The 144,179-nt window shown below is 43.3% G+C and overlaps 1 protein-coding gene across 1 annotated transcript; it reads left to right on the top strand.

The window, feature by feature from the left end:
• The first annotated feature begins 39,198 nt into the window (after positions 1 to 39,198).
• Positions 39,199 to 119,220, top strand: GPR63 (G protein-coupled receptor 63). The gene is made up of 2 exons (XM_040350128.1): positions 39,199 to 39,413; positions 117,697 to 119,220. Exon 2 carries the CDS (start codon positions 117,829 to 117,831, stop codon positions 119,089 to 119,091), a length of 1,263 nt encoding a protein of 420 aa, XP_040206062.1. The 5' UTR covers positions 39,199 to 39,413; positions 117,697 to 117,828; the 3' UTR covers positions 119,092 to 119,220.
• The last annotated feature ends 24,959 nt before the right edge of the window (positions 119,221 to 144,179 follow it).

Here is a 144,179-nt window from a genome sequence, read left to right as displayed (position 1 = left end):
TAACATGTTTATTATATTAATTAAAAAAAAAATACCTTTAGAAACCCTTTAGAAAATATTGTTTGCTGATGTATGGCTTTAGGGGTTGAAGGATTGAAGGACTACTCAAGGGAAACTATACAGTATCTGAATCTTAAACTATATATACTGTATATGATTAATGCTGTCAGTGTCTTAAGTGAAGAAAGTTAGTAATTGGTAATTAGTGGGTGATTACTAGTAGTAAATGCTACAATATTTGTAGGTTAATTAAAGAAAACCCTGTTTATGTGATGTTATAATTAAGACAATTAGGATTAACTACTGTGCTATATGGGATCCTTTCTTTGCTGTAATTAGTGTTATGGAACAATGAAATAAACCAGTCACAAACCCAGGCAATTAAAACTGGGCACATTATTAAGCAAGAGATTACCTTCAGTGAAAATTGCATTTTAAAGCGATATACTGTAGATAGCATGTTCATGTAAATCACAATTTCTTCTGCTATAATTGTACTTGTCCCCACCTCCACCTCCCAAACTATTGTGTTGGTCAGCAATGCTTCTCATCAGATTACAGGACTGATTCGGATGCTGGGACCAGGCTGAAAATAAACAGTCTTTTACAGTCAAAGTTGAGATTTCACCTGCCTATATCTGTTGATCTACCTATCATTTTGACATAAGGGCCCGGATTCAGAGAGCAATTGCGCCTGCGTAACCATAGTTACGCAGCGCAATTGCTTGCTTGCGCCGGCGTTACGAATGCTCCTGATTCAGGAACATCGTAACGCCGACTGCAGCCTAAAATCTGCGTGGCATAAGGCTCTTATGCCACGCAGATTTTAGGCTGCATTCTTGCGATGACCGCTAGGGGGCGCTCCCATTGTGCTCAGTGTATAGTATGCAAATTGCATACTAACACCGATTCACAATGTTGCGCGGGCCCTGCATATGCAAGTTACGGAGTTTCCGTACGGCGTCTTTAGCGAAAGGCTGCCCCTTCTAATAGTAGGGGCAGCCAATGCTAAAGTATACCCGCCGTTCCCGCGTCGCGAAATTTGAATTTCACGTCGTTTGCGTAAGTGATTCGTGAATGGCGCTGGACGCCATTCATGTTCACTTTGAAGCAAATAACGTCCTTGCGACGTCATTTGCCGCAATGCACGTCGGGAAAGTTTCCCGACGGCGCATGCGCTTTACGATTGGCGCGGGAACGCGCCTAATTTAAATGATTCCCGCCCCCTGCGGGATCATTTAAATTGCGCGCGCTTACGCCGGGCAATTTTGCCAGCGCGCCCTCGCAATTTACGGAGCTACTGCTCCGTGAATCGAGGGCAGCGGCGCAAATTTGCGGGGGCGCAGGGCAAAATCGTAATTTATGCGCAAATCTTACTGAATCCGGGCCAAGGTTTAGTAGTGTTTACTTATGTAGGGATTGTATCTTCCAACATGGGGGTAGATAGTCTGATAAGTCAATCTACCACAAATTTGAATGTTTTTAACCATTTAGTAATTCAATTACTTTTATGTTCTTAACCAAGTTTGTGTAATCTAGTGTCTGTTTATGTTTTATAGCTGATTCCCAATCTAGCCCATGAGTAGCAGATGGCTGTGAAGATGCTAACGTATAAACCTCTGAAATGAAAAGAACAAAGCATATCCTCATATAGTATGTACTCGTCTCAGTCCATAGCACTTATTGTGGATCCTTTCTGCTCTCTCCTCCCTCTGATATTTGGAGTCACTTCTGTCAGTTATTCCAGATACCAGAAAAGAAAAAGGGGGTTCCCCTGGGTGGATTTTAGGGCACTAATAGTATTCCAAAATATACAGGATATTGAGAGTAAAAACAATAGTTTTTATTCACAATTTCAACATTTATCAAAAAAAATGAAATATTGAATTAAAATATACAGTTCCAATGATTGTCACCATATAAGTAAATACATGAAAAACCTTCTTTACACCCGACGTGTTTCGGGATAACCTTCTTCAGGGTTGTGTAGAGAAGGACAATTAGTTCATCTAAGAATAAGAATACATAAAGTTAATTACATGCATTTAGAACATTATTAAATATATATCAAAATGTTGCTTTATATGTGATGTATATACATGTAATCATTCACTTACATATTATAAAGGATGATGAATATTTCATTGGATACAGTTTTTTAAAAGAATTGAAAATATAAATGGCACGCTGGGTTCAATCAATGAGGTTGCCAGTCAAAGAAGAAATGGGTATCAGGATATACAATTAATGCAAGTTTGAAACGAACATTTATAAGTAATAGGTGTTCATCCCGTTAGGGAGAAATTATTCCAAAGATCGAGAAGCCGGTGGATCAGCCAAAAGAGATATACTGGGACTGGCATGGAGGTCCCTAAAAATATATAAGATAATAAATACAAATAATAGATTGTACCCAAATAGGGCTAAATTGTATATATTATATAGAAAGAGTAATCATTTTCAACAATAACTGTTTATATGTTAATAAGGGATAATGAAGGGTTATATGTATATGTACCTGATTATATGAGATCCGCAACAAACCTAATAATGTCTGCTGTCAAACAGTACACTGTATTACTACAGGGATAGAAAAAGATATGACATTACTATAGGGATTAATCTAGCCTTAATTTTAACCTCTAATTTTTTTTTTTTTTTAATTCACCCCCCTCTCTTTCGTTATTCCAGAATCCAGATACCAGGCACTCCTGGGAGACGGCCTTCCCTGCTCTAGCATACAGCAGGTGACTGGCAGCCTCAGATATGCATATTTTCTTATGAGACTGTGTCGAGGGTGTATTCATTCCCTCCACTCGGGTCTCTGATTATACTCAGCACTGTGATGTACAGTGTGTGACATCAGAGCCCCACCCCCTGCCTCCTGAAAGCTAAGAAATACCATGTGATCTGTATACTTTGTAAAACTATGGAGGAAAGAAGGCATCAGATAAACAGTTATATCTTATGTCAGAGGCATAACTAGAACCTTCAGAGCCCCGGTGCAAGAAAGCATGAACCCTACCTCCCGCATGCCCCCTGGGGAGCGCATTCTGTGACTTCTGTGTGTTTCGGACACAGCTGATCACAGACCACGGTAAAGGGCCAATCACAGCGGGCCTTTACAATGTGATCAGCTGATCACATTTAAACAGACTTGCCAGTTATTGGCAGTCTTTTTCTCCGATGCTGTGCCTGTGTGAGGAAATGAGAGCCGTTACCTGGCAAAACTGTCAGTAGATTGTTTACACTGATAGCAGCCCCATCAGTGGCCATCACTGCAGCTGCTGCCTATCAGTTCCACCTATCAGTGCTCATCAATGCCGCCTATCGTTGCCCATCAATGCCACCTATCAGTGCCCACTAATTCTGCCCATCACTGCAACCTATCAGAGCTCATCAATGCCACATATCAGTGCCCATCAGTGCCACCCATCAGTGCTCATCACTGCAACCTATCAGAGCTCATCAATGCCACATATCAGTGCCCATCAGTGCTACTTATCAGTGCTCATCAATGCCATATATTCGTTTTGCCTATCGGTGCCGCCTATCAGTGCTCATCAATGCCTCCTATCAGTGCCCACTAATTCTGCCCATCACTGCAACCTATCAGAGCTCATCAATGCCACATATCAGTGCCCATCAGTGCCACCCATCAGTGCTCATCAATGCTGTCCATCAGTGCCCATCAGTGCTACCTATCAGTTCTTATCAATGCTGCCTATCAGTGCGTATCCATGCCCATCAGTGCTGACTATCAGTGCCACCTATCTGTGCTCACCAATGCCTCCTATTAGTGCCCAATAGTGCTGCCTATCAATGCCACCTATCTGTGTTCATCAATGCTGCTTATTAGTACCCATCAGTGCTCATCAAAGCCCATCAGTGCTGCCTATTTTTTTAACATATTACCAGCAGCAGAGGACTAATAGCTCCCCCAGCATATTTTTCCCTGCAGACAGGCTGGGAGGGAGCTGGGTCATGTGACAGCTGTATATCGATTAGGAAAAAGGTACTTTATTTTTTATTTTTTTTTATTAAAATAATTAAAGTACCATCATCCATATGCAGAAATAGAATGGACAGTGTAAATTTAACAGTGTGTGTTTAGTATTTCTTTAACTTATATCCTGCAAAGTAAACCCTTACTTTGCCTGTAGCAAAACTTCAAGCAAACCTACAGTACCACAACAGAATCTATTACAAACTGGTATTTTTTTATTTTTTTTTATGTTTTTTTTATTAAAAATAAAAATGTTCCACATTAGAAACAAATACATAAATACACATTATACAAACATACATACATAGTCTTTGAATAATTCCCTCACAAAATCTAACTAATGTCTATATTGATTATAAGTTATAATTACATTTCCCCTTATCTCGAATACATCCTTCCCAGTCCTATACCTTCCATCTTCCCCCTCTAGTTTAAGCAAACTATCAAGAGGTAATATGCTAGGAAGAAAGAGTGGGCAAAAGGATTAGAGCATTATAGAAAGAAGGAGCTGGATGACGTAATACTGGGGAAGAGAGCCCTATCCCCCCCCAAAAATAAATAAAAAATGAAGGTATGGGAAGGATTCCCCCCAATCATATTCCCCCTAGGTGATTCCCCATAGGTGAACTCTAAATTCTCCGAAAGAGGGAGAAAAAAAAGTGTGTATTTCTTGGGAAGGCTTTCCTTCCCAACCCTATATATGTGTAAAAATTCTCAATACAAGTGTCATATTAAGCAGGAATATAAGAAAATAAAGAAAAACCTCCAAGGAGAGAAAAAAAAAGTGAAAGTAAGGGGGGAATCATATTCCCCCCTAGGTGATTCCTCATAGGTGAACTCTAAATTCTCTGAAAGAGGAAGAAAAAAAACCCATACATATATATATATATATATATATATATATATATATACAATATAAATAAAAATATATATTTTCCCCTTTCTTTTCTTCTTCTCCAATAAATGTGTATTACTTTAAAAAGGCTTTCCCACCCAAGCCTATATGTACCCGCAGATGTAAAGAAAAGGAAAAATCCTTTATACTAGTGCCTAAATGTGAATTAAAAAAAGGGTAAAGTGGGGTCTTATTACCCCCTAAGTGTGTACCTATATAGTGAACCCTAGAGTATGCAAGAAAAAAAGAGAAAGGGGGAAAAAAAAATAAAAAAAAATAAAAAGATCAATTAGATTTCCCATCTAAAGGGGTAAAGGGCCTCAAAAACCTGTGCGTTCTTCCGTTTAAACTTAAACATTCAGCTCCTTAAATTCTTTCCATTTACTCCATATCTTGTCGTATCCTGGCCTACTATCGTTGTGGATTGATATTAGTTCCTTTATCCTGCTAATCCTATCTATTTCTTTTATACATTCTCCCACTGATGGGGCTTTCTTTTCCTTCCAATTCTTTGGAATTAATGCTTTAGCTCCATTCAGTAGGTAAGGGACCAAAGACCTTCTATATTTTTTCCTAGCCATCCCCATACCGTGGAACATGCAATGCCAGGGATCTTGTTTCACCACCCAACCACTTATCCTCTTAATAATTTTTAGAATCTCTACCCAATATGCCTGTATCAGAGGGCATTGCCACCAAATATGGGCATTAGTTCCCTCCATCCCACACTCTCTCCAGCATAAACATGATGTTTTCGCTGTTAATTTTATAGAGTTTCGTTGGGACGTAGTACCATTTGGTTAAAAGTTTGTAATTCATCTCTTTTGTATACTGTATATATGTCTTCCTGTTCCTCCACGCACTATGAGTTTTTCACATGAATTCAATTCCTTCATATCTCGCAGGGGTTTCTGGAGTATGCCTACAAAGTGTTGGGCCTGTCTATACCTCCATTCGTCTCCTGGGGTTGGTCCATATTTTCCTCGCAATTCTAGCAAAGAGCATAAGGTATTATCTTTCATTACATCCATCAGTCTTAATGTGTCTGAAGTTGTCCATCTTAGGTACATCCCACCCCCCTTTCCCGGCGGGAAGTAGTCTGTACCCGGAAGGGGCAACAGCAGATTATTATAAGACCATTTTTTCCTTTTACATACTGCGTCCCAGATTCTAAAGGTTTCTTTTGTTATTGATGGAGACTCATGGGGTAGACTTCTATATTGCTTTCTTACCCATATTCTCTTTCCCAAATACTTTTTACTTAAGCTTTCCTCTACTTCTACCCTTTTTTTCCTTTGGCCCTCTTCCTGAAACCAGTCAGCTATCCTCTTTAGTACAGCTGCCTTATAATATCCTTTCAAATCTGGTAGAGATAACCCTCCCTCACACCTAGGTCTAGTCAGGGTCTCAACTGATATTCAGGGTTTTCTTTCCTTCCATATAAACCTCCTTATTATCTTCCCCAGAATTTTGAAATATACATCTGGAATCTTTATCGGAAGTGTTTGAAAGATATACAGAACTTTAGGTAATATCATCATCTTGATAGTACTTATTATACCCCACCAGGATACTTTATCTATTAAGTATCCCTTAAGTTCTGATTTGACCTTATTCAATAAAGGGATATAATTGTCTTCATATAGATATCTTTCTGAATTAGACAAGAGTATCCCCAAATATTTCATCCCCCTCTGTTTCTATGTAAAGGGGTAGATGACCTCAAGATTCCTGCGTTCTTCCAGACCCATAGATATATTCAAAACCTCAATTTTTTCTTTATTAATTTTTAAATTTGAGATCTCTCCATATTTTTCATATTCAATTATAATCTTTGGTAATGTCCGTCTAGGATTAGAGACATAGAGCATCATATCGTCCGCAAACTCAGAGATCTTGTGTCTCCCCCCCCCCCCACCTTCATCCCCTCTATCTCCTAATTATTTTGTATTGTTGATAATTAAGGTTCTAGGGATAAAACAAAAAGAAGGGGCGAGAGGGGCCCTGACGTGTCCCATTAAAGAGTGAGAAGTTTTCTGAAAGAGTACCATTCACCCGTACCTGGGCCGAAGGTTTCGAATACAGTGCGCCTATCCACCTAAGCATATTGGGTCCTAATCCTATATGTTCCAATGTTGCCAGCATAAACTCCCAATTTAGTCTGTCAAACGCCTTTTCGGCATCTAAAGACAGAAAAACCACTGGTTCCTTACTCTTTTTAGCTTTTTGTATCAGGAATAGCGCCCTTAGAACATTATCCCTCGTTTCCCTCCCTGGGACAAACCCTGCCTGTTCATTATTGATCAACCCTGACATAAAAGGTCTTAATCTCTCTGCTAAAAATGTTGCATAGATCTTTATGTCAACGTTGATCAAAGAGATAGGCCTATAGCTGGCACATAATGATGGGTCTTTATCTTCCTTCGCTATCAGAGTTATATGAGCTCCTAATGCTTCCTCATGCATTAACATACCTCCCCCTATGGAGTTCATATATCCCTGGAAGAAAGGTATAAGGGTTTTCCCATATCTCTTGTAAGAAAGAGAGGTGTACCCATCTGGGCCTGGGCTCTTTCCCATTTTAATATTTTTAATTGTTTGATTTATTTCCTTGTTCTTTATTCACTTTATATAAATTTTGGTAGTACTCTTGGAAAATATTAATCATATCTTTAGTAGAATGACTCATATACCCATTACTATCTTTCAATTTGGAAATAAAGTTCTGCAAACTTCTTGGTTTTATAGTCCTTGCTAAAAGTTTTCCTGGTTTATTCCCCATGGCGTAAAATTTCATATTCATGTTATCAAAAACCCATTTAGTCTCCTGTTCCATTAGATCCCAAAGCTTTTCTCTTTTACTAGTTAGTAGTGTATTTCTTTGTGTTTCTGTTCCAGAGCCTGGATTTCTTCCAACAATAGATGTCTCTGGGCTTCCCTAATTTTCTTCCTCTTAGCCTTTTCCGCTATCATCCTGCCTCTCATATAAACCTTATGTGTTTCCCACAAAATCGATGGAGCAACACCTTCTATATTATTTTCTCTAAAGAATAGGCACATATCCTTTTCCAAGTCCTCGGCTGTCTTAGCATCGTATAAGAGGGATTCATCCATTCTCCACGCTCTAAGGCCCCCCATTATCCCCCCTATGTCCAATGACATTTCCACTGGGGCATGGTCAGAGAGCGTTATTGTTTTTATTTCTATCCCTCTTAATCCCTCCAACAGCCGATGATCCAGCAGGATATGGTCTATTCTGGAGTATGACCTATGGACAGATGAATATTATGTGAAGTCCTTATCTCCAGGACTCCACTAAATGCATTTGATGTAATTTATGTTTAATTACTCTTAAATATTTTCCCTCTGACCTCAGTGATACAGGTTGGGTATCTATTACAGGATCAAAAACAAAATTAAAGACCCTTTCATTACAACCTTTCCCTTTATAAAACCTTCTAATTTCATCATAACTCTTTTCAAATATGCTTCCGGGCGGAGGTTTGGGCAGTAGACATTTACTAATGTATATTTCATGTTAGATAGGGAGCCTCTGACAAATAGATATCTTCCCTCCGGATCTATTTCCACAGTCTTTTGAATTTAATCTAGTCTTAGACATTTTTAAATGGGTCTCTTGTAGGAACACTATATTAGCTGATTGTCTCTTCATTTCCTGTAGTATCTGGTACCGCATATTTGGGCTGTTTAGCCCTCGTACATTGTACGTAACTATTTTTAGCACTACCATCCTCTATTTTTAGACTTTTGGCAATACCAATAACATTCTACCAAATCCATGGCTGATCCAGGAGGTTCCCTTCCCAGTCTCCGAGGCTTCCTATTCTTCCTAAGTACTAAACTCCATTCTTTAAAGAGCTTTAAATGAAAATTTTTAACATTCCCGTACAGGGGATAGAAATCATGGTCTCGGTTTAATACCGAGCTCCTATCATAAAGACATAGCTTCCAAACCTTATAAGGAGTGTATTCCGAGACCACACGTACTCCCTTTCCCCCCTATCACATTGTACACCAATGTTAAGACTCCCTCGATCTGTGCCTAACCAGGCGTCCTGCCAAGCGGGCCTTTCTTTGGGGAATCTATATGTCCCCCCCCCTATTCTCCGGTTCCCCAATCTCCAACTTGATAGCGGCTCCTGGATTGAGGGTAGGCATATCTACTCCACACTTCCCCCCCCCTCCCCCAGGTGATCTTAATTAACTTCTGGTTAGTGTGAAACAAGAAAAGGAACTCTCCCCTTATTTTTCTTCTATTATCTCTCTGCCCCCAGAGACATTAATTGGTATAGAGGGGATATAAAAAAAAAAAAAACACATACACCAATAAACTCCCCACAATGAGCAGAGCGGGTGGATGGCAGTCCACAGTATTCTATTTTATTCCATCCCAGAGCAGGAGGTCGCAGGCCACATCAGAGGGCTCTGTGGGCCACTGGGTGGGCACCCCTGGCTTAGGCCCAATTTACACTTCTAGATCTTTTCTACAAATGCAAATCTTCACTATTTGAGCTCAAGTCCACTTAAGGATTTGCCCTCTGACTCTGATGTTGTGGCTCTTGTTTTTGTACCTTTCCGCAAATATGTAAATATAGTTACAAAGGGTTTTATCCATACACAAGCTTCTTTAAATTGTATTAAATGAAGGCTTTCTGTAATATAAAATGCATCTGATCATCAGCTGGCATGTCATGATTACTCACGGTCAGTGTAGCCCACTATTCAAAAGCCTTCTGCAGGCTAACCTTAGAGGAAGAAATACAGTACACAATTAACAATGGCTTGCTTACAGCAGTTAAATGATGTGTGTAGCTCCATCACTGATTTGCTTGATTTGACATTTCCAGAGTTTGTTTTGTACTATACAAAAAATAAAGAGAGGAATAATATACTCTGATGCAGAATGTAAGTTGGAACTGATATGCTTGTTCAAAACATAATTTTGTCTAGGACAACAAAAGTCCTAGACTGTCATTTCTAGATGCTAGAAATGATATTGATGTAATATAAAACTCACAAACGACTTACTTACAGCAAAAACCAATGGACACTATTCTGTACGCCTACTTCTGGACCTTAGATACAGTTGGCCAATCTCTCCCCCTCAAAAAACGTTACTCCTTTGGTCTCCAATACTGGGCTCTTCGCTGGCTCTCATCCTATCTATCCCACGTACCTTCAGTGTCACCTACAATTCTACTTCCTCCTCTTCTCTTTCTTTCTTTGTCACGGTTCCTCAAGGTTCTGTTCTTGCACCTCTCCTATTCTCAATCTACACATCCTCCCTGGGTCAGTTGATAACCTTCCATGGCTTTCAATATAGATTTCTATGCTGACACCTAAATCCATCTCTCTACCCCTCAGCTCATTCCGTCTCCTCATGCATCTCTGCTTTACCAACAGACATATCAGTCTGGATATCACACCACTTCCTCAAACTCAACCTGTCCAAAACCAAGCTCACAATATTTTCTCCCCCATGTGCCTCTTCCCCTGATTTCTCTGTCAAGATCAATGGCCCAACCATCAACCCATCCCTGGATGCCTGGGTGCTAGGTGTTATCCTGGGATTTGAAATCTCCTTTCAGACCCACATCCAATCATTTTAAAAAGCTTGCCGCCTCAACCTCTGCAATATCTTTAAAATACGCCCTTTCCTAGCCAATGACACCACAAAACTCCTAATGCACTGCCTGGTCATCTCTCCCCTTGTTTACTGCAACTCTCTCCTCATTGGAATACCTTTAAATAGGCTATACCCCCCTTCAATCCATCGTGAATGCTGCTGCTTTTATTTACTAAAGCTTTTTAAGCTGTTCATCATAATAGCTTGGTGCAGAATTTGAGTAGCTAGTAAGTATTGGCCCAGACAGACCTGGGCACGCTACCTGGATAGACTTCCAGCTGTTGTCACAGAACATTGGAAAAATCACTGACTACAGAATACTCCCTTTTGTGAGCAATACCCACCTGACTCCATACAATTTCACACTGTTTAGGGGCCCCTTTTCCTGTTGAAACAGACATTTAGCTGGATTCAGGTAGGGCGGCTTACTTTTGAGGCGGCAAGTGCTGTATTCACAAAGCACTTGCCTCCTAAGTTACGGCGGCGTAGCGTAAATGGGCTGGCCTAAGCTCGCCTAATTCAAATGTGAAACAGGGGGGCGTGTTTTATGGTAATGACTGGTGACCCGACGTGATTGACGGCATGCGCCGTCCGTGGACATATCCCAGTGTGCATTGCTCCAAAGTACGCTGTTTCGACGTGAACGTAAATTATGTCAAGCCCGATTCGCGTACGACTTACGCAAACAACGTAAAAAGATAGGCCTGTTCCAACGTCCATACCTTGCATGGGCTGCGCCACCTAGGGAGCAGCTTTATCTTTACGCCGGCGTAACTCTAACGTAAACGGCGTAACTAATTGCGACAGGCGCACGTACATTCGTGAATCGGCGTATCTAGTCATTTGCGTATTCTACGCCGAACTCAACGGAAGCGCCACCTAGAGGCCAGCGTAAATATGCACCCTGAGATACGACGGCGTAGGAGACTTACGCCGCTCGCATCTTAGCCTAATTTAAGCGTATCTGGTTTCCAGAATACGCTTAAATTTACGACGGCGTAGATTCAGAGTTACGACGGCGTATCTACTGATACGCCGGCGTAAACCTATCTGAATCTAGATAATTATCGGCATCTTTGCAAGGCAGTAGACCATACATCTGTCAGAATATTTAGAATTTGGTATACAGCACAAATAGAAAATACTGTACAGTATAACAAAATTGTTGGGTGTGCATAAATTAACACAATTCTTCTTCTCTTCTTTCTGTCCACAGAGACAAAACATGACTCATATACCAACCAGTAATTGTTATGATTGTTGGGTTTCCCAGGGGAATGCATTTAAATATGCATAACTTGGATGGATTTCAGCAGGTACAAATATTGTACGTAAGTTATGCCCCATACACACGATCGGAAATTCCGACAGCAAAAGTCTGATGTGAGCTTTTAAACGGAAATTCCGACCGTGTGTATGCTCCATCTGACTTTTGGTGTCGGAATTTCCGCCAACAAAATATTGAGAGCTGGTTCTCAAATTTTCCGACGGACAAAATTGCTATCAGAAAATCCGATCGTCTGTAGCAATTCCGACGTGCAAAGTTCCGACGCATGCTCGGAAACAATTTGACGCATGCTCGGAAGCATTGAACTTAATTTTTTTAGGCTCGTCATAGTGTTGTACGTCATAGCGTTCTTGACGGACGAAAGTTCAGGTTTTTTTCCTGCAGTTTTCCTATGGGAAATACTGCGAGGTAGCATACACACGGCCGGTTTTCCCGACCAAAGTTCTCCTGGCAGTTTTCCTGTCGGGAAAACCGGCTGTGTGTACAGGGGAAAAGGGACCGAGCAGGTTCTTGGTTTTCCCCTCAGTTTTCCCAGCGGTCTTTTGACCGTCGGGAAAACCGATCGTGTGTACTAGGCATATGATTAGATGTCCAGTGCATCCCCTCCCCTTTACATTAGATGTCAAGAGCCACCCCACCATCAGAAGCTGAGTCTCCCACTCTCACTTATATCACAGTGCACGCCCTTTCCTTATGCTGCTGCTGGGAAGAAGATGGATGCATTGCTTGGAAGCAGAAAGTACAGGGTCTGGAGTAGAATCAGAAGAGGGCTAGAGCTCTCCTGCAGCTGTTGGAGGGTGTGAGGACCACATGAAATGGCTTGGAGGGACAAATTCGGCCCGCGGGCCTTGTGTTTGACACCTGTGCCCTATACAAAGCACATTATTATGTCCAGAAATGCTGCCGAAGGTTGGAAAAATAGATGCTTTAAAAATTGATTTTGGTAAAATCTTCAATATTCTCATTTTAATTTACTATATCTGACATTATAAAAATGGTAGTGTTTGACTAATTCCTGTTCCTAACTCCCAAAGGGCCAGATTCACGTAGAAGTGCGGTGGTGTAACGTATCGTAGATACGTTACACCGCCGCAAGTTTTCATCGCAAGTGCCTGATTCACAAAGCACTTGCAATGAAAACCTACGCCGGCGGCCTCCGGCGTAAGCCCGCGTAATTCAAAGGGGCGTGTGCCATTTAAATAAGGCACGCTCCCGCGCCGGACCTACTGCGCATGCTCCGTTTCGAAATTCGTGCCGTGCTTTGCGCGAAGTGACGTCATTTTTTCGAATGGCGACGTGCGTAGCGTACTTCCTTATTCCCGGACGTCTTAGCCAGAAAAAAAAAATTAGAATTTCGACGCGGGAACGACGGCCATACTTTAACATGGGCTGTGTAAAGTTAGGGCAGCTAAAACGACGACTAACTTTGCGACGGGAAACTAGACTAGCAGCGACGTAGCGAACGCGAAAAACCGTTGTGGATCGCAGTAAGTACTCATTTGCATACCCGACGCTGGTTTGCGACGCAAACTCCCCCCAGCGGTGGCCGCGGTATTGCATCCTAAGATCCGACAGTGTAAAACAATTACACCTGTCCGATCTTAGGGCAAACTATGCGTAACTGATTCTATGAATCAGTCGCATAGTTAGGAAGCCCCTAAAACAGAGATACGACGGCGTATCAGGAGATACGATAAAGTGAGGGTGCTCTTGCGCCTACCTAGTAAAGCTTAAGATGTGAAGTAAAATAATAGTAATGAACTAAAAGTGATGATGCTGCTCAATCTAATAATGTATAAATATCAAATAGAAATACAATAAAATAGTGAAAGGTAAAGTGACGAGCGCAATGAATATGACTAAGTAATCAAAGTGTTAATCAGTGAACATTGATAATAAACTAAAATTGAAACAAAGTGCTAAAAAATATAAAAACATCAATAATGAATAAAAACGTTCAGCCAGCAAGTGGCCAGTGAAAAAAAAAAAAAAAAAAAAAAAGTGTGCACAAAAATAGCTGCAAAAGTCAGCAGGCAAACATAAATATGAAGCCTAAATCAGTCCTGGAATAATAGGCTAACAATACAGCCTTTATACGTGCATAAAAGTGTAGGAAGTTCCATAAAGACAAAAATAAATATAAACTTCTCCAATAGTGATAAACAAATGTTTAAAATCTTCTCATGTGGGTCTTCAAATAATGTGGGCTCACAATGCGCTTACCTTCCCAAGGTAGTAATCAAGCCGTGATTAAATGGATATCCACAAGGGGTGTTGTTGAATCTGCAACTAGCTGTGGATGTTCAGGGCGTCCTGTATAATCCAATGTTTGTAGGCTCCAGATTTCTATTTGGCAGCGGTGGTGCTCAGCATGGGGAAATAAAAAAGGTAGCTTCCCATAGTGTAGTAAACCAAGGCTACTTTATTGGTAAAAACGCTAACAAGTGCATTTTAAAAGATCAAAGAAAACGAAACTAAGAAACAGCTGATGACAGCTTACTGATGTATTGCTTCAAAAATCAGTCCGTCCCTTACATGTTACACCACGTCACGTGGCTTCATCAGAGGTGCTACCTCTGATGAAGCCACGTGACGTGGTGTAACATGTAAGGGACGGACTGATTTTTGAAGCAATACATCAGTAAGCTGTCATCAGCTGTTTCTTAGTTTCGTTTTCTTTGATCTTTTAAAATGCACTTGTTAGCGTTTTTACCAATAAAGTAGCCTTGGTTTACTACACTATGGGAAGCTACCTTTTTTATTTCCCCATGCTGAGCACCACCGCTGCCAAATAGAAATCTGGAGCCTACAAACATTGGATTATACAGGACGCCCTGAACATCCACAGCTAGTTGCAGATTCAACAACACCCCTTGTGGATATCCATTTAATCACGGCTTGATTACTACCTTGGGAAGGTAAGCGCATTGTGAGCCCACATTATTTGAAGACCCACATGAGAAGATTTTAAACATTTGTTTATCACTATTGGAGAAGTTTATATTTATTTTTGTCTTTATGGAACTTCCTACACTTTTATGCACGTATAAAGGCTGTATTGTTAGCCTATTATTCCAGGACTGATTTAGGCTTCATATTTATGTTTGCCTGCTGACTTTTGCAGCTATTTTTGTGCACACTTTTTTTTTTTTTTTTCACTGGCCACTTGCTGGCTGAACGTTTTTATTCATTATTGATGTTTTTATAGTATCAGGAGATACGCCGTCGTATCTCTTTTGTGAATCTGGCCCAAAGAGAATAAAGAAATGAGTGTAGCAAACTTTTGGGACTCTTTGGGGTTGACTTAATAAAGGCAAATGGGCAGTTCACTTTGCAAGGGAACTTTGTCCAACCCCAGAGATTAATGAATGAAGAAAAGCTCTGCTGACTTTCATCATCCAATCATGTGTAAGTAAAGCAAAAACATTTTTTTTCCCCCGCACGTGATTGGGTATTCTTTGCAAACTTCTGGGGCACGTGGGCATGCTGTTGCTGGCCCGCTCCCTCTGTGATTAGACACAGCGGGAGCTGATTGCCACGTATGGCAGACTCGATGTCCGTCGGCACCCACCGATCCCTCGGTACACAGGCAGAATGGCGGTCTGCCTATGTAAATAAGGCAGATCGCTGTTCTGTCACTATAGAATCGTGTTTAACAGAGGCACAGATCCATGCCTTCTCCTAGTACAAACACCTCCCCCACAGTAGTAAAGCACTGGTCAGGCACACATTTAACCCTTTGATTGCCCCTGATGTTAACCCCTGCCAGTGTCATTAGTACAGTAACAATGCATATTTTTTAGCACCTATCACTGTATTAGTGTCACTGGTCCCCAAAAAGTGTCAGTTAGTGTCCTGACTGTCCGCCGCAATCCCTCTATAGGTTGTTGATCGCCGCCATTACTAGTAAATTAAAAGAAAAAATAGACGCTATAACTTTTGTGCAAACCAATCAATATACGCTTTGTGTTTTTTTTTACCAAAAACATACATATTGGCCTAAATTGATAAAGACATTTTATTTTTTACATTTTTTATTGGATATGTTTTATAGCAGAAAATAAAAAATATATATATATTTTTCAAAATTGTTGGCCTTTTTTCGTTTTGTAGTGTAAAAAACCCCCACCAAAAGTGCCTTTAACCACTTAAGCCCTGGACGATTTGGCTGGCCAAAGACCAAAGCACTTTTTGCGTTTTGGCACTGCGTCAATTTAACTGACAATTGCGTGGCTGTGCGACGTGGCTTCCAAACTAAATTGACATACTTTTTCTCCCACAAATAGAGCTTTCTTTTGGTAGTATTTACCCCCTTTGCGGTTTTTAGTTTTTGCACTATAAACAAAAATAGAGCGCCAATTTTGAGAAAAAAACAATATTTTTAACTTTTTGCTGTAATAATTATCCCCCAAAAATATATAAAATATAATCGCAATAAGCGTTTATTGATTGGTTTCCACAAAATTTATAGCGTCTACAAAATAGGGCATAGTTTTATGGCATTTTTATTAATAATTTTTATTTTACTAGTAAAGGCGGCAATCAGCAAATTTTTATCGTGACTGCAACATTATGGCAGACACATCAGACATTTTTTACGCCATTTTGGAACCATTGTCATTGATACAGCGATCAGTGCTATAAAAATGCACTGATTACTTTAAAAATGACACTGGCAGTGAAGGGTTTAACCAGTAGGGGGAGCTGAAGGGGTTAAGTGTGTCCTAGGGAGTGCTTCTAACTGTAGGGGAGATGGGCTACGTGTGACACGACACTGATCACCGTTCCCGATTACAGGAAGCTGTGATCATTGTCCTGTCACTAGGAAGAGTGGGGAAATGCTTGTTTACATCAGCATTTCCCTGTTCTTCCTCTCCGTGAGATGAGTCAGCAGGACCCGGCACGAGCGCGCCCACAATGCCGCATCTTAAAGGGGACGTACAGCCGTGCCATTGTGCCGACGTATATCGTTGTGCGCTGGTACTTAATCAGTTAATAAATCAGCCCCTTTAGCTTCCTTATTTACATCACTAATTTCAATACTATAGGATTAGAGCATATTAAGGGTAATGATGTAAGCGGTAAAACCTTTTAGAAAAATCAGTCTCTGTAAAGGAGAAAATAACTTTGCTATCCAAAGCAACAATCATATTATTACATTGAATTAAGTGGGGGTTGGTGCTGCGGTGTTCCCAGCAAGATGAAAGAATGTACTGCTACAGGTAGCCGTACATATGTACAATAGAAATAATAAAGTCACTAATATCAAAAGTGCATAAATGCTAATAACACCGGGATAAGGCTTCTATGTCTACGGTATACAATAATAAATAAAGTGACTGGTATCAAAGTGCATAAATGCTAATAACACCGGGGTAAGGCTTCTATGTATACCAGTGGTCTCAAAGTACCGGCCCGCGGGCCATTTACGGCCCGCGGACCAGTTATAAATGGCCCGCAGGCAGGGTGGAAGTGAGGGGAGCAAAAAAAAAACAAAACATTTTTTTTTTTGAGCTGGCGCCATCTGGTGGTGAGCCGTTGGTATTACAAGTTATTACCACCAGATGTGAGCTGGCGCCATCTGGTGGTGGCCGTTGGTATTACAAGTTAAGCATTACAAGTTAAACAGCAATTCTAATGTGATTTTTCACTATTTTCACTGCCATCTTCTCCCCTCTAATTAGAACCCCCAAACATTATATATATTTTTTATCCTAACACCCTAGAGAATAAAATAGCGATCGTTGCAATACTTTCTGTTACGCCGTATTTGCGCAGCGGTCTTACAAGCGCACTTTTTTGGGAAAAAATTACACTTTTTTTAATTAAAAAATAAGACAACAGTAAAGTTATCCCCATTTTTTTTTATATTATGAAATATAATGTTACGCCGAGTAAATTCATACCCAACATGTCACGCTTCAAAATTGTGTCCGCTTGTGGAATGCCGACAAACTTTTTTACCCTTTAAAATCTTCATAGGCGACTTTTAAAAAAATCTACAGGTTGCATGTTTTAAGTTACAGAGGAGCTAGAATTATTGCTCTCACTCTACCAATCGCGGCGATACCTCACATGTGTGGTTTGAACACCGTTTACATATGCGGGCACTGCTCACGTATGTGTTCGCTTCTGCGCGCAAGCTCGTCGGGACGGGGTGCGTTTTCTGGCTCCTAACTTTTTTAGCTGGCTCCTAGATTCCAAGCAAATTTGTCAAACCCTGACTTACACCAGTGCTGGTGGTAATAATGCGCTCGCTGACAGCAGTGCTGGGGGTTAATAATGTGTTCGCTGACACCAGTACTGTTGTTTTTGAAGTTTGAAAGTTTGCATGCGGCCCCCCATGGCATATGAAAACTTGTCTTGTGGCCCTCAGGTAATTTGAGTTTGAGACCCCTGATGTATACGGTATACAAATTGTAACATAAACAATAATAAATAAAGTGACTGGTATCAAAGTGCAAAGTGCATAAATCAATTACTAATAACACTGTGATAAATAAGCTTGGTATACGTTGTGTACAAAAATAAGCTGTGCAAGATTGCAAGATCAAATGTGCAAAATCAGCAAAAGAACTTCCTGTGCAAAGTACAAATAACCTGTGCAAAATGCAATAAATGTGCAGAATGGGCTCAAATAAAAACTTGTGCCAGCTGCAATTCTACTGTATAGAGTCCAATCTAGTCCAAAGTGTGCAAATTGCAATCAAACTGTGAACAGACTGTGATGGAATATTTTCTTCTCTGTGCAAATAAGCATTCCAATGTGCAAATAACAAAAGTTGCTGGAGAGTAATGCCGCGTACACACGATCGGTTCGTCTGATGAAAACGATCTGATGGACCGTTTTCATCAGACGAACCGATCGTGTGTGGGCCCCATCAGTTTTTTCCCCATCGTTGAAAAACTTAGAACCTGTTTTAAAATTATCTGATGGTTAAAAAAACGATAGAAAAAAACGATCGTCTGTGGGGAAATCCATCGGTTAAAAATCAACGCATGCTCGGAAGCATTGAACTTCATTTTTCTCAGCACATCGTTGTGTTTTACGTCACCGCGTTCTGACACGATCGGTTTTTAAACTGATGGTGTTTAGACAAGACTGATGAAAGTCAGCTTCATCGGATATCTGATGAAAAAATACATCAGACCATTTTCATTGGATGAACCCGATCGTGTGTACAGGGCATTAGGAATCTCTTCTTCGTGTGAAAATACACACTAGTGGAAGTGTGTGTAATGAGACAAACGCATATATTTATATACTGTATATACTGTATATATATATATATATATATATATATATATATATATATATATATATATACACACTTGAAATGGCTGTTTTTCCCTTGTATTCTTGGACCAATATGGGTCTGTACTTGTCTTTGTCTCTCAGTGGAAGCTAGGAGAGTAATAAAAAGAAAGGGGGTTCCAGACGCTACTGTCATGTGACTGATGATGGGAAGGCACAAAATATGTCTTTAAATAGTCTCTACTATTGACTATAATGAGCAGCCATTTTCCTGTGGCTCAATGTAAAGACTGCATAGCGGCCATTTTCGGAGAGACCATGTATGTATATGAGTGCGGCCATTTTCTTGGTTATATAGTAATGTGAAGCGCGGCCTTATAACAGGGGATCGTGATTGCTACAGAGGCGCGGCCATTAACTAGGTTATATGGTACTGTGGAGTGCGACCATAACGAAAGGGGTAATCTACTGTCAGCAGGGGAATGTACAGTATGCATGGGCTACAGACTAGAAGACCGATGCATAAATAGCTAAGAAAATGGTAAAACAATAATATTTGAAACATAGGTGAAGGATAAAAAGGATTTAAAAAAAGGTAACTAGACTTATGCTTATGGACAGAGACCGGGTAGGATAAACATCAGTACTGACGTGTGCATAGATGAACAGTAGCGGTAATTCATAAAATCCATAGACATGGCATTAATAAAAATAGATCAAATCCATAATTTGATGCCAAAAAAAAAAATACTAAAAACTCCTAAAATAACAATGGCCCAGATTCACGTAGAATCGCGGAGGCGTAACGTATTCTATGAATCAGTCGCATAGATACTCTGAGAGATACGACGGAGTATCTGAGATGCTCCGTCGTATCTCGGCTGTGAATCTGGCCCAATATCTCTAAAATAGCCAGGAGAAATCTAAGTATACATATAACTATAAACTATAATGCATAAAAGAGGGAGAGGAGGAAGAGAAAAAGAGGGGCGTGTAAGATATTCAGATGGAAAAGTGTACTGAGAAACAGATCTTGAATAAAATGGGGGATATTAATAATAGGAATGATGGGCCAGATTCACGTAGGGGAGCGGCGGCGTAACGTATCGTAGATACGTTACACCGCCGCAAGTTTTCATCGCAAGTGCCTGATTCACAGAGCACTTGCGATGAAAACTACGCCGGCGGCCTCCGGCGCAAGGCGGCCAATTCAAATGGGCGTGTGCCATTTAAATTAGGCGCGTTACCGTGCCGGACCTACTGCGCATGCTCAGTTGCGCATTTCCCGTCGTGCTTTGCGCGACGCGACGTCATTTTTTCGAACGGCGATGAGCGTAGCGTAATTCCGTATTCCCGGACGGCTTACGCAAATGACGTTCATTTTTTAATTTCGACGCGGAAACGACGGCCATACTTTGGACAGCAATACGTTTGCTGACAAAAGTTAGAACACCCAAAACGACGACTAACTTTGCGACGGGAAACTAGACTAGCGGTGACGTAGCGAACGCGAAAATCCGTCGTGGATCCGCCGTAACTCCTAATTTGCATACCCGACGCTGGTTTACGACGCAAGCTCCCCCCAGCAGCGGCCGCGGTATTGCATCCTAAGATCCGACAGTGTAAAACAATTACACCTGTCGGATCTTAGGGATATCTATGCGTAACTGATTCTATGAATCAGTCGCATAGATACTCTGAGAGATACGACAGCGTATCAGGAGATACGCCGTCGTATCCCTTTTGTGAATCTGGCCCGATAAAACCAGTGGTGTTCCAGAATCCTAAAAATCACTAAGAAAACAGTTGAGGTCAAATTCAATATTCAGGCCTCTAGGCGAGAAAGTATCAAGTGTGAAGATCCATTTAGATTCCAACTGGCTGAGGGTCCTCACCTTATGACCCCCCGCCAGTGTTTGATGTACAGTTCTATTCCCCAAAATTTTTAATCTGTAGGGTCTTTGTTGTGGCATAAAAGAAAATGTTTTGACACGCTATGCTTGTCATATCCTTCAAGGATATTTTGGACGTGCTCTTTGATGCGCACCTTCAGGGGTCTTTTGGTGTGCCTGATGTATTGTAAGCTGCAACTATATTCAAGGGCATACACAGCTCCTTCCGTGTTGCAGCAAATAAAGTCTTTAACCTCGTAGGTGTCCCCCGTGCTTGTGGATGTGAAATTACATTTCTTTTCATTTGGGCGTCTGGTTCTCATGCACGCAAAGCATCTTTTGCAGGGGTAAAAAACTTTTCCTGTAAAAAAAGTAAAAGCTCTCTTAGGTGGATCTAGTACATTTTTCACCACATTATCCCGAATGGTTGGTGCTCTTTTGTATATGAATCTAGGGCTAGTTGGTAGTGTATCTTGTAGTTGTTTGTCTGCCAGAAGTATGTGCCAGTGTCGTTTGATGATTCTTTCTTTCTTTTTGTGCTGTACATTGTAATCTAGAATTATAGGTGCTACCGCAATTGTTGACTCCTGTTTCGTCTTATCTTTGATTAGTTTGTTGCGATTCATTTCTGTCACTTCTGCTATCTTCTTTTTAATTAACAGATTGTCATAGCCTTTCCTGGTGAATCTCTGTCCCATCTTTTCTGCCTGATCCAAAAAAGTGTCTAGATTAGTGCAGTTGCGTCTTAGCCGCATTAGTTGTCCTTTAGGGACATTAAAGGAACACTAAAGGCAAATTTATTTATTTTTAAAAATAACAAACATGTTATACTTACCTCCACTGTGCAGCTCGTTTTGCACAGAGTGGCCCTGAACCTGGTCTTCTGGGGTCCCTCGGCGGCTGTCCCATCGCAACTCCAGTCTGTTGGTGGTAATAATTTATGTTAACCACTTGAGGACCCCTTCACGCCGATATACGTCGGCAGAATGGCACGGTTGGGCACGGGCACCTACAGGTACGTCACCTTTAAGAGCCCAGCTGTGGGTCGCGACCTAGTCCTGAGCTCCCTGACCACGCCCGCTGGACCCGCAGACCCGATCGCCGTCGGTGTCCCGTGATCGGGTCACAGGAGCTGAAGAACAAGGAGAGGTGAGTGTAAACAAACCTTCCCCGTTCTTCTCTGTGGCTTGTCACTGATCGTCTGTTCCCTGTCATAGGGATCGACGATCAGTGACGTCACACGTCCAGCCATGCCCCCCTACAGTAAGAAACACACAATAGGACACACTTAACACCTTTAGCGCCCCCTAGTGGTTAACCCCATTCACTGCCATTGTCATTTTCACAGTAACAGTGCATTTTTATAGCACTTTTCGCTGTGAAAATTACAATGGTCTCAAAAATGTGTCAAAAGTGTCCGATGTGTCCGCCAAAATGTCGCAATCATGAAAAAAACGCTGATCGCCGCCATTAGTAGTAAAAAAAAATCATTAATAAAAATGACATAAAACTATCCCCTATTTTGTAAACGCTATAAATTTTGCTCAAACCAACCGAGAAAAACGCTTATTGCGATTTTTTTTACCAAAAATATGTAGAAGAATACGTATCAGCCTGAATTGAGGAAAAAAATGTTTTTTTAAATATATTTTTGGGGGATATTTATTATAGCAAAAAGTTAAAAATATTGCATTTTTTTTTTATTGTCGCTCTATTTTTTTTTTTAGCACAAAAAATAAAAACCGCAGAGGTGATCAAATACCACCAAAAGATAGCTCTATGTGTGGGAAAAAAAGGACACCAATTTTGTTTGGGAGCCACGTCGCACGACCCCACAATTGTCAGTTAAAGCGACGCAGTGCCAAATCGCAAAAAGGGGCCGGGTCCTTTACCTGCATAATGGTCCGGGTATTAAGTGGTTAAACAGAAATCAAGACATTTTATTAAAAACTCTCTCTCTGCACACGGTAGCTCAGTATGTGTCCTCAGGCCCCATTTAGCAGCTTCACAAGCTCGATAATGGAGTATTATCGTCTATAAGGATGACACATCTGCAGTAGCCATAATCCAAGGTCCTTCTTCTTTAGGGATGTTCTCTATAATCTGGAGCATCTGTTTTGTGTCCCTTAGGTATGCTTTTGTACTCTGTACGGCTGGTTGCAGATATTGGTCCATGTATTGACCCATTCTAGAGGCGAGTGAATCTATTCTATTGACTATTGGTCTAGGTGGTGGATTTGTCTTGTTTTTATGTATTTTGGGAAGTGAATATATGATTGGTGTATGGCAGGAGTCTGGTATTAGAAATCTGGCTTCTTTTTTATTGAGTATATTTTTCTTTAACCCTAGATGTACTACTTGTTTAATGCAGTACATTGTTTCATCTTGCTGGAAACACTGCAGCACCAACCTCTACTTAATTCTATGGGATCACAGGCATCATACATACTCAAACATGCACAGAGAATAAAAACACAACAAAAATATATCAAATAATATATATATTTTTTTATTATTTCTCAATAAATACATCTTTTGGCCACGGCCTGATTCATTGGTTTAATAAACTTTATCAGTATAATACCAACTTTATTTCATAAAAAACGTAAACCAAATATTATCTCAATAACCAAATCTTTAACTCAGCCACTGAGACTCGAGCTGAAACAGCATTTGAACTTAAACTTTTCCTTAAATCTCCCCTCTAGTTAACCTCCAGAGGGAGCCTACCACATGAATTGGCCACGGCGAGGGGGGGGGGGGGACAGGGCGGGCAGCTTCACCTGCTGGTTTCTTCTCTGAAAACTGGCACTGACCCCCTCAGAACTGATCCTTAAATAGGCCAGAGCCCCCTTCTAGAATGATCTCTAACCTGTCAGCTGACCTTATTAACCAATCCCAACTTGACCGTAACACCTTCCAGAACCCTCTGAACCCACCTGACCTGACTGGCGAATCCTGATTTAACCTCTAGAAACTTCACCTCCCTTTGACCTAGAAAAAACCTACTGATCTCCTATCAACCTTTACTATTAACTAGCTTAACCTAACCTAGCTAAACTATAGCCTGCACCCTTAACTATTTAGCTTCCTTTTGATGCCGTGACCCCATGAGGAAAGGGGAGCCTAAACGGCTGTCCCTTTTAATTCCCCATTCTCTTACAGGTATGGTCTGACCCTTATTCAGTGCCTGCAGCAGTTCCACTTTCTTCCTCTCGCATATGGTAGCGTAGGAATAATTATATATTCTATCCATATTATTACATTGCAATGTACAATTATGAAATGTTAGTTAGTATATGCAACGCATAGGGGGTTATTTACGAAAGGCAAAGTTCATTTGAAATTGCAGTGAAAGTGCACTTGGAAGTGCAGTCACTGTAAATCTGAGGGGAAGATCTGAAATGAGGGGAAGCTCTGCTGATTTTATTACCCAATCATGTGCAAGGTAAAATGCTGTTTTTTATTTCCCTTGCATGTCCCCCTCGGATCTACTGTACTTCCAAGTGCACTTTCAGTGCAATTTCAAGTGCACTTTGCACTTGTAGTTTGCACTTGTAGTGCAAAGTGGATTTGCCTTTCGTAAATAACCCCCATAACGGGCTAGATTCACATAGCCCGGGCGCAACGTAACTTAAACGATTTAAGTTACACCGCCGCAAATTGCCCAAGTTAGTGCCCGATCCACAAAGCACTTACCTGGAAATTTGCGGCGGTGTATCCTAAATCAGTCCGGCGCAAGGCGGGCCAATTCAAATGGGGCGAGTCCCATTTAAATTAGGCGCGCTCCCGCGCCGGACGTACTGCGCATGCTCCCAACGCTATTTTCCCGACGTGCTTTGCGCGAAGTTACGCTGCGCCGAGGTTTTGTGAATCGCGACGGGTAAAAAAGAGTTGCGGCGGGAAAAATAAAAAATGTAAAAAAAAATTGACAGTGACGCGGGAAAGACGGGTACACTTTTACATGGTGTACTAACTTTACACTTTGTAAAAGGTACCCTATCTTTGCGACGGCAAACTAACACTTACGGCGACTTAACGAAGGGAAAAAGCTTTGTGGATCTCCGTAAGTGCTAATTTGCATACCCGCCGCGGTACTGCATCCTAAGATCCGACAGTGTAAGTCCATTACACCTGTCGGATCTTAGGGCTAGCTATGCGTAACTGATTCTATGAATCAGCCGCATAGTTAGAAACAGAGATACGACGGCGTATCAGTAGATACGCCGTCGTATCTCTTTTGTGAATCTGGCCCAACGTTCTTATTCAGGGTATCTTAAAAACTTACATTTATTTATTATCTGGACAAAATGGTTGTTTATAAGTCAGCTAATGATTTTGATTAATTGGTAAGAAGTCTGTTATGTGTTTAGTATTCATCAATGCAAAATAAAAATTGATCCTGGGTAGGCGGCATGGACTAGCACTGTTGTGGGTGGCATATTTTACTGTAACGAGATGCATCTAGAAATCAAGCACCAAGACTGTTTTATAGACATACAAATGAGTCTCTAATGACAGAAAGAGAACATATTTTTAGGATTGCTATTTGGAAGACTGGAAGCAGTAAAGTACTAGTGGTAATCAATAAATCTGGTAGTACAGATTGAGTCGATATACACTTTGTAGTTCTATAACAGGCAACATTGGCCTATCATTTTCATTGCAAATGGAAATCATAGGAAATACTTCAGAGTGTAGATACGCATACTTTTAAAAAAGAAAACAAGCTTTTACATTTTAAAAAGCCTCCCTAGAATGTGTCCTCTCCTACCCTCACATAAGCGATCACATCCAAGCAGAGAGTGATCACATGCCAGGTGGCTCCATATGGGATGTTATTAGCATAATGACATTAATCCCAGAAGAAAACATTTCATCACCTGGCACTTCGGTGCAACAACAACTGCAATGTTTTGTTTACAAATACTATCAGACCTTGTCGAAAATAAAAGATGGATTGATTTTATATATATACCAGAATTGATAAATACCAGACAAGAGATAGCCGGGGAGAATAGAAAACTTGACCTCATGCAAGGGTCATCTGTTTGCTGAACAAGGTGACATACACACTACGTACATTTTTTTAAAAAAAACGTTTAAAGGGGTTGTAAAGGTAAATGTTTTTTCACCTTAATGCATCCTATGCATTAAGGTGAAAAAACATCCGACGGTACCGCCCCCCCCCGAACCCCCGTTTTACTTACCTCACCCCTCGAAAGTCCCGCGCGCATCCTTATGACCCCTTTCGGTTCCCAGCCTGGCCGTTGATTGGCTAGGCTGGACGAATTGATAGCAGCGCAGCCATTGGCTGGCGCTGCTGTCAATCACATCCGATGACGCGGCGCGCCGGGGGGGGCGGGGCTGAGTGATAAAGTCGGCGGCTATGCCTGCCGCTGTATCACGGGAGCGCGGCCGCAAAAGCTTTCCACCCCGTGAGCTCGCGCGCATGAAGGTGGAAAGCTCTTGCGAGGAGGAGCCAAGACAGCCGCGAGGGACCCCAGAAGACAGGGTTCAGGGAAACTCTATGCAAAACGAGCTGCACAGTGGAGGTAAGTATAAAATGTTTGTTATTTTACAAAAACATTTTTTTAACTTTAGTGTTCCTTTACTCACTTGAATCTTATGTTACTTCTCTGTACAGCTTATTCAAAAATGTACTGATTTATTCTGTGTAGCGCCCCTGAGAGCTACTGTCTTTAGGGAGGACACAATTTCATTAGTCTGGTCTTCTCCGGGCTCTATAGGTATGGGTTAAAATTACTCCTTCCTGTCTCCCAGGGACATAGTGGGCAGGAGGATATGACCAAAGCCTGCAAATTAATATCTCCCCAGCCAATTTCTGGTTAATATGGCAGGTGCCCAGCAGGGGGCTGAGAGGGGTATAAATGGGCTAGAGTCCAGAACAGAACTCTGTGGTTCCTGGGGTAGAAGGACCCATCCTGAGGGCTGGGGATTTCCTGGAAAATCTACCTAGAACCGCAAACACCTTCTGTTGGGTTCTATCTGCAGTCTGGCTGGGGGACTTCTGCTCTATCCTCCTGGAGCATCTCAGAAAGCCTCTTAAAGTGGTTGTAAAAACTGCAAGACAAAGGCATAATGAGCTAGTATGAGTTGTACGCTCATTACCAGTATTGGAAACATTGCCAGCTCTCCTATGTCCATTTCCCTGACAGACATGCTGGTAGGTTAATTGACTCCAGGCTAAAGTGGTGTGTGTATGTATGAATGTGAATTAGGAAATTTAGATTGTAAGCTCCTTGCGAGCAGGTACTCATGTGAATGTGCAATATATGTAAAGCGCTGTGTAATTTGGCAGCGCTGTATCATACCTAAAATAAACAAGAATATTACTTAAGTGTGGCACCTGTACTGTTCTATAGCGCTATAAAAAATAGTAATTAGGAAGTACATAACTGATGGATCATCATAGTGTATGAATAAACAGGTGGGGTAGCTTCTTTCGTGGGTTTATCAAGCACCTCCTAACCTGTTTCAAAAGAATCACTTTATTCTTCCTCTTTTGAGTAAAGGTTTGCAAGTTTATTGTTTTAGTGGCCAACAACAATTCAGTTGAGTGCAACTTTGGTAGTCTGGACCACACATTTTCATTGACCATTGGGAGATGGGTTAAATAGGCTTACTGTTCATACATTTCTTATCGTTTCCTAAGCACTTGGATGACAGTAAATAATGTGGCTGAAGTGATGTGCAAGATAGATATGCACTTAGGACCATGGAATATTGATAATTTTTAATTGGAGTCATCTTAGGTCATCATTTATTTCAAGTTGCTTCAATATATGGATGTCCTTCATTAAAGCGAAGGTCCGTCCACACCTATAAAAATGTAAAATCAGCAGTTACAAATTCTGTAGCTGCTGACTTTTAATGTATGAACGCTTATCTGTCCAGGGAGTCCGCAATGTTGGCACCACAACCGACTGCTGGGTGTGGCCGACGTCATTGCCGGCAAGGGAACCAGAGTTCCCCCCCTCCCCCCTGAAAGGTGCCAAATGTGGCACCAAAGGGGGGAGGAGACGAACAAGCGGAAGTTCCACTTTAAGAGAATTAAGCACATCAATTTGCCCTTGAGCATCAAACATGCTCAAGGGACTGTTGTCTTTGGCCAACTGAAGAGAGATGCCATCACACCAAAAGATCTCTAACCAGTAGTGAAAGACTTTATTAGCACATCATAATACCAACAGCATTTCAGGACAGTGTAGGACCCCTTTATCAAGAGCTGCTTTTATATAGTTTGCCTAAAGCCTTCCTCTACATTCTGCAAACCTTTTGGTGTGCTTGCATCTATCCTGAATTGTGCGTGTGATGCCTTTGCTGCCAGGCACCTCAGCTTCTTGTTGCCTGTTAATGCTGTGTGGTACGGACTTTTTCATACATCGTGTCTTTGACCACAACCCTCACACCCAGTTTGACATTCACCCCCCCCCCCTCACTCAGTCAGGGTGGACCTAAATGTATACCAAGACCATCACTCGCAACATTATTGAAGTCGTTTGCGGTCTGTCCTTTACAATACTATGCTCTCTGTTATCTAATTACTCGGTTCAATCTTGTAAACTTGCTCTCTGTCCCTTTGTTGGCAGAAACATTTCCATAATTGGCATTTGCTGCATCCGCTAGTCTGCCGACCTGCATCACCTGCTTCCTGTCCAACGGTTCCCGCTTCACCAGCAGCAACAACCAGAGCAGGCACCTTTACCTCACCGCGCTCTTACCACCACTGTCTCCATTCCAGTGGTCTCCGAGCCGGGGTTGTATGGGAGGTCTCCCTCCACGCATCAGGCTCACACCCAGGTACGTAACAAGCAGGAACGGTATCTGCTCCTTTCTACAAGAAGGAACAGGATGAGCACTGCCAGAGCCCTACAAGATGACCTCCAGCAGGTCACTGGTGTAAATGTCTCTGACCAAACAATCAGAAACAGACTTCATGGGGGTGGCCTGAGGGCACGACGTCCTCTAGTAGGCACTGTGCTCACTCCCCAGCACTGTGGAGCTTGATTGGCATTTGCCATTGAACACCAGAATTGGCAGGTCTGCGACTAACACCCTGTGCTTTTTAACCACTTCCATACCGGGCCTATTTTGGCAGTTCTCTCCTACATGCAAAAATCATAATTTATTTGCTAGAAAATTACTCAGAGCCCCCAAACACTATATTTGTTTTTTAGCAAACACCCTAGGGAATAAAATGGCAGTCATTGCAACTTTTTATCTCGCACGTTATTTGCGCAATCATTTTTCAAATGCCTTTTTTTGGGGAAAAAAATGGTTTCATGAATTAAAAAATAACAAAACAGTAAAGTCAGCCCAATTTTTTTGTATAATGTGAAAGATGAAGTTACACCGAGTAAATAGATACCTAACATGTCACGCTTTAAAATTGCGCACACTCATGGAATGGCGCCAAACTTCAGTACTTAAAAATCTCCATAGGCGTTGTTTAATTTGTTTTTACAGGTTACCAGTTTAGAGTTACAGAGGAGGTCTAGTGCTAGAATTGTTGCTGGCGCTCTAATGCATGCGGCGATACCTCACATGTGTGGGGGGGACTTACGTGTGTGTTCGCTTCTGAGCGTGAGCTACTGGGGACAGGTAATTTTTTTTTATTATTTTTTTTTTATTTTACTTAATTTATTTTATTTTTACACTTAAAAAAAAAAAAATTATCACTTTTATTCCTATTACAAGGAATGTAAACATCCCTTGTAATAGGAATGGTTTGTGACAGGTACTCTTTATGGAGAGATGCGGGGACAAAAAGACCCCACGACTCTCCTCCAGGCTGGAAAGCATGAGATTGTGAAAAAAAATCACGGATCTCATGCTTACAGCCGCGATTGCGGCTTTGTTTACATTTCGGTACCCGGCATGATGTCATAACATCGCGCCCGGGCCTCCGACGATCATAGAAATGACTGGTGACCATCTGGTCACCAGTCATCTCTATGCCTCCCATCCGGCGCCGGCAGATCGTTTCCCTGGGTATCCGATGGCACGGGAGAGCCCGGAGAAACACCAGATGGCGGCGGGAGGGGGGGATGTCCCCTCCCGTCGCCTATAAGAACGATCAAGAGGCAGAACTACCGCTATGATTGTTCTTATGGTGCACAGGATTTCCGGCTGAAGAGATGGATATCTGAATGATGCCTGTAGCTGCACCCATCTTTCAGATATCCCCACTGAAATTCCAGGAAGTCATATGATGTCCCTGGGCGGGAAGTGGTTAAAGATGAGAGCAGGTTCACAGTGAGCACATATGACAGATGTGAAAGGGTCTGGAGAAGCGGTGGAGAAGTTTATGCTGCCTGTAATATCGTTCAGCATGAACGGTTTGGTGGTGGGTCAGTGTTGGTCTTGGGGGGCATATCCACGGAGGGACGCATAGACCCCTAAAGGCTAGACAATGGCACCCTGACTACCATCAGGTGTTGGGATGAAATCCTTGGACCCAATGTCAGACCCTACGCTGGTGCAGTGGGTCCTGGGAGTTCTCCTGGTGCACGACAATGCCCGGCCACATGTGGTGAGAGTATGCAGTTCTTGGAGGATGAAGAAATCGATACCATAGAATGGCCCCCACGCTCACCTGACCTTCATCCAAAAGAACACCTCTGGGAAAATATGTTTCGGTCCATCCGATGCCACCAGGTCTTGCACCTCAGTCTGTTCAGGAGCTCAGTAATGCCCTGGTCCAAATCTGGGAGGAAGTACATCATCCGTCGTCTCATTAGGAGCATGCCCAGATGTTGTCAGGCATGCATACAAACTACTGAGGACCATTTTGAGTTACTGCAATGAAATTTCAGCAAAATGGACTAGCCTGCTGCAGTAGCATACCAACTGGGGGGCGCACACATTGGGGGGGGGGGTGTCAGACGGGAGTTAAGTGGTGACAGCGGGGCGGCGCTGTGACAGGGCATGGAGGGGCAAGCTGTGACAGGGACCGCACCTGCGTGAGACCCAGGGCCGGCTGCCGGATTAACTCTGCCACTCACAGCAAAGAGAAGCAGGAAACTTAAGACACTACACTTCCGTACAGCAGGGGAGAGAGACAGAGGAGAAGTGCTGAATAGAGGATGGGAACTGCCGATGTTAACTTTCCAAGTTAATCAGCCAGCAGGTGAGTCGTTAGCTTGTTAATATGAAAAATTACCTCCAGCAGCTCCCGCCCTCTGTTCAGTTCTGCTGTGTCTTCCACTCTGCATGCCAAAGTAAGGTAAGAAGGGGGACAGAGCTGCGGCGGGGGAGGGGGCTGTCACTGTGTTATGTGCAGGGGGCCAGAGATGTGGAGGGGGGCTGTGTAATCTCCAGTGGTGGCAGTGGTTCCCGACCTGCATACCTCCCAACTGTCCCTGATTTTGAGGGACTTTCCCTGATTTGGAGCAAAGTCTCTCTGTCCCTCTTTCCTCCTCATTTGTCCCTCATTTTGGTCTGATCTATATAGATGTATATAAAATTCACGTTTTATCTTATAAAGGTGTTTCACAGTGCTAAACCTTTCATCTGATTTGTAAATTGCTGCATTTGAAAATTCTAAAAGCCAATATAAAGGAATAGTAGTGGTAATAACAGGACTGTTTTTTGTAAAATTCTCCTTTAAGGGGGTGTGGTAATGGGTGTGTCCTATGCCTACATACTTTTGCTGATAGGTGTCCCTCATTCCCATCTCAAAGAGTTGGGAGTTATGCCGACCTGTGGGGGGGCTGTGTAACATGCAGGGTTTCAGAGCTGTGGAGATGAGGGGCTGTGTAAAGTCCTGTAGCCCAGAGCTGCAGGGGGGCTGTGTAATGTAAAGGGATCCAGAGATGTGGGTAGACTGTGTAATGTAAAGGGGTCCAGAGGTGCAGGAATTGTGTAATGTAAAGGGGTCCAGAGTAGGGTTGCCACCTGTCCGGGATTTACCCGGACTGTCCGGGTTTTGAATATTGTGTCCAGGTTTCAGTCTACCTGAAACCCGGACACAATAGTCAGACAGGAATTTGGCTCAGGAAAGAACTCGACAGGAGGGTGAGGGGGCACTATGTACGCCGCATTACTTTCCTCTTTGGAGTTTCGAAAGGTGTCCCAGGTCCGTTACCATCTTATAGTGTATACAGTGGAACCTCGGATTTCGAGCATAATCCGTTCCAGGAGAATGCCCATAATCCAAAGCACTCGCATATCAAAGCGAGTTTCCCCATAGAAGTCAATAGAAACTAAAATAATTTGTTTCCGCTTTGACTTCGATGGCATGCAATACTGCATGTGGCCAGAGGTGGGGGGGGGGGCGCCGGAGAGCCTCGGAAACACTCAGACAGCTCGGCTGAACTTCGTAAAGGCTCGGGAACCGAGTATTTCTGAGCATTTCCAAACGGCTCCAAACAGCTCCGATCGGCTCCGCTCGGCTCTGGCGCCCCCCCACCTCAGGCCAAATGCAGTACTGCACACCGCTGTGGCTTGAATCCTGTTCATCTTGCAAGACAGCACCCGCAAACCGAGTCAGGTTTAAAAAAAAAAACAGTGCTTGCATTGCGAAACGCTCGTTAACCGCGTTACTCGAAATCCGAGGTTTAACTGTACTACAAAAAAAAAAATTACTGTGCGCCACTAAAGTGTTCGGGTTTGGCTTGAAGAAAAAGTGGCAACCTTAGTCCAGAGGTGCGAGGGCTGTGTAATATAAAGGGTCCAGAGGTGTGGGGGGCTGTGTAATGTAGAAGGGTCCAGAGATGCAGGGGCTGTACAATGTAAAGGGGTCCCGCCCACTGGAACTGTGAGAGAAGAGAGCTGACAAGTCAGCTGAGTGCTGGGAGCAGAACTTATATACCGTATTTTTCGCCGTATAAGACGCACCGGAATATAAGACGCACCAAATTTTAAAGGAGGAAAATCTAGAAAAAAAAGATTTTGACCCAAATACTGTAGTAAAATATTTGCCCCCCACTCGTCATCACCATCACACCACTCCCACATTAGTAATAGCCAGTAACATTGCCCCCACATAGTAATAGCCAGTAACATTGCCCCCACATAATAGCCAGTAACATTGCCCCCACATAATAGCCAGTAACATTGCCCCCACATAATAGCCAGTAACATTGCCCCCACATAGTAGCCAGTAACATTGCCCCCACATAGTAGCCAGTAACATTGCCCCCACATAGTAGCCAGTAACATTGCCCCCACACAATAGCCAGTAACATTGCCCCCACATAATAGCCAGTAACATTGCCCCCACATAGTAGCCAGTAACATTGCCCCCACATGTTAGCCAGTAACATTGCCCCCACATGTTAGCCAGTAACATTGCCCCCACATGTTAGCCAGTAACATTGCCCCCACATGTTAGACAGTAACATTGCCCCCACATAGCCAGCCAGTAACATTGCCCCCACATGTTAGCCAGTAACATTGCCCCCACATGTTAGACAGTAACATTGCCCCCACATAGCCAGCCAGTAACATTGCCCCCACATGTTAGCCAGTAACATTGCCCCCACATGTTAGCCAGTAACATTGCCCCCACATGCCAGCCAGTAACATTGCCCCCACATAGCCAGCCAGTAACATTGCCCCCACATGTTAGCCAGTAACATTGCCCCCACATAGCCAGCCAGTAACATTGCCCCCACATGCCAGCCAGTAACATTGCCCCCACATGTTAGCCAGTAACATTGCCCCACATGTTAGCCAGTAACATTGCCCCCACATGCCAGCCAGTAACATTGCCCCCACATAGCCAGCCAGTAACATTGCCCCCACATGTTAGCCAGTAACATTGCCCCCACATAGCCAGCCAGTAACATTGCCCCCACATGCCAGCCAGTAACATTGCCCCCACATAGCCAGCCAGTAACATTGCCCCCAACTCACTGTTGCAGATCGCTCTGGTAGGAGCCCCCACGCGAGCCCTCTGCTCTGCTCAGCGCGCACCGCCGCCGGGTGTACCAAGATGGCCGACCGCTCCGGAGCTAGGCCAAAGCCGCGGCCTTTCCTAAGACCGCGGCGGCGGTGCGCTCCGCGGATCGGATCGGTCGGATCGGTGAGTAAAAAAATGGTATCTTCGTCTTATAAGACGCACCAACTTTCCCCCCCAGTTTTGGGGAAGAAAAAGTGCGTCTTATAAGGCGAAAAATACGGTAGGTACAATCAGGCAGATTTTTGTACAATACACAGGCACAGGGACACTTATTATTATGGTACAAAGGGGATGGAAGGATTTGAAAGAAGTGGGTTAACAACCACTTTACGGACACTATCAGCATCACAGACAACAGCCTCCTAGCAACCAGTGATGCTGACAGTGGGTGGAGCCTGATTGGGAAGCTGGGGAACTAGTTACCCATCAGGTCCACTCTCTCCTTGTGATTGGCAGCAGGCAGTGGGCAGATTCTATAGCCAATAACAGGCTTTCATTGGTAACATGTCAGGCATGCACCCCCCAATTAACCATCCAAAACCCCCTTCACCCCTCCCAGGTTTACATTGCAGTCAATGGCACTTAAAGCGGATGTGCCACTAAACAAATATATTAAAAGCCAGCAGCTACAAATACTGCAGCTGCTGACTTTTAATATAAGGACACTTACCTGTCCTGGAGTCCAGCGGTGATCGCAGCAGATGACGAGCCGATCGCTCGTCACCCTGCTGCTCCCCCCTCCATCCACGGTGAGGGAACCAGTAAGTGAAGCGCTCCGGCTTCACTGCCCGGTTCCCTACGGCGCATGCGCGAGTCGCGCTGCGCCCGCCGATTGGCTCCCGCTGTGTGCTGGGAGCCGAGTGTTCCCAGCATACAACGGGGGACGGACGGGAAGCGAAGAAAAAACCCGTCTTTTGCCCGTATCGTAGGGCCGGAAGTGGGTGCAGATACCTGTCTGTAGACAGGTATCTGCACCCCCCTCCCCCCTGAAAGGTGTCAAATGTGACACCGGAGGGGGGGAGGGTGCCGATCAGCGGGACTCCACTTTAGAGTGGAGATCCGCTTTAAGTAGCATGCAAGATGGTCCAAATTAGTGCAGGAACCTTTTTAAAATTGCTGTGACTTTAAGTCACACATATTTGAACAGTTGTCATTGAAAAACATGGGGTGGAACTTTTACACGACTTTAGAGCCCAAAGTCACATGACAAGTCGCAGAAGTGTATAAGGAGCCTTAAAGTGGTTGTTAAGGCACTTTCACGTCTCCGTACTATCCCCTCTGTGTTCTAACCCTGCGTGCCCCTGTGTGAGTGATTTATATGTAAAAAAAAAGGAGCCTGCTGTACCTCATTTCACAGCTCTTCTCAGCGATCACATGATCGGCTGGCTTTCTTCTCTCGCCGTCTGATAGATGCAGCGGGCATGGCCGAGATTCTCCTGCTGACATCACTCGGGATAGGAGAGTGAGACAGTGATCGCTGAGAAGAGCTGTGAAATGAGGTATAGCAGACTTTTTATATATATAAATCCCTCACACTGGGGCACACAGCATTAGAACACAGACGGGATGACATGAGACATGCTGTGAGATTTATTATTACATGAAAGTTATTTGAGCAGCAGGAGTTGAGGGGGCGGACACTGTCACAAGCTGACAGACAGGGAGGGAAGGGAGCACAGAGGAGACAGATAGCAGGCTGCGGATGACAGAGGCACATACGGATGAGCACGGTGTCAGGGCTCAGCAGCCCTGATATGTCGGAGTCAGCGTGCAGGGGGAAGGCATAGCCAGGCAGGATCAACCAGGCATTACAAGTGTTACAGGGGGCCAAATGACACAGCACAAGTGCTGTGCTGTATAAAAGGCTTTAAAGGAACAGGATCTTTTTTTTGGGGGGGAGGGGGGGTTAACAAATGCTTTAAGCAGTATGCCCTGCTTAAAGATGTGTTTAAAACCGAAAAAAATAATAATTGTTGATCGAAAAATTTAAATGGCGCATAGAACTGTGCCATCATTTGTTTTGTTTTTCTAAACCAAACCCACCATATTGGATCAGGCACTTTTACTTGCGACACAAAAATCGCATATTGCAGCTGGCACACTAATGATGCAAAAAACAAACAACCAAGAACTTTTGTTCGATTTTGTTACTCGCCTATGGCCTGCCTTAGATTTATTTATTTCAGATTCAATCAAACTGAGTTGATGATCGGCCAGGACATAAAATGATTGTGTGCATGCAGAACGCAAGGGCAGCGTATTCACCTGTGGTGTGGGAAACGTGCCTCGTGTCCTGGTGCGATCTGCAGCACTGAGATGCTTTGTTGATGAATTTGAACAGATTATGAGATTGCATGGTGAAAACTGAGATGCGATCAATAAATTTCCATCATATCTTTCAACTATTATCCAATAGATTGAACAAGTTTTCTGCTATACGCTGGAAAATAAACTGTTTATTTATTGAAAATGTATACCACCATAGGAGTCGAGATACTTCTTCTGAGGACTCATGAAATCACTTGCAACAAGAAAGCCATGTGTGTTCATTGTTCTGTACATTATCTTGCCAGGTAGACAATTGCCCATAGTCCATGTCTGTACATGGCACAGTGATCAGTTCTGAATCTGTACATTATTGCCCTGTCTATACATGGCACATTGACCAGTTCTGTACATTATTGCCCTGTCTGTACATAGCACAGTGATCAGTTCTGTACATTATTGCCCTGTCCATACATGGCACAGTGATCAGTTCTGTACATTATTGCCGTGTCCATACATGGCACAGTGATCAGTTCTGTACATTATTGCCCTGTCTGTACATGGCACAGTGATCAGTTCTGTACATTATTGCCCTGTCTATACATGGCACAGTGATCAGTTCTTTACATTATTGCCCTGTCTATGCATGGCACAGTGATCAGTTCTGTACATTATTGCCCTGTCTATACATGGCACAGTGATCAGTTCTGTACATTATTGCCCTGTCTATACATGGCACAGTGATCAGTTCTGTACATTATTGCCCTGTCTATGCATGGCACAGTGATCAGTTCTGTACATTATTGCCCTGTCTATACATGGCACAGTGATCAGTTCTGTACATTATTGCCCTGTCTATACATGGCACAGTGATCAGTTCTGTACATTATTGTCTTGTCTATGCATGGCACATTGATCAGTTCTGTACATTATTGCCCTTTCTGTACATGGCACAGCGATCAGTTCTGTACATTATTGCCCTGTCTATACATGGCACATTGATCAGTTCTGTACATTATTGCCCTGTCTATACATGGCACAGTAATCAGTTCTGTACATTATTGCCCTGTATATACATGGCACAGCGCTCAGTTCTGTACATTATTGCCCTTTCCATACATGGCACATTGATCAGTTCTGTACATTATTGCCCTGTCTATACATGGCACAGTGATCAGTTCTGTACATTATTGCCCTGTCCATACACGGCACAGCGAGCAGTTCTATACATGGCACATTGATCAGTTCTGTACATTATTGCCCTGTCTATACATGGCACAGTGATCAGTTCTGTACATTATTGCCCTGTCCATACACGGCACAGCGAGCAGTTCTATACATGGCACAGCGATCAGTTCTGTAAATTATTGCCCTGTCTATGCATGGCACAGTGATCAGTTCTGTACATTATTGCCCTGTCTATACATGGCACAGCGATCAGTTCTGTACATTATTGCCCTGTCTATGCATGGCACAGTGATCAGTTCTGTACATTATTGCCCTGTCTATACATGGCACAGTGATCAGTTCTGTACATTATTGCCCTGTCTATACATGGCACAGTGATCAGTTCTGAATCTGTACATTATTGCCCTGTCTATACATGGCACATTGACCAGTTCTGTACATTATTGCCCTGTCTGTACATAGCACAGTGATCAGTTCTGTACATTATTGCCATGTCCATACATGGCACAGTGATCAGTTCTGTACATTATTGCCCTGTCCATACATGGCACAGTGATCAGTTCTGTACATTATTGCCCTGTCTGTACATGGCACAGTGATCAGTTCTGTACATTATTGCCCTGTCCATACATGGCACAGTGATCAGTTCTGTACATTATTGCCCTGTCTATGCATGGCACAGTGATCAGTTCTGTACATTATTGCCCTGTCTATACATGGCACAGTGATCAGTTCTGTACATTATTGTCTTGTCTATGCATGGCACATTGATCAGTTCTGTACATTATTGCCCTGTCTGTACATGGCACAGCGATCAGTTCTGTACATTATTGCCCTGGCTATACATGGCACATTGATCAGTTCTGTACATTATTGCCCTGTCTATACATGGCACAGTAATCAGTTCTGTACATTATTGCCCTGTATATACATGGCACAGTGATCAGTTCTGTACATTATTGCCCTGTCTGTACATGTCACATTGACCAGTTCTGTACATTATTGCCCTTTCCATACATGGCACATTGATCAGTTCTGTACATTATTGCCCTGTCTATACATGGCACAGTGATCAGTTCTGTACATTATTGCCCTGTCTATACATGGCACAGTGATCAGTTCTGTACATTATTGCCCTGTCCATACACGGCACAGCGATCAGTTCTATACATGGCACATTGATCAGTTCTGTACATTATTGCCCTGTCTATACATGGCACAGTGATCAGTTGAGTTCTATACATGGCACAGCGATCAGTTCTGTACATTATTGCCCTGTCTATGCATGGCACAGTGATCAGTTCTGTACATTATTGCCCTGTCTATACATGGCACAGCGATCAGTTCTGTACATTATTGCCCTGTCTATGCATGGCACAGTGATCAGTTCTGTACATTATTGCCCTGTCTATACATGGCACAGTGATCAGTTCTATACATGGCACAGTGATCAGTTCTATACATGGCACATTGATCAGTTCTGTACATTATTGCCCTGTCTATACATGGCACAGTGATCAGTTCTATACATGGCACAGTGATCAGTTCTGTACATTATTGCCCTGTCTATGCATGGCACAGCGATCAGTTCTGTACATTATTGCCCTGTCTATACATGGCACAGTGATCAGTTCTATACATTATTGCCCTGTCTATACATGGCACAGTGATCAGTTCTATACATGGCACAGCGATCAGTTCTGTACAGACATCCCTATCATCCAGACAGCTGAGTCTAGGAGGCTTCACTTTCTGTTCCAGAGGCAGCCAATGAGGTGTGATGGGCGTGGTGTAGAGTGGAGGCTGAGCTTTAATGCAGCTGCTGTCAGGGAGGTCCCTGTCATTGCTCCATGGCTGGCTATGGACTGCTGCTGATCACACAGCTGTGGAGGGATCTGTCCTTTGCTCGGTGACAATAGGAGGCGACCAATGGCTGGACTGGGATGTGTGGTGCTGTATACTGGGCTTATACTGGATGGTGGAGGAGGGAGCTCAGCATACCCGGTGATAACCCTGTAAATGCTGCCTTTCCAAGGACTGCGATCCCAGGTTAGTGATTGCCTCCTCCAGCAACACAAAAGCTGCATTCCTATTACACACTGCTTGGGCTAACACCCCCTCTTTAACGCTTCATCTGCCAGCACTGCTGGATCCTTCCCCTCTATTCCAGTCTTCCTGATAAGAATGATCATCTGAATGTAGCATGTAGTGTTCTCTATCAGGAGCTCACCTAGTCATTTTCATGGATGGGATTATTCCCATACAAGTCACCTCAAATCATTGGTTAACCCATTTTTAATGCATTGGATCTAAATGTATTTGACTGCATGCTTAATGTTTTGTACAAATATAATATCTTTGTTAGTAAATACTTGGTTGATTGTGATGCTTCTTTGGATTTCCTTGACAACGCTATTAGAGCTGATCTTCTGTGTTGTCACCCAGGGAGGAGGTCATGAGTGTCCACGTTTCTACCCGGCTAAATGCCCCATGTGACCCCCTTCATTGGCAGGGTTGGCCTTATCAGGGTGATTTCCCTAGCTTGCCACCCCAGGTGACCCTCATCAGCTTGTGGGGCAGCTCCAGCAGGGTGATTGACAATGGCTTCTTCTCCCCAACTACTGTAGCTAATCCATGTGACCCTCACCCTTTGTTTGTGGGGCAGCCCCAGCAGGGTGATTTACAGCAGTTCCTTCTCCCAAGCTAGCCACCCCATGTGACCCTCATGGTCAACCTGTAGGATTGGTCCCATAGGGGTGATTGATAACAGACCCTTCTCCCAAGCTAGCCACCCCATGTGACCCTCATGGTCAACCTGTAGGATTGGTCCCATAGGGGTGATTGATAACAGACCCTTCTCCCAAGCTAGCCACCCCATGTGACCCTCATGGTCAACCTGTAGGATTGGTCCCATAGGGGTGATTGATAACAGACCCTTCTCCCAAGCTAGCCACCCCATGTGACCCTCATGGTCAACCTGTAGGATTGGTCCCATAGGGGTGATTGATAACAGACCCTTCTCCCAAGCTAGCCACCCCATGTGACCCTCATGGTCAACCTGTAGGATTGGTCCCATAGGGATGATCGATAACAGGCCCTTCTCCCAAGCTAGCCACCCCATGTGACCCTCATGGTCAACCTGTAGGATTGGTCCCATAGGGGTGATTGATAACAGACCCTTCTCCCCTCACCCTGTTGGAGCTACCCCACAAGCTGATGATTGACAGTGGCTTCCTCTCCCCAACTGACTCTCATCATTTAGCTTGTGCGGAGGCCCCAGCAGGGTGATTTACAGCAACTCCTTCTCGCTAGCTAGCCACCCCAGGTGACCCTCATCCGATTGTAGGGCAGCCCCAGCAGGGTGATTTACAGCAGCTCCTTCTCACTAGCTAGCCACCCCAGGTGACCCTCATCCGCTTGTAGGGAAGCCCCAGCAGGGTGATTTACAGCAACTCCTTCTTGCTAGCTAGGCACACTTTTAAACTCCAATGAGCTTCAGTATAGGTAATTCCTGCACCACGGCTCACATAAACAAAGAGGTGAAAATTACCAGGCCCATAGCGCTATGGAGTAAATCAAATAGAGTGCAGATTTAGGGTTTGTGTAGAGATGAGTTCAGAGGGCACCCAAACTCATCTCTACTCCCTAGCTACCCACCCCCTGTAAACCTCTTTATTGGCTTGTGGGCAGCCCCAGTAGGGTGACTGACAGCGGCTCCTTCTCCCTAACTAGCCACCCCATGTAATCTTTTTCACCAGCTTGCAGAGTGGCTCCAACATGGTGACTGACAGCGGCTCCTTCTCTCTAGCTAGCCACCCTGTGTGACCTTCTTCATTGGCTTTTGGGCAGCTTCAGTAGGGTGACTGACAGCGGCTCCTTCTCCCTTGCTAGCTGCCCCATGCAACAGTTTTCATCGGCCTGTGGGACGGCTTTGGCAGGTAGCAGGGGGATTGGCAGAGGCTCCTCCCTAGCTAGCCACCTCATGTGGCCAGGGCCAGTGCTACCACTAGGCAAACTAGACAGCCGCCTAGGGTGCCCTGCTGCCTAGGGCACCTGGCCACTGGTGTTCCTACTCTCTTCTCTCTGCAGCAAGCAACTAAGTCTTGGCATCGGCAGGCAGCCGGAGCTCCATTCGCACATAGTGTCAGAGGCGCAGCGGTGGTGGAGAACTGTGTCTGTGTCCTGACTCCCGAAAGAATGGAGGCCAGCAAATATTAATTGATTGGCGCTGGTAGGCTGCATTTGATTGGCGCTGGTAGGCTGCATTTGATTGGCGCTGGTAGGCTGCATTTGATTGGCGCTGGTAGGCTGCATTTAATTGGCGCTGGTAGGCTGCATTTAATTGGCGCTGGTAGGCTGCATTTGATGTGCGCTGGTAGGCTACATTGATGGACGCTGCACAGGCTGTCCCCTGGGACATGTGATACCCTTCCGTACGAGAGGCCCTGAACCCCTTTGATTTGTCCTATATTGGATACTGTAGTGTGGCTGCCCATTTTGGATACATTCCCCCATCTTGGCCTCATCTCCCTGCTTTTTTGGTCCCGGCTCTCTGTGTGTGGTTTTGGTTACCTCCAGACTCTACTCTTGTTGACGGACACTATATATACGTGGGTCTGATGTCCCGTAGAGGAATTCCTCTTTGATTGGCTGTACTAAGCTCTTCTATAGTCTGCATATTGATGGTAAGTCTGCGATCTTAAATGTCCCCGGCGCAATTGGACGGCTAACGATCATTCTGATTAATGAAATATATAATATCTCACTGTCAAATTCTCCTAACCTCGTCCTGAGGAAGCCAAAAGGTGAAACGCGTAGACGAAAGGGGATTTTTGCATTTGAATGTATACTCTATATGGGTTTTTTTTAATGTATTTTATTGTATTTTTGTAATTAAAAGTTTATATTTTTCTAAACCCTATGTTTTTGTCTTGCCTTAAAAGTCCTCCTTGTCACTGCCCTTAGCAGTAACCCTTCCCCTATTGATGGACGCTGGTGAGGTTGCATTTTGATGGGCGCTGGTGGGCTGCATTTGATGGGCGTATCGTTAAAAAGGTGGGGTATACATGGGCAGGGCAAAAAGGGTGGAGTCAAGGGTGGAGCGACAAAATTAGGTTTCGCCCAGGGTGATAAAAATTCTTGCACCAGCCCTGCATGTGGCTGCTTGATCTTTTTTCCAAGGTGGCTTCGGCAGAGTGATTGATAGTGGTTTCTTCACCCCAGCTAGGTACCCCACCTAACCCTATTTAACAGTTTGCTGTGTTGCAGGGCGATTGACAGTGGCGGCATCTCCCCATCTAGCTCCTGAGTAAGCCAATGACAAGTGTTGTATAAGGGGGCTAGCTGCTAATCACCATGCTAGAACTGCCCGAAGCTGAAAAAGAAGGTCACGTGGGGTGATTGACCAGCAGGGTAATGAAGTGACATCTGAAGGTAGCTTCACAGACATCATCTACTGATCTGTGACTACAATGTATAGAGTCCCTAAATAAGCAATTCACAGAATTTTTATGAGCTCTATAGACTGTTTAAGTGGGTTTGAATTTCTTCTAATATGTCCCAACTTGGTAACATGGGTTTACATACACTTTAAGATTATGTAGTGGCTAACCACCATGGTATGTATTCATTTAATAAATATCTTAACAGAGCAACGCAATGCAATAGTTGAGTTGGTTAAAAAGCTAATCCCACAAGAGAGAAGCACTGCTGATTGTGTTGTGTCCCTATGGATTTAGCAGTGTGCGTGTGTTTGATCCTGTTATGAAATCTGTAGATCACGATACCTACAAATGGGGGTTACTTTAGAACGGTGTAAATGAAAAATAAGACCCTAGCAACTTAGAATGAGTTATCCTTTTATTACTTGCAGTGGAGAGATGACAGCTGAATTCTGCTTGCTATTGCTAATACTTCCCCCTTACTGTATATGTTAAAGCGGAACTACACTGCATCTGAGCACCAAAAACACTATTTCTTTCTAATATTTAAAGCACCCCCCTTTCCCATCCATCCGTGTCTTTGTGCTTTATTTGGCTGAGAAATCACTTTGAACCCCCCATCCCCCCCTTAGAATTTCTGGCTGTGGCCATCTTGGGTAAGGGCAGATGATTCATGTAGCACTTACCTCCTTGAATTCGTCTGCCCTTAGCTCAGCCATGCAAGAGGAGGGTGTGTTTAGCTGAGAAAAACCCTCTTCCCCTCCTGAGTCCTGGGATGTATTGCCTAGCGATTCAAACCAGGAATTCACAAAATAAATGAAAAAAAAAAACGATTTGAGCCCTGGTTCACACTGAGCTGCGGAAATTAAGCCGTGCGAGTTCAGCTGAACTCGCACAATTTCGCTCCCGCATGTCAGTCCTGATTTTCACTCCTGCATGTCAGTCCTGACATGACTCCTGGAGTTATTTCCGGGTATGTTGTGATTGGCCGGAGCCGCGATGACGTCACTCCCGCGCATGCGCGAACGAGCAGTTGCTTTAGTGCACATGTGCTGATGGGTCGGCACGTGCTGATACGGGGATATCTCCTAAATCAGGCGTCTCAAACTGGCGGTCCTCCAGCTGTTGCAAAACTACAAGTCCAATGAGGTATTGCAAGAATGACAGTTACCAGCATGACTCCCACAGGCAGAGGCATGATGGGACTTGTAGTTTTACAACAGCTGGAGGGCCACCAGTTTGAGACCCTTGTCCTAAATCATGCAGGTTTAGGAGATATCCAGGCTTGCTACAGGTAAGCCTTATTATAGGCTTACCTGTGGTTGTAAAGGGTTTACAACTACGTTAAAGTGATTGCAAAGGATCTTTTTCTTTTTCTTTTTTTTTCTCTTAAAATAATACTTACCCCCTCTTTGCACAGAGCGGCCCCCGATCCTCCCTCCTTTTTTGGAGTCACCCGGCGGCGCTCCTAGCTCCTCCTCCTTATCGAGTGCCCCCACGGAGAGCTGCATTCCATGGGTCCATTGACACAGACAGAAGGACTCGGCTCCGCCCCCTGGCAGCCAATGGCTTCTGCTGCTATTAATCTATCCAATCAGGACCCGAGACAGCGGCTAAAGCTGCTGGGCTCCTTCTGCTCCCTGGAACGATCTGGATCGCGTAAGAAAAAGTGGAGCTCTGGGGGGCAGCTGCACCACAAAAGGTTATTCACCTTAACGCATTAAGGTGAAAAACCTTGAGACTTTACAACTCCTTTAGGGTAGTACACATTGAGCACAATAAAATCAACGTTCCCCAGTAAGCTTTGTTAAAATTTCTTCCCCAGCACTTGCAGGTTACAACTTTTACATTTACTGGCTCCTGGTCTCTCATTGCTGCTTCCCTGAACTTTTGGTATTTACCGGAAAGAGTTAAAAATTTACCGGAAAGAGTTGTAAAGGTAAAAAAAAAAAATCCCTAAATAGCTTCCTTTACCTTAGTGCAGTCCTCCTTCACTTACCTCATCCTTCGATTTTGCTTTTAAATGTCCCTATTTCTTCTGAGAAATCCTCACTTCCTGTTCTTGTGTCTGTACCTACACACAGTAATATGAGGCTTTCTCCCTGGAGTGGAGAAAACCTCTTTACAACCCCTTTAAAGCGGGGGTTCACCCAAAAAAAAAAATTATATTACATCTAGCAGAGCCAGCATAGTAAGGGCATTTACTTTTGGCGTTTTTTTTTCTCCGTACATACCTTTTTATATTCTGTTTTTGTCCAGGGCTTCCGGTTTCCGATGACTGCGGGACTGGGCGTTCCTATCCTTCCGTTCGATGATTGACGGCTTGTGAAACAGGTGACCTGTCGCACAACGCACGTCACCAGATGTCGGGAAATAGCCGAGCAGCGAGTCGGCACTATACGGTACCTGCGCAGTCAGCTCTACACGGCGGGCGCAGGCGCCGTATAGTGCCGACTCACAGCTCGGCTATTTCCGGAAATCTGGTGACGCGCGTTGTGCGACAGGTCACCTGTTTCACAAGCCGTCAATCTTCGAACCGAAGGATAGGAACGCCCAGTCCCGCAGTCATCGGAACCCTGAGGCAGGGATAGGAACGCCCAGTCCCGGAGTCATCAGAACGCGGAAGCCCTGGACAAAATCAGAATATAAAGGTATGTACGGAGAGAAAAAAAAAATAAAAAAACTGCCGAAAGTATATGCCCTTACTCTGATGGCTCTAATGCCGCGTACACACCATCACTTTATGTGTTGAAAAAAAAACGACATTTTTAAAAACGTCAATTTAAATGACCGTGTGTGGGGGAAAAAGTCGTTTTATGTCTTGTGAAAAACGACAAAAAAAAATTGAAGCATGCTTCAATTTTATGTGTCGTTTTTCAAAACGTCGTTTTTTGTTTCACAGAAATTGACCGTGTGTAGCAAAAAACTCCTTTTAAAACGACGTTTTTCACCCGCGCATGCCCAGAAGCTAGTTATGAAGCGAGCTTCAATGGAAAAAAGTGGTGAACGTAACCTCGCTTTGCTAGAGCATTGTGAAAAAATGATGGTGTGTAGGCAACGTCGTTTTTTGAAAATTGAAGTTGCAAAAACGTTGTTTTTTACTTCACAGAAAATGTCGTTTTTTTCCATCACATAAAGTGATGGTGTGTACGCGGCATAATGTTAAAAATTCATTTTAGGGTGAACTTCCACTTTAACAGTTGACAGTGTGGCCTCCAGTCAGTTTGCTAGTTTGGAGAAGGGAGGAGGAAGGAGGCGCAGGGGAGCGGCCTTGCCATCTCAGACTATGGGGCTGTGTGTTTCTATTGATGCACACAGTGTAGGGAGGCACAACTCTAATCCCTGCATGCGGGGCTGGATCCATTGAATGCTGAAGGAGAAAGGAGTCAACCAGAAACAGGAAACAGGAGCAGTGGTCTTGTCATCAGTTTAAACTGGAAAATAGTCAAGGATTAAATGATGAAGAAGCTGCATATTCAGTAAATGATCTAATCAGCTGCCGAAAGTGCTTAAACAATTGAGGGTTTATTATTGCCATGGGGCTCGTTCACACCAGGCCCATTGGACAGTGCTGCCCAACGCATAGACACGGCAATTTGCCTTATGTCTTCTTGTTTCAGTTTATGTCAATATACTGAAAAAAGTAGGACAGGTTGTACTGTATATAGCAATGCGCTGCAGCGCACAGAGCTGTATGAATATATTGTTTTGTGACATTTTAATTAGGGCTATATACTTCATGTTAAATCTTTACAATACCGATATCAGTATCTGTGCCGATGCTAAACATTTGCACAAATACTTGCACGTGTGCAAATGTTTCAATACCTAAAACCAATAGCATTTTTGTGCGATGCGATAGCATTTGAGCCCATACAAAATGAATGGGCTCCAACTGCACTTCAAGGAATCACATGTGACTTGACCAGGAATGCCGTGCAGTTCCTGTCTGAATCGCATGCAGTTTCCTGCACCACTCCTTTATGAATCCAGGCTTGTCATAGTGACTTCAGCCCGGGTTCACACAGGAGTAGTATGGGAAACCGCATGCGAGTTGGACAGGATTCGCACTGCATTCCTGGTCAAATTACATGCAGTTCTTTCTGGTGCGATTTGAGCCCATTTAATTTGTATAGCACCAAAAAAAAAAGGGGTATCAATTAGTATTTGAGGAAGAATACTGGTACTCACTCTAAACTGGTAGTGGTGCATCCCTAATTTTAATACACCATAGCACAAGGGCCCTAAGGCTGGATTGGAAGCCAATTTACAACTTTTACTTGTAAACTTTCAGTAAGCAAGGACTGGTATCTTAAATGATAGAGTTGCGCTAATAGTGGACACACGCAGTTTTGTTTCAGATCTAGTATTATTAACAACTATGCAGTGTGGAGCCCTACCTAAACAATCTGTTCTAATTCTGTCCAGTCAAGCACATGCTCACACTACATGGTTGGTAAGTTTTCCTTAAAATGGGGCATGACACCAAGGATGGGACATAATTCCTCTCGCTGACACCAAAGATGGGGCATTGTTTACACCCACTGATGTCAGGATTTTTTCTACTTTCAGGGCCAGATTCTCAAAGAATTACGCTGGCGTATCAGCAACTCCGAATCTAAGCCCGTCGTATGTTTAAGTGTATTCTCAAACTGAGATACATTTAAACATGCCTAAGATACGACGGCTTGCTTGTGAATCAAGCGATTGCCCGTAAAACTTGTGGCGGCGTAACGTAAATGACATACGTTACGCCGCCGCAGATCTACCTGAATCTGGCCCTTAGTGTCCACAGTCTGACCCCTCCCCCTAAAGTCTGAAGGACAATAAACTGACTCTTTTGTTTAGAAAGTTTGGAGACCCCTGGCCTAGTACATGGCACTTTGAGGGTGTTAGACTCAACCGCCAAGCTTCTAATTTAAAGAAATAAACTAGAATACATTTTTATTTTATTTAAAATGCTGATGAAACCCTGTTTCCTCCCTTTCCACCTGGTAGGGTTGTCTTAATGAGAGGGCACACCTGGGCACTGCCCAGGGGCCCCAGCTGCATGGGGGCCCCTGCACTTTCCCCAAAGCAGCTGGTCCTTGAGCCCCCGCTGCCCCGAAATTGGGGGACCCATGATGGCACTGAGAGTGATGGGGGGATATCTGGGGTGTAGAGGGGTCAGAGTGCTGGGCAGGCATCAATCTAGCAGATATATTATATGCACAGGACAGCTTTGTTACTTAATGTATGTAGTATTTTCCCAGTGTTTCCTTGCTGCACAGAATGATTGTTCATGTAGTTAATGCGGAGCTCCACCCAAAAGGTGCCTCCTACCCACTTGATGTCTGTTTACCTGTCTCCACTGTAGGGGTCCCAGAGCATTACTTTGCCCAGGGGCCCATTATGCTATTAAGACGGCCCTGTGGACCTGGTCCCCTGATCGCTGGCCCCAATTTCTGTTTTAGGCCCGGTTGACACTTGTGCGATGCCAGACATCGCATGTGATTTGCAGCGCACTGCTGTTCACATTACATGCAATGTCTGTGCGGTGCGATGTGAGCCTTGCCGATAGTATGGCTGATATCCCACTGCATTCGGTCCAAACACGCACAGGACTCTTTTTTCTGTTCGGACCAGAATCGGATCGCATGGGAATTCACATATTTGCGATTCGATTCATGTCCGAACTGTCAGATTCCTCTATTTCAGTAGAAAGTTATCAGGCAAGAGGGTGGTGACAAAACCTACCACTGCTCAAAATTCTGTCAATTTATCAAGAACCAAAATACAGTGTATGGCCAGATTTAGACCCGGTTCACACTGGGGCGACTCGTCGGGCGACACAGCCGCCTGACAAGTCGCGTCCCATTGTAGTGAATGGAACCATTCTAATAGGAGCGACGCAAGTCGCTCCGACTTAGAAAAAGGTTCCTGTATGACTTGGGGGGCGACTCGGGGCGATTTGCATTGCCTTCTATACAGAAGTCATTTTGCAAATCGCCTTAGAAGTCGTCTTCAGGTCGCCTGGCCGAGTCACCCCCGAAGTCGTGCCGCCCCTGTGTGAACCGGCTCTTAGGGCCACTTTATAGCCCTGTACTTTGCCGCAGTTAATATGTACATGTGAGAAAAAAAAATAGTGCCCAAGCACCCCGTTCTGGACACTCCAGAACATCTAAATCCTTATATCCTTGTACCACACAATTGCTCTCTGATCCCAATTTCTCACCCAATATGGCATATTATTGGCCCATGGCTAAGATAGACACCCTACCTGGTGCAAAGGGGCAGGTGAAAGCCAGCAACCAGGTAGCTGGCCAATATTTGGCATTACTTAGTACGGTTTTCTCATCTCAGGGTGCTCCTCAAAGGATCACAGTTATGCTTTGCTATGAATGAAGTGCTTGAACTGCTTTTCACTGAAATGTTTCCTGATCTGACATTCCCATCCCTGAGGGCCTTTATGGATGATGTGGAACTTGCACCATTTTTCTCATTGTTTACAGTGGTGTTTAGGACAAGGTTACTGTCTGAGAAAACGTCGCTAAATTCATTTTCAACAGAGCTCGCTCTAACTCAGAGCCAGAACATTGGCTGCTTTGATAAATGAACAGAATATTTAAAGTGGAGGTTCACCCGGAAATGAAAATTTTTAAGATTAGATTGATGCTCATTTTGTCAAGGGGAATCGGGTAGTTTTTTTTTTTTAAATCGAAGCAGTACTTACCGTTTTAGAGATGCATCTTCTCAGCCGCTTCCGGGTATAGGCTGCGGGACTGGGCGTTCCTTCTTGATTGACAGTCTTCCGACAGGCTTCCGACGGTCGCATCTATTGCGTCACGATTTTCAGAAAGTAGCCAAACGTCGGTGCGCAGGCGCCGTATAGAGCTGCACCGACGTTCGGCTTCTTTCGGCTACTCGTGACGCGATGGATGCGACCGTCGGAAGCCTGTCAATCAAGAAGGAACGCCCAGTCCCGAAGACCATACCCGGAAGCGGCGGAGAAGATCGCTCTCTAAAACGGTAAGTACTGCTTCTAGCCGATTCCCCTAGACAAAATGAGCATGAATCTAATCTTAAATTTTTCGGGTGAACTCCTGCTTTAAGAGTAAAATCAAAAGCATGCCGTATTTTTTCCCTAATTTTATTTGCATAATTGTAAAAGGATTTGTAATAAAACTCAATTAAATCAGTGGGGGTCATCTTTCAAGATATGCAGGGCCTCAAATGTGGCCCTCGACATCATTAAAGGGCCACACATAAAGATCAGTGACACACAACAGATTATAGTCAAAGACTATGAGCATGATACAGGAGATGGCCAGAGACTGAGGGCATTATACAGGAGATGGTCAGAGACTGCAGACATAATACAGGAGATGGTCAGAGACTGCAGACATAATACAGGAGATGGTCAGAGACTGCGGGCATTGTACAGGAGATGGTCAGAGACTGCAGACATAATACAGGAGATGGTCAGAGACTGCGGGCATTGTACAGGAGATGGTCAGAGACTGCAGACATAATACAGGAGATGGTCAGAGACTGCAGACATAATACAGGAGATGGTCAGAGACTGCGACCATTATACAGGAGATGGCCAGAGACTGCAGACATAATACAGGAGATGGTCAGAGACTGCAGACATAATACAGGAGATGGTCAGAGACTGCGGCCATTATACAGGAGATGGCCAGAGACTGCGGGCGTTATATAGGAGATGGTCAGGGACTGTAAACATAATACGGGCGATGGTCAGAGACTGCGGACATACCGTATATACTCGACTATAAGCTGAGTTTTTCAGCACATTTTTTTTTTTTTGTGCTGAAAATGCCCCCCTCGGCATATACTCGAATCATGTTTTTGCGCCTGATCTCCTGTAATTTGGGGAGCCGGCCGTAGGTCCCCTGGACCCCAAACTTAGCACACATGTAGCCCCACTCTTCAAGGCAGGAACAAAACAATGTCTCTGGACAGCCGCACTCTGAATAAATTGTAGCCTTTATTAAAAGAAGGACAGCACTACAAGTCACAGCAAACAATAAAGCTATGACTAAGCACTAATTCCAGTGCGAAATGTGTCAGTGGCCAGGTTTTATTTTTTTTTGCTGTGACTTGTAGTGCTGCCCTTCTTTTAATAAAGGCTACAATTTGTTCAGAGTGCGGCTGTCCAGAGACATTGTTTTGTTCCTGCCTTGCCGAGTGCATTGCCTGCACCTGAGTTATCTGATACGGAGGATTTTCATTTGAGTTCCCACCTGGAGGGGCTACTCCCTGTTTCCTAGCCCCACTCTTCCCCTACAAGTGTGCAAAGTTTGTTGTCCAGGGGGACCTAGGGCCAGGGAGCACCGATGAGGCATGCAGATGGGTACCCTAGGCTTATACTCGAGTCAATACGTTTTCCCATTTTTTTGTGGTAAAATTAGGTGCCTCGGCTTATATTCGGGTCGGCTTATACTCGAGTATATACAGTAATACGGGCGATGGTCAGAGACTGCAGCACTAATTTAGGATATGGTCAGAGACTGCGTTCATGATATAAGAGATGGTCAGGGACTGTGGATGTGCTGTAAGAAACCTTTAAAGACTGTGAGCAAGCTCAGAGAGATGTTGGAGACTGGGGAAATGCTTCTCTAGACATATTGGGCCAGATTCAGGTACAAAAGCGGCGTCGTAACGTATCGCATTTACGTTACACCGCTGCAAGTTTTACGGGCAAGTGCTTGATTCACAAAGCACTTGCCCGTAAAGCACTTGCGTAGCGTAAATCCCTCCGGCGCAAGCCCGCCTAATTCAAATGATCCAGGTAGGGGGCGTGGATAATTTAAATTAGGCGCGTTCCCGCGCCGAACGTACTGCGCATGCTCCGTTTTGAAATTTCCCGCCGTGCTTTGCGCGAAATTCCGTCGCACCGACGTGATTTTTTGAACGTCGACGTGAGTTACGTCCTTTCCTATTCACGGACGACTTACGCAAAAAAAAAAAAAATTTACGCGGGAACGACGGCCATACTTTAACATGGCAGGTCTATCTATATACGCCACGAAATAGCAGCTTTAATTATACGCCGGGAAAAGCTGACTAGCGACGACGTAAGAGAATGCCACGGCCGCGTGTACCTTCGTGAATCGCCGGAAAAAGCTAATTAGCATACCCGATGCGGAAAACGACGCAAACTCCACCCAGCGGGTGCCAAAGTATTACACCTACGATCCGAAGGCGTACGCCTGTCGGATCGAAGCCAAAAGCCGTCGTATCTTGGTTTGAGGATTCAAACTAAAGATCCGACGTGGCAAATTTGAAGGATACTCCGGCGTACTTCTTCTGTGAATCTGGCCCATTGAGACTGCTACAAATCACTTCTATAACAGGGCAATATGGAAACAGATGTATGTCTTCAGGGTCCCAGGCTACACATAAATTGCCAAAGGGGCTCATGCGGCCCCGGGCCACAGGTTGGGGCACCAGGGAGTTAGGTTCCGGTTGGCAGATAATTTCCTGAAGTTCAGAGGCCATCTAATGTCTTTGGATGGGTTTGTACATACATAAAGAGAACTTGGATAAGTTGATGCAACATAAACTTTCTCTGGTCTGCTCCTGCATGAGCTGTTCTTTCTATCAGCATAATATAACGCATGGAGTAGTTGCATGAGCATAATTTGTGTAGGTGTCGGATACCACAGATCTGCTAACTTGCATGTTGATTTCTAAAAGCTTGAAATGTGTTATTTAATTATATTCCATCATTTTCCAGCTTTTCTTTATAAAAACGTTAACATATGCAGTTTTCCAGTTGCACATTCATCCTTAGAATGAATTACAAAATGATGGGCATGGTTTTTCATAGTGAACCAAGTAAAATATTCAGCAGCTTGTAGTGTAATTAGTATAGAGATAATGGCTGTCCAAAGGGTTTTACCCACATAGGACATTGTTTATCTCTCAGCATTCTGCTTGTGTTAGGATGTCAGAACTGTATTGATGCAGCCTATGGGCTAGGTTTCATAGGCTATTTTTAGTCATGGCGTCTCGGGAAACCATTCCTACCCTAGGGATTACCGTATATGTTTTGTCATTAAACTTTTACTGTTACATAAATATTTGGTACAATATCATTGCAGCTAAACGGCACCTATTGTTTGATGCCTGCCAATTTAGATGAAGACCTGAAAGGTGGATCATCCACAATGCCATCTAGGCAGTAGGCCGGTAGATTTCCAGAGGGCTTTTTGTTCCTGCATTAAACCACATTGATAACACAATGGGTCAAATCTGTACACATGCCTGTTACTACTCAAGGCAGGACTTGTAGGCACCTGACTACAAGTGTTGGGGCCACCTTCTTGGGGCCATTCCAGTACAGGCATTGCAAATGGAGCTGTTCCTCTGTGCCTTTTGCAGTCCTTGGGAACCAAAGGCCCATCTCTGCCTTAGACCCCCTTCACACTGAGGAGTTTTTCAGGCGGTACAGCGCTAAAAATAGCGCTGCTATACCGCCTGAAAAACTCCTGCCCAGCAACCTCAATGTGAAAGCCGGATGCGCTGGCGGGAGATAAAAAAATCTCCTGCAAGCAGCATCTTTGGAGCGGTATGTATACCACTAATACCGCACCGTTAGCGGCCGAATCCCGCGGCAATTCCGACGGTATAGCGCCGCTATACCGCCACCATGCCTCCCGCCCCAGTGTGAAAGGGGCCTTAAAGTGCATGTAAACCCCATTCATGAAATCTGACCTGTGCACATATATCTGTAGTGTTTACTTGGCTCTCTCCAAAGCTCTAAGTTCCATGTCTTTCTGCTGCTCTGTTCCTCTGTTATCAGCATGATAACTTCTGACAAGTTCTCCGACACATGGGGGGGGAAAAAAGCAGCTGGAAATTTGTGTCGGGGAGGAAACCTAGAGACAGATAAGCAGAGATCACATTTCTTCATACATTTTGGCCAAAATGTACTCTGCTACATGTCTTTGGTTTAAAACAAAATCACAATAAGTGTATATTAATTGGATTGCGTGAAAATTATAGGGCCTCCAAACTGGTGGAACTGGAATGAATATATATATATATATATATATATATATATATATATTTATTTATTTATTTATTTATTTATTTATTTATTTTTATTATTATTCTACTAATGCACTGGGGTGACACTGACATCACTAGTAACATTAATACAGTGATCAGTGATAATATTATACACTGTCAGTGTACTAATGACACTGACTGGGATGGGGTTAACATCTAGGGTGATCAAGGGTTAAATGGGTACTTAACTATGTGCAATGTGTGTAAAGTGTGCTGCTTTTACTAATATATCTCTTAAGTTTATCATCCCGGCCAGGGCCGATCCTAGGGTCACAGACGCCTGGGTGCATAAATATTTCTGGCACCCCCACATGGGCGTGGTCATCTTACCAACTCCTCCCCTTTACACGTGTTTCTATGGTTATGACTCAAACACAGAGTTGCTCCTCTAAGAAGTCTTCATTAGTGTCCCCCATCAGAGCCTCCCAGCAGGTGTGCCCCATCAGAGCCTCCCAGCAGGTGTCCCCAATCTGAGCCCCCCAGCAGTTGCCTCCATTAGGGCCCCCCCCCACAGCAGGTGTCCCCCATCAGAGCCCCCCCACTACAGGTGTCCCCATAGATCAGTACTTGTCCAAAAGATCCCTGTAGCTCCAGCTCGCTGGGAGCAGAAGCACATTACAGGGGGCAGGGCATACATGGCATATTTGGTTCTGGGAGTGCATGGGATGGTTGGCAGCAGCTCCGGGCCAACCCAGAAGCCTCTCATCACACCGTCTATGGGAGAAGAGCAGACACATGCAGAGGGGGCGGGGCAGACAGGAGACTGCTCCATGCACACTGGACAGAATTAATTAGTGGAGCCTAGTGCCGGAACGTGTTCCCGTAATAGGCTCCGCTGTGGTACCCAGCCCGGATTCCGGGGACAGCGGGAGGTATGCGCTCTTGTCAGTTGCCAGCGGAGAGAGCAAGCGGGATGGGGAACCGCAGCACCCGCTACATGCGCTCTGCCTCCGGCCACAGACCTCTGTGGCGCCTGGGTGCGGAGCACCCCGTGCACCCTGCCTAGGATAGGCCCTGATCCCGGCAAAGACGGAATGAGGAGCAGAGAGATCATTCTCTGTACAGAGGTTTGTGTTAATTGTACACAGCCCATCAGCAGGTTCTTACCATGGATCATTGTTCGGGACTTGCTGAGAGGCTCCTGCTGTGATTTGCACACAGTGGGCATGCATATGTGTGCCCTAAACCCTAAAATAATATTCTGGTTAGTGAAATGAATAAATGCCCAAGAGCTTGATATGCCTAAACTTGTTTGCAAAGACCCAGGTCCCAGGATGCATTGCTTGCAGAGCTTATATGCATACAGAGTAGAGTCTCTGCTGGTCCAAAAGAAAAGGGCAACTGAGCAGTGAGGTGGATGGATCCTAGTTCCATTAGGTCCCTTTCACACCAGCGAGCCGATTGGGTTCGCCTGTCAGTTTTTTCAGGTGGACCCAATCGGACCACCCATTGTTCTCTTTGGAGCAGTGAAGGTGTCAGCGGACACCTACCTACATCCGATCTGATCCGCTAAAAAAAGACGGATGAGGATATGTTTAGCATCTGTCCATTGGATCAGATGACAGTTAGATTGAAATGGACAGGCAGTCTGTTTCCATCCGACTGCCACATAGAGAACAACGGGCTGGGTCTGCACTGCATAGAGGAGTGGACACGGACCTGTCTTCCTCCTGCTCAGTAGGGATCAGCAGAGAGATCCCCCGCTGAGTAGGCGGATCCACTTGGCGGAGTCTGTTCGGTCTGAAAGGTGCCTAAGTCTCCAGCTATTCTCCACTGCCCTTGCATGTAATAATGGGAATGGGGGGTTGCTCAATAGAAAGCTGGTTAATGACAGGATAGAAATGGAAATCAGGAGGGAGAAAAATAATACCCCTGATGACGTCAGTTATGACGAAACAGTCGTAGGGTTGCCACGTACACGCACTGCGCATGCGCGAACCGGAACCTATCTGACACACAGAGTTGTTTTTTCTAATCCTTGCAGGGAATTTTATATGTATGAGGACTTGGTCCCCTTTTTATTTTACAATAAATAGTGGAAGAACTTTTACACCATTGGATCCTTTTTTTGTTTTTGTCTTTGAAAACATATTGGCCATTTACCTGACATCTACCTCCGCATCCACAGAAGAGTGTACACATTGAGGTTTATGGATTGGCCTTTTGTTATGTGTTTGTGATCGCGAGCTGATCGCTTGAAGTTGGATTTCTGTGAGAGGAGCATCTTATGATCCAGCGAGGATATCACCATTCTGCTAAGCCTTGTTGACTACCCTGAGTAAGGGTGGTCGCAGGCTTTTCGGTAAGCCTTCACTTTTACCAGAGGTGGCGGGCAGCACAAGATCTGTTTGACTTCACTCATGGTTCTACAGTGTTGCGTTTCACCGAACGGTCACGTTTGAATTGCTCACATATGTCTATCAAGAACATTATGGGCTAGATTCAGGTAGGGGGACGTAAGTTTGTGCGGGCGTAGCGTATGTTATTTACGCTACGCCGCCACAATTTATAGAGGCAAAGCAGTTGCTCCGTAAGTTGCGGCGGCGTAGCGTAAATCTGCCGGCTTAAGCGCGCCGAATTCAAATTGTCAAGAGGTGGGCGTGTTTTTTGTAAATAAAACATGACCCCGCGTAAATGACGTTTCTCACGAACAGCGCATGCGCCGGCCGTGAACGTATCCCAGTGCACATGCTCCTAATCACGTCGCAAATAGTCAATGCTTTCGACGTGAACGTAATTTACGCAAAGCCCTATTCGCGAACGACTTACACAAACGACGTAAAATTTTCAAAATTCGACGCGGGAACGACGTCCATACTTAACATTGGCTATGCCTCATATAGCAGGAGTAACGTTACGCCGAAAAAAGACTTACGCAAACGACGTAAAAAAATCCGCCGGGCGCACGTACGTTTCTGAATCGGCGTATCCAGCTCATTTGCATTTTCTACGCTGAAATCGACGGAAGCGCCACCTAGCGGCCAGCGTAAATATGCAACTAAGATACGACGGCATAAGAGACTTACGCCAGTCGGATCTTAGCCTAATTTCGGCGTATCTCGCTTTCTGAATACAGAAAGAAGATACGCCGGTGCAGCTTTGAATTTACGTGGCGTATCAATAGATACGCTGTTGTAAATTCTTGCTGAATCTAGCCCTATGTTTATGGACATTGCTTAATAATAATTTTATTATTTCTGTATTCCATTTTTCATAATTTATTATCCAGCACTACACTTTCCATTATCCCGAAAAATAATAAAGGGGGATGCATTACAGGAAGGCGGAGATCCAAGGAGAAATGTACTGTAAGTTTGGCCACACCTAGTCCTGCCCACTGCTATCTGAATCCTCCTACTGTGAGCTGCAGTGTCTGGGAGGGGGAGCGTGTGAAGCACAAATGAGTGATTTGCTTCAGGGAAGCTGAAGGATGTTTTTGGTTTACTTGTTGCTAGAAAGGGATATGTTGGAGGCTAGCCTCAGGAGCTAGCGCAACCACGTATGCGCAGTGCGCTCTTTCCCCTCTCCATCTCAGCCAATGTGAGCTCAGCTGATGCTGCTACAGAACAAGAGAGGGTGCACTGCTCATGTGTAGCTTCTGAACTAGGAAGATTACTAAGTTCACGCCATGTGCAGTGACCTGCATGAAAACAAGTCACTGCAAGGGTACAAAGAAAACAATGGTTTTCTATATGCCTTGTTCACGTCACCTGCATGTCTGCATGTTATGAAACACATATGAATGCGTGTATTTGCAATACAGCCGAAAGTAAAGTATTAGACCCCTTTCACACTGGGGCGGAAGGTTAATTGCGCCCATGTTGCGGTGCTGCCGAAGTGCTTTGCAGGTGCATCTGCAGCACTGTTTATTCATTTCATTTCAATGGGCAAGGCGGTTTTGGAGCGGTGTATACACCACTCCCGCACCGCCCCAAAGATTCTGCTTGCAGAACTTTTTTCCCATTTTGCAAGCGCACCGCCCCAGTGTGAAAGCACTCAGGCTTTCACACAGGGCTGGCTTGAGAGTTTTTTTTTTCAGTCGCTTTACATGCACTATTTTTAGCACTAAAACACCTGAAAAGCACCCCAGTGTGAAGGGGGTCTTAGTATTTTGACCCTTCCAGGGACCGGTTGTTTTACAATGGATCACAATGATTATGCCCTCGGTAATGAAGGTGCTCATAAGTCCTCATTAGTCACTAGGGGCCAAATTCTCAAAAAAGCTGCCTAACTTAACTTTCAGCAGTTAAGTTACACTGACTTAAAATCTCTACCTAAGTGCCCGATCTTCAAAGCACTTACCTAGAAATTTCAGGCCGTGTAACTTAAGTGCCGCCGTCGTAAGGCGGTCCTCCTCTCCTGGGGGCGTTTAAAATTTAAATGAGGCGCGCTCCCGCGCCGGCCGTACTGCGCATGCGTGTGACGTCATTTTCCCGACGTGCAGCGCGCGAACGTAATTAACGCCGGGCGGCTTTGAGAATTTTCGACGGGACACTAAAGTTGCGACGGGTGAAAAAAAAAAGACGCGCCGGGAAAACAAATAATTTTAATAAAAAAAAAAGCGCCGATCAGCATGCATTCCTGAGAGGGAGAACTCCATGCCAATTTTCAAAGAAAAAACCGGCATGGGTTCCCCCCCAGGAGCATACCAGGCCCTTAGGTCTGGTATGGGTTGTAAGGAGACCCCCCACGCCGAAAAATCGATGTAGGGGGTCCCCCTACAATCCATACCAGACCCGTATCCAAAGCACGCTACCCGGCCGGTCAGGAAGGGAGTGGGGACGAGCGAGCGCCCCCCCCCCCTCCTGAGCCGTGCCAGGCCGCATGCCCTCAACATGGGGGGGTTGGGTGCTCTGGGGCAGGGGGGCGCACTGCGGGCCCCCCCACCCCAGAGCACCCCACCCCAGAGCACCCTGTCCCCATGTTGATGAGGACAGGACCTCTTCCCGACAACCCTTGCCGTTGGTTGTCGGGGTCTGCGGGCGGGGGCTCATCGGAATCTGGGAGTCCCCTCAAATAAGGGGGCCCCCAGATACCGGCCCCCCACCCTAAGTGAATGGATATGGGGTACATCGTACCCCTACCCATTCACCTGGAGGCAAAAAGTAAGTTAGTAAACACACAACACAAGGCTTTTTAAAATAATTTATTATTCTGCTCCGGATGCCCCCCCTGTCTTCTTTATTAGCTCTATTACCAGGGGGGGGCTTCTTCTTCCACTCTCCGGGGGGGGTTTCTTCTTCCACTCTCCGGGGGGGGTTTCTCCGCTCTCCGGGGGTCTTCTTCCATCTTCTCCCCTCTTCCGCTGTTGACTCGGCGAACCCCGGTTCTTCTGCAGATGTCCGGTGCCTTCTTCTTCAGCGCTGGCTGCCTGCTATCTTTGTGTGTTAGCTCAATTAGTAACAGGCAGCCGGCGCGGTCTTCTGTGACGTCAGGGTCTTCTCTTCTGTTCTTCTCCCCTCTTCCGATGTTGCCTCGTCGCCTCTTGTCGCTGTAATGATGGAAGCGCGCCTTGCATCCCATTTATATAGGCATCACCGTCCCATCATGCTCCGGTAGGTACCCACGTGGTGGGTGCACGTGGGTAGGCACCCACCACGTGGGTACCTGCCGGAGCATGATGGGACGGTGATGCCTATATAAATGGGATGCAAGGCGCGCTTCCATCATTACAGTGACAAGAGGCGACGAGGCAACATCGGAAGAGGGGAGAAGAAGAACCTGACGTCACAGAAGACCGCGCCGGCTGCCTGTTAGAAATTGAGCTAACACACACAGATAGCAGGCAGCCAGCGCTGAAGAAGAAGGCAGCTGCAGAAGAACCGGGGTTCGCCGAGTCAACAGCGGAGAGCGGCGAAGAGAGATGAAGCCCCCCCCGGAGAGCGGAGAAGCCCCCCCCGGAGAGCGGAAGAAGAAACCCCCCCCGGAGAGTGGAAGAAGAAACCCCCCCCGGAGAGTGGAAGACCCCCGGAGAGTGGAAGTGGAAGAAGAAGCCCCCCCTGGTAATAGAGCTAATAAAGAAGACAGGGGGGGCCTCCGGAGCAGAATAATAAATTATTTTAAAAACCCTTGTGTTGTGTGTTTACTAACTTTTACTTTTTGCCTCCAGGTGAATGGATAGGGGTACGATGTACCCCATATCCATTCACTTAGGGTGGGGGGCCGGTATCTGGGGGCCCCCTTATTAAAGGGGACTCCCAGATTCCGATAAGCCCCCGCCCGCAGACCCCGACAACCAACGGCAAGGGTTGTCGGGAAGAGGTCCTGTCCTCATCAACATGGGGACAGGGTGCTCTGGGGTGGGGGGGCCCGCAGTGCGCCCCCCTGCCCCAGAGCATCCAACCCCCCCATGTTGAGGGCATGCGGCCTGGCACGGCTCAGGAGGGGGGGGGCGCTCGCTCGTCCCCACTCCCTTCCTGACCGGCCGGGTAGCGTGCTTTGGATACGGGTCTGGTATGGATTGTAGGGGGACCCCCTACGTCGATTTTTCGGCGGAGGGGGGGTCTCCTTACAACCCATACCAGACCTAAGGGCCTGGTATGCTCCTGGGGGGGAACCCATGCCGGTTTTGAATTTAAAAATTGCCGTGGAGTTCTCCCTCAGGAATGCATACCAAATGCCGTCGCTTGAATGGGCCTTTACAAGGTTTGACTAACTTTCCACATTATAAAACCAGCCCTAGTTTTGCGCAGGCAAATTCGGAACTTACGCAGAAATCACAATGATGAAATGCTTTGAAAATCTGCTTAAGTCCTCATTTGCATACGCAAAGCTGCATTTCAATGAGAAATGCCCCCAGTGGCGGATGCGGTACTGCATCCTAAAATCTGACCGTGTAAGTGTCTTACACATGTCAGATTTTCTGCCTAACTTTGGAAAAAGCCTTTTGAGAATCGTTTCCAAAGTTAGGCACAGACTGAACAGCAGTTCCGCCTGCGTATCTCTTTTGAGAATCAGGCCCTATATTCCTGAGAGTACACCAGTACTGTAGCAGTTATGCAGCCATTGTGGTAATACACATATGAATGCGTATGTTTGCAATTTGTGGTGATACAGATATGAATGCGTATGTTTGCAATTTGTGGTGATACTACTATGCAGCCATTGTGGTGCTACTATGCAACCATTGTGGTGATACACATATGAATGTGCATATTTGCAATTTGTGGTGATACCATGCAGCCATTGTGGTGATACTATGCAGCCATTGTGATGATACTATGCAGCCATTGTGGTGATACTATGCAGCCATTGTGGTGATACTATGCAGCCATTGTGGTGATACTATGCAGCCATTGTGGTGATACTATGCAGCCATTGTGGTGATACTATGCAGCCATTGTGGTGATACCATGCAGCCATTGTGGTGATACCATGCAGCCATTGTGGTGATACCATGCAGCCATTGTGGTGATACTATGCAGCCATTGTGGTGATACCATGCAGCCATTGTGGTGATACTATGCAGCCATTGTGGTGATACTATGCAGCCATTGTGGTGATACTATGCAGCCATTGTGGTGATACTATGCAGCCATTGTGGTGATACTATGCAGCCATTGTGGTGATACCATGCAGCCATTGTGGTGATACCATGCAGCCATTGTGGTGATACCATGCAGCCATTGTGGTGATACCATGCAGCCATTGTGGTGATACCATGCAGCCATTGTGGTGATACTATTTAGCCAATGTAGTAATACTGTGCAGCCATTGTGGATACATTACACATGCATAGTACAAATCAATTGTGGGCATAGTACACACATTGTCAATACATTACACAGACATAGTACACAGCCATTGTGGTAATATTACACAGGCATAGTACACAGCTATTGTGGGCATAGTACACACATTGTGGTAATATTATACAGGCATAGTACACAGCCATTGTGAGCATAGTACACACATTGTGGTTATATTACACAGGCATAGTACACAGCCATTGTGGTTATATTACACAGGCATAGTACACAGCCATTGTGGTTATATTACACAGGCATAGTACACAGCCATTGTGGTTATATTACACAGGCATAGTACACAGCCATTGTGGTTATATTACACAGGCATAGTACACAGCCATTGTGGTTATATTACACAGGCATAGTACACAGCCATTGTGGTTGTAGTACAATACACAGCGGTGTGCACAGCTCCCCCCTCTCCCCATACTGAAGAACTTTCCTCAGCCAGCTGTGTAGTGAGTCTTTACTTTCTCCCAGCGGCACAGCCAATAGGAGCCTGGGGGGCGTGTCTTTGGCCGGCCCGGTGTGTGAATGCAGCATCTGGCTGGCCTGGGAGCCGTCCTATGTCTCCCGATGTCCCATTCACAAAGCGTGCTCCGCTCATCCCCGCACTCCGTCCTGCTTCTGCTATCAGTCCAGCCGTCCGCCCGCCCGCTATGAATGGCTGTAGGAGGAATAGAGGTATACGACCCTGCCCGCTAACACAGGGATCCATCCCGGGTGGGTGCCCTGTACACAATAGCTGCATATAGTGCCATAGGAAGCCTGATCACCGGGGATGCTGTGCTCTGTGGTCATTGGGCAGGTAATGGACTCCAGTGTCTTCTGGGTGATGTCTGCTGCAGTCTCTGCTGAGTATTTATTTGTGGAGAAGAGATCCTTCTATGGGGTGATAAGCAGGGATATGACCGGGAACTGGGCACAGTGGGGATCTGACCGGGAACTGGGCACAGTGGGGATCTGACCAGGAACTGGGCACAGTGGGGATCTGACCGGGAACTGGGCACAGTGGGGATCTGACCGGGAACTGGGCACAGTGGGGATCTGACCGGGAACTGGGCACAGTGGGGATCTGACCGGGAACTGGGCACAGTGGGGAACTGGGCACAGTGGGGATCTGACCGGGAACTGGGCACGGTGGGGATCTGGCCGGGAAGTGGGGATCTGGCCGGGAACTGGGCATAGTGGGGATCTGGCCGGGAACTGGGCATAGTGGGGATCTGGCCGGGAACTGGGCACAGTGGGGATCTGACCGGGCACTGGGCACAGTGGGGATCTGACCGGGAACTGGGCACGGTGGGGATCTGACCGGGAACTGGGCACAGTGGGGATCTGACCGGGAACTGGGCACGGTGGGGATCTGACCGGGAACTGGGCACAGTGGGGATCTGGCCGGGACTGGGCACGGTGGGGATCTGGTCGGGACTGGGCACGGTGGGGATCTGGTCGGGACTGGGCACGGTGGGGATCTGGTCAGGACTTGGCACGGTGGGGATCTGGCCGGGACTGGGCACGGTGGGGATCTGGCCGGGACTGGGCACGGTGGGGATCTGGCCGGGACTGGGCACGGTGGGGATCTGACCGGGACTGGACACTTGGCATATGCGCAAGGTTGGATCTGGCAGAAAATACAGCGTTTAGACATGTGCAATTCAAATGAATTTCTACAGATTTACACATTAAATGTGTTCATGCAAAGAGGTGTACTTTTTTTTTTTTTTTCCGCATTGTGTATAGGTTTGTTGATTACTATAGTTCTGCGTTTTTTTTGTTTTGTTTTTTTCTGTGAGTGGTGAATGAGCCTTATTATGCCATATGGTTGCTGCCCATAGATATGAAAAGCTGATGTACAAGGGGAATTCAGTAACATTTTAACAACACTTTTCTGGTGGTATGACCCTTTTAACCACTTCAGTACTGGACACTTTCACCCCCTTTCTGCCCAGGCCAATTTTAATCTTTCAGCACTGTTTCACTTTGAATGACAACTGTTCGGTCATGCAACACTGTGCCCATAAGGATTTTTTGGAGACAGATAGAGCTTTCTTTTGTTGGTATTCAATCACCACTGGAGTTTTTATTTTTGCTAAACAAATGGAAAAAAATGAAAATTGGGGGGGGGGGGGGGGTTCTTTGTTTAATGTTGCAAATTAATGTTTTTCTTCTTCACTGATGAGGCTGCACTGGTGTGCACTGATGAGGCTGCACTGATGTGCACTGATGAGGCTTTACTGATGTGCACTGATGAGGCTGTACTGATGTGCACTGATGAGGCTGCACTGGTGTGCACTGATGAGGCTGCACTGGTGTGCACTGATGAGGCTTTACTGATGTGCACTGATGAGGCTTTACTGATGTGCACTGATGAGGCTTTACTGATGTGCACTGATGAGGCTTTACTGATGAGGCTTTACTGATGTGCACCGATGAGGCTTTACTGATGTGCACCGATGAGGCTTTACTGATGTGCACCGATGAGGCTTTACTGATGTGCACCGATGAGGCTTTACTGATGTGCACTGATGAGGCTTTACTGATGAGGCTTTACTGATGAGGCTTTACTGATGTGCACTAATGAGGCTTTACTGATGTGCACTGATGAGGCTTTACTGATGTGCACTGATGAGGCTTTACTGATGTGCACTGATGAGGCTTTACTGATGTGCACTGATGAGGCTGTACTGATGAGGCTGCACTGGTGTGCACTGATGAGGCTTTACTGATGTGCACTGATGAGGCTGTACTGATGAGGCTGCACTTGTGTGCACTGATGAGGCTTTACTGATGTGCACTGATGAGGCTTTACTGATGTGCACTGATGAGGCTTTACTGATGGGCACTGATGAGGCTTTACTGATGGGCACTGATGAGGCTTTACTGATGGGCACTGATGAGGCTGCACTGATGTGCACTGATGAGGCTGCACTGATGAGACTGTACTGATAGGCACTAATGAGGCTGCAATGATGCACACTGATGAGGCACTGTGATTGGCCCTTTACCTTGATCTGTGATCAGCTGGGTCCTAAGGAGCAGTCAAAGAGCACACCCCCGAGGGGAAACAAGAGAGCCACACTGTGGCTATGACATGGTTAAAATGGCCTGGGCCAGATTTAGAAATCCCCTTTCGTTCACTTTGCCATGGCATGCGGCAGAGTCAGAAAAATAATTAACTCCAGTTGCTAGATAAGGAATGTAATTAGGACACTTTGTAAAGCTGGCCATACACTAATAGAGTTTCAGTGAAGATTCTCCGTATATTTCATGACTTGATGGAAGTACTTCAAAATGTTCTTGGCTTTCAACATTTACTTTTGGAATGAATGTTACTTCCCAAATGAAAACCGCATTGTTACAAATGCATTCCTCATTCATTTGAGTGAATCTGCTCATTTAGAATTTTTTTTCATCATTGCAGTTGAAAGCAAGCGTCGATTTGTCTTCCCTAAAGATTAGAAAATCAAACAAACGTTCTTAAAAAAAACAGCGTATGGCCCGTGTGAGTTGGGTTACAGAAAGAGGTAAAGCGCCTTTCTCTATACGCTGTGTAGCAGGTGGCATGTTTGCTGCCACTGACCCCTCCTCTCCCTATCTGTCACTGGCTGTCAACAGTCTTCCAGCAGCCAATGACACTGACAGTGGGTGGGGCCTAATAGGTATTGGTATGGCTCCACCCACTGTCTGCTGTTGATCACAAGGGGGACAGACCCAATGGGGAACTAGTGCTTCTAAATCACCATCCGACCCACCGACCCAACTACAAAACAACTGCACTGCCTTTGAGACAGGTGAAGTGTTGGGGAGAGAGCTCAGCCACACCTTCACACATAGTGTTTGTCCTAATTAAATCTACCAGGCTCCCACTGTCCGGATCCAAGTCAACAGTAGGATCTCAGACCCTTTCTCTCTGTCCCATGGTACCCGTCAGGGCTGCTCTATATCCCAATTGCTGTATGCCCTGGCTGTAGAGCCCCTTGCCATCAGGGCACATCCGGACATTAAAGGCCTCCGCATGGGACGGGTGAGCGAGGTCATCAGTCTGTATGCGGATGACATGCTTCTGTACTTTGGGAACCATGGCCCTTCACTCCAGACGGCTCTGCAACTTATTAAGCAATTACAGATCAATTTGTGTAAGTCCCAAATCCTTCCACCAGACGTAGATGCCCCCACAGCAGACCTCAGTCTTCTAAGGATAGGTCCATGTATGTGTGTGTATAGCGGTCACGTGACACAATGCCTCTCTCCTCTCCTCATCTGACAGATGCAGTGGGAGGGGCAAAGATTCCCCCACTGACATCAGTTTGGAGGGAAGGAGGAGAGGAGGAGAAAGCCGGCACGTCATGTGACCACTGATCGGCGCTCACAACTAAGGTGTATATACAGCTTTTTTTTATAACACACGGACATAGCCTTAGAAGAAAGAACAGATTATTTAAAGCGGGAGTTCACCCGAAATTTTTTTTTTTTAACATTAGATGTAGGCTCATTTTGTCAAGGGGAATCGGTTGTTTTTTTTTAAAATCAAAGCCGTACTTACCGTTTTACAGAGCGATCTTCTCCGCCGCTTCCGGGTATGGTCTTCGGGACTGGGCGTTCCTATTTGATTGACAGTCTTCCGACGGTCGCATACATCGCGTCACGAGTAGCCGAACGTCGGTGCGGCTCTATACGGCGCCTGCGCACCGACATTCGGCTACTTTCGGAAAATTGTGACGCGATGGATGCGACCGTCGGAAGCCTTTCGGAAGACTGTCAATCAAATAGGAACGCCCAGTCCCGCAGCCCATACCCGGAAGCGGCGGAGAAGATCGCTCTCTAAAACGGTAAGTACTGCTTCGTTTTTTAAAAAAAACTACCCGATTCCCCTAGACAAAATGAGCATCAATCTAATGTTAAAAATTAAGTTTTCGGGTGAACCTCCACTTTAAAGTAAGATGTGATATGAGTAAAAACTTCTGCGATACTGTGAGTAAATCGGTGTTAAAATAAATAGATGAGTAGTGACGTTCTAAGCAGCAGTATCTAATAGTGTTCACTGTACACAAAATATAAATACAATAACAAAGTAATAAGCGCTCAAAACTGTGATTGGAAAAAGCTACTGAGGTGAGTATCCACAAAAAATATGTGATAATATCATATAAAACACAATAAAAAGCAATGTGCACCAAAGTATAAAAACAAACGAAGATTAGTGAGTGCTCACGGAAAGAACACAATAAAAAAGTAAATGATGAGAAATAATCAAAAGTTAAAGAATAATGTCCTTAACGAATAAAGTATGAGGGATTCAAGTAATGTCCCAATCTTCCCTTAGAATCCTGATAGGATGTGAATCTCTCTAGTGGAGTGAGAAAATCCGTGCCCAGTCTCCCAGAACTCTCACCTTACTGCTGTTGGCTAGTGCATGTAGCATGAGCGTGTCCAGGAATCAATCCTTTCCAGGTCCTCTCTTGTGGGGTTGCCTCTTGCACCTAGTGATCTTGCTAATCCCACAGGGTAATGTACCTAGTAGGTGCTCCACGCACCATGTATGCAGGGAAGGAAGAGAAGAGAAGGATGCCTCCAATGGTGAAGTATTGTAAACTAGGATGGTTTTTATTAATAAACTAAGAATGGACTCTTACATGAATAAAAAAAGTATGGGCATAAAATAATACAAGACGCAGCGTCCACAGCGCCGTCTTACGTCTCCTCTGTATGCCTCCGGCTTGTGACAGTCTTGCGTGATCCCGATCCCTACGTCGTTACGTCACGTACCTCGTGACTTCATCTCCTGTGGATCCTTCTGCACTCCTATGATCCGTTTTCAGCAGACAGCTGAAGCTTGCTGATGTCACAGAGCCGGTCCAGGCTGTGGAAAGATCGCAACAATATGGTCAGGATCTACGCACCACCCTGGACCGGGACCGGCACCTGGCTCAGCCTCTCAGCAAGCTGCTGACAGCCTGAGCCAGCTGCTCCTGCCCCCTCCACAGCCCAGCGCTCCAGTGAGGGGCAGGAAGCAAAGCAGAGAGCTGCTGACTGACAGTCAGCAGCTCTCTGCACATGGAGGTATGAGAACTGAGTGATCGGTGGTATTTGATCAGTCTATTCTCAGTGTTCAAGCCAACAGGTGACAGATGCAGCATTGGACTGATGCTGCATCCACCTAGGCAAGTATGATTCTTTAAATAAAATAATTCTCCTACTTCTCTTTTAAATGAGGACATTGCCTGTTCATTTTAACATGGTACAGCACAAAGTAAACCACCTGTGTCCCTAAGCACTTTGTGTACAGAGTTTCCTGGCTTAGTAAGCTCTATCAGGCAATATTTTCTATATTGAGAACCATGGAATGTGTGCTGCTCGTTGTTTCCCGCCTCCTTTGACACGTTTCTGTGTGGGACCTTGGTGTGGGCGATAGTGGGTAGCTGTGTAGAATTGATATAAATAAACTTTTACTTGTTCAATGCATTTTCAAGTTATGTATTTTTTAAATAATTTGTAACAAGGTTTTAGAGAGTAGTATAAAATACTAATTTTGAGTTACTTTGTGTCTTAAGTAGAGATGTAAACTCAAAGTTTTGCTGCAAAATTCAGTTGTATGTGTCCTCCCACAGTCAAGTGTTAACCTTTGGCAGTTAGAAGATGCAGGGATTTAGTCTTACTCACTACCTACTTAAAGCGGGGGTTCACCCTATCAACGAAAAAAAATATTTTTTTTTCTTTTACCATAAAATCAGGCATTGTAGCGCGAGCTACAGTATGCCTGTCCCGAATTTTTTACCCCCGTACTCACCTTGTACGCGTAGATCGAAGATACCGGGGAATGGGCGTGCCTATGGAGACGGAGGATGATTGACGGCCGGCTCTGGCGCGTCACGCTTCTCCGGAAATAGCCGAAATAGGCTTGGCTCTTCACGACGCGTGCGCATAGCCTGTGCGCAGGCGCCGTGAAGAGCCGAGACCTACTCCGGCTGTCTTCGGGGAGAGTGACGTGCCAGGGCCGGCCGTCAATCATCCTCCCTCTCCATAGGCACGCCCATTCCCCGCAGGAGCCGAAATCTACGATCTCCGATTACAAGGTGAGTCCGGGGTTAAAAAAATCGGGACAGGCATACTGTAGCTCGCGCTACAATGCCTGCCTCGATGGTAAAATCGTGTCGGGGGGGGTGAACTACCGCTTTAAGCAAGTTCTGTGGGGTTATGGTTCTATGGTACTAATGTTCCTTTTTCTTTTTCTCTGGGGGTACTCATCTTGTTACCCTTGGGTGATTTTATATACCTTACCCGCATTGGTGAGAGTGGTGCGGGTTGGTAGCGGGGGTTGCGGGGGTCTGGGACCCTACTCTTGGCACAGCTGGCTCCCAAGTGGGGTGTCGAGGGTTTGGTCCCGGATCACCCTTAGGTCCGGTCCCTCCCCTATAGGGTATTGAAACTACAAGTCTGTTAGTTCTTTTATGTATCCTTACTGGACTGCTTTTCAGACTGTCCTATTGTCTGATTTATCCCCCCGGGATTAGTTGTTATGGTTTTCTTTGTATTTTTCTGCTTTAGCCACAAAATGGTATGAGCTGCCTCTAGGGGCTTTTGTTATTTATATTGCTATGAATTTACTGTAACCCTATTGAAAATCTCAATAAAAACTTATTGCAATTGAAGAAGATGCAGGGAAGAAAGAAATGGAGGCCGTCATACAATTATAATTTGTTACTTAGGCCTCAAACCTAAAGCTCTGTACACACGATCGGATATCTAATGGAATCTGATCCGATGGATTTTTTAGTTGTATATCTGATGAAGCTGACTTTCATCAGTCTTGCCTACACACCATCAGTCAAAAATCCGATCGTGCCAAGACGTAGTGACGTAAAACACTACGACAAGCCAAAAAAAACGAAGTTCAATGCTTCCGAGCATGTGTCAACTTGATTCTGAGCATGCGTGGATTTTTGTCTGATGGAGTTCCACACAGACGATTGGATTTTTTTTCTATCGTTTCTTTATCCATCAGAAAAATTTAAAACATGTTCTATGTCCATCGGTCTGTTTTCATCGGACAAACCGATCGCGTGTACACGGCTTAAGGCATTTGACCAGAAATTGGTCTTCAAATAATAATATGAATTAGGGGTGCAACGGATCGTGCCCGATCCGCGATCCGAACGGGTCGACCTGTTCGGATCGGAACAGTATGCCATCCGCGGAACGCACTCCCGCCGCGGTCTTAGGAAAGACCGCGGCTTCGGCCTAGCTCCGGAGCGGTCGGCCATCTTGGTACACTTGGCGGCGGTGCGCGCTGACGTCATCACCCCTCCCTCTGCTCGTGGATTTTTTTCTATTCTGCGCCGCTGACTCTGCATGTAACCTGGAGACGGACCGAGTACATCAGTACAGTGAGTTGGCTAATGGCTTAATAGCCATTAGCCAACTCACTGTACTGATGTACTTGGTCTAGTAAAACAGTAACACTGTAATTACCATTTTTGCCACTGTAATAATCAGGGCTGTGGAGTCGGAGTCAGAGTCGGGGGAAATTTTGGGTACCTGGAGTCGGAGTCGGCAAACAATGCACCGACTCCGACTCCGACTCCGACTAAATTTAGATTGGAATAAAAAAATAAAAAAAATAAAGTTTAAATGTCCCAATTCACAAAAAGTTATAATTAATGACTTCTCTACTGTAAGAATAAAGACCAATGCATGCAGTGCCTCACGTAACCGCAAAACTAACACGTTAAGTGACCGTGAAGAAGCATGCTTTTCATGTGCTTCACTCTATGGCACACAACGCACAATTAGGAGCTGCAATACTTATACTTTCCATAGTGTTGTGTTCTGCTTTTACAGGGAACGCAGCGTCCATGTGTAACCTAGCCTCTCACTGATAAGGGATTAAATAAATATGTTTTTTGCAGGACTAGAGAGTGAGACACTTGTATAAGTGAAGGGAATGGAGGGCCAATAGTTCAAGACTGAAGCTGTAAACCATTGGAAAAACTGCTGTCATTTAGCTAAGGCTATAAAAACTTGTAAACTCCGATTGTTAGCTTAACCACTTCCCGACCCCCGCATGTACATATACGTCCACAATATGGCACGTACAGGCACATGGGCGTACAGGTACGTCCCCGCCTTACCTGGGTTCGGGGGTCCGATCGGGACCCCCTCCGGTACATGCGAGGGCCGGGAACGGTGTACGGGAGGTCCGGGAGGAGGGGGCGGCTATTGGTTTCCAGCCGTCCCCTCTCGATCTCCCTCCGCGAATCAGCTTCCACCTGAGCCCTCCCTGCCTGTGTAACTGTAAACACAGGCAGGGAGGAAGTGACGTTTTCTCCCCTCTGGCGGTCTTTTCGTCCGGTTCCAGAGGAGAGAAGACGTCAGTACTGTGAGTTGCACCAACAGCACACTGACACAGCACACATAGGCACATAACCCCCCCCCGATCACACCCCCAGATCACCCCCTGTCACAGTGTCACTGATTGCAGTGATCATTTATTTTCTGATCACTGCTTTTAGTGTCAGTGTGACAGAAAAAAGTGTCAGGGCAGTTAGGTTTAGGCCCCTTTAGGTCCAGGGTAGCCCCCTACCCCCCCCAATAAAGGTTTAACCCCTGATTGCCCCTAAAGTTAACCCTTTCACCCCTATTGCCAGTGTCACTAAGCGATCGGTTTCTGATCGCTGTATTAGTGTCACTGTTGCCGCTAGGCAGTTAGTTTTTTTTGAGGTTCGCCGCCAGGTTTATATAGCGTTAGGTAGCCCCATAAATAAAGGTTTTAACCCCTGATTGCCCCTAGAGTTAACCCTTTCACCCCTATTGCCAGTGTCACTAAGCGATCGGTTTCTGATCGCTGTATTAGTGTCACTGTTGCCGCTAGGCAGTTAGTTTTTTTTGAGGTTCGCCGCCAGGTTTATATAGCGTTAGGTAGCCCCATAAATAAAGGTTTTAACCCCTGATTGCCCCTAGAGTTAACCCTTTCACCCCTATTGCCAGTGTCACTAAGCGATCGGTTTCTGATCGCTGTATTAGTGTCACTGTTGCCGCTAGGCAGTTAGTTTTTTTTGAGGTTCGCCGCCAGGTTTATATAGCGTTAGGTACCCCCATAAATAAAGGTTTTAACCCCTGATTGCCCCTAGAGTTAACCCTTTCACCCCTATTGCCAGTGTCACTAAGCGATCGGTTTCTGATCGCTGTATTAGTGTCACTGTTGCCGCTAGGCAGTTAGTTTTTTTTGAGGTTCGCCGCCAGGTTTATATAGCGTTAGGTAGCCCCATAAATAAAGGTTTTAACCCCTGATTGCCCCTAGAGTTAACCCTTTCACCCCTATTGCCAGTGTCACTAAGCGATCGGTTTCTGATCGCTGTATTAGTGTCACTGTTGCCGCTAGGCAGTTAGTTTTTTTTGAGGTTCGCCGCCAGGTTTATATAGCGTTAGGTACCCCCATAAATAAAGGTTTTAACCCCTGATTGCCCCTAGAGTTAACCCTTTCACCACTGATCACTGTATAAGTGTCACTGGTGACGTGGTTAGCCAGTTAGTTATTTAGTTATTTTAGGTTCGCCACCAGGTTTTTAGAAAGCGTTAGGTACCCCCATATATTACCGAATAAAGGTTTTAACCCCCTGATTGCCCCCTAGTTAACCCTTTCACCAGTGATCACCGTATAAGTGTTACGGTTGACGCTGGTTGGTTAGTTTGCTGTTTATAGCATCAGAGCACCCGCCGTATATAACCCAATAGGTTTAACCCCCTGATCACCCGGCGGGTGATATAAATTTAATTTTAGCGCCAGTCAGGGTCTTCGTCGCCCCAGGCAGCGTTAGGTTAGAGCCAGTACCGCTTACACCCACTCGCTAAGCATACACCCCCCTTAGTGGTATAGGATCTGAACGGATCGATACCTGATCTGATCAGATCTATACTAGCGTACCCAGCAGTTTAGGGTACCCAAAAACGCATTGTTAGCGGAATCAGCCCAGATACCCGCTAGCACCTGCGTTTTCCCCCTCTGCCCAGCCCAACCCACCCAAGTGCAGTATCGATCGATCACTGTCACTTACAAAACACAAGACACATAACTGCAGCGTTCGCAGAGACAGGCCTGATCCCTGCGATCGCTTACAGTTTTTTTTTAAGCGTTTTCTACATTTGCTTTTCTATAGTCAGGTGCTTTTTTTACCTGTGAATCCTTACCATTGTACCACTAAATTTAGAGTCCAAAATGGCAAACCGAAGGTACAATGATAAGCAGGCCTTGGAGTTCATGTGCATGTCAGATAGTGAAGAGGAGGAGGTCACGCATCTGACAGATTCTGGCTCAGAATATGAACCCATTTACGACAGCGGCTCCATGTCAGATAGCTCGCACGACGAAGTTGAGGTCCCTGCTAAGGCCAGGCGTACCCGATCCCATTCTGATGTTGTTGAGCAGCAAGAACCGCAGGACCCTCGTATGGAGCAGAGATCCAGTACTAGCGCCGCTATTCCTTCTGGTGAATTGGCAAGCACCAGCGGCCTAGTACACCCTGGTCGTTTATCCAGCACTGCAGTAACACTTGGTGACGTGGCGAGTCCCATAAGTGCAGTTGAAGCTGGCGATGTGGCAAGCACAAGTAGTGTCCCGCTGCCACCAAGAAGAAGACAGAGACAGGCCCGTCGTGCCCATAGTGCCCTTCCTGTAGAATTTGCCTATCCTGATTGGGTCCCCACCACTTCTACAGCACCTGTACTTCCCCCATTCACTGGCCAACCCGGTATTCAGGTGGATACAGCGAACTTTACGTCACTTGATTTTTATTCGCTGTATTTCACGGAAGATCTCTATAGATCTATTGTGGACCAGACTAATTTATATGCTGGTACTTACATCGCCGCTAACCCCCAGTCTCGCCTTGCCAAACATTGGAAACCTCTCGAGGTTTCCGAATTTAAGACCTTTCTGGGCCTTACCCTCAACATGGGCATACACAAATTTCCGTCATTGCGGATGTATTGGTCCACACATCCCATTGACCATATGTACATTTTCTCTGCTCACATGGCCAGGAGACGATACGAGGCGATCCTGCGGTTCCTGCATTTCAGTGACAATGCACTTTGTCGTCCACGTGGAGACCCTGAATTTGACCGGCTCTACAAAATTCGGCCCCTCGTAAACCATTTCAACGAACGTTTTGCAGCCTTGTTTAATCCCCAGCAGGTTGTATGCGTTGATGAGTCCCTGATTAAATTTGCTGGCCGCTTGTCTTTCAAACAGTACCTTCCCAGCAAGCGTTCCAGATACGGGGTCAAGCTCTATAAGCTCTGTGACAGGGCCACAGGCTACACATGGAGCTTTAGGGTTTACGAGGGAAAAGATAGTCAGGTAGAGCCGGAAGGATGCCCAGATTACATGGGGAGCGCTGGCAAGATTGTTTGGGACTTGGTGTCACCCTTATTCGGAAAGGGGTACCATTTGTATGTGGACAATTTTTACAGCAGCGTGCCACTTTTTAGCCACTTATTTGATCAACAGATTGGAGCATGTGGCACCGTGCGACCTAATCGCCGGGGCTTCCCCCAGCGGCTTGTAGATGCCCGTGTTAGGCCGGGGGCGAGAGCCTGCTGCAGATGTAAAAATTTGCTCGCTGTGAAGTGGCGGGACAATAGGAATGTTTTCGTTCTTACCACCCTTCACGCAGACACGACAGTCCAAATTCGTACGGCGACTGGTGTTGTGGAGAAACCCCTCTGTGTCCACGAATATAACCAAAACATGGGAGGGGTGGACCTCAACGACCAGTTAATGGCGCCGTATCATATTGCCCGTAAGACGAGACGCTGGTACAAAAAAGTGTCTCTACATTTATTTCAATTGGCTCTACTGAATGCTCATGTCGTATACAGAGCTTCAGGACGGAATGAATCCTTCCTTCAATTCCAGAGGGATATCATCACAGAACTCCTGTATCCAGGCGGTATTGTACCTCACCATCTCCTACCAAATGCAGTAAGCCGACTGCATGAGAGGCATTTTTCTTATGTCCTCCCGAGTACCCCTACCCAACGAGCCCCCCAAAGAAAATGTCGTGTCTGTACCAAGCGCGGATTTAGGCGTGACACCCGTTATTTTTGTCCCAAATGTCCTGGCAATCCTGGTCTTTGTATTGGTGAATGTTTTGAACGCTTCCACACACACGTTAATTATTAGTGTAGGGTGAAACATTTCACAGGCTAGGCACACTCACACAGGGTCTCCCAAGATGCCATCGCATTTTGAGAGACCCAAACCTGGAACCGAAAAGTTGAAGTTACAGTTCACAGTTACAAAAAAAAGTGTTAAAAAAAAAAAAAAAAAAAGGAAAAAATAAAAACACACAAAAAAATATAAAATAAAAAAAACAAAAATAGTTGTCGTTTTATTGTTCTCTCCCTCTCTATTCTCTCTCTATTGTTCTGCTCTTTTTTACTGTAGTCTATTCTGCAAAGTTTTATTGTTGTTATGTTTTTTCATGCTTGCTTTTCAGGTATGTAATTTATTTTACTGTTTTCAGGTACGCCATTCAGCTGTTGCGTGGACTTATTTATCTTGACAGCAACAGCGTTTGCTCCCACGATATATAAAGCCGCGACTCCAGTGCTGTAGGAGGTGATTTCACCACCACAGTTAAAAAAAAGAGCATATATGCCGAAGCATGCGGGCAGCAGGGGCGGAGGAGCGATTTTGCTCCTAATGCCGCGTACATACGGTTGACATTCCTACGGAGGCTTTCCCGTGGAAAAGTCTGACCATGTGTACACGGCATAGAAAAGTCCGACCGTGTGTACGCGGCATAGAAAAGTCCGACCGTACGCGGCATAACTTTTTTGCGGGAGGATGCCCCCATGCTTTGGCATATATATATTTTAGGCACAGGTTGCGTTAAAAAATGTTTTATTTTTTACTATGTTTTTTTATAGAACAAAGAAAGAAAAAAACCGCGCTAAGAAATATTAAAAAAACACTAACAATAAATTGCTAATAGAGCTGCAACAGCGAAGTGTCAATACAAAACACAACAGCATAGAACAGAGGAAAAAAGGTTGTTGCGCTAAAAATAATAAATCTAAACAATAATTGAAAAATATACAGTTCTGAAGCCAATATCTAGATTTGATGTGATATTAAAAAAGAAAATAGTTGCAGTCCCAATACATCCACCGAAATAAAGTTCATATAGGAGTGGCAGTGTTGAAAAACAAGTATAGAAAAAACACCTGGAACCAGTAAAAAATTGGGAGGCTTACCAGATGGCAAGCAGTATGTGCTTGCGACTGCAAACCCCAGTCAGGGCCTTTAAAGTAGTCCTCACAGGGGAAGATGGAAAAGGGAGAGGATTCTTGAAGTCTCCACCGGAAGCCAGATTAATGAGCCATATCATAGGAAAAATATTGCAATGGTGAAGTACGTTTGATCAGCACACATGTAGAAAAAAAGTGACTTTTAGTACCACCATCACCAGCACCCTATACATAGGAGGCTTACCAGAACGAATAAGAACAACAGCAAGTGGCTAAAACCCTAGCCTGGGCCTTTGATTCCTGGGCTGTGATGATAGTCCTACGTGTTCTCCGTATTCAGTGAGTACATAAAGGGAGTGATAGAGCCCACATAGTGAAGTAAGTTCAAATAATGCGTTTAATAATAAAAAGGTTGCACTTACAGAGTAAATGGGAATAAAAACAGAGAGAAGCCGGCCGGCTCGGAACAAACGCCCGTCCACTCTACACAACACGTCCTGCGTCAGCACGCTACCTTCCCGACGCGCGTTTCGTCATAAAATGACGTCATCTGGGGCACGGGCGACGTGCTGACACATCGCAATAAATACAAAACCAACAGAGCCAAGCCTCGATCTGATTCTATGGGCTGATTGACCGCTCATGGTGGCTGCATTGGGACAAAAACTAAGTTTTAAAAAACGAATAACATAGGCCCTCTAGTGGTTGAATACAGAAAACAACCAGAGCCTGTATTAAGTTTAAACTATACTTGTATATTAACAAGCCATCTTGTGGACAAAAATGGGTATGTCAACACAAGGTTCTAAAAATTATAAATGAAAAATATCAAAAGAAGGAAAACGTTATTCTAAAAGAAGATCGTTTGGCCTTTCCAAATTGCTGGGTTTCATCTGATATGATTAGTGAAAGAATATATATACATATTCTAAGGTAAAAAGAAAATATCAAAAAATATATATACAAAAACTATGTGTTTTTATTAGACATAGTGATAATTATGTGAGAAGCTAGATTCAGAGCATAAATATTTAAAATGCAAACAAAATCTAGGGTAAGTGAAGAATAACAGTACCAAATTAAGAATGAATAGGTTAAAAATATTGAGTGGAAAAAATGTGAGAAATATAAATAATTTTGAATATGATATGCTTATACAATTAGGAAGCATAAATATAGTGAAAAAATATATATAAAAAATAAAAATAAAAGCGTAATAATTTGATCATAAGTGAATATGAATAATAGTGATACTATAAAAAAATTATTAATATAGAATAAATAAAATTTGTAAAATTTGTGAAAAATAAGGAATATAAGACTCCAAGAAAACAAAATAAGATTAAAATTAAAAAAGGGGGGAGGCCCATTAATGACCAGCTTAAATTATGTCTAAAACCGTGTATCTGATTAAAAATGTATATATAGACCCAGTTAGAGGCCAGTATAAGGGTCCACCCATAATTCAGATCGAGTTCACAGAAATATGATGGACCATACAATAAACATAAAGGAAATATTAAGAATTATCGATAAACGCGTTGACATCAACCTCAATATTGAGACCATATGGGGTGTAGCTTTTAATTTTATGTACCCATAGCATTTCTGATCTGGAGATGCTCCTCACAAGTGGGCTACCACGCCAATGGGGACTGTATCTATCGATCCCCAAAAAAATGGTCTTTGAGGGATCCCTATTATGTGCTAAGCGGTAGTGCTTAGATACTGAGTGGTTCAAAAAACCTGCTAAAATGTTTGTAATGTGCTCATTGAGTCTTACTGATAACGCTCTTTTGGTTCTACCCACATATTGGAGCCCGCAAGGGCATTGCAACAGGTAGACCACCCCCTCAGTCGCACATGTGATGAAGGGTTTAATAGTGTGTTGTTCGCCTGTGACCGTAGAAGTAAAATTATGCGTTCTTCTATGCATACAGCCACTAAGCGAACACACCCGACACTTCCTGCACTGCAGGGGGTGGTCTACCTGTTGCAATGCCCTTGCGGGCTCCAATATGTGGGTAGAACCAAAAGAGCGTTATCAGTAAGACTCAATGAGCACATTACAAACATTTTAGCAGGTTTTTTGAACCACTCAGTATCTAAGCACTACCGCTTAGCACATAATAGGGATCCCTCAAAGACCATTTTTTTGGGGATCGATAGATACAGTCCCCATTGGCGTGGTAGCCCACTTGTGAGGAGCATCTCCAGATCAGAAATGCTATGGGTACATAAAATTAAAAGCTACACCCCATATGGTCTCAATATTGAGGTTGATGTCAACGCGTTTATCGATAATTCTTAATATTTCCTTTATGTTTATTGTATGGTCCATCATATTTCTGTGAACTCGATCTGAATTATGGGTGGACCCTTATACTGGCCTCTAACTGGGTCTATATATACATTTTTAATCAGATACACGGTTTTAGACATAATTTAAGCTGGTCATTAATGGGCCTCCCCCCTTTTTTAATTTTAATCTTATTTTGTTTTCTTGGAGTCTTATATTCCTTATTTTTCACAAATTTTACAAATTTTATTTATTCTATATTAATAATTTTTTTATAGTATCACTATTATTCATATTCACTTATGATCAAATTATTACGCTTTTATTTTTATTTTTTATATATATTTTTTCACTATATTTATGCTTCCTAATTGTATAAGCATATCATATTCAAAATTATTTATATTTCTCACATTTTTTCCACTCAATATTTTTAACCTATTCATTCTTAATTTGGTACTGTTATTCTTCACTTACCCTAGATTTTGTTTGCATTTTAAATATTTATGCTCTGAATCTAGCTTCTCACATAATTATCACTATGTCTAATAAAAACACATAGTTTTTGTATATATATTTTTTGATATTTTCTTTTTACCTTAGAATATGTATATATATTCTTTCACTAATCATATCAGATGAAACCCAGCAATTTGGAAAGGCCAAACGATCTTCTTTTAGAATAACGTTTTCCTTCTTTTGATATTTTTCATTTATAATTTTTAGAACCTTGTGTTGACATACCCATTTTTGTCCACAAGATGGCTTGTTAATATACAAGTATAGTTTAAACTTAATACAGGCTCTGGTTGTTTTCTGTATTCAACCACTAGAGGGCCTATGTTATTCGTTTTTTAAAACTTAGTTTTTGTCCCAATGCAGCCACCATGAGCGGTCAATCAGCCCATAGAATCAGATCGAGGCTTGGCTCTGTTGGTTTTGTATTTATTGCGATGTGTCAGCACGTCGCCCGTGCCCCAGATGACGTCATTTTATGACGAAACGCGCGTCGGGAAGGTAGCGTGCTGACGCAGGACGTGTTGTGTAGAGTGGACGGGCGTTTGTTCCGAGCCGGCCGGCTTCTCTCTGTTTTTATTCCCATTTACTCTGTAAGTGCAACCTTTTTATTATTAAACGCATTATTTGAACTTACTTCACTATGTGGGCTCTATCACTCCCTTTATGTACTCACTGAATACGGAGAACACGTAGGACTATCATCACAGCCCAGGAATCAAAGGCCCAGGCTAGGGTTTTAGCCACTTGCTGTTGTTCTTATTCGTTCTGGTAAGCCTCCTATGTATAGGGTGCTGGTGATGGTGGTACTAAAAGTCACTTTTTTTCTACATGTGTGCTGATCAAACGTACTTCACCATTGCAATATTTTTCCTATGATATGGCTCATTAATCTGGCTTCCGGTGGAGACTTCAAGAATCCTCTCCCTTTTCCATCTTCCCCTGTGAGGACTACTTTAAAGGCCCTGACTGGGGTTTGCAGTCGCAAGCACATACTGCTTGCCATCTGGTAAGCCTCCCAATTTTTTACTGGTTCCAGGTGTTTTTTCTATACTTGTTTTTCAACACTGCCACTCCTATATGAACTTTATTTCGGTGGATGTATTGGGACTGCAACTATTTTCTTTTTAATATCACATCAAATCTAGATATTGGCTTCAGAACTGTATATTTTTCAATTATTGTTTAGATTTATTATTTTTAGCGCAACAACCTTTTTTCCTATGTTTTTTTATAGGTATTTGCTTTGCAGGTATGGTATGATCTTACTGTTATACTGGAATGTTACTTTGTTTTAATGTTAACCATCATTTGCTTAGCAGGTACGCCATTCAGTTGCAGTGCGGATTTATTTAGCGTGACAGCAACAGCGTTTGCTCCCACGATATATAAAGCCGCGACTCCAATGCTGTAGGAGGTGATTTCACCACTACAGTTCAAAAAAGAGCATATATGCCGGAGCATGGGGGCATTAGGGGCGGAGGAGCGATTTTGCTCCTAATGCCGCGTACATACGGTTGACATTCCTACGGAGGCTTTCCTGTGGAAAAGTCTGACCATGTGTACACGGCATAGAAAAGTCCGACCGTGTGTACGCGGCATAGAAAAGTCCGACCGTACGCGGCATAACTTTTTTGCGGGAGGATGCCCCCATGCTTCGGCATATATAAATGGTGCATGTATGCCCATCATTAGAAGTGGGTGGATGAAGGGAGGTATTCTAATGGTGGGCATACCCACCGATCAATCTTTTTTTTGTTCAGCCAACAGACTGCATGAAAAAAAAAAAGATTACAATACATGTCCAACAAGAACCATCAACGTACTGGTATGTTGCAGGACTTTGAATGGTTATACCAGAATGATGCCTGCGGGTTTAGGCATCATCTTGGTATCATTCTTTTCAGCCAGCGGTCGGCTTTCATGTAAAAGCAGTCCTAGCGGCTAATTAGCCTCTAGACTGCTTTTACATTCAGTGGGAGGGAATGTCCCCCCCCCCAGATATAAACGGCGCCATTGAGAATATGGGAAAGCATTTTATCACACCGATCTTGGTGTGGTCAGATGCTTTGAGGGCAGAGGAAAGATCTAGGGTCTAATAGACCCCATTTAAAAAAAAAAAAAGAGTACCTGTCACTAACTATTGCTATCATAAGGGATATTTACATTCCCTGAGATAACAATAAAAATGGTAAAAAAATAAATAAATGGAAGGAACAGTTAACAAATAAAATAAAAAAAGCGAAATAAATATATAAAAAAATAAAAAAATAAAAAAAAGCATCCCTGTCCCCCCCTGCTCTTGCGCAAAGACGAACGCAAGCGTCGGTCTGGAGTCATATGTAAACAGCAATTGCACCATGCATGTGAGGTATCACCGCGAAGGGCAGATCGAGGGCAGTCATTTTAGCAGTAGACCTACTCTGTAAATCTAATGTGGTAACCTGTAAAGGCTTTTAAAGGCTTTTAAAAATGTATGTAGTTTGTCGCCACTGCGCGTTTGTGCGCAATTTTAAAGTATGTCGTGTTTGGTATCCATGTACTCGGCCTAAGATCATAATTTTTATTTCATCAATAATTTGGGCAATATAGTGTGTTTTAGTGCTTTAAAATAAAAAAAAGTGTATTTTTTCCCCAAAAAATGCGTTTGAAAAAACGCTGCGCAAATACTGTGTGGAAATTTTTTTTGCAACACCCACCATTTTAATCTGTAGGGCCTTTGCTTTAAAAAAATATATAATGTTTGGGGGTTCAACTTTACTTTCTTGCAAAAAAATAATATGTTTTTATGTAAACAAACAGTGTCAGAAAGGGCTTTTTCTTCAAGTGGTTAGAAGAGTGGGTGATGTGTGACATAAGCTTCTAATTGTTGTGCATAAAATGCCAGGACAATTGAAAACCCCCCCAAATGACCCCATTTTGGAAAGTAGACACCCCAAGCTATTTGCTGAGAGGCATCTTAAGTCCATGGAATATTTTAGATTTTGACCCAAGTTGCGGCAAATATACATATATATATATATATATATATATATATATATATATATATATATATATATATATATATATTTTTTTTTTTGCGCAAAGTTGTCACTAAATGATATATTGCTCAAACATGCCATGGGCATATGTGGAATTACACCCCAAAATGCATTCTGCTGCTTCTCCTGAGTACGGGGATACCACATGTGTGAGACTTTTTGGGAGCCTAGCCGCGTACGGGACCCCAAAAACCAATCACCGCCTTCAGGCTTTCTAAGGGTGTAAATTTTTGATTTCACTCCTCACTACCTATCACAGTTTCGAAGGCCATAAAATGCCAAAATAGCACAAAAAAAACCCAAATGACCCCATTTTGGAAAGAAGACACCCCAAGGAAACTGCTGAGAGGCATGTTGAGTCCATTGATTTTTTTTTTTTTTGTCCAAAGTGATTGAATAATGAGGAAAAAAAAAAAAAAAGAAAAATGTGTCACTAAATGATATATTGCTCACACATGCCATGGTTATATGTGGAGTTGCACCCTAAAATACATTCTGCTGCTTCTCCTGAGTACGGGGATACCACATGTTTGGGACTTTTTGGGAGCCTAGCCGCGTACGGGACCCCGAAAACCAAGCACCGCCTTCAGCATTTCTAAGGGCGCAAATTTTTGATTTCACTCCTCACTACCTATCACAGTTTCGAAGGCCATAAAATGCCAAAATAGCACAAAAAACCCCCAAATGACCCCATTTTGGAAAGTAGACACCCCAAGCTATTTGCTGAGAGGCATGTTGAGTCCATGGAATATTTAATTTTTTTGCCCCAAGTGATTGAATCATGACCAAAAAAAATTAAAATAAAAAAATGTACAAAACATTGTCACTAAATGATATATTTCTCACACATGCCATGGTTATATGTGGAATTGCACCCCAAAATACATTCTGCTACTTCTCCTGAGTACGGGGATACCACATGTGTGGGACTTTTTGGGAGCCTAGCCGCGTATGAGACCCCGAAAACCAAGCACCGCCTTCAAGATTTCTAAGGACATAAATTTTTGATTTCACTCACACAAATCTTGAAGGCAGTGCTTGGTTTTCGGGGCCCCGTACGCGGCTAGGCTCCCAAAAAGTCCCACACATGTGGTATCCCCGTACTCAGGAGAAGCAGCAGAATGTATTTTGGGGTGCAATTCCACATATAACCGTGGCATGTGTGAGAAATATATCATTTAGTGACAACGTTTTGTATTTTTTTTTTTTTGGTCATTATTCAGTGACTTGGGGCAAAAAAATTAAATATTCCATGGACTCAACATGCCTCTCAGCAAATAGCTTGGGGTGTCTACTTTCCAAAATGGGGTCATTTGGGGGGGTTTTGTGCTGTTTTGGCATTTTATTGCCTTCGAAACTGTGATAGGTAGTGAGGAGTGAAATCAAAAATTTATGCCCTTAGAAATCCTGAAGGCGGTGATTGGTTTTCGGGGTCCCGTACGCGGCTAGGCTCCCAAAAAGTCCCACACATGTGGTATCCCCGTACTCAGGAGAAGCAGCAGAATGTATTTTGGGGTGCAATTCCACATATGCCCATGGCATATGTGAGAAATATATCATTTAGTGACAACGTTTTGTAAAAAATTTTTTTTTTTTTTTTGGTCATTATTCAATCACTTGGGGCCATAAAATTAAATATTCCATGGACTCAACATGCCTCTCAGCAAATAGCTTGGGGTGTCTTCTTTCCAAAATGGGGTCATTTGGGGGGGTTGTGTGACATCTTGGCATTTTATGGCCTTCAAAACTGTGATAGGTAGTGATAGGTAGTGAGGAGTGAAATCAAAAATGTATGCCCTTAGAAATCTTGAAGGCGGTGCTTTGTTTTCGGGGCCCCGTATGCGGCTAGGCTCACAAAAAGTCCCACATATGTGGTATCCCCGTACTCGGGAGAAGCAGCAGAATGTATTTTGGGGTGCAATTCCACATATAACCGTGGCATGTGTGAGAAATATATCATTTAGTGACAACGTTTTGTATTTTTTTTTTTTTGGTCATTATTCAGTGACTTGGGGCAAAAAAATTAAATATTCCATGGACTCAACATGCCTCTCAGCAAATAGCTTGGGGTGTCTACTTTCCAAAATGGGGTCATTTGGGGGGGTTTTGTGCTGTTTTGGCATTTTATTGCCTTCGAAACTGTGATAGGTAGTGAGGAGTGAAATCAAAAATTTATGCCCTTAGAAATCCTGAAGGCGGTGATTGGTTTTCGGGGTCCCGTACGCGGCTAGGCTCCCAAAAAGTCCCACACATGTGGTATCCCCGTACTCAGGAGAAGCAGCAGAATGTATTTTGGGGTGCAATTCCACATATGCCCATGGCATATGTGAGAAATATATCATTTAGTGACAACGTTTTGTAAAAAATTTTTTTTTTTTTTTTGGTCATTATTCAATCACTTGGGGCCATACAATTAAATATTCCATGGACTCAACATGCCTCTCAGCAAATAGCTTGGGGTGTCTTCTTTCCAAAATGGGGTCATTTGGGGGGGTTGTGTGACATCTTGGCATTTTATGGCCTTCAAAACTGTGATAGGTAGTGATAGGTAGTGAGGAGTGAAATCAAAAATGTATGCCCTTAGAAATCTTGAAGGCGGTGCTTTGTTTTCGGGGCCCCGTATGCGGCTAGGCTCACAAAAAGTCCCACATATGTGGTATCCCCGTACTCGGGAGAAGCAGCAGAATGTATTTTGGGGTGCAATTCCACATATAACTATGGCATGTGTGAGCAATATATCATTTAGTGACAACTTTGTGCAAAAAAAAATCAGTTTGTCATATTCCCGCAACTTGTGTCAAAATATAAAATATTCCATGGACTCGACATGCCTCTCAGCAAATAGCTTAGGGTGTCTACTTTCCAAAATGGGGTCATTTGGTTTTTTTTTTTTGCTATTTTGGCATTTTATGGCCTTCGAAACCTTGATAGGTAGTGAGGAGTGAAATCAAAAATTTGTGCCCTTAGAAATGCTGAAGGCGGTGCTTGGGTTTTGGGGCCCCGTATGCGGCTAGGCTCCCAAAAAGTCCCACACATGTGGTATCCCCGTACTCAGGAGAAGCAGCAGAATGTATTTTGGGGTGCAATTCCACATATAACCATGGCATGTGTGAGAAATATATCATTTAGTGACAACTTTTTGTAAACATTTTTTTTTTTTTTTCGTCATTATTCAATCACTTGGGACAAAAAAATTAAATATTCAATGGACTCAACATGCCTCTCAGCAGTTTCCTTGGGGTGTCTACTTTCCAAAATGGGGTCATTTGGGGGGGTTTTGTACTGCCCTGCCATTTTAGCACCTCAAGAAATGAGATAGGCAGTCATAAAATAAAAGCTGTGTAAATTCCAGAAAATGTACCCTAGTTTGTAGACGCTATAACTTTTGCGAAAACCAATAAATATACGCTTATTGCGATTTTTTTTTTTACTAAAGACATGTGGCTGAATACATTTTGGCCTAAATGTTTGACTAAAATTTAGTTTATTCGATTTTTTTTACTTTTTGTTATAAGAAAAATCATTTTTTTTCAAAATTTACGGTCTTTTTGCGTTTATATCGCAAAAAATAAAAATCGCAGAGGCGATCAAATACCATCAAAATAAAGCTCTATTTGTGGGAAGAAAAGGACGCAAGTTTCGTTTCGGTACAACATTGCATGACCGCGCAATTACCAGTTAAAGCAGCGCATTGCCAAATTGTAAAAACACCTTGGGTCTTTAGACAGCGTATTGGTCCGGGGCTTAAGTGGTTAAACTTTAAACATGACTATGGGATTCTCCTAGGAAAATCATGTTTTAGAATAAAAAACTTTGTTTTCATTGTGTTTGTCTTTTGCTTAATCTGTGCAATACAGTAGACTGTTGGCTTCCCAGCCAGTAGTCCTGTGGTAGGTTGCGTTGCTTTCCCTCAAGGAATGTATAAAATACATTCGCATATTAATACAGAGGAGTCGGGGAGTCGGAGTCGGAAGTACATAAAACTGAGGAGTCGGAGTCTGAACATTTATCTACCGACTCCACAGCCCTGGTAATAATAGTCATAGCCAACATTGCCCGCACCATAGTAAACAGTAACACTGTGTGTATAGCCATTTTTCCCACTGTAATCAGTGGGGAAAATGGCTATACACACAGTGTTACTGTTTTACTAGTGTGGGGGCAATGTTGGCTATGACTATTATTACAGTGGCAAAAATGACAATTACAGTGTTACTGTTTTACTAGTGTGGGGGCAATGTTGGCTATGGCTATTAATAATAGCCATAGCCAACATTGCCCCCACACTAGTAAAACAGTAACACTGTAATTGCCATTTTTCCCACAGTAATGGTCCCAAAATTGTCCGATGTGTCCGCCATAATGTCGCGGTCACGAAAAAAAATCGCTGATCGCCGCCATTAGTAGTAAAAAAAAAAAAAAATTATATTAATAAAAATGTAAAAAGACAAAACTTTTGTTTGTCTTGTGATTTTTTTTTTTTAACTGATCCGAAAATGATCCGATCCGTGACTCCTGACCCGGGGATCGATCCGATCCGTGAGTTTTTTGATCCGTTGCACCCCGAATATGAATGCAGGGTGTTGCTACCTTATGTGGTATTTGTGAGTAGATCTAAAAAGGCCTTTTTTTCAGTTTTCATATCAGAAGGATTTTAAAGCGAAGTTCTGCCTGTAAAAAAAAAAAAAAATTAAAAGTCATCCGCTACAAATACTGCCACTGCTGACTCTTAAAATAAGGACACTTACCTTCCAGGGAGCCTGTGATGTCCTCACTTAAAGCCGACCCGTCCCTCGGCCCTGGTGGAGGCGTCAGCATCTTAAGTAAGGGAATCAGGAAGTGAAGCCTTGAGGCTTCACAGCCTGGTTCCCTACTGCGCATGTGCGAGTCGCGCTGCGCGTTCTGAGTGGTCCCTGCTGTCTTCTGGGACCTGTGTGTCTACCAGAAGACAGCGGGGGGGGGGGGGGCAGAGGAGGGGCAGGACATGGCGTACTGCATCGATCTTTTGCCGGAAGTGGGAGCAAATACCTGGATTAGACAGGTATCTGCCCCCCCCTCCCCTGAAAGGTGCCAAATGTGACACCAGTGGAACCGGATTAGCGGAAATTCCATTTCTGGGTGGAACTCTGCTTTAAAGATGAATTTCAAGTATGGATATTAAATAGTTACATTGGTCCATCTTGGATCAATGGGACTATTCATTTACCATAACTGTGGAATCCTCTAGAAGCTGAAAAATTTCTGTAGTAGACACTGCTGTTCTACTAGTCTTCATCTGCTTCTGGATACCCTGCCGAGCGGCTGCCCTGCCGCACTCTGATCAAAGGAGGTAGGGTACTCAGCACAGGAGCCATTTAGAGATCGCTTTGCATTTTGTGTGAATACAATGTGTTTTCTGATTGGACAAGGTGGGACAGACAGTCCCACTGTCCAACTCACACAATCAGACTGGTTGAGAAAATGCAAAGCTATCTTTGAATGGCACCCCTGCCCAGCGGCTGACCTTCTGTGTTTACTATGCAGTAGGACAGGCGCTCGGCATGGGATCCAGAAGCAAGTGGAGATCACTGGAGTAGTGGTGTCTATCGACTTTGGGGAATTACAGCCTCAAGAGGGATCCCACAGGTATATCATATAAATGGTTACATTGCTCCAAGTTGGACTCTATGTAACTATGTAAAAATATCCATACCTGGAATTCTTCTGTAACCTTTGTACCTAAGGGTAAAACAAATCCTAATGCCTGAACACAATGTTGCAACTTTAACATGCTTAGTAAAACCGAAGATATCATCAGAACTACTTTGTGCATCCTGATTGATTATACCTAGTTTTTTTAAGACAATATGGCTTTCGTTTTGGTGGTAAATGGCAATCTCTTGATTGATTATCAAAAGAAAACTGGCCCAAAAAAGTAAAAAATAAATATATATACAGGGCTCGACAAATCCCGGTCGCCATGGCAACTAGAAATAGGGTCCTGGCGACTTGGCTTGGAAGGGGGGGCAAAGTTATTACCACTAGATGTGTAAGCTGGCGCCATCTGGTGGTGGCCGTTGGTATTACAAGTTAAGCATTACAAGTTAAACAGCAATTCTAATGTAATTTTTCACTATTTTCACTGCCATCTTCTTCCCTCTAATTAGAACCCCCAAACATTATATATATTTTTTATCCTAACACCCTAGAGAATAAAATGGCGATCGATGCAATACTTTCTGTCACGCCGTATTTGCGCAGCGGTCTTACAAGCGCACTTTTTTAAATTAAAAAATTAGACCAACAGTAAAGTTATCCCCATTTTTTTTTTTAATATTATGAAAGATAATGTTACGCCGAGTAAATTGATACCCAACTCGTGGAATGGCGACAAACTTTTACCCTTTAAAATCTCCATAGGCGATGTTTAAAAAATTCTACAGGTTGCATGTTTTGAGTTACAGAGGAGGTCTAGGGCTAGAATTATTGCTCTCGCTCTACCAATTGCGGCGATACCTCACATGTGTGGTTTGAACACCGTTTACATATGCAGTCGCTGCTCACGTATGTGTTCGCTTCTGCGCGCAAGCTCGTCGGGATGGGGCGCGTTTTCTGGCTCCTAACTTTTTTAGCTGGCTCCTAGATTCCAAGCAAATTTGTCAACCCCTGTGTGTGTATATATATATATATATATATATATATATATATATATATATATATATATATATATATATATATATATATATATATACATACATTTTTTTTTTTTTTTTTTTTTTTTAGGTGTATATTTCTTGCTCCTATCACAATCGCTATTAATATATAAAGGTAAAGTAGTGCTATACAATCCACATTTGAACCCCAAAAAACTAAAACATACCAATTGTAAATAAAGAAACAAAATCTAAATAAATGTATAAAACAAGAAAAAAAAAATGACCAAGAAAAAAAAAAAAATACACCCAGTTTTCAAGCCTGATTACAGTATTTTCCGACGTATAAGACAACCTTTTACACCGGAATTACACAGCCAACAATAGACATCAGACTCTGTAAAGTTGTATGTATTCTGTATATGCGCCGCTCAGCCAATCCCGGTGGGCGATGTACTCTGTTGATGACTAGAGCCTGCTAAGCCTGCTCGGATTGGAGTAACAACCTCTGCCAATCCGAGCAGGCTACATTATCGGCGCATATACAGAATACATACAGCTTTACAGAGCACCCGGCAGGCTGCCACCATTTTAGGCTGAATATTAGGGGGTCGTCTTATATGCCCAGCCGCCTTATAGGCAGGCAAATACGGTAAATTTGATCAAGTCCAAAATAAAACCTAAAGATCCTTCTTCATAAATAAAATAGAATGGTGAAACGCATCAGTGCGTGGCTGTATGGCAAACAGAAGTGCTGCCATACGCCACACCAGAAGTCACATATCAGATGTGATGGAGTTACCGGTGAGATGGTGAGAGTATCTGTATACACCAGTCCTTGCTCCCGCATTTTGCGGCTCTGGCGGTGGGTAGAATTTATGTTGGAGAGTTCTATGGGGGATTTTCTGAATTGGTTCATTTATTTTATACAGTATTCTTGTAAGTAGTAGTGATTGTGGGGACATTTCAATAATATTAGCAATATTGCACTATTTTGGATTTCTTTTTTTTTTTTTCTATTGTGTCGTGTAACAATCGGATGAGTGGATGACCCAGCTGATGAGTTTTAAATTCTATATAAATAAAAGCTCATTTAGCCTATTATTAGGCCTCATTTCCACTGACGTTTTTACAGCCACCTTTCTGAGCGTTTTTTACAGCTTAAAAACGCCTGTCCATGTTATTCTATGGCATCATGCCCACATAGGCGTTTTTGAGCTGCAAATGGCATAGGCGTTTTTGAGCTGTAAAAAAAACGCAGGACCAGGGTGTTCTGAAGCTCCAGAGTAGAGCTGTAAAAACGCCAGACATTAAAAAACGCTCAAACGCGCGAAAACGCTCAAAAACGCTACCACTGCGTTTTTGAGCTCCAACTCACAAAAAAAAAGCTGTAAAAAAGGCTAACAAATGTGGCTGTAAAAACGCCAGTGGAAATGAAGCCTTAGAATCAAAGACAATACAGGAGTGTCCTGTGGGGAGCAGGTGTCACTAAAACATGGTGGATTGTAGAGGATTCTATTCTATTTATGAAGAAAGATCTTTGTTTTATTTTGGACTTGATCAAATTTAATCACATGTTGAAATTGGGTGTATTTTTTTTTTTTTTGTTTGTTTGTTTTCTTTATATGCAATTGTGTATGTTTCATTTTTTTTGTACAAATGTGGATGTTAAAGTGCTACCTGTATAGGTCAATTGTGATTGTGACATGTATTGAGTTTTAAGTTGGCGGCAATAACTGAATACATTATTTCATTGGGGATTTTCAGTTTAAGATGCAGGGTTCGAAGTTTGTTAGGTGTGTGGCTGTGCACATAACATACACTGCTCAAAAAAATGAAAGGAACACTTTTAAATCAGAACTTCTGGGATATTGATCTGGTCAGTTAAGTAGCAGAGGGGGAGGGGTGTATACAGACAGGGTTGTTAATCAGTTTCAGCTGCTTTGCTGGTAATTGAAATTAACAACAGGTGCACTAGATGGGCAACAATGAGACAACCTCCAAAACAGGAATGGTTTTTCAGGTGGAGGTGTCTGACATTTGTTTTCCTACTCATCTTTTCTGACTGTTTTTCACTAGTTTTGCATTTGGCTAGGGTCAGTGTCACTACAGAAATGACCCTCAATGGGTCTAATCGTGCCTTTAGAATATATAATCTTTAGATGGTTCAGTACTGCTGATGGAGATAAGTATCTAGGATATCATTCAGTGCATAGAAAGCTTCTTTCCCAGAATAACTCAAAGCGAAGAAAAATAAAAAAAACTTTCATATGTAATGCAATATATAAGATGATTGAATGTGTGAGTGGAATATTGTTATATTCAATAAATCCACACTTATATACATGGTTGCGCAATGAAAGTTTTTTTTTTATTTTTTTTCATCGCTTTGAGTTATTCCCGGGAAAGAGGCTTTCTTTGCTGAATGATATCCTGGATACTTATCTCCATCAGTAGTACTGAACCATCTAAAGATGATATATTCTAAAGGCATGATTTGGCCTATTGAGGGTCCCTTCTGAAGGTGAGCGGGCATTACACCCAGTGGTTAGGGTTGCCACCTCATCCCTTTAAAACCGAACACATATTAATTACACAGGTTCTGTGGCTAATTAAGGTGGTAATTAGACTCATTTGATGCCTTACCTGCATTAAATTAGCCTCAGAACCTGTGTAATTCATATGTGTTCGGTTTTAAAGGGATGAGGTGGCAACCCTACCAGTGGTGGAAGTGGTGGCACTTATCACAGTATAATTCCCTATAGTGGAGAAGCACTGTATGGGCACTTTAAGAAGTCACCACTATCTACCAAAGAGGACTTTATATGCACAGTTTTCTTTTTTTATATATATATATATATATATATATATATATATATATATATATATAATATATATATTTTTTTTTTTTTTTTCAGATAGTGGTTTCATTTATGCAAATGACTCCTTTTGCTGTAAGTTTTTTTTTTTATGTGCGCAATTATGTTTATTATGGTATGTTGTATGTTGGAATAATCGCACCATTCTTTCAAAATACTATGTCATTCAATGCTTAAAGCGGAGGTCCACCCTTAAAAAAAAAAAATTACTTACCAGAAATCGTGATTGCAAGTCAGATCTTCCTAGTCTGCGGCAGGTCTTCTTCCTCGTCCTCCTTGCGTTATCTGCTGGGGAATGGAGCGCGGTGTCTTCTGGGAACTGTGTGTATCCCAGAGAACAGCTGCCCATTTAGAAAACGATGCGCGGCTTACGTATGCGCAGTAGGAAACGGGCAGTGAACTGCCTGTTTCCCTTAGTGAGGATGGCAGCGTCGGGACCTGCCACGTACGACAGATCGGCCTCGGGGGGCCGACAGGTAAGTGTCCTTATTAGAAGTCAGCAGCTACAGTGTTTGTAGCTGCTGACTTAAAAAAAAAAAAAAAATCGTGGCTAAGTTCCAGTCCCCCAAACATATTTTTTTTTTTTTTAGACCCGGTTCACACTGGGGCGACTCGTCAGGCGACACATTGTAGTGAATGGAACCGTTCTAATAGGAGCGACGCAAGTCGCTCCGACTTAGAAAAAGGTTCCTGTACGACTTCGGGGGCGACTCGGAGCGATTTGCATTGACTTCTATACAGAAGTCATTTTGCAAATCGCCTTGGATGTCGTGTTCATGTCGCCTGGCCGAGTCGCCCCCGAAGTCGTGCCGCCCCTGTGTGAACCAGCTCTACAAGACTGCTCTGTAAGGCCCCTTTCACATTGAGGCGTTTTTCATGCGGTACAGCGCTAAAAATAGCGCTGCTATACCGCATGAAAAATCATGCCCTGTAGTCTTCAATGTGAAAGCCCGAAGGCTTTCACACTGAAGCGGTGCGCTAGCAGGAACGCTCCAAAAGTCCTTCTAGCCGCATCTTTACCGCGGTATAGGAGCGGTGTGTTCCATTTTGGCTGTGGGCATCTGAAGCCCTCCTGTGTTAATTTCCTGGACTTCTGTACATGTGCAGTAATGCCTCAGCAAGACTGTTCTTCTTACTGACCTGTTGCTATAGCAATGTCGGCGTCGGCCTGTTGTAGCGGGTGCTGTCAAGTGCCCTTCAATTGTGCACATAACATATTTTGTGGCTAGATACTACCATAACCTACCACCAAAGAACAACCCAAAATTCTCCTGTTCCAGACATTCGCAGCAATACCACATACATGTGTATTTTAGTTGTTTGTATCCGCAGTACAGCGTTGAAAAAATTGTGCGGGGTGATAGAGATGGCTAGAGATCATCTGGTCCTCGATCAGCTTTATGGTAAACTTCCACCCCCTGTAAAAAGCAATCAAGCCGTGAAATGGACGCTATTATTGTTTTTATGGTGCAGGGAATCGCTTGCTGAAAACAAAGATATCTGGATGATGTATGTAGCTGCAGGCATCATTCAAATATCACCACTTTGAAGTCTCCGACGTCAAATGACAGCGACACTGAGGAAGCGTTTAATAAAATGCCAACTGTGAGGTGCCACCTGATGTGTGGAGTTCCCTGTGCGTAACGCTCCTGAGAGAATGCAGGGTTGCCAACTGTCATGTTACATCTGTCTGTTATGGGTAGGCATTCTACAAGTTTGTTACGGACATTCACGCCAGATGTAAATAGCACAGATTTTTAAAACTGTTCATGAATTTACTGACAGTTGGCAACCCTGAGAGAATGCCATGATTGGTGTAAAGGTTGGTCACATGACTGACAGGTCATGTCACCTGACTCCCCACTATCTGTTTTTTTTTTTATGCTGTATTTGCTTGGAAGGCCCATTGCCATGTTAGAAATGATGGTAAGCCTGTGGTCCCAATGGTGGTCAGAGGAACCATCAGAAGACGTGATTCACTAACTTGTAGAATTATAAGCAGTGTTTTTGTGCCATAACAATCATTATTTCCTGCCATGTGACAGTTTATTTTTTGCTTCCATTTGCTGTATTACTGAAAATAACAGCAAATAATGATTGGTACGGATTACATAATTGAGCCTACATTCAGTAAAACGGTGGGAAGAGCAAACTGCAGTATCCATAGTAATCAGATTTCACCATGTCTTTTGTAATGTGAATTATGAGTTACTTTACTGTGCACTTCGCACCTTGGGATTTCAGTGGAAGAATAAAGTAATCCACCATAAATCTCCAGGACTGTCATATTGACTGAATGAAGCAACCAGTACAATGTGGGGACAACCGATACGCAGCTACTTCTCCGGGTCAGTGATTTCCCAAGTAATATAGGAAGGACAGACTCCAATTGTTTACCTTCCACTACCAGACAGCTCTCATCTTTCTGTCCTGACTAGTTGAATGAAATGAGGTCAGGTTCTGTGTTTTTTGCCTTGTTTAAAGGATTGTACTGAAATAAAAAAAAAAAATGCAGAAGCAATGGTACAAAGACATCACTTTGTTTCCAAAATCTGGTTGAAAAGTCTAACTAAAAGATCTAGATTATCCTTTTACATCTGAGGCTGACTTTGCTCCTATGCCGCGTACACACGATTGGGTTTCCGAAGGAATAAAATCCGATGGAATTTTTTGTTGGAATTCCGATGAAGCTGACTTTCATCAGTCTTGCCTTCAGACTAAATTCTGACCGTCCAAAACGCGGTGACATAAAACACTACTATGAGCTGAGAAACATGAAGTTCAATGCTTTCGAGCATGCGTCGACTTGATTCTGAGCATGTGTGGATTTTTCTTAGATGGAGTTCCACACAGACGTAATTTCCTATTGTTTTTTTTTGATCGGAAAAATTTAAAACATGTTCTATTTTTTTACACTGATGGGAAAAAAGTCAGATGGGGCCCACACACAATCGTTTTTTCTGATGAAAAAAGTCCATCAGGCCTCGTACACACGACCGAGTTTCTCGGCAAAAAAAAGCAAGAACCTTGCTGGGAGATATTTTTTTTGCCGAGGAAACCGGTCGTGTGTACATTTTCGTCGAGGAAACTGTCGAGAACCAAAAAGAGAGCAAGTTCTCTATTTTCTCGACGGGAGTCTGATTTGGCTCGTCGAGTTTCTGGTCGGGCTGGTTTTCAACGAGAAACTCGGACGTCTGTATGCTAAGAAACCCGCGCTTGCTCAGATTAAAGTATGAGACGGGAGTAAAAGTAGCTTTTGTAATGGAGATAACACATTTTTAAAGCTGTAACGGACTGAAAAGTGCAAATGTCTCTTACCAAACTTTTATTTAACACGCAAACACATGAAATTAGCAAAAGCAGCCCCAAGAGTTTAGCCAGTGGAATCAAACTTTCCCTGCCGTTGTATGTGTTGTATGTCACCGCGTTTGAGAACGAGGAGATTTTGGCTTGACAGTGTGTACACAAAGCAAGCTTGTCGAGTTCCTCGACAAGCCTAACAAGGAACTCGACGAGGAACTTGATGTGTTTCGCCCGTCGAGTTTCTCGGTCGTGTGTACAAAGACTTTTTTCATTGGAAAAAACGATCGTGTGTACACGGCATTACTCTGACAAAAACGGCTTTTCTCTGCAATGGAGACTGAGTGCCTCTCTTGCGAAATAGAGAAATGTCTCTGGTGTAGGCAGCTTGGCCCTCTCCTTTTTTAATATAGGCATTTTCAAAAATACACAAATCAGCCATAACATTATGATCACCCACCATAACCTGGTGAGGAATGGACTCATCTAGACCTCTGAAGGTATGCTGTGGTATCTAATACCAAGCTGTCAGTAGCAGGTCCTTTAAAGGAGAAGTCCAGCCTGAGCTCGTTTGGCTGGGATTCTCCTATGGATCCCAGGAGTGCAATTAGTTTTGCACTCCCGTAACCCGTTTTCAGCAGAGAGCAGACTGAAGTCCACTCTCTGCTGATGTTACGGTTATCAGTCCAGGCACCGCGTCATCCGGACAATGGAAATCTGGATCCGCCAGGTGCCTGGACTGATACCCATCTCAGCCTCTCAGCGAGCCGCTGAGAGCCTGAAAATGCCTCTCCCCGCCCCTCCACAGCTCAGCCCTCCAATGAGCGAAGAGGGAGATGGGCAGAGAGCTGTGACTGACAGTCCACAGCTCTCTGCTCACGGAGCTCTAAAAACTGAGAGATTGGCGGTGTTCAGTGCAGAGGCATCGGGGGACAGATGCAGCACCTAGGTAAGTATGATTCCTAAAAAAGAAAAGCAAACTTCTCTTAAAGTCCTGTCAGTTGCGAGGTGGGGCCTCCATGGATCGGACTTGTTTTTCCAGCACATCCCACAGACGCTCTATTGGATTGAGATCTGGAGAGTTTGGAAGTCAACCCCTTAAACTCGTCGTGTTCCTCAAACTTAGACCAGGCCATTTTCTTCCATTGCTCTGTGGTACATTTCTGATGCTCACGAGTCCATTGTAGGCACTTTTGGCTCAGCATGGGCACCCTGACCGATCTGCGGATACGCAGTCCCATACACAAAAATTGTGAAGCACTGTGTGTACTGACACCTTTCTGTTGGAACCAGCATTAACTTTTTCAGCAATTTGAACTCCAGTTGCTCTTCTATTGGATCAGCCTTCACTCTCCACATCTATCAGTTAAACTGTCTTGGCTTCCCATAACTCTGTCACCAGATCATTTGGTTTTCCTTCCTTGAATCACTTTTGGTAGGTCCTGCACCACAGCAGGACCACAGCAGACCAGGAACATCCCCAAAGTGCTGCAGTTTGGAGTTTTCTCTGACCCAGTCATCTAGCCATTAGGTCTCATGCACACTGGACATTTTCACAGCTGTTTCTAGGGGCATCTGTCCTTTTTTTTTTTTTTTCTGCCTCTAAATGCCCCTACATGTTGGCCTATGTGTCTTTGCACACATAGGCTTTTAGCAACGTTTAGTGGCAGGAGGTTTTAGGGGCACTGCCAGTGTGTCCAGAAGCAGCAGAGTTTGGGCAGAAAAAAGTGCTTTACGCTACTAAAAGCTACCTAAACGCTAATGCTTAAGCATTAATTAATTTCAATGGCCAGAATAAATAATTTATGGCTAATCGGTATATTTGCATATATGAGGGATATCCAATCAGTGGTATTTCTATCTATATGGAGTCCACCAAAACTTCTACTATATGGAGTTCAAGACCATAGAGCAGGGGTCTCCAAACTTTTGTATGGTTTGTAAACTTTCATGGCCCGAAAAAAAAAGTTTTTATAAAAATTAAAATTTGATAAATAATTTTTTCTTGGAGTTTTTTTTTGGTATTTGGTATGATAGGATTTAGAACAGTTCAGAGACCCCTGCCACAGAGGAAAGCAAGTTTGAAACCACGGACAGGAGGTCATCAAGTGCTTTGTGACTTGTCCTTAAACTGGTGCTCATTGTAATGTGATGAATTCCAGTCTAGCAGGTCGTGGGATTTCACCTAGAGAATTAAATGATACACATCAGTGACTTTATGGATTATTCAAGATTTCACATTAAAGATATGGATTACTGTTCAGGTTTTATTTTTTTGATTTACACATTTTATTTTTTTTGCACATTTACTATGTATGATGCCTGATATTTTTTGTTTCTTTTGTCACTCTCCCATCTTTTTATTATGTGCTTGTCACTGGTATTTGATGAGGCTGACCTTTCACACAAGTCAAAGGAATTTATATTAGACTGTCACTGGCAGGAATAGTGTGACCGATACAGCCAATTATCACTTTAGATAAAGCCTTTTCAGAGCATATTGTAAGACCAATTATCACGTTCAGAGAGCAAGTCATTTCTAGCACTGTGCTCTGTCCTTTAGGGGCATTATTAGCATTATTAAGGTTTTGATATGTAAACCATTGATGTGCCTAATAGAGACACTTTCTGCTTGTATTTAGCTTTGTTTTTAGCTAGCATATAAACTTTATTGAAGTGTATGTCTGGGCAAAACTTTCTTCCAATTTAAATTGAACAAATAACCCCTCTCCTGCTCTGAAATCCTAAAGTGATTGTAAAGTCTTGTTGTTTTTTTTTCTATAAGAATAACAAACATGTTCTACTTACCTGCTCTGTTGGAGTGGATTTGCACAGAGCAGCCCGGATCCTCCTCTTCTTGGGTCCCGCTTCTGTGATCATGGCCCCTCCTTCCTGGTGAGTGCCCCCACAGCAAGCAGCTTGCTATGGGGCTCCTGAGCCGAGTCACAGCTCCCTGTGTATATTCAGATATAGAGTCACAGCCTGGCCCTGCCCCCTCTCTCTCTCCTGATTGGCTAACTGACTTTGACAGCAGCAGGAGCCAATGGCGCTGCTTCTGTGTCCCAGCCAATCAGGAGGAAGAGTCTCGGAAAAGCTTAGACACTTGTGGACATTGCTGGACAGGGTTTACCTATAGGTAAATGTTGGCAGAGAAAGTTTACTTCCTCTTTTAAGATAAAAAAAAAAACCTTCTGACTTTACAAATCACTTAAGCATTGTTATCTATCCTTTTCAGTTAAGTTCTGTTGACTAAACCTCTCCTTTATGATAAGGAAAGGAGGAGAGGTGGCAGATGATCTGTAGTCCTGTCCTAGAGTGACAGTGCTGTCTATGCATAGATAAAGTGCTGTGATTGAGTATTGTCTCTGGGACAGGAAGTGTGTTACTGGCAGGATCGCCAGGTGAAAATAAAGGGGGAGAAAATACGTGATTATAAGAAAACTAATATAGCCACTAGTTTTAATGACTGTAAAGCTGCAATATGTTATATTTATAAAAAGAGCTCCCTGTTAGTCCCTTTAACCACTTAAGCCCTGGACCAATATGCTGCTAAATGCCCAAAGGCGTTTTTACAATTCGGCACTGCGTCGCTTTAACAGACAATTGTGTGGTCGTGCGACGTGGCTCCCAAACAAAATTGGCGTCCTTTTTCCCCCAGAAATAGAGCTTTCTTTTGGTGGTATTTGATCACCTCTGCGGTTTTAATTTTTTGCGCTATAAACAAAAATAGAGCGACAATTTAAAAAAAAATGCAATATTTTTAACTTTTTGCTATAATAAATATCCCCCAAAAATATATATAAAAAAAAAAATTTTCCTCAGTTTAGGCCGATACGTATTCTTCTACCTATTTTTGGTAAAAAAAATCGCAATAAGTGTTTATCGATTGGTTTGCACAAAATTTATAGCGTTTACAAAATAGGGGATCGTTTTTTTGCATTTTTATTAATTTTTTTTTTTTTTTTTTACTACTAATGGCGGCGATCAGCGATTTTTTTTGGCGGACACTTCGGACAATTTTGACACATTTTTGGGACCAGCAAAAAATGCATTTAAATTGCATTGTTTATTGTGAAAATGACAGTTGCAGTTTGGGAGTTAACCACAGGGGGCGCTGTAGGAGTTGGGGTTCATCTAGTATGTGTTTACAACTGTAGGGGGGTGTGGCTGTAGGTGTGACGTCATCGATCGAGTCTCCCTATAAAAGGGATCACTCGATCGATACGCCGCCACAGTGAAGCACGGGGAGAGCCGTGTACTTCAGCTCTGGGGAGCGTTTGCGACGGAGCGGCTATAAACGAATAGCCGCGCCGTCGTCCCGGATCGCTCCCCACGGGAATCCGCCCGCCGCACGCAGCGGGGGGGGTCTCGATCGGACCCCCCACCCGCTAGAAGGCAAGGACGTATATATACGCCCTTCTGCCTGTCCGTGCCATATTGTGGACATAAATAGTCGTGCGGCGGGCGTTAAGTGGTTAAATACACCTTATGTTAGATCATGATGTAGACTGCCATAGCTGTTCCTACATTTTGAGAATGCTAATTTGGGTGTCATTTTGTTGAATCGGTGTCTCTAATGCGGCGTACACACGATTGTTTTTCAGCATGACAAAAAGACGTTTTTAAAAACTTCATTTAAAATGATCGTGTGTGTGGGATTCACATTGTTTTTCGGCTTCTGAAAAAGGACAAAATTTTTTTTCGAACATGTTACATTTTTTCACGTCGTTTTTTTAAAATTACGTTTTTTGTGTTGTTAAAAATGATCGTGTGTGGGCAAAAACGACGTTTTTAACCCGCGCATGCTCAGAAGCAAGTTATGAGACGGGAGCGTTCGTTCTGGTAAAACTACCGTTCATAATGGAGTAAGCACATTCATCACGCTGTAACAGACAAAAAAGTGCGAATCGTCTTTTACTAACAAGGAATCCGCTAAAGCAGCCCAAAGGCGAATAGAACTTCCCCTTTAGAGTGCTGTTTTTTTGTTTGTTTATAGCGCAAAAAAAATAAACACAGTGGTCAAATACCACCAAAAGAAATCTCCTATTAAGCACTGCGCAAACTGTTGGCGATTATATAAATCCTGTATAATAATAATTATGATATTTGTAGGGGAAAAAAAAGACACATTTTATTTGGGTACAGGGTTGCATGACTGCGCAATTGTCAGTTGAAGTAACACAGTGCCGTATAGCAAAACGTGGCCTGGTCATGAAGGGGGGGGGGGGGGAAATCTTCCAGAGGTCAAGTGCTTACAGCTGGGGTCACTATATCTATTATAGTGCTTCTGCAGTGTACTATTCCTCGTGGCAGCTGATGTGAGGTTTACTCTGTCCCATCCTTTCTTGCTGCTTTACATTTGTATTGGGTAGTTTTATATAAGATGTTGTTGGCAGTTATTTTTAGCACAGAGTTCCGTTTTGTATACTTGCAACTAAATATAAAATGAATTATGTTAATTAGACTTGGGAACATGTGGGGGTGTGTGATCCAAGCTAAAGTGAATCAGTCATATTGACAGCGTCACTTATTTTTCCTGCCAGCCTTTTTTAATCTTTCATCTATCACAAACCAATAGCTTACATTTCTATTCCCAGACTGGCAACTCTGGCATTTTCCAAAGGACTCGCCTAAATGTGTGGTCTGGGTAAACTCAAGTGGGCTCTCCATGCTGGACTGTCCCATTGGAGTTGATTTACTAAAACGTAACCACTTGAGGACCGCCGCACGACGATATACGTCGGCAAAATGGCACGGCTGGGCACAAGGGCGTACATGTACGTCCCCTTTAAGATGCCAGCCGTGGGTTGCGAGCGACCCGGTCCTCTTCTTCGTGACCGTCCCCGCAGGGACAGCGGACCCGATTGCCGCTGGTGTCCCGCGATCGGGTCACAGAAAAAGAACAGGGAGAGGTAAGTGTAAACAAACCTCTCCCCGTGCTTCCTAGTGAGCCTGTCACTGATCGTATGTACCCTGTTATAGGGAAGGACAATCGGTGACATCACACGCCCAGTCACGCCCCCCCACAGGTCTCTGGTCATCCCAAACGTCTTCCATTTAAGGATTATGGAGGCTGCTGTGCTATTAGGAACCTTAAGTGCAGCAGAATTGTTTTTGTAACCTTGGCCACAATTCTGTCTCTGATCTCTTCAGGCAGTTCCTTTTACCTCATGATTCTCATTTGCTCCGACATGCACTGTGAGCAGTAAGGTCTTATATAGACAGGTGTGTGGCTTTCCTAATCAAGTCCAAGCAGTATAATTAAACACAGCTGTTTGAGGTGTAGAACCATCTCAAGGATAATCAGAAGAAAGGGACAGCACCTGAGTTAAATTATATGAGTAAATATTCTTCGGACCATGCGATATTTCATTTATTTATATTTTTTATAAATCTGCAAAAATGTCAACAATTCTGTATTTTTCTGTCAATATGGGGTGCTATGTGTACATTAATGAGGAGAAAAAACAAAGAGTGAAAAATTTAAGGGGGTCTGAATACTTTCTGTACCCACTGTGTGTGTGTGTGTGTGTATGTATGTGTATGTGTGTATATATATATATATATATATATATATATATATATATATATATATATATATATATATATATATATATATATATATATATATATATATATATATATATATATATAGCCGGATTCAGAAAGCACTTACGCCAACGTATCTTCTGATACGCCGCGTAAGTGCACGGATGCGCCGTCTTATCTGTGCGCCTGATTCTTGAAATAAGATACGCCTGAATTTTGGCTCCATCCGACCGACGTAAGTCTCCTACGCCGTCGTATCTTGGGCGCATATTTACACTGGCCGCAAGGGGCGCTTCCATTGTTTTAATGCGTTGAATATGTAAATGAGCGAGATACGCCGATTCACAAACGTACTTGCGCCCGTTGCAGTAATCTACGCCGTTTACGTAAGGCGTATGTCTGGCGTTAAGTTAAGCCACATAAAGCAGGTTTAAGTCATGTTGGGGTATGGACCAGGGAACAGCCTTCGTATTTTACGTAGTTTACGTAAGTCGTACGTGAATGGGGCTGGGCGTAGGTTATGTTCACGTCGTACGCATTGAGCTGACGTATCTTAGGGAGTATATGCGACGTGATTCTGAGCATGCGCGCGCATAGGCCGTTCGTTCGGCCCTTCATTTACATGGGGTCACGCTTCATTTTAATAGATCACGCCCACTACCTTCCTACTTTGAATTAGGTAGGCCAATTTACGTTACGCCGGTGCAACGTTGAGGGCGAGTGCTTTGCGAATACTGATCTTGCCTCTCTGTTACGTCAGCGTAGCGCATATCAGATGCGCTACGCCCGCACAAATATACGCCGCTCTACCTGAATCCGGCTAATAATGTTTGGGGGTCCTAAATTAATTTTCTAGCAAAATAATTTTTTTTGTGACTGCGACATTATGGCGGACACTTCGGACAATTTTGACACATTTTTGGGACCATTGTCATTTTCACAGCAAAAAATGCATTTCACATGCATTGTTTACTGTGAAAATGACAATTGGAGTTTGGGAGTTAACCACAAGGGGGCGCTGAAGGGGTTATGTATGACCTAATATGTGTTTCTAACTGTAGGGGGGTGTGGCTGTAGGTGTGACGTCATCGATTGTGTATCCCTATAAAAGTTAACACACGATCGATACGCCGCCACAGTGAAGAACAGGGAAGCCGTGTTTACACACAGCTCTCCCCGTTCTTCAGCTCCGGGGACCGATCGTGGGACTCCAGCGGCGATCGGGTCCGCCAGGTTCCGCGGTCCCGGAGCTGGATACTAGCACAGGACGTACCTTTACGTGCATGTGCCCAGCCGTGCCATTCTGCCGACTTAAAAGTGCAGGAGGCAGTCCTTAAGTGGTTAAACAATGCTCATTTGTTACTAAGGGACCAAAGTGTGCCAATAAAATATCCCCCACACCATTACACCACCAGCCTGAACCGTTGATACAAGGCAGGATGGATCCATGCTTTCATGTTGTTTACGCCAAATTCTGACCCTACCATCTGAATGTTATAGCTGAAATCAAGACTCCTCAGACCAGGCAACGTTTTTCCAAACTTCTATTGCCCAATTATGGTGAGCCTGTGCAAATTATAGCCTCAGTTTCCTGTTCTTAGCTGACAGGAGTGACACCCAGTGTGGTCTTCTGCTTCTGTAGCCCATCAATGTGTTGTGTGTATTCTGCATACCTTGGTTGTAACAAGTGGTTATTTGAATTCCTGTTGCCTTTCTGTCATCTCGAACCAGTCTGCCCATTCACCTCTGACATCAAAAAGGCATTTTCGTCTACACAACCCCCGCTCACTGGATATTTTCTCTTTTTTCAGTTCATTCTCTATAAACCCTAGAGATGGTCGTGTGCGAAAATCCCAGTAGATCAGCAGAAATACTCAGACCAGCCCGTCTGGCACCAACAACCATGCCACATTCAAAATCCCTTAAATCCCCTTTCTTCCTCATTCTAATGCTCCGTTTTAACTTCAGCAAGTTGTCTTCACCATGTCTAGATGCCTAAATGTATTAAGTTGCTTCCATGTGATTGGCTGGTTAGCAATTTGTGTTACCAAACAATTGAGCAGGTGTACCTAATAAAGTGGCCGGTTAGTGTGTTGTAGCAAATGCAATGGCAGCATTCGGTCAGTGAGTTTTCCTCTGTAAAAGTCAGTGGATGAAGCCAAAGTGTTTCTTCCAGTACCTGCCACTGGCAAACAGCCATTAGAGAATATACTGTGAGAGGAAGTTCTGCACATAACTCATATCTTGCTAAGTGGAGCACAACTCATCCTATGGGAACTGTGATATAAAAGATATATTAGGAGGCTTTATGTATATAGCACTTTGTGTGTCTGCTCGTTTCTACTCCTAGGGTATGTGATGATGGCTTATGGAATAAGGCACCTACACAATTTCCATTATTGAGGCGTCGTTCTGCGATTGTGCAACGTATCTGAGACCTGAGATGGTGTTACTTTTACATACTTTCACACAAATAAGTAACAGCTTCCACTTTCTCACCGTATTCTGTGAAATTGTTCCCGTATCAAAATGGTCTGTAGGAGTCTTGGCTTCTGTTTCTCTGTAAGCAGAGATATTGCGCTGTGTGGTGATTTGTGTTGACATTATCTCTGACATCCAGATTTACAAAACAGGAGTAAAGATGAAGAACTGGTGACTTTATGTAATAATTCCTGCAGTGACAGTAATGCATGTGGTGAGGCAGGAATGTGCGTACACCAACTCCTTTTAACACCTAGCGAGGACCTCTTTTTAGAGCATGTAATGTTTGGCTGTTTCACAAGCTTAAATGATACAATCTATTATTTAGAAGAAGCGTTAATGCATATTTGTGGTTTGCCTCAGGTCTTCAGCTTGGCCAGCAATGTTTTGTATGCTCCTTAAAGGGGTTGTAAAGGTAATTTTTTTTTTCCTAAATAGCTTCCTTTACCTCAGTGCAGTCCTCATTCACTTGCCTCATCCTTCCATTTTGCTTTTAAGGTCCCTTTCAGACGTGCGGACTGTATGTCCGCATTTTCATCCATCCGTTGCGGATGAAAACGGGACATACATTGGTCCCTATGTGATTGCGGGTGTCAGCGGATGACCATGCGCTGACACCTGTAATCGCCCGCCTCCGCAAAATAGGACGGAAGAAAATCCTATTTTTCTTCCGTCTGGCGGATCGGATCGGGTGAACACGGACATACGTCGCTACGGAGTCAGCCAGCTCAGCGGGAGATCTGTCCGCAGATCTCCACTGAGCCAGCAGATGACAAGCCCCTCTCTGCTCACTGAGTTCAGGGGTGTGTTGCATACAGAGTGCAAGGTTTAAGGCCCCATTCACACCTCCGCGACAAAACGCCCGACGCCGGACGCTCGTGCCGCTGGAGGGGAGAATTCCCATTGCTGTCTATGGAGATGGTTCACATCTCATAGACGCCGTACGCCTGCCGCCTGAAAAAAAGTCCCGGACCCTTTTTTTCAGGCGGCATTGTCGTTCGGCCATACAAAGCAATGGGAAGGCTTTGTTAAAAAAAAAAAAAAGTTACACACTCGCGGCAAAATACGCCGTGTACGCGGCGTATCTTGTCGCGGAGGTGTGAATGGGCTCTAAGGGTGTTCTATGTGCAGAGTTTAGAAGTGCGTTGCATACTGAGTACATGGTTTAGCTTCCTTCCATCTCTCTCCTATCTGGCCGGGCTCTAGTACCTCCCTGTGTAGGCAGCTCTGCCTCGCCTTTCAGATCATTTTCGCTGTCGCTCGCTCTCTCTCTCTTTCTCGCTCTCTCTCTCTCTCAGGTTCTGGAGATCTGTCACCACCGTGAGTGTATGTAGGGATCTGTTTGTTCTGGTAGACGCCGAGAGCAAAGCTGTGCCTTTGTAAACACAGAAGGCTTCTGTGTTTACAAGTGATAACAGGGAGTGGTGGGTGAAAGGCGGGGATGTCGAAATGGAGTTCTGTCACGTTTCGGTTGCAAAACTGGGTGCAAGAGCCACTTGACAAGGCCTGGCGAGCAATGTTCGGACCACAGACCTTTTTTTTGACATGTGTGCTCTATGTCTCTATATAGCTTGATGTACCTGCTACTACTGTTGCAAATATTAAGAAGTTTAGAATCCAAGGGAGTGTAGCAACTCTTCCTAGATGTGGCTGCAAGAGGAAACGCAATCGCAGATTGACCTGCAGGATAGTGTGAATGATAGACACAGAGTCAAGGAAAACATCCAAAGAGATACAAGCTGAACTCCAAGGTCAAGGCACATCGGTGTCTGATCATACCATTTGTTGCTTTTAAACTGAAGTTGGCTCAAAGGAAGAAAACCCAGGAGGTTTCCACGGTTGAAAGAGAAACCTAAAAGGCCAGACTGGAATTGGCTAAAATACATATTGACAAGCCACAGTGCTTCCAGGACAATATCTTTTGGACAGATGAAAAATGTGGAGCTTTTTGGCAAATCGTATCAGCTCAGTTTATAGATAAAAAACCTTTAAAGAAAGGAGCACTGTTTCTACTATAAAATATAAAGAAGACTCCAGTATGTTTTAGGGCTGCTTTGCTGTTTCTAGCATGGGCATGTCTTGAATCTATGATGGGTGCAATGAAATCTCAAGACTGTCAAGGAAATCTGAAAGGCAAATTTCTTAAGGCCTCGTACACACGACCGAGTTTCTCGGCAAAAACCAGCAAGAAACTTGCTGTTTTTTTTTTTTTTTTTTTCGAGGAAACCGGTCGTGTGTACACTTTTCGATGAGGAAACTGTCGAGGATCCGGTCGAGCCAAAAAGAGAGCATGTCTTCTTTTTCCTCAACTGTAATGGAGAAATTTGGCTCGCCGAGATCCTCGACAGCCTAACAAGGAACTAGACGAGCAAAACGATGTGTTTCGCTCGTCGAGTTTCTGGGTCGTGTGTACGAGGCTTAAGTGTCAGATCTGTCTGCCACAGGTCATGGGTCCTCCAACAGGATTATGACACAAAAAAAGCAGCTAGAATCACCCAAGATTGACAGACTAAGAACAAAACACTATTCTAAAGTGGCCTTCTAGGATTCCTGATCTCTATGCTATTTAACATCAACGGACAAAGCTGAAACATGCAGTCTTAAGGCCCGTACACACAATCGTATTTTCCGACATGAATTGTGTGATGACAGGCTGTTGTCGGAAAATCTGACCGTTTGTATGCTCCATCGGACAATTGTCGGATTTTTCGCCAACAGATGTTGGATAGCATGCGCTAAAATTTTCTGACAACAAATGTGTTGTCGGATTATCCGATTGTGTGTACAGAATTCCATTGGACAAAACTCCAAAGTACAACCACGCATGCTCAGAAGCAATGCTAACCATAACGCAACATTAGCAGAAGTTGCCCAAAGGGGGCCGACAATTCTTTGCTGTTTGTTATGCAAGACAAAAGTCCTACGCTTTGTCCACGGAAAATCCAATCGTGTGTACCAGGCTTGAGAAAGGCTTCCTTCAAACTTTGGACGATTGAAGCAGTTGGCCAAAATTACCTGTTGCCAGGTGCAGAAGTCACTTGTTTGTAGTGATGGCCTTCAAAGGTTGTGTTGTGTTCATTAGGTGAAGGGTCCCAAAAGTTTTGTACATGCCGTATTCATTTGTTTTATTTAAAATATATTTGGTTGTATCAAAAATCAAAAGCAAAGCCTGGTTTTCTTACACGTGGACGAAAAACTGATGAATAACAATTACCGTACTTTGGTCAGTTTCAAGTTAAAAGAAATCATGGGTTCTTCTGTTTTTTGTGGAAGGTTACCAACAAATTTTTTCCACAACTTTATGAGAACTGGGGATCATCCAGAAATCCCCTCTCAGTTTAGTGTCTCTTGCTCATACCTTTGAAAAGCATATAGAATATTGCATATCACAATATTGCATAGGCTTCCCTTGTATTGTGTGTGTGTGTGTGTGTGTGTGTGTGTGTGTGTGTATTTGCTTTTAAAATTGGCAATAATTGCTTCAACACCAGTAACTAAAAATGGGGCAGAGCTTCAGTTAAAGGGGTTGTAAACCCTTGTATCATACTTATCTCCACTGTGCAGTTCATTTTGGCTCTGATCCTCATTATCTGGTGTCCTCCAACGATGCTCGTGGCTGCTCCCCGCATTGGGAAACCCCCTAGGAGAAGGGCTCTCCCTGGGAGTTGGTGTGCGGGAGCGCTCCCGAGTCGAGCATTTGTGTCCAAAGACACAGAATTCCGGACTCGGCCCCGCCCACTGGCGCCCGTGTCATTGGATTTCAATGGCTGCGCTGCTATCAATCTATCCAATCAAGAGCTGGGACCCCGGCCAGAGAGGGTGTGTGCGTCCTTGCATAGGATGCATAAAGGTGAAAAACCACGAGGGTTTACAACCCCTTTAATGTAATCCATGACGAGACTACAGTATCCCATTAGTATTATTGTTATACAGGATTTATATAGCGCCACCAGTTTGCGCATCACTTGACAATATAAAGGAGACAATACAGCAACAATTTAATACACGGTTAGGAGGGCCTTGCCTCTGGGAGCTTACAATCTAATAGTGTTTATATAGGCTGTCTGCCTACTCTGATTTCAGCAACCTGTATAGGCCCTCCAATTTGTTTTGATATTTTACCAGTTATGTACATCAATATTGAATTTTAAAATGATTGTAAGGTGTTTTTTTGTTTTTTAATAGCAAACGTCCTACTTACCTGCTATTCTCAAGATTGGGCTCATGTTAGTGTTCAAGGGAGGGCTTGGGGGAGCAATTTATAAAAGATTTTTAATCTTAGTTTAGAGAATGCATTGAGGTAAGAAACACTTTTTTTACTTAGGCCCCTTTCAGACTGGGGCGGGAGCTGCAGTGGCGGTATAACGCCGCTAAAAGTAGCGGCGTTATACCACCGGGATTGCCGTGGAAATCAGCCGCTAGCGGTGCGGTATTAACCCCCGCTAGCGGCCGATAAAGGGTTAATACCGCCCGCAATGCGCCTATATAGAGGCGCATTGCGGGCGGTATTGCCGCGGTTCCCATTGTTTTCAATGGGAAGGAGCGGTGAAGGAGCGGTATACACGCCGCTCCTCTCACCGCTCCAAAGATGCTGCCGACAGGAGATTTTTTTGTCTCCCGCCAGCGCATCGCCTCAGTGTGAAAGCCCTTCGGCTTTCACATTGAGGTAGCTGGGCAGGAGTTTTTCAGGCGGGATAGCAGCGCTATTTTTAGCGCTGTACCGCCTGAAAAACTCCTCAATGTGAAAGGGGCCTTAAAGTGGTTATGAAGGCAAAAAAAGTTTTATGTGTGTATGTATATGTATGCGTGTGTTTGTTTGTGTGTATATATATTTATGGTCGTTACCCTCTGACCGAGAGAGATGTGGATCACATAAACACGCGACAAGACTTACAACATAAATAGACCTGAAGTGTGCCTTGGTGGTCTGGTCAGTATGCCAAGAAAAGGGGGCATACCCAAGGTAAGTAATGGGTAGTTAATTGAAGAAGGACATGCTGAGAAGTGCCCTGAAAAAGGGGAGGGCGGGAGGGTGTCGAATGCGATTGAATGCGCAGACTCACGGACATGAGGTGAGCTGGGAAGAGTCGGCCCAGTGACGTGTAGTACTGCACACTGAACCGACAAAGAGCATGTGTGAGTGGGCTGCTTAAATACCCTCCGGGCTCCTCCCATAAACTCAGGCCACCATACTGGCCTTCTTATATATATATATATATATATATATATATATATATATATATATATATATATATATATATATATATATATATATACAGTGAGGAAAATAAGTATTTGAACACCCTGCTATTTTGCAAGTTCTCCCACTTGGAAATCATGGAGGGGTCTGAAATTGTCATCGTAGGTGCATGTCCACTGTGAGAGACATAATCAAAAAAAAAAAATCCAGAAATCACAATTTATGATTTTTTAACTATGATTATATTTGTATGATACAGCTGCAAATAAGTATTTGAACACCTGTCTATCAGCTAGAATTCTGACCCTCAAAGACCTGTTAGTCTGCCTTTAAAATGTCCACCTCCACTCCATTTATTATCCTAAATTAGATGCACCTGTTTGAGGTCATTAGCTGCATAAAGACACCTGTCCACCCCATACAATCAGTAAGAATCCAACTACTAACATGGCCAAGACCAAAGAGCTGTCCAAAGACACTAGAGACAAAATTGTACACCTCCACAAGGCTGGAAAGGGCTACGGGGAAATTGCCAAGCAGCTTGGTGAAAAAAGGTCCACTGTTGGAGCAATCATTAGAAAATGGAAGAAGCTAAACATGACTGTCAATCTCCCTCGGACTGGGGCTCCATGCAAAATCTCACCTCGTGGGGTCTCAATGATCCTAAGAAAGGTGAGAAATCAGCCCAGGACTACACGGGAGGAGCTGGTCAATGACCTGAAAAGAGCTGGGACCACCGTTTCCAAGGTTACTGTTGGTAATACACTAAGACGTCATGGTTTGAAATCATGCATGGCACGGAAGGTTCCCCTGCTTAAACCAGCACATGTCAAGGCCCGTCTTAAGTTTGCCAATGACCACTTGGATGATCCAGAGGAGTCATGGGAGAAAGTCATGTAGTCAGATGAGACCAAAATAGAACTTTTTTTTAGAACTAACCGTGTTTGGAGGAAGAAGAATGATGAGTACCATCCCAAGAACACCATCCCTACTGTGAAGCATGGGGGTGGTAGCATCATGCTTTGGGGGTGTTTTTCTGCACATGGGACAGGGCGACTGCACTGTATTAAGGAGAGGATGACCGGGGCCATGTATTGCGAGATTTTGGGCAACAACCTCCTTCCCTCAGTTAGAGCTTTGAAGATGGGTCGAGGCTGGGTCTTCCAACATGACAATGACCCGAAGCACACAGCCAGGATAACCAAGGAGTGGCTCTGTAAGAAGCATATCAAGGTTCTGGCGTGGCCTAGCCAGTCTCCAGACCTAAACCCAATAGAGAATCTTTGGAGGGAGCTCAAACTCTGTGTTTCTCAGCGACAGCCCAGAAACCTGACTGATCTAGAGAAGATCTGTGTGGAGGAGTGGGCCAAAATCCCTCCTCCAGTGTGTGCAAACCTGGTGAAAAACTACAAGAAACGTTTGACCTCTGTAATTGCAAACAAAGGCTACTGTACCAAATATTAACATTGATTTTCTCAGGTGTTCAAATACTTATTTGCAGCTGTATCATACAAATAAATAGTTAAAAAAAATCATACATTGTGATTTCTGGATTATTTTTTTTATTATGTCTCTCACAGTGGACATGCACCACGATAACAATTTCAGACCCCTCCATGATTTCCAAGTGGGAGAACTTGCAAAATAGCAGGGTGTTCAAATACTTATTTTCATCACTGTATATGGGCCAGATTCTCAGAGTCTTACGTCGGCGTATCAGTAGATACGCCGTCGTAAGTCCGAATCTGCGCCGTCGTAAATTTAAGCGTATTCTGGAAACCAGATACGCCTAAATTAGGCTAAGATATGAGCGGCGTAAGTCTCCTACGCCGTCGTATCTTAGGGTGCATATTTACGCTGGCCGCTAGGTGGCGCTTCCGTTGAGTTCGGCATAGAATATGCAAATGACTAGATACGTTGATTCACGAATGTACGTGCGCCCGTCGCAATTAGTTACGCCGTTTACGTTCGAGATACGCCGGCGTAAAGATAAAGCTGGTCTCTAGGTGGCGCATCCCATGCAAAGTATGGACGTCGGAACAAGCGTATCTTTTTACGTCGTTTGCGTAAGTCGTACGCGAATAGGGCTGTGCGTAAATTACGTTCACGTCACAGGCATTGAGCCGACGTATTTGTGGGCGTAAATACGACGTGATACTGAGCATGCGCGCGCATGCGCCGTTCGTTCGGCCATGCATCTACATGGGGTCAAGCCTCATTTAAATACAACATGCCCCCTACAGCCTGCTTTGAATTACGCATGCTTACGCCGGCCCATTTACGCTACGCTCCCATAACTTAGGAGGCAAGTGCTTTGTGAATACAACACTTGCCTCTCTAAGTTGCGGCGGCGTAGCGTAAATACGGTACGCTACGCCCGCGCAACGTAGATCGGCCGTACCTGAATCTAGGCCAATATATATACATATATAATTTTACCGTTTTGAAAAATATGTTTTAGTGAAGGTCATGTTTCATTTGAATTTAGTTATTGTTAATCTCCTTGCATACTATTTTATGTTCTGTTTCAGTGGGATTTTATCATCAATCTCCACATGTGCTGTTTTATGTTAGTTTGAGCTACTGTATACTGGTGCTGCTAGAGTTCCAGTATCTTGATTAATTGGCCATATTGCAATGTTCACAGTTGCCTTTGTGGTATGTTTATCTCTCTTGCCCTCAGTGTTCAATTATCCGCATTCATCAGCAGAATGGTTTCTCCAGCGTTTGACTTCAAAAAATTTACAAATGCTATTTTTTAATCTTGATTTCTTTCTTTTTTTTTTTTTCTGTTGGGTATTTTTGCAGATGAAAATGACTGGAATTTAGGATACTCTTACTAGATAGATTTATATGGTTGCTATGGAGACAGTTGGGTCATAAATGAGGCCTCAGCTGAGGTATCTCTATCATTTCAAAGAACTCTCCAAAGCTTAACCCCTTCTAAACAGAAGAGATCTATATAATATACCTCATGTCTAGTTTGTACTCTTCATTACATCAGCTTATTCATTTTACCAAGTAATAGCAATTTTAGCTGTAATTATCATATTTTATTTTTAATTTCTCTTAAAAATGAATCCCCTGATCTTGAGACGTCATTGAAACCTCTAGTTTATAATTGAAACTTCCCACCAGTGCTTGCTTTATACAGGCTAATAGCGGGTAGAAAAATAATGCCAGAGAACGAGTTCATATACTCCAATACTCTCAAACTGCAGCGTGCTAAATCTGGTGCGGCTCTGCATAGAAACCAATCGGCTTCCATTTTTCTTTGTCAAAGTTTAATTGAACAGGCTGAAGTTAGAAGCTGATTGGCTACCATGCTCAGCTGCACCAGATTTTGCACTCTCCAGTTTTGGTAAATCAATGCCTTTATATCATTCAAACAACCCAATTCAGTAGGGCAGGCTATACAATTGTCCTACAAAAAATGTTGTATTGCTAAAGCATAACTTAAATCGAAAGCCAAAACTGTTTATTTTAGTTTTGGATAGAGTATGGAATGGGTAAGACCTGTCATATAAAGAAGGTGAGGTACAGTGTAATGGCCTCTTATGCCCCATACACACAAGCGGAATTTCCGCCAACAACAGTGTGATGTGAAGTTTGAGAGCAGGTTCTCAATTTTTCGCAAAATCCGTTTGTCTGTATGCAATTCCGACTGGGAAAAAAACACGCATTGCCGGAAGCATTGAACTTCTTTTTCTCACCCCGTCTAAGTGTTGTACGTCACCGTGTTCTTAACGCTCGAAAGTTCAGAGAACTTTTGTGTGACCGTGTGTATGCAACTTTTTTCCGACGGAAATTCCGCTTGTGTGTACATGGCATTGGGTCTCCAGACCTAACACCCTTTTACTTTTTTTTTTCTTTGGGGTCATCTAAAGTCAGTAGTCTATCTTAATTGGCCCAAAACAATAGTAGTTCCAAAGGAGGAAATTACCTTCATGCAATAACCTCGGTTTTGTTATATTGACCACATAGGTCCCCAATGCTGTTCTAAAATGGAAGCTGGTCATCAGTCCTAAGCCCAAGAGCTGGAATGATGAGCTCCTAGGTTTCAGGTCATGCCACACAGCATTTCATAGGAGTGCTTGTAGGGGTCTTCTGTGAAAAACACTTATGCTTTGTGTTTACATCAGGAGGGATGTAATGTAACATCAGCTCTGCCCCGCCTCTCCTTGCAGCAATAGATCACTGCTGTTGCTTGCTGATTGAAGCCAACAATAGATCACTTTTAGGCCCCATGTACAGTGGGCGTTCAGCTCAGGTGCATAAGGCTCTGGCGTTTTGTCTTTGGCGGTGGGCACAGGTGCACCATCAAGCCTCACTGCTGGCAGTCTGTCAAACTCTGTTAGCTGCTGCAGTGCCAGAATGCATACTGCTTTTACTGTGGGCATTCATCCTTGGGCATGTGCTGCCTTAAATGTTAATACTGCTTGGTGACCCATCCAGATACTGTAGCTGTCAAGCTCTCAAATTTTATTGCAGGGTGCAGATAGCGGGGTTGGATGGTACACCTCCACCCGCATCTAAAATCTGAAACCTTATGGACTGGGACTAAAGGCCCAATGTGCTTGAAGCCTTCAAAGTGATCTATAAAGCTGCATTTGAAGGGTCTTGCCAGTAGTTTTGCATCTTGCTTTAAACCCTCTGTATTTACTTTCTATTCTTGATAATGAAACACCTACCTCCTGAAGAGTGTCCCGAATAATGATGTTCTTTTTTTTTTTCTTCCTTACACAGCATGGATAAGTCCATGTGCTTGGTCCCCTAAAGCAGCCCTCAAAATCCACTCGCCTGCTCGCATTTTGCGAGTGAATTTTGAGGTCATGCGAGGAAGGGTTGCCTGGGAGAGAGGGGGGCGAGCACTGCCAGGCGGCGGGCTGTATGGGAGTCCTTCTCCCAATGCTTGTGGAGGGGATTAGAGAGGAGAGAGATGGCTGTATGATTCAGAGTGCGGGGGACATCACTAGCGGCTTTCTTTGCAATAGCCGAGTGTTCCCCGCACTCGCTGTCACACACAGCCCCGCCCCCTGGTCCCTGGGAATTTGATAGACAGATTACCTGTCCAATCCCGAGACGAGTGACATGAATCAAAGCCTCCCGGCCAGGGGGCGGGTCTGAATATGTTGCCGAGCAGCGGGAACACGCAGCAATTTAAATCAAAGCTGTCCCTCTGCGCTCTTATCATCCGGCCGGCTAATGCACTTCCTCTCTTCTGTTCCCCAGCATTACCGATACACGCAGGCTGCATTATGGACACAGGTAGGCAGCATGATGGACACGGATGAGGCTGCATTAGTGGAGACGGGTGAGGCTGCATTAATGAGCACAGATAATTTTGCTTAATTCTGCATAAAACATTTAATGTGTAATTTCATGAGATAATTTATGAGGACGTGTTTAGTGGGGGGGCAGGGTAGGGGTTGGGTGTGGCAACTGGTGGCGAGTAACTCTTGAGGCCTGGCTAGTAGCTCAGGACTTAAAATTTTGAGCCCTGCCCTAAAGGGTTTACAAATACAAATTAGGTTGTAGTGTTAATTCTTCTCTAAAGTGTATGTAAATCCAAAACATCTGTTCTGAAGTTTTTTTGTTTTTTTAGTAGAGTACTTAAATCCTTGCTTTTGCAGCCTGTGACCATTGTTTCCAGTTTTGAAATCCAAAAGGGTAGCTTTGTTACAGGAACAGTAGGTGAGAGTATAGTTTGCAGTGTAGATTAGAGGCCTGGCGCATGGATTAGGGGGTAACACAGGGGAAACCGTTATCAAATACAAGATTTATTTCAATTGCAACACAGACTTTTGTGTGTACATTTTAGGATGCCCTTGCACATTGGCCTATGTTGGAAAGACGATTGGCCCGTTTAAGAAACGGTTCCAGAAGTACAGAAGCGACATTTAGGGTAGCTTTGGCCAAAGCTGAAAAGGGTGAACAGGTTGTCCCCAACAAACCCGTAGCGTTACAATTTGTGACATCTAAGCACCAAACACACAAGTTGCTTGGTATGGTGATTGAAAACGTCAAGCAACCCAATAGGGGAGTTGATCATGAACGATTGCTCCTCCGCCGCGAGGCATGTTGGATACACATGTTGGGCACGATACAGCCTGGTGGCCTCAACACCAATCTATCTCTTACATGTTTCCTTGATGACTGATAATGCTCTCTTTACTTTATGTATTTTTATCAAATTTTTCATCTTTTTTGGCATATTTGTTTCAGACAAACACAATGATGTGCCATCTTTATAATTCATGATTATGTCAAGTCTGGGTGGTACTTGATCTTTTATAGTACATACTATGTAATTTATCTCTTATTCTTCTCTTGCTCTTACTTTTTTCCTTTCTGTTTCTCACACTCTATGCTCACTTGGGATACATACTTTGGGTAGCCGACAGATTATTTCTGTCTGCAGACTCTTTATACTTTAAGGGCCTAATGTGGCAATTTAGTTGCCACTGGCTCTCACACTAAAATATCTTATAAACTTTTTAAGCATTGATATTAGCGTGGCACACAGGAGCCATTTGTCACACTATTTTTTTTCCCCCAGGTTTCTCTCTTTTTTTCTCCCCCTATTTTTTTCTGCTTTTTACATTTACATTTTTATTTGTACTTGCATTCTTTCCCCCCCTTTTCTTGCCTCCCCCCCCCCTTTTTTTTCTTTCTATTTATTCATTGCTATTCTCATTTTGTCTCTGCTGTTAGGATTTCCACTAATATCCTTTGCATTTTTGTCCTCTTATTTTTCCTCTTATCTCTGATTTGCCTTTCTGACGTTTCTCGCTTTTTCCTAGCTTTACTCATATACGCTTTCACTACTCACCCTTTCCTTTTCACTTTCTGGTATACCTAATGCGGTGTCGGCCTGACGTCGCGGGTATACCCAATGCGGTGTCGTCCTGACGTCACAGGTTTCTGTGGCGGTGACGGCACACATACGTGGCACGTTGTGATTGGCGGCCTGTGCATCTGGGTCCTAGTGACAGCTTGTTTTAGATCGTGTGCATTTGGCTGCTGTGCCCATATTAAAGCGATCCATGCGGGTGGCATTCCCCAGTAGTAGGAATTTAATGTTCAAGCCTGCAACATGTAACCTAGTCACCATTTTAGTTTTTAATGAGTTTTGGTGGGATTTGATGTCAGATGTTGGGGTGGTACAATTTTATTTGATCTGATTGGTGGTTGTATTTATATTCTGCTTTGACACTGTTACACTTTATCATGTGCCTGACGAAGGGGTCCTGCGTGACTCCAAAATGTTGCAATTGTCTCTGGGATGTGATCTCTCTGCAATTAAAAAAAAACTTTGAATAGTGATTTGTTGATCCATGGTGTGCTGGCAAATATGTACACTGGATTAGGGGGGGCGTCGCCCCTGCTTCCATTTGTGATGGTGGAACACCCTCCTTGCTGCTTACTTGCAAGCCAGTAAACCGTTTCCCAACAATCACATTTAAACCTAACTTTTAAAGGTTTGAATGTGATTGGTGAGGCAAGAGGGAGAGAGAGACAAACATTTTCTAATGCAGCTCTCTAACTTGACTTTGTTCTGCTAGGGATTAACTAAACTAAAGTAAATGGAGGAAATTTTCTGATTCTAGCACAGTTCTATCCCTTATAGAAGGGACCAGTCAGGTCTGTCTGATTTTTCAGACAGACCTGATCGGACAGTTCATTCACCCTTATAGACCAGCGGGTGTAAACAGACTTCTGTCTGTTTACACTAGTCTACATCTGGTCTGTTAAAAAAACAGAAGTGGATATGTCCTCTTTAATCTAGGGAAGTTGGGTTTAAACAAACAGCGGAGTCCATTTACTCCAGGCCACCCATAGAGCAGAGTGGTCCGCTGATACCCTGCTCATTTCAATGCCCATGTGAAAGGGGCCATATGTTTACTGGATAGCCATGGGCTCTTCCTTTTTATAAAAATCTAAAATATTTTATTTATGATTGTACTTGGATCACTTTTCAGTGTGGGATATCAGCTGGAGGGATGTTGCTCCACTACACAGAGAAGTTCAATGCAGACCAAGAAAATGTTTGATGGTATTGATTTTGGGAGTATGCTTGGTTCCTGGCTTTTGTAATATAGGCCTTGAACTGACAGCACGACTACGTTTAGTGCACGCATTTTTTATTTGCAAAATAAAAAAATGTGTGTTGCTCCTTTTTGAGGTGGGAACAGAGCCTAAGATTTGGTAATCCATTAGTCTAGTCCAGCTGCCAGATGTCCTGATTTTGAATGATTATTTGTGAACAATAAACAACTTTTTGCATATAAATCTATATATATAAAAACAATCGTTCAATCACGGCTTTGATCATTTCTGCAAATTATTGGTTTAAACAAAGCAATGGTTGGTTTGGTTTAATTTTATTGGCTTTTTGAGTAGGTTTCATTATCCCTTTTTAGTGAAAACATAATATATTTTTTTTCAATAATTTTTATTGGTTTTTAAGAAAACAGGTAAGTACAAAAACAGTACAATCATTTTCTTCGGTCCATCGAATCATACAGTACTTGGTACATAAGATAATATATTATCAATCAGTAGTATAAAACCCGTAAGTAATCTATTTTGAGGTTTTTTTAACCACATGTTTAATGCAGTTAATATGTGAAAGATACAGTTCAATTTATCAAAACGATTACTGTATTTATTGGCGTATAACACTCACTTTTTTACCCTGAAAATAGGGGGTAAACTGTGCCTGCATGTAATACGCAGGGGGCTGTGGAAAGTTTTTTTTCCTGAAACTTCCCTCTTAAAGTTAGGGTGCGTGTTATACGACTGTGCGTGCTATACGCCGATAAATATGGCATATTGAAATAGTGGTATTTATGGTGTGCAGTCTAGAGTTAAATACATTATACAGTTTTAATCAATGTTTTCTTTCTCTTTTCAGTTCTATGAAGACCTTTTTGGAATGGACTACAGACCTACGTTCATACCACTTCTGCCATCACAACAAGAATCATGGAGCACAACAACTTTCCAGAATTGCTGAAGTCCTTTGAAAAACTTGGCATATACAAGTATGGTGTTTTCAGCAATGCTTACACCGGCTCATCCCGTGACATCCTACAGTACACATATCATCTATGAAAATGGCTATACAAACATAACGACACCTCAGTCTACATTTCGTGGCAGCCTAGATCTACCACCAAAATACGTACCAGTTGCCATGACCACAGCTGGTACTTTACCATTGAACACTACAGCTTCTACTGCTACCCAGTCTACAAAAGATAATTTGGAGACCTTAAATTTGCCCCTTCAAATAATCCTTTCTTCGGTAATGGTTATTATTCTTTTGCTGTCATTCCTAGGAAATTTTGTGGTCTGTCTTATGGTCTACCAAAAAGCTGCCATGCGATCTGCAATTAATATTCTACTTGCAAGCCTGGCATTTGCTGACTTGCTGCTTTCTATTCTGAACATGCCCTTTGCATTGATAACTATCATTGTTACCGAGTGGATCTTTGGAGAAGTATTCTGCAGAGTATCAGCCATGTTCTTTTGGTTGTTTGTAATAGAGGGCGTTGCTATCCTGCTTATAATAAGCATTGACAGGTTTCTAATCATTGTTCAGAAACAGGACAAGCTGAACCCATATCGGGCAAAGATTCTCATAGTTATTTCATGGGCAACTTCGTTTTGTGTGGCTTTTCCTCTCGCTGTTGGCAACCCACAATTACAGGTACCCTCTAGAGCTCCACAGTGTGTTTTTGGCTACACCACCAATGCTGGTTATAAAGCTTATGTAATACTGATAGTCCTAATTTTCTTTTTTATTCCTTTTATGGTGATGATTTATGCTTTTATGGGCATACTGAACACTGTGCGCCACAATGCAGTCCGTATACATAGCCATCCGGATAGCATATGCCTCAGCCAGGCAAGCAAGCTAGGCCTAATGAGCCTTCAAAGGCCTTTTCAAATGAATATAGACATCAGCTTTAAAACTCGTGCCTTCACCACCATTTTAATTTTATTCATTGTCTTTATAGTCTGCTGGGCACCATTCACTACTTACAGCCTAGTTGCTACATTCAACAGTGACTTCTACAGCCAGAACAATTTTTTTGAGATAAGCACTTGGCTCCTTTGGCTATGCTACCTCAAGTCTGCACTAAACCCAATAATCTACTACTGGAGGATAAAGAAATTCCGGGACGCTTGTTTGGATCTAATGCCGAAATACTTCAAATTTTTACCCCAGTTACCTGGTCACACTAGAAGACGAATTCGGCCTAGTGCCATCTATGTGTGTGGGGAACATAGATCAGTTGTGTAAACCCTTAAGAAATGTATTTTTAGTAACTGCCATGACCTATTTGTTATGTGTTTTAAATGATTTCCCCTGTGCAGAAAGTGATCTGTTATTTGCCAGGAAGCAATGTAAAAGTAAAACATGTTACCTCTAGGATTTATTGTAAATCCATATTTGATAAGTACTTTTTTGTCAGGTTAATGCTTACCAGGCCTGCAGTGTGTGTTATTGCGGGCATCTTGTATGCTGCTACAATCAGTGGATGTCTTGTTTTATTTTTTTCTGAAACAAATGTTGCTGCTTTTGCTATTAGAAGTGAGCCAAAAATATTCTGTAGCTAAAATTTGAATTTTTTTTGTAAACCAATTTCAATATTGGTAGTGTACTTGATGATCCGTTGCTTTTAATTTCTTTGCTGTTGCAGGGATTTGTGGTGCATAAATGCAGACATTTGACCTAGGTGGCACACATCAGCTTAGCTATGCTGTTTTCTGTTACTCTTCTGAGGAACTTAAAGGATCAGTCCTCCAAACACTGAAATGTCAGTTGTGGATGGACCGACCCTGTAAACTTCATGGGGTGGGTAAAATCCGTTTTTTATATCTGAGACTCTGGTGATGGGATCTTTTAGTACCCAGTTATGAAGTACTTTCGTTACAGGGTGGTCTAACTAATGCCACGTACACACGCTCGGAATTTCCGACAACAAATGTTCGATGGGAGCTTGTTGTCGGAAATTCCGACCGTGTGTAGGCTCCATCGGACATTTGCTGTTGGAATTTCCGAATAACAAAAATTTTGAGAGCTGGTTCTCAAATTTTCCGACAGCAAAATCCGTTCTCGTAAATTCCGAGCGTGTGTAGACAATTCCGACGCACAAAATTCCATGCATGCTCTGAATCAAGTACGAGACGGAAGTGCTCGGTCTGGTAAAACTAGCGTTTGTAATGGAGATAGCACATTCGTCACGCTGCAAATTTTTTAATCTTTTAATGCAGCGCATACTTTTCGTTATAATGCTAGAATAATGAAGTTGTTTTGCTGCTGATATTCACACAGAGTTCTGACAAACTGATTTCTTTATTATTTCTGAAGAGCAGTAACGGACTGAAAAGTGCGAATCGTCTCTTACCAAACTACTAACACAAGATTAGCAGAAGGAGCCCAAAGGGTGGCGCACTTGGTATTGAACTTCCCTTTTATAGTGCCGTTGTACATGTTGTACGTGACCGTGTTATTAGTGGTCGGAATTTCAGACAACATTTGTGTGACCGTGTGTATGCAAGACATGTTTGAGCCAACATCCGTCGGAAAAAAAAATCCACAGTTTTGTTGTCGGAATGTCCGATCTTGTGTACGCGGCATTGGAGTTTTTTCACTTGTTTAACATTGCTGCCTTCGATCCCATTTAAGTGCAGTATCCATGCTTACATTCTCTAAAGACTGCCTTCCTACCGCCTTCCTCCTTTGCTGACATGATTGACAGCCCCCGGTGATCAACTACATGAAGATAGGAAATAAAACATAAAGTACAAAAGACGGGTACTGAGTAGAGGTGATGGCACAGATGGATACTAGGTTGTTGTTGTTTTTTTGACTTGCTATACTAATCTAAAATGTTTTTCCATTCAGGCGCAGGAAGGATTTAGAATGAGGAGTCACATTTTAATAAACCATAAAAATATGAATCACAGCTAAGCTGGTGGAGACAGCCCAAGGCAAATATCTGTCTACATGCACCAAAGGAATTTTGAATGCTTCGCAGTGTTGAAAATCAAATCACTTTCTTGCCCCTCCTGTAGACTGATGTGCACTTTATCCAAGTTTGTTACAGATTTGCCCTTAGTGTTTATGGAAGACCATATTAAAAAAAAAGCTATAATATTTTAGTACAAACAATATTTACATAAAAATAATTAAAGTCCTAAATATTATGGTTAAATAATCTTATAATCAGGGCTTCACAGATTGAAAATATATTTCCAAATATGATTGTGTGTTATATTTTAATAAGTGCAAATTACATCAAAAGTGTCTTCGGTACAGAATGTAAAATCTGATCGAGTGGGACTCTTCATGGATTATATTGCTATTCTCAAATGGACAAAGACATTTGGAGGCTGCTTTAATGTGGTTGTCTAGGGAAACGTTTTATTGGAGCAGCAGGTTAATATTGTGTATGCCTCAACATTTATCGAAAAAAACTCTTTGCTTTGTCTTAAAGTGACACTAAACTCAATTATTTATATAAAATAATATTAACGCAATATGTCTAAATATAAGGTATGTGCGTATGTGTGTGTGTGTGTGTGTATATATATATATATATATATATATATATATATATATATAATGTACCTTCGATCTCTCCAGTCCTTCCTTTCATCTCTCAAATGCAAGCTTTTTTCCTGCTATTCTTCCTGTTCTAGGATGGATGCCTATGTTCTCTATGTCCCCCTTGTGTATGTGAACATGGCCACCATTTCCTGCTCACCCCTAGATGGACTACACAAATACCTGCAGACACATTCAGCTCTATGGGTATTGTAGTACACATAGAATGGAGCACTTGACCAGAAATTATAACACTGCTTGCTGTACACCAGTAGCGGTGCGGTGCATCAGTGAAAGGTAGAGAATGTGCACAGGACAAAACAATGTAAAGAGCCTTTTTTATCAAAAGCAGATATGGTATACTTGATATTTTACAATGATAGATATATAAAATAAAAATAAGTTTAGTGTCACTTTAATCATGGCAAATGTAAATGCAACCAAATCTTTTCAGACTGAATCCATATGGCTTATTGCACCCTGCATGCTATCTAGCTGTTTTTACTGTCCAAAAAAAGTTAATATCATAAACGTTTGGGCATTGAAACCAATAAGTAACTGTAGATGGCATTATTCCAAGAGTATATCCATGCAAAGCTAGCTGTTCTGGAATATTAAAGCAGTTGTAAACCTCAGACATGTAAAATGAACAAAGCACATGCCACTATAGTATGTACTAACCTGAATCCAAAGCATTGCATCTGGTTCCTCTCTCTATCTGTATGACTCACTCCTAATGAATTGAGCAGACCTTTAAGTCTCCAGGGACCCCCCCCCCAAGCGCACATCAGATTACTCATACCTTCAGCTCTTTGTATGAGTCTGTTGGAGAGGGGGTGCGTCTCTTTCCTGCAATCAGCTTTCAGATTACACTCAGCTCTGTGCTCTAGCTCTGCAGTGTGTGTGATTTCAGATCACTTGCTTTTTGCTACTGATAAGAATCCTTTTATCTGTGTGTTGTAGAAGGCTGTACAGGACAAATAGCCTCAGATAAAAGAGTACAACTTATGTAGGTGAATTATTTTCATCTGTGTATCACCTGATTCTAGTCACTTCACTGGATATATAAAAGGGCTTACAACCACTTTAAGGGCCCATTCACACTATTGTGTTGTGGTAACACGTAGTAAACCAGGCAAGGTCCCACAAAGTCAGTACAGGACATATTTGCATTGTAGCACATTGCAGTACACAGATGTGAACCATTTGTGTATTGCAGTTCCCTATATTTAAAAAAAAGTGTGCACTGCTGACTGCTCCTTATTGCACAGTAGTATTGCATTAATGCACATGCATTGATGTATAACCAGCTGTTAAATACATTGGTCAGTGTTTTCATTAGCACCCAACCTCCAAAAGAAAATGGATGAGAACTTCTATGGCTAAAGATGCAATAATCAGTGCACAATCCATAAGAACATACCATTTTATATATATATTTTTTTTAATGGATGCAGGGCAAGTTAGGATCTGCTGACATCTGTTTTTCTGTACAGAGCCTGGGTCATTAATGAGGAACCAGAAGTACCTTTAGGATTTATTTATAGTAAGTATTGCAATATTTGTGTCAATGGATCACATGTGACTTTGATATGTCTTTTACATTTAGCTTGCTTTTTATTCCATGTTTTCTTGAAGGGTTTTCATATACAATTTAAGATTCTCCCACTATTGGATGTCTGGAGATCATATATTTGCAACAGAATTCTTGCTGAATAATTTTAGGTGTGACTGAAATATTTCCCAGATATACTGCGTATTTGTTTTTAAGTTTGAAGGGATGTGTACTGAGAGATACAAGCATTTCGCTGCACCCCTAAATACGACTTGCATATGTTGCATAAGCTGCACTTATGTATACGAAAATTATAAGTAGAAATAAATTCTTTAATCATTAAATACACTTTGATATAACCTCATGCAGTTGACAACTTAAACAGAATGAGACTCGTAGTTGTACAAGCACTTAAATTTGTAAATTCCAAGCTAGATTGTTTAAATAGAATAAAATATTATTATTATTTTATTATTATTATTATCAATATGTCCGTTGTATGTGGACCAAAGAGTTCATTTACAATGCTGTGGTATGCCCATACTTCCCCCAAAAAAATGTGCCCTGCTGACTTCTGGGCCTCTCAGAGTCACATAATCCTCTCTTCTCCAATCACAGAGCTCTTTCTGCTTAAATTGTCACTAAACCCACATCATGAAAAAAAAAAAAAAAATGCTGTATTACATGCTGTTCATACTCACTCAGTCACTATGGGATTTGTTTGCTGTATTCTGCAAACAAACTGGTTGTTCCTGCTGCTCTCTATCTCCACCTTCTGTTCATGGCCTCAATTCAGCTAAGGATGTTGTAGCTGTGGTGGCAATTCGGCATATGCTCAGTTTTCAATGAGTTTCTATACTGAGCATTTCCTCCCTATCACATCTGAGCAGCCCATGTGACTATAGAGTCACACATGTGGGTGTATACACAGTGGTAAATGACAGCCCACTCCCTCCCTCCTTCTCCATGCCTACTAATCAGCTAAACACAATAGGGGTGGGATATTGCATCTTAATTCACCTCCCTGGTATTCTACAACACAGGCTGGAGGGGCGTGACACGGTCTGTGAATGGTAGAAAACCACCCACACAATGATATTTCCACAAAGTAATAAAGATTTAAATTCAAATATATATTTGTATGATAATGTAAAAATGTTTATTGATATTATTTATATTATTTATATTTTACTCCTGTATTCCAAAAGCTGTTTTTTGGGGCTTTTTTTGAACATGTGACCAGCAGTGGAGGTCTAGAAGCACCTTCTGCTTAGGTTTTCCTGCAGACAGGCTGGGAAAAATCTGGGTCATGTGACAGCTGTATATCGATTAGAAAAAAAGGTACATAACTTTTTTTTTTTTTTTTAAATTACAGTGACATCATCCACATACATAAATAGAAGGAACTATTTAAAATAAACAGTGTGCATTTAGTATCACTTTAATGTGCGGCTCCGTTCACGACAGTGGCCAATTTTTATAAAGGGAATGGGCCGTGTTGTCCTTTAACGGAGTGCAGATAGCGATATCTGCTCCTCGTTATCAATTAACCTCCAGGTGATCAGTTGGTAGATTTGCAGGATCAAACTGCAATAATTTTAAATCTAAATTTTATCTGAAATGGCGCAAATAGAAAGATGAATAGCATGAATGCTTTATGGGATTTGTGTATCACTGACATCATAGCAAACCGTGTTCCATTCACATCTCTGGAATGGCTAAACCTAGCATAATCCTGTCACTCAAACCATCAGGATCACAAATTTTGTTTATTCATGCTGATTGGATTATTTCTACATCACATGGCTCTTTGTGATCATACCAGCCGCAGCTAAAAAAAAACTAGCCTTGCCTGGTTATCTTTGGGAATGCTTACTTGGGTGTACTGGAAGTACGTGAAAACCTGTTATATAAAATCTTTCATACACATAACATTAAAGCAGTGATTTTCTAATTTTATACTCTGGTATTTAACGGTTTAAAGTGTACTTAACTTTTTGTATGTCCATTCAGTTTTAGAAACTACGGGGTGGGTTAAAGCCCATGTCGGGTACATTTTGTTTCTGCCTATGTTCGACTATGGAGATTTCCCTTCACTCTCTGTCCTGGAAAAGCAACAGGAAAATAGATAAAATCTCTCTAAATTGAACAGAATTCTTATCTCCGAGTTGTCATATGAACAGATGCTATGGTGACATTTTTGTCTCACTGAGAAGGTCACCAGAACTAATGGAGAGATGAATCTCCTCAGTGGAGACGGACAAAGGGATGTAAGCTTTACCCAATTTATTTATTTTTAAGTTTGCCTTTGCACACACTTTTAATATTATTTATCACTATTGGTCTGGTTTGGCTAAAGGCCATATACGTAAAGGGAAGCTACCACATTTTTTTTATAGTGGGGTGCACACCTCAGCTGCCTCATGAACCCTGATTTGCCTTTTTCAGAGCTGGATAGGATTCAGTGCCTGTCTGAGAGGGTCAATTACACATCTGTGCCCTGATTATAGTTTTATTTACTAAAGAGTTAACATCAAGTATATTAAAAATAGTATTACATCCGGTTTCTACAACATCAAAACCCACAAAGCTTCTTTAATGATAGTTTAAGCAGTTAAACATATTTTTCTTTGGTGATTGAGGTATATACGGTAATTATCAGGTTGAGTTAAGTGACTGACTGCTGGGTAACTGCTCTTTATAAACCCTTTAAATTACATAAGTAATATTGGGTGCTGAGTTAGTCTGCATGTACACAAGCTTTTTTCCTACAGGTCTACTTTATTCCTTGTTAAGCACAACTCCTTTAAGATATGGTGCCCTGTGATTTTTTTTTCCTTTTTTTAACATATACTCCGTTACATAGGATTTTTCTTAATGGTAGCATTCTTCTATGAACTATAAATGATTTGTGTTCTGTGTATAATGTAGCTTACTTACACAGTTCACACTGTAAGATAAGTGTACATTTTTATTAAATGATAAAACCTGAAGCCACTTAACTCAGGATTTTCAATTTCAAAGTGGGGTGTGATTTAAAATGAGCCTGAAATTGTACTAAGTTTATAAGAGGGTTTAATTGCCATAACTTGAATCTTTAAGATGGTAAAGCCCTACTGGCAAACGTCAAGATTTGCATAGCCAGTATCCTACATTAGAACTTGATTTTATTTTAAATACAATGGCTATTACCTACACATAAATGCTGCTTTTGTGGGAAAAGAGCTTCCTGCATGTAGCTGACTTCCTCTCTAGTAATCCCATTGAAAGACACTTTATACAGCCTTGTACAGTATAAGCCTTCTTTAGCCGAAAATGGCTGATAATTTAGAACAGTAGGCTGCACTTCAGAGCAAATGTAAATATAATACCAAATATCTCACTTTTTCTAATATATATAAAAGAACTTTTATATAAATATATACACATTCTTGTGAGTGGTATAGGTAGTGCTTTTTTTTCTTTCTTTTTTTTTTTATGTTAAATGGTTCTTTTACATGATTGGATAGAATTGCCTGAAACAACAGATCTACGGTAATACTATTGTCTAGAATAGGTTGAAACAGCAGATATATCAAGGGCATGGACAACGCCTTATGATACACTGTATATTGTATAACACAGGTTCACTTCACCTTGCATCAGTAATTCAAATCCATGCTTTATGGTCATTCAAACCTGCTGTTTTTTAGGTATTTCAAGCCAATCATGGCACAGTTCAGGGTTGTTTATTCCTTCAGTGCATTCCATAATCGGTCCTTTGCATGGTGACTTCTCTGAAAAGCCATTTAATGTATTCCTGTACAAATACATATGCTGAAAGGCCTTAAGCAGTTCATATGCTCATCAAAAATTTCCCATAGAGACTTGAAGAAATGCCTGCTGAACGTTTTGCGGCAACAGCAAAACTAAAGCATTAATACTGATTTATTTTAAGCTGAGATTCACACTTTGCTCTTGTGTTGCAGCTCAGTTTTTCATGATGCAATGACATGCCCTGTCGTTCCTATCCAAAGCCCTTATAATTCATATTGACAGATGAAAAAAACAGACATGACCTTTTTTTTTGCCACTGCATGTCAACACACTGCCTCTATGTGAACTAACAACAATAAAAACAATGGTGTACTGCACATACATTAACATGTGCTTAAATGCATAGGTATGAATGGACTCTTAAATTCTCGTATTTTATAGCATTTAAAAAATATATATTAATCAAAGTTCTTAAACTAAGAAAAAAAATGTTTTTACTTAATTGAAATCATTTATACCTGAACGGTTCAGCTCCATTGACTGCATAATAACTTTACCTTTTTAAAACTGGGTTCTTTTTTTAAATATTTAGTTCATATCTATGTGACAGTAAGCAGCATGTTACGACAATATTTAAGCAGTGTGCTATGATTTAGGCCTTTTTTCTTTTACCCATGAAGCCTGTCTGAAATATTTCCAACGTTTCCATTCTTCTACATTCTGCATTTATTTCCAAGACACAGCGGATGTTGAATACTCACTCCCAGCTTCGCAGGAATGAGTGCTCTTTCTCTCCCCCTATACCAGCAACGGCGTTAAGCAACATGCATGCGCGCTGAGATGGTGGGGATGTGCACCCATCTGCAATGTCCTGGAAATAAAGTGATTGTAAATGTAAATTTTATTTTATTTTTATTTTTTTATATAGATAACAAACATGTCATACTTACCTGCTCTATGTAGTGATTTTGCACAGAGCAGCCCAAATCCTCTTCTGGAGTCCCCAGCCAGCAGCTCCTCCCCCCTTATGCTGGCTCGATCCAGAGTTGCGCTTCATGTGTCCAAAGATGCTCAGCTCAGCCTCACCCCCACTTTCTCCTTACAGGCTGTGATTGACTGCAGCAAAAGCCAAAGGCTCCCGTTGCCGCCTTCATGTCCAGTGAGGAGAGCGAGAACTGCTCTCGGGTCGAGATCGGGCTCAGGAAAGTATAACTGGGGATCCTGTGCATAACGTTTTTTTTATTTTTTTACTGTAGATAATGCATTATGGTAAGAAAAATCTACCATTACAACCACTAAGGCCCCGTACAGACGAGAGGATCTATCCACTGGGATTGATCCGCGGATCAGTTCCAGCGGATAGATCCGGTCGTGTGTAGGCCCGAGCGGATAAAAATCCAGCCGACGGATTCCCAGCGGATACAAATTTTGTAGCATGCTACAAAAATCTATCCGCTGGGATCCAGTCCAGCGGACTGATCCGGTCGTCTGTACAAACTCACCGGATCAGTCCGTCCGCTCCCATCCCTTGCATGCGTCGTAATGATTAGACGAATGCGTGGAAGTGTTTACCTTCCAACGACGGCGCGGCACGTGACCACGGATGTTTTCCGCGCGGATTTTGATCCGATGGTGTGTACAAGCCATCGGATCAAAATCCGGAGGAGGAATTTCCGCTGGAAACGGTCCGGCGGACCATTTCCAGCGGATAACCCCTCGTCTGTACGAGGCCTAAGACAGTATGTAGGAATGTAATCATATGGAGTATTCCACCCAGGCTTCATGGTCACAGGAAAAGCCTACGGGGGCTCCTTGTCTACATGGGCTGGTTTCTGTAAAAGGTCAACTTGGCCTTAAGCTACTGAAAGGCAAATCAAAGCAACTTAAACATAAGCTAAAACATCTCAGAGGCACCTGAAAACATACTGCATTTGTTAAAAGACTAAAACCTGTTTACAAAATCCCATACTGAAGTTAAAGGTATGATTGTAACTTAACAAAGCACATAATGACCTAAACTATAGGGACCTACCAACATGCCACAGTGCAATACAAGCACCTTACTAACCTATATCAATTCACATATTGTTCTGTGGGTTTGGGTGGTAGGTTTCCAAAGCTCCGAATGGGAGTTACATTTGCTGTTTGCATACCAAAGGCTCCATGAGTGTTCAGAAGATTTAAGAAAAAGGTGCAGGCCAACAGTTTGAAGCGTCTAATTTTTGAGATTGTTATGGGTACATTCATAAAGGTTGATCAACTTAATTTTGAAATTAGGTTTTAACAAAATATTTAAAACCATAGACCTTGAAAAAAATTATTTAGACAATTAGTTTACAAATATAGCATATCAGGGGATATTGTTGAAAACCAAAAATGTATTCAGTACTGTCACTACTCACATGAAAATGCACTACTTTAGAAAATCAAGTATTTTTATATATACCGGTATATAGATATATATCTATATAGATATATATCTATATACAATACAAGCCCGGAGATTATATTGGTATTTAATGGCAATTCAAATGTTTCATAAGTAGAGTTTCAACAAAGACTGTGTTCAATGATGTTCTATAACGTCTCATTTTGTGGTTTGTAACAAACAGCCAGAGACGTATGTTCATAAATAGCAATACGTTTATTTTAGAAGAGGTTGTTGTGTATTTGCCTGGTATGAATTCAAATCCATTACTCGCTCTGTCAAAAATGTATCTTGCTTCCTGCTAAGAAAAAAAAAAAAACATTTATTTGAAACCCCACCCTTTCCAAAATGAAGTATCATGTGGATAATGGGCCCATAGTACCCATTTAGAATCACTGTTTAATTTTCTGTCTATAAGAAGGCCTATAAGAGGGTTTTTTATAAGCATTCCAAAAAGAAAATGTATGTAGACTTGACAACTAAGAAGCATTCTGATTTGCTATGGACAAGACATTTTCTTGTTGACACATTTCATACAAAACTCTCTAGTGTTTGGTAGATTCATGTGGGCTAAATAGCCAAATGTCTTCTTATATCTCTCTAGCAACCAAATGTATGAAAGCTGCACTTACAAATTCCTCCTCTTCAAAGCCACTATGAAACCAAGAAAATGGCATCTCACTCCTTTACAATGTAATAGTAGTAGAATTTGTTTTACTATGTTGGCCATGGATTAAAGTTTGGTGTTTAAGTGATACCCTTTATTGACTATTTAAGTTATTAATAATGCATCATTTTAGGGCCCAATTAATGTGAACAGTATAAAGACTGAAGAAGGGACCCAACAAGTCCCCAAAGCGTGCATCTTTAAAAAATGTATGTGTATTTCCACTTTTGCAGCCAAATATGGATAAAGGTTCATACACACGGTCAGACATCCAACAAAATTTCCCTTGGATTTTTGTCCTAATTGATTTGTCCGGCCACACCCATAGCATACACACAGTCAGACTTTTCTAAAACTTTCCTAACATCACATGTTTTTTTTTTTGCTCTTTTCTGCTCTTTATCGCCACCCTTTGGTTAGCTTCTGCTATTGTTTGTTGCTTTTAACATTGGTTCTGAGCAAGCGTATTTGCACTTTGTCCAAAAGTTAGTTGGCTTGCTGTACACACGGTCAGACAAGGCACCATCAAACTTTTGTTGCCGAAAAGTTGGTCTGTTTGTAGACCCAACTTTTTGTCGGATGAAACCCGAAAAAGTTGGTTCGATGGAGCGTACACACAGTCGGACAAATTCGAAAAGTTGCAGATTTTGAAGTTGGTTGGCCAAAAGTCCGACCGTGTGTATGGGGCTTTAGCCCTACATAAGTACTATGTTCTGCACCCTCTAGCAAGGAACAATTTTACTTGATTCTCTTTATTAGGGGGCTGGGCAGCTGTGTTTGCGAAAATTAACCCTGTCTGTACTGTGCAGGCAGATCTTCACTATCAATTGCAACTAGATTTCAACACTGTCTGCCCGCCCTAACAAAGGGTTAAATGTTTAGGGGCTAGGCTCGTTGCATTGTATGCTAAGGACAGACTTGAGACAGACTCATTTTAATATCCTTGCAGTCAGCCATGACACCACCTCCTGAGAAACATCTAAAATGTGAGAAATATTTAACAAAAATAATATTTATGCATGCTGTGTGAATAGGAGCACGTAACAAACCTAGAGGGGTTTATTTAAGTTTGACTGTAGAAGTGGAAACACGTTTTAGGTTTGCCAGAAAAGGTTATTACTTAATCTTCAAACTTTCTCCAATGTAACATAAATGGATAAAACAATAGAGAGAGAGAAAGATCTTCCTAGTGAATGCAGCATGTGAGAAGAGCTAGAGACACAGAGGGATTGCTGCTGTAGTCACTGACAAATGTAAGAAGCAGAAGGGTGAATCACTCTGCAAGCATCAACTCTAACTGAAATATCAGCCGTGGGTTGACTTGCCTTTTTAACTTGTCAACTGAACAATGTGAAAATCTATTTTATTTGAATTATATATTGTATTTTACTTTAAATGTAAATTGCTGGGAAGATATTTTCCTTCTTTATAATTACAATTGTTGTTTACAGCCTATATTTTATTGTACATAAAAAGGGATTCACCGTGTTACCTTATGCTTGTTATTTATTATACATCTTGAGTGCGAGTTATGGAATGAGAGGGTTCTTTTGTTATTTCAGTATAATCTTTTAGTGCTCATGTATAAAATGAGCAAAATGAACCTGCTGTCAAGAATTCTTAGGTTGACTTTCATGTGAATGTTGCATGTTTAAGCTCTTCAGTTTTCTGTATTAAAAAAAAAAATCACATTTATAAAATTAAATTGCATTGTGTCTTTTTTATTGAATATTTGATAGACTTAGAATAACAAACCTATTATTAGAATAGGCCAATTACATTTGTCTTAACCTTATACAAAGTATTAAAGCACAGTAAAGATTTAGGCCTCATTATTATTATAATACAGGATTTATAAAGCGCCAACAGTTTGTGCAGCGCTTTACAACATCAGGGAAGACAGTACAGTTACAGTACAATTCAATACAGGAGGGATCAAAGGGCCCTGCTCGTTAGAGCTTACAGTCTAGAAGGTGGGGTCAAGTGGAACAAAGGGTAGTAGATGTGGGGGGTGATCAGATGGACAAAATTAAAGTACAGTTAAATGTGGGTAGAATAGGCTTCTCTGAAGAGGAGGGTTTTCAGGGATCCTCTAAAAGCTAATAGAGAAGGAGATAGACGGACAGATTGGGGTAAGGAGTTCCATAGGCTTGGAGAGGCTCTGGAAAAGTCCTGGAGACGAGCATGAGAGGAGGTGATGAGAGAGCTAGAGAGCAGGAGGTCTTGAGAAGAACGGAGAGAACGATTAGGTTGGTATTTAGAGACTAGGTCAGTAATGTAGCTGGGGGCAGAGTTGTGGATGGCTTTGTAGGTAGTAGTTAGTATTTTTAATTTAATTAGTTTGGGCGAGCGGAAGCCAGTGTAGGGATTGACAGAGAGGAGCAGCAGAGACAGAGTGGTTGGTAAGGTGGATGAGTCTGGCAGCAGCCTTCATGATGGACTGAAGGGGGGTTAGAGTATGCAGCGGTAAGCCAATGAGAAAGGAGTTGCAGTAATCGAGGTGAGAGATGACCAGGGAGTGAATTAGGAGCTTTGTTGTGTCATTGGTTAGAAAGGGGCGTATTTTGGAGATGTTGCCTCATACACACTGGTGTTTTTGGCTTCAGGTGTTTTTTTCTGCAGCCATTAAACTCCCCAGCATGTTATCCTGTGTATCAATGCATACATATAGCTGGATTCATAAAGACCGCCGCACCTTTAAGGCGGCGTAGCATATCGTATTTACGCTACGCCGCCTTAAGTTAGATAGGCAAGTACTTGCCTCCTAACTTACGGCGGCGTAGCATAAATGTGGCCGGCGTAAGCGCGCCTAATTCAAATTAGGCTGAGGGGGCGTGTTTTATGTTAATGGGGGGTGACCTGACGTGATTGACGTTTTTTACGAACGGCGCATGCGCCTTCCGTGTACATATCCCAGTGTGCATTGCGCCAAAGTACGCCGCAAGAACGTATTGGTTTTGACGTGGACGTAAAATACGTCCAGCCCTATTCACGGACGACTTACGCAAAACGACGTAAAATTTTCAAATTTCGACGCCGGAACGACGGCCATACTTAACATTGGCTATGCCACCTAGGGGGCATGTTTATCTTTAGGCCGCGTATCTCTTACGGGAACGGCGTATCTTTACTGCGACGGGCGCACGTACGTTCGTGAATAGGCATATCTAGTCATTTACATATTCTACGCCAAACTCAATGGAAGCGCCACCTAGCGGCCAGCCTAAATATTGCACCCAAAGATACGACGGCGCAGGCTGTCGTATCTTAGCTAGGTTTAAGTGTATCTCACTTTGAGAATACACTTAAACTTAGGACGGTGCAGATTCCGAGTTAGGTTGGCGTATCTACTGATACGCCAGCGTATCTACTGATACGCCGGCCTAACTCTCTATGAATTCACCTAATAGGCTGTTTATCAGCTTTTTCTTTTTCTAGAACTAGTGGGTTCTCAACACACGGTCGTTTTTTGTGATGGAAAAAAAATGTCATTTTTTAGCATGAAAAAAACGACGTTTTTTAAACTTCATTTTAAAAAACGGCGTTGCCTACACACCATCGTTTTTTCAAAATGCTCTAGCATAGCGCAGTTACGTTCAGCACGTACGGCAGCACTCTGTTCCATTCAAGCTCGCGTCATAACTTGCTTCTGAGCATGCGCGGGTTTAAAAACGCTCGAATTTTTTTTTTGTCGTTTTTCAGAAGACATAAAACAAAGTTTTCCCCACATACGGTCATTTTAAATGACGTTTTTAAACATTTCTATTTTTTTCATCACAAAAAATTACCGTGTGTACGCGGCATCAGAGGAGTTTTTCAGCTGAAAAAAAGGCTCTAACTCTAATAAAAGCTGAAAAATGCAGCTATTCGTCATTTATCAGCGTTTTTGAGCCATAAGCTTTTGTGGGATTATGGCTTTGTTAAAAAAAATGCTAAAAAATGCAACCGCTGAAAAAAACTACTGCAAAAACATTGAAAAACAAATTCTACAGCTAAAGTTTTTATAACGTTCAGTGTGCATGAGGCCTTAGTGGAAGGGCAGGACCAGATTTAGATGATGTCTTCCCCATTCACTGCGCATGTAATGGGTTTTACTATATTACATTTCCCTGGAGAGTGGATAGCAGGGGTCCACATGTGATGCTTGATTGCCCATGAATAATCTTTACTACCCCCAGCTTCAGGAATTAAGTGTGAGATTGAAAAAATATATATAATCCATCTCCATGCTGCAGCATCAGACTGATGCTGCAGCTGTCCCCTTGCCGGCTCCAAGCATGAGAACTGAGCAGTCACATAACCGCTGATCGTTCAGTTCTCCATGCTCTCTGAGCAGAGGGTGATACGTGTCAGTCACCGCTCTCTGTTCTTCCAGTGCTCACTGGTGTGCTGGGCAGGAGAGGTACGGGAGCAGCTAGCTCAGGCTCTCAGTGGCACTCTGAGAGGCTGACCTGGCTGCTGATCGGGCATCTGCGTGTATCCCAACATATCGATCCTTCCTGAGGCTGGACCAGCTCCATGACATCAGTCAACAATGGACTTTAGCCTGCTGTTGGCTGTTTTTCGGTCACAGGGGAGCACAAGTAGGTGCACTACTGTGACCCATAAGAGAAGTATGACCAAAAAAGCTTTGTGTGTATTGACATGGAAAAAAACTCAGCATGCAAGAGTTCTGTGGGTGGGGGGGAAAAAAACTTAGTAGTTAAGTAAATCGGGAAGCACTGCAAATGCCCTGCAACTGCGTGCAATGCACATGGTTGCAGAGCATTTGTCAGCAAGAAAAGGGTTAAAACAGGAGACGAGGAGGCATTACATTGCACTTTCTCGATTGTAAATATATTATCCAGCAGTTTTTTTTATGTATATCTGCCACTACTGCTCATTTAAATTGTGGCACTATTAAGATTTGGTGTGCAGCCTTGGTGGTAATAAGGGATGTGCTTTCTAGCCAATAAAGCAGCAGTCCTCAACATTTTGGCACCAGGGACTGGTTTTACAGCAGCTAATTTTCCCAGGGACCAGGGGGGCTGTGCTGCTATTCAGAGTCTGTCCTGAGCCCGCCTTTACAGCACAGTCCCCCCTTTATATCAGTGTCCTCAGTTTCCCTTTACTACACAGTGCCCCTTTACAGGGCAGTCCCCTTTACCTCACAGTGCCGCTTTACATTAATGTAACGTAATGTATGTAATGTGCTCTGTTAAGGGGGCACTGTAATGTAAATGGGGGCTGTGATGTAAAGGGGGCACTGTAATGTAAAGGGGACTGCACTGTAAGGGCGGCACTGTGATATAAAGGGGACTGCATTGTAATGATTACAGTGCAGTCCCCTCTATGTTACAGTACCCCCTAGCAATCACAGTTTCCTCCATCACAGTGCTCCTGTAGTCTGTCGCCCCCCCTTTCCTTTCTAACATGACACTTCCACTTTCTAATTTCTGCCACCCCTGCACAGGACTCCTACCTTTGGCAGTTCAGAGGCTGTGATCAGGCCGTGTGTCCTCGCCCGACGATGTCCTATGTGCAGGGCAGGGGGCGGGAGGAACTCTCCATTTAGATCTGCAGCTCCTCCCACCCTCTGCACTTCTGATTGGATGACATTGTCAGCCTGGAGGGTGGAGGAGTTGGGAGATGACAAATAGGCATGGCTGCACAGCAGGAGGTGAGCAGCAACCATGCTTAGTGATACCCCTGTGCAGAGTGCAGTTGCCACTCATCTCCTGCTGTGCAGCCTAGTTATCAACAGGTCCGCATCCCAGGACTTGGAGACCCCTGCATTAAAGGACTTAGGCCTCGTACACACTACCGAGTTTCTCTGCAAAAACCAGCAAGAAACTTGCTGTTTTTTTTTTTTGCCGAGGAAACCAGTCGTGTGTACACTTTGACGAGGAAACTGTCGAGGATCCCGTCTAGCCAAAAAGAGAGCAAGTCTTCTTTTTCCTCGACGGGAATGGAAAAATTTGGCTCGCCGAGATCCTCAACAGCCTACCAAGGAACTCGACGAGCAAAGCGATGTGTTTCGCCCGTCGAGTTTCTCGGTCGTGTGTACGAGGCTTTAGAAGGAAGCATCACCTATATACAGCAATTATAAGCGATGTTTAAATGACTATTACCCTATACAAAATTGCATTTTCATGCCAGAATTAAAGAAATCCAACCAATTGGAAAACCTTACTATGGTTATGAAAGACCAGGAGAAGAAATTCTGGCAGATCTGGATGCAACAAAAATAAGAGAATACAGTTCTCCCAAAGAAGACCAATGTCTGAAGGGAACAATGAATTTTAATGAGTAGAAAAACAACATGCAGCAAAAATACTTGAAAAAGAAATGGCAGATAAATAAAGTGGATGCAAATTTACTTTACTAATCAGATACCTTTTGGCTTCCCAGTGTAGAATGGGTTGTATGATACCCCTGCCCCCTCCCCCCAAGGGTCAAACTGATGGCCTGCTGAAGCAGAGAGGGGGAGCAATTCCTCTCTTTTTCTCTTACACCCTCTCCTGCCTTTCTTTTCCATTCTCGCCATCCTAGTTACTTGCAATAGCGGCCATCCCCCCAGGCCCTTATTTTTCTCTCCTTTGTTTTTTCTTCCCCTTGTTTGATAAAGTCAAACTCAACAAAAGTTGTTGAGAACCAGTAGTTCAGCTCTGGATTCAACTCTGATCGGTTCTCCAATGTAAAATCCCAGAAACTACATCACAACATCACTTCCGGTTTACTCGGATGCCAATGGCGCGGTTTAAAAAAAAAGACAGATACTCGCAGATACTTCCTGTTTTCACCGCTCCGGCGCTGTGATTGGCCGAAGCGGCGATGATGTCACTCCCGCACATGCACGCGGGACCAGAAGATCCCTGCGCATGCGCGAGAATACAGCATTAACCCAGGTTATGCCATTCAGAAAAACTGAACTTTCAGTGCGCCTACGCTGTTGTCTACGGTGCGCATGCGCCGTAGACATCGGCACCTGTAATTACTGTAATATATCCTAAACCGTGCAGGTTTAGGAGATATTTCTTTCACCTACAGGTAAGCCTTAATCTAGGCTTACCTGTAGGTTCAAGTTTTATGGTTGGGTTTACAACCACTTTAAAGGCAAATAGACTGTTTACTTTTGTAGAGCTTCACCTCATTTACTAAGCTCTGGAGAAAATTAACGTGCACATTGCAACTTCCATTGCAAAGTGAACAGTCTACAGTATCTGACTACAATCAGCAGGATTTGTTCAAACATTGATGTGGTGTAATTCGAGATCTGCTCCCTGGATCCCTCCCCAGTCTGATGCTAATCTGATGTGGAGCCTTTGAAACAAATCTGTCTACAGGCCTAATATTTGGGTGGTTCTGGTAAGCGGCTTTCCGTTTGGTGGTGGTGTATTCACACTGAAGTTTTGCTGACACACGGTGGTGCTGCTACGAACTTTTTACTGGACTGGATGTGCTTTTATTCATATTACTTATTATCATTGCTTTTTACCAGCTTGACATCTGGTTTCCTACTTGGCGCAGTTTACTTTTATATTGTACTTTATATGCTTATCACATTTCTTCTGCTGCCTTGACCCATATATATTTAGAACGTTTTGACAAGCGCAGTTTTTTCTCCTTATAATACAGTATTTGCTATTAGTAAACCAACCCTCGAGATTACCCTCAGAAATCCCATACTTCTGTCCTTGATAGGTCTTGCTGCTCCTAGTTCCTTAATGCATCTGGCTCCATTATAGATGTTGTCTGCTGAGATCCATGGTCAATGAAGTTTGATTCACTGAAAGGCGTATCATATATTTAATTGTGGTGAGTTTGAACCCTGACGGGGCGAGTGGTCACAACTGGTGAATTGAGAAGATTTTTGGTGGATGGTGCATGCTGCTATTTTTCTTCATTTTCAACACTCCTTCTGGGACATTTCTCATCTGCTGGTCAACATTTATTTTTGGACTGTTTTGGTGTGAGTGATAACACCATCTATAGAGTAGCGCTGTTTGTGCTCTATTTTGTTGAATGGACTTACCTTTTCAATAAGCGTTAGCGTGCTTGTTTATACAGTATATGCCTTTCTTTTTAACAGCTGCTTCCGTTTAGGTTGTCTGTTATTTAATTAGCAGTTAACTTAAGATTTAGATCTGTATTCTCTACTCTAAGTTTTGTGTAGGTATTTTATCCAAGTGGCGCTAAGCAGTGTATAATAGGCATTTTTTTACACAATTTCAGTAAATCAACCCTAGTATGTCTCTCCTAAAATTAAAAACCTTCCTGTTCGCAAATTTTTATCTAAAAAAAAAATATTCTTCAGCTCTAAGAACAGCTGTAATATAATTAACTTATTCTACTTAGGTTAATATGATGGAGAAATTAGTGGAATAAGTAGCTGATTCCCAGGTGAGTGACCCATGTTGGGTAATGAAGCTTTAGAAACTAATGCTAAGCTTACTGTAAGTGTCTATTACAAAAAGAGAGCGTGCATGAAAATATTAAAAAAGATAATATGGTTTTGCTCGACCATGATGTTTTGTGCCCTGCGGTCTTATCTCACTGCACGCCCAAGCATTCTTTTTTTTCCAATTTGTTTTCTATTATTAAAATGTGATTTTGGAATCCTTAGGCTAGTTCACACTGGTGCGACATGCTTACCGACTTTCAGAGCACATGTCGCATGACAAGTCCCCCCATTAAGTGCAATGGAACTGTTCTAGTAGGAGCGACTTGAGTCGCTCCAACTTAGAAAAAGTTTCCTGCACTACTTTTGGTGTGACTTTTGCATAACTTGCATGGACTTCTGTTAAAGAAGTTTTATGCAAGTCGTGCCAAAGTCGTGCTGGGATGTTGACTTTGGAGTCTGCAATTAACATAGAAGTCCAGTCCAATCCTATCTTAACTTAAACCTGCTCCCAAACTTGCACCCACCTTCATTCTAAGTCCTATACTAACTACTCTGTAGAGGAAAGATGCCTATATTTACCTACTCTCTGGGGGTTCCGGGTCAGTCACTTAGGCTTTCAGCACTGGATTTTGGGGAGAGGAGGGACAGCCAACAATGGATGCCACATAGTAAGCCTATGTGTGACCTCACTGCCAGGTATTGCAGCTATTGAACGCAATCTCTCCTCTTCCCTGAAGCCGGCCACTGGGGAGATCATGTTACCAGACCAGAGCATTCTTAGAATAGATAAGTATAGACATCTTCCCTCTAGTCTACAGGCTAGTTAGTATTGAGCTTAGAATAGGGATGGGAGAAGGTTTAAGTTTAAAATCTTACTGAACTACTTGAATTATATTCTATACATACCGTATTTGCTGGCATATAAGACGACTGGGCGTATAAGACATATATATATATATTCGCCAGCACACCAGGGATCATCTTAAAAAAACGTCCAAAGATTTAATGCATATCTATTGATCCAAAAGAGCAACGTTTCGAGGCCACGCAGGACCTCTTCGTCAGGCAAAAGGCGTATAAGACGACCCCCTATTTTTCCAGGAAAAAATTTGGTTTTGGGATATACTCGCCGTATAAGACGACCCCCTTCCTACTAGTCTGTCTGGAAGCTGAGGGGTAGCCAGAACAACCGCTGACAGGAACAACCGCTGACAGAAACAGTTTTTTTTTCAGCTTTTTTCAAATCCATTTCATGCCTCCACTGTGCCATTACATGCCTCCACTGTGCCATTACATGCCTCCACTGTGCCATTGCCGACCTCACAATGCCGGCCAAGACGAACTCCCTACAGTAGGTGACCGCGATATTGTGTCAATCTCGCTCCCTTTCTCGGTGAGATTGACCACCTAGGAGCCCCATCGCAGGAGCCAGCGCCGAGCCAGTTCGCCGTGATTGGAAAAAGCCGTCATAGAAGCGACGGGGATCCGACTTGGATTCCCGCCAATTCTAGCCGTGGCATTTGGTATGAATCACGAGGGGGAACTCCACGCCAAATCTTAAATAAAAAAACGGCATGGGTTCCCCCCCCCAGGGGCATACCAGGCCCTTAGGTCTGGTATGGATTGTAAGGAGAACCCCCTACGCCGAAAAAACGGCGTGGGGGTTCCCCCACAATCCATACCAGACCCGTATCCAAGCACGCCGCCCGGCCGGTCAGTAAAGGAGTGGGGACGAGCGAGCCCCCCCCCTCCTGAGCCGTACCAGGCCACATGCCCTCAACATGGGGGGGTTGGGTGCTCTGTCCTCATGCTGATAAGGACAGGGCCTCTTCCCGACAACCCTGGCCATTGGTTGTCGGGGTATGCCGGCGGGGGGCTTATCGGAATCTGGGAGCCCCCTTATTAAAGGGGGCTCCCATATTCCGATAAGCCCGCAGACCCCGACAACCAACGGCTAGGGTTGTCGGGAAGAGGCCCTGTCCTTATCAACATGGGGATAGGGTGCTTTGACCTAAGGGCCTGGTATGCCCCTGGGGAGGAACCCATGCCGTTTTTTTATTTAAAATTTGGTTTGGAGTTCCCCCCTCATGATTCATACCAAACGCCATGGCTAGAATTGGCGGGAATCCAAGTCGGATCCCCGTCCTTCTATGATGCGCTCGCTGGAATGTGCTTTTGCTATTCCAGCGAGTGCGAGATGTCGGCACCATGTCGCCGAAAATCAGCGTGATGCTGTTGTGCTGGAAACGCAAGGTACTGTACCTTATTTTGTTTTCAGGTTTTGGGTTTTAGGCTGCGGGCATCCATGATTCAAAAGCCGCGCTTCCTCCTCAGACTGTTCCGTGATAGGCGGAACACTAATTTTCCCAGCATAGCCTCTGTTCAGTGTTCCGCCTATCATGGATGTCCTCTCGCAGCCTGACTGAGACAGGTACCAGCGTATAAGATGACCCCTGACTTTTGAGGCATTTTTTTGCATCCAAAAGATCGTCTTATACGCCGGAAAATACGGTAGATTGTATTACCGAATCATCACGGACTGGAAAACTTAATTTAGAAATCAAGGTCCCAGAGTTTGGAGGAAGAGTGGAGAGGCACAGAATCCAAGTTGCATGAGGTCCAGTGTGAAGTTTGCACAGTCAGTGGTGATTTGGGGAGTCATGTCATCTGCTGGTGTTGGTCTATTGTGTTTTATCAAGTCCAAAGTCAGCGCAGCCGTCTACCAGGAAATTTTAGAGCACTTCATGCTTCCCTCTGCTGACCAGCTTTATGGAGATGCTGATTTCATTTTCCAGCAGCACTTGGAATCTGCCCACACTGTCAAAGGTACCAATACCTGGTTTAATGATCATGGTATCACTGTGCTTGATTTGCCAGCAAAATCGCCTGACCTAAACCCCATAGAGAATTTGTGGGGTATTCTCAAGATGAAGATGAGAGACACCAGACCCAACAATGCAGACAAGCTGAAGGCCACTATCAAAGCAACCCGGGCTTCCATAACACCTCAGCAGTGCCACAGGCTGATTGCCTCCATGCCACGCCACATTGATGCAGTCATTAATGCAAAAGGAACCCTTATTAGGTATTGAGGGCCAGATTCACAAAAGAGATACGACGGAGTATCTCAGATACTCCGTCGTATCTCTCAGAGTATCTATGCGACTGATTCATAGAATCAGTTACGCATAGATAGCCCTAAGATCCGACAGGTGTAATTGTTTTACACTGTCGGATCTTAGGATGCAATACCTCGGCCACCGCTGGGGGAGTTCGCGTCGTAAACCAGCGTCGGGTATGCAAATTAGGAGTTCCGGCAATCCACAACAGTTTTTCGCGTTCGCTACGTCGCTGCTAGTCTAGTTTCCCGTCGCAAAGTTAGTCGTCATTTTTGGTGCCTGTACTTTACACAGCACATGTATAAAGTATGGCCGTCGTTCCCGCGTCGAAATTTAAAAATTTTCCCTTCTTGCATAAGACGTCCGGGAATACGGAAGTACGCTACGCACGTCGCCGTCTGAGAACTGAGTCTGCTGTAGGTACATCCATGAGGCTCTGTATAGCACAACCATCATTTCCTTTATGTTCTTCATACCTAATGCCGCGTACACACGACCGTTTTTCATGATGTTAAAAATGACTTTTTTTTTTTATGTCATTAAAAACAATCGTGTGTGGGCTCCAGAGCATTTGTCATGACGTGAAAATGGGCATTAAAAATTTAAAACATGCTCTATTTTTTCGCGTCGTTTTTTACGTTGTTGTTTTTCACATTGTCGTTTTTCACGTATTAAAAAATGGTCGTGTGTAGGCTTTAACGACGTGAAAAAAACTTTCATGCTCAGAAGAAAGTTATGAGATGGGAACGCTCGTTCTGGTAAAACTAGTGTTAGTAATGGAGATAGCACATTCATCACACTGTAACAGACTGAAAAGCACGAATCGTCTCTCACCAAACTTTTACTAACACAAAATCAGCAAAAGCAGCCCCAAGGGTGGCGCCATTCGAATGGAACTTCCCCTTTATAGTGCCGTCGTACGTGTTGTACATCACCACGCTTTGCTCGAGCATTTTTTTTTCACGATCGTGTGTAGGCAAGGCAGGCTTAACAAGAATCGGGTTGAAAAAAACTTTGTGGTCGTGTGCACGCGTCATAAGACTTGAAATCTGACATTTTATGTAAATGCCTAGTACATAGTTCATATTGTTCTGTTCGGGCTACTTTGTAAAGTGACACTAATACCCCTGTTATCCAAAAATAATCCATACTCTACTTAATCTTAATCTATTTTTTTTTTTTTTATTAAATTGTTTCTTACTGTGCTTTTCTGCTTCCTTGTAACGTTCTCTGTGATCTTCTGAACCTCTCCTTTTTGCCCCTCACTTCCCTTTGTTTGCAATGAACAGTACACGTTAGCTGATGTCATGTGCACTGCTCCATGCACACTACAAATCCCATAGTCCATTGTCCATCCTGGGAGTAAGCAAGAGATGGCAGCTACAGTCCTACATACAGCGAGACCATAGAGAACAAATGTAGCCACTCTTTAGCAGGAAGTCAGATGACAGCAATAAAGAACATAAGAAATTTGGAATTTTGGAAGAGGCTGAGCTTGAAAAGATTTTTTATTTTTTTTTATAAGTTTAGTGTCACTTTAAGGAGGCTTGAGAAGGGACAACTTGCTGTATTCACCTATTGATCACTGGTCAGAAATGTTTGAGTAAGCTCTCAACTTTGCAGCTCTGATTTTTTATACACTTATATATGCATGCTCAGGTTTAATTCTTTTCAGAAACTTTTAATGCAGGGATGAAACTGCTAAGCCCCAGAGCAAAATCTTTATTATTACAGAGTTATCTCACGTCAGTGTCTCAATTGACATCTTACAAATGAGTAAAATGAGGTATAGATTTTATAAAAAGGAACAAAATATAAAAAGTTTAAAGTAGATGTAAAACCTGAATGACATCTATTTTTCTAAAGAACTATGTATATCAAAATCAATTGCCATTTTTTTTTAAATAAAACACCTTTTTCACCTTTGTTATAATCATTTGCTGCATTGATCTCTCGTGCAAACACTTCCTGTCTGATTGCATACACTCTTGCAATAACTGTGTGTCATTTCATCAGGGATTCCTGATGGTAAAAATAGAGGACCATGCCTGGATGATTGGTGTTCAAACAACCACGTGTAGTTATCATCAGAAGCCCATGTGACAACACAGAAGGACAATTGCAGGACTGAGACAAAGGCCCGGATTCACAAAACACTTACGTGACGTATCTCGAGATACGCCGCGTAAGTGTAAATATGCACCGTCGCATCTGTACGCCATGCCCACAAAACGATATACGCCTGAAAATAGGCTTCATCCGACCGACGTAACTTTCCTACGCCGGCATATCGTTGGCGCATATTTACGCTGCCCGCAAGTGGTACTCCCATTGATTTCTTATGCACCTATGCAAATGAGGGAGATACGCCGATTCACGAACGTACTTGCGCCCGGCGCATAATATACGAGCTTTGCGTAAGTCCTACGTCCGGCGTAAAGTTATTCCCCATATAGGAGGCGCAAGTCATGCAAAGGTATGGACCAGGGAACACAGCCGTCGTATTTTACGTTGTTTACGTAGTACGTGAATAGGGCTAGGCGTAGGTTACGTTCACGTCGTAGGCAGTGATTAGACGTATCTTAGGCAGTTGTTTCGACGTGATTCTGAGCATGCGCACTGGGATGTGTCCACGGGACGGCGCATGCACCGTACGTTATTCGTAACTTTATGACGCTCAGTCCTTCATTTACATGGGGTCACACCTCATTAGCATGGCTCACGCCCACTTCCACCTACGCTGGCTTACGCTGAGGAAACCCAGCGTAGATTTGAGAGCGACTGGGGGCAAGTGCTTTGTGAATACTGTGCTTGCCTCTGTGCGCTGCATCGCTGCATATATTCGATACGCTACTCCGGCATAGATATGC

Source organism: Rana temporaria, chromosome 4 (genome assembly GCF_905171775.1).
Source record: "Rana temporaria chromosome 4, aRanTem1.1, whole genome shotgun sequence".
In the NCBI taxonomy this organism is placed as follows: domain Eukaryota; kingdom Metazoa; phylum Chordata; class Amphibia; order Anura; family Ranidae; genus Rana; species Rana temporaria.
The sequence above is the reverse complement of the archived record's forward strand: the minus strand, read 5'-3'. Positions and strand labels throughout refer to the sequence as shown.

Excerpts from the sequence above, each read along its gene's own strand:
- GPR63 (XM_040350128.1), top strand. The coding sequence starts at position 117,829 with ATGGTGTTTTCAGCAATGCTTACACCGGCTCATCCCGTGACATCCTAC.